At 36.6% G+C, this 144,179-nt stretch overlaps 1 protein-coding gene and 1 pseudogene across 1 annotated transcript; both read left to right on the top strand.

The window, feature by feature from the left end:
* Nucleotides 1-4,620: 4,620 nt before the first annotated feature.
* LOC116109337 lies at nt 4,621-5,203 on the top strand. Its single transcript, XM_031395566.1, has 2 exons — nt 4,621-4,791; nt 4,898-5,203. Exons 1-2 carry the CDS (start codon nt 4,621-4,623, stop codon nt 5,201-5,203), a joined length of 477 nt encoding a protein of 158 aa, XP_031251426.1.
* Nucleotides 5,204-24,693: 19,490 nt separating this feature from the next.
* On the top strand, nt 24,694-123,395 carry LOC116109336 (annotated as a pseudogene).
* The last annotated feature ends 20,784 nt before the right edge of the window (nt 123,396-144,179 follow it).

Here is a 144,179-nt window from a genome sequence, read left to right as displayed (position 1 = left end):
CTTATGGAATAGGCTTGGGCTCCAACCCAAACACCCTTTGTTTCCAAACACTCCCAATTAGATATTTATTTTAGTTCATCATTATCTCAATTAAAATCAATTAATATATATTTAATATAGACATTAATATTTAACAATAATGATAATTTATTTAAATATATGCGAACACATATTTAAACGTAATTTCACTTATTTAATTTTTTCTAATAAATTAAATAAGGCTACGACCTCAGCAAATTTAATTGCACTGTGAAATTACCAAAATACCTTTTCGCTTAAAAAGACGAAAACGCCATACTAAACAATATGTCCAACAAGCCAATAAGGGACGCAAGAAGGTAGTGTTTGAACCATGAGATTGGGTTTGGTTGCACTTAAGGAAGGACTGTTTTCCGAAGAAACGATGTTCAAAACTCCTACCTCGGGGTGACAGACCATTTCAAGTAGTGGAACGCATCAATGATAATGCCTACAAGCTTCACTTACCAGGTGAGTATGGTGTCAATGCAAGCTTTAATGCTGATTTGTCTCCTTTTGATGTAGGTGATGATTTGAGGACAAATCCTTCTCAAGAGGGGGAGAATGATGCAAACCAAGGAGCTGGACATGTTAATCATACAAGTGGGAATGGAGCTGAATTTATACAAGACCCTTTGTCACTTCCTAGTGGTCCAATTACAAGACTTAAAGCCAAACGTTTCAAGGAAGCACTAAATGGGCTAATCCAAGAGAATTGGGCTGATTCTAAAAAGACCAAGATGGGCTCAAATAATAATCAAGGCCTAGCCCATGTCATCAAAGCAATTGAAGAGGCTAATTAGCATGCAAATTCGTAACCAGCATGGTTTGACCATTAAAGGGTGTGAATTTGTTGAGTTTCAAAGGATATTAAATAGGAGAATGACTTGGTCCTGGTTGGGCATGTTAAAATACATTGAATCTAGTCATTTTACTATTTTTGGTTGTCTTTAGAAGTCCATTTAGCATGCGGATTTACATTTCAAGGAAGCACTAAATGGGCTAATCCAAGAGAATTGGGCTGATTCTTAAAGGTCCAAGATGGGCTCAAATAATAATCAAGGCCAAGTCCATGTCATCAAAGCAATTGAAGAGGCTAATTAGCATGCAAATTTGTAACCAACATGGTTTGACCATTAAAGGGTGTGAATTTGTTAAGTTTCAAGGATATTAAATAGGAGAATGACTTGGTCCTCACTGGGCATGTTAAAATACATTGAATCTAGTCGTTTAGCTATTTTTGGCTGTCTTTAAAAGTCCAAGAGTCCAAAAAAACGTGGGGACTTGTTTAGGTTAATTTTTGTGTTGTTTTTGAAGCTGCAATTATGACTTTGCCTATTCTTGGAAGCTTGTTCCAAGTATATAGATGGATATTACGAATTTTAGGGGATTTTAAGCTGCAATTATGACTTTGCCTATTCTTGGAGGGTTGTTCCAAGTATATAGATGGGTATTGCAAATTTTAAGGGGGATTTTTGGTTATTCAGAAAATTATCATCTCGTGAGGTTTTGTGTTCCTCTTAGTTCTTAAAAAGAACTCTTGAACTTATCAAGTAATCTTGTGGCGTTCAAACAACCAAACTTATCACCTTGAATTCTTGAGAGAATTTTTTTTAGGTTTTCTTGGTGTGGCGTTTCAAGCCTTTGTAGTCTTGATTTTCATCTTGTTAGGTGACGGGTCAAATCTCAACAAATCTTGTCTTCACGATCTTGGGGTTTCAATCCATCATTGTTATTGGGTTTCATCACAATTGTTAGTGGAGTTCGTATTATCTTTAAAAGCCATAATCACATCTTTTCCCACCACATCCCAAGCTTTCTTGAAGAAATAAGCACCAAAACCATCCAGTCCAGGAGCTTTGTTATTGCCCAACGAAAACAGAGTGTTCTTGATTTCCTTATCCGTCACTTTGGCAATCATCCCATTAGCCATATCACTAGTGATGCAAGGTTCAATAAGTTCCTCTAAACCCCGGAAGTCTCTCACACCCCTTGGCTCCTCAAAAACTCTTTAAAAGTGGTTGACAATTTCCTCCTTAATGCTCAAAGTGTCTTCAATAACCATGCCGTTATCAAACTTAAGCATGGTGATTCTCTTTCTATTCTTTCAGCCATTCACACACTTGAAGAAATAGCTTGTGTTCTGGACCCTTAGGAGGTTTTCTCTAGCTTCAATAATAAGGTTCTCTTCAAGAGGATTAGAAGCAAGAGCATGCTGGACCCTTAGGAGGTTTTCTCTAGCTTCAATAACTCTTGCCGAGATATTCCCAAACTCCCTCTTGTTAAACACTTTTAATGCTTCTTTGACTCTCTTCAGTTTAGTAACCAATTGAAATATAGGGGTACCCCTAACTTCTTCTTCCTAAGCCTTACTAACAATGCTAATGAAACTTTCATGGTGAGCCCAAAAGTTGAAGAACCGAAATGGGATTTTCCTAGGTGAAGACATAATCCCACATTCAACAATACAAGGAGAATGATCCGAGATGCTTGGGGGAAGGAAATTGGCTATGGAATTACAAAACACACTGCCCCACTTTTCATTCACAAGAGCTCGATCAATCTTAGTAGTAATCCTATGTTCCCCTTCTCTCATGTTACTACAAGTGAAAAAGTTACCCATAAACTGAAGGTCCTCAAGCCTAGTCTCCTTAAACATATTATTCAAGTCCGAAACATAATTTCTTCACCTATCTCATCGCATTGAAATCACCCATAATCACCCATGGTATTTCCTCAAAATCTTGAGCTACCCATCAACTCTCTCCATAATTCTCTCCTTTCCCGCGGACCATTAGAGCCATAGATAAATGAGGAAACAAAGGATTAATTAGAGCCAAAAATAACAACCTTANATTTAAACGTAATTTCACTTATTTAATTTTTCTAATAAATTAAATAAAGGCTACGACCTCAGCAAATTTAATTGCACTGTAAAATTACCAAAATACCCTTTCGCCCAAAAAAGACGAAAACACCCTTCTTTCTTCTTGGCTCTTAAATTATCTTCTATGCGTGTGACCCATAGGCTCCTCATCATACCGGTAGTGTATAGTATCGTGATTAACACCAATTAATCGTCTCACTAATATACAGACCAAGATTGGCCCTTAGCAAGGCATCATGGCCACCTGATAGATTCGGATTCAGCAAAGCAACTACTGTCAATGATATGATTACTGTACAATTCGATCCTTTCATCATTCCTTATCTCGACGAGATGAAGGCACATAAATAGTGTCAACCTTCGGTTACTCTCGATATTATGTATTCAGTTTTTGGACCAATAACCTATATTATAATCCAGATAAAGCAACAACTCAATCCCACTATCGCCACAGTTTTAGTGTCATTGCCATATACTGAATTGTACCGCAAGATAACTTCTCCCGTACCCGGGAGTGATGAATCCTCTGTCAATCCACCATAGTCTTGATATACTCCTTGATGCGGCCAATCACCACCGTATTGACAGCTCTGAATAGAACTGTGTTAGGCTAGTGTCAAACTGCACCAATCGGTGCACAAGGTGCTCTGGTGATCTCAAGTTTGAGGATCACATGCACCACCATTCGTTAGAGGATTTGTTCCAAAGACACTAGGGTTACCATCCATATGGAATCCTCTGGTGGGCCAGTCCAGTGAACTTGCTGAGGTGTATTCGCCTACAGCAAGCACCCATGTGTTGCACCAGATTGTCACCAAACAACCTTGACAAGTGAGATCAGTCACTGCCTTTCAACAGGGTCGTTCAACACTATGATAGCCTTACCGTATTATTGGTGCCTTTACTTTAGAATAATACTGGGGCTACGGACGTTTCTAGAATGACCACCATATGTGCTCCTAGGGTTCTCACTATCAAGATTTGAAACACTTGATACCCTGGTCACGGTTCTACCATTTTTAAGGACATATATCAATACATATTGCAATAATAACGATTTACGCGACATAGAATAAAATGCATTTTATTGATTAATGAACATTATTACAAAGAGTCAATTCTACAATAATTGATTGGCTTTAGGGCATCTACTCTAACAGGAACCAGGTATGAAGTCTATTTGATGCTCAATTCCTCTTAAAAGAGGTAATCCATGGGGAATCTCTTTAGGAAACAGGTCCTCAAATTCCTGCAATAAAGACACGACAACACTAGGCAAAGATGGGTTAAGGTCGTTAGTAGAAAAATTAACATCCTTGTACATAAGTACAAGTACTTGTTGCCTCGCCATCATAACACTCTTAACCTCATGTTTTTCAGCAAGTACACTCATTCTTTTATTTTTCTCTCCTTCTTGCTCACTTTTCTCTCCTTTTTGCTCACTTTTCTCTCCATTTTTCCTCTCGACCTCACTTGCTCTTTTTCTAGTCTCCTTTTTCTCACACTTTTGTTTCTCTCTCATTTTGTGGGGAAAGTTGGGAACCAAGTTGTTGTTTTCTACTTTTAGTCATCCACAAACGGATGGTCAAACTGAAGTAGTAAATAGAACTTTGTCTTCTTTTTTGCGTGCTATCATTAAAAAGAACTTGAAAACACAGGAAGATTGTTTGCCACATGTTGAATTTGCTTACAATATAAGTATACACTTTGCATCTATGTTTTCACCATTTGAAATTGTTTTTGGCTTTAACCTATTGTCACCTTTGGATTTAACTTCTTTACCTTTGGGTGAACGTGTGAACTTAGATGGCAAAAAGAAAGCAGAATTTGTAAAGATGATTCATGAAAAGGCACGGCTGAACATTGAAAGGAGGACTAAACAATATGTCCAATAAGCCAACAAGGGACGCATTTGAACCAAGAGATTGGGTTTGGTTGCACTTAAGGAAGGACCATTTTCCAGAGAAATGACATTCAAAACTCCTACCTCAGGGTGACGGACCATTTCAAGTAGTGGAACGCATCAATTATAATGCCTACAAGCTTGACTTACCAGGTGAGTATGGTGTCAGTGCAAGCTTTAATGTTGCTGATTTGTCTCCTTTTGATGTAGGTGATTATTTGAGGACAAATCCTTCTCAATGGGGGGAGAATGATGCAAACCAAGGAGCTGGACATGTTAATCATACAAGTGGGAATGGAGCTGAATTTGCACAAGACCCTTTGTCACTTCCTAGTGGTCCAATTACAAGACTTAGAGCCAAACGTTTCAAGGAAGCACTAAATGGGCCAATCTAAGAGAATTGGGTTGATTCTAAAAAGATCAAGATGGGCTCAAATAATAATCAAGGCCTAGCCCATGTCATCAAAGCAATTGAAGAGGCTAATTAGCATGCAAATTCATAACCAGCATGGTTTGACCATTAAAGGGTGTGAATTTGTTGAGTTTCAAGGATATTAAATAGGAGAATGACTTGGTCTTGGTTGGGCATGTTAAAGTACATTGAATCTAGTCGCTATTTTTGGCTGTCTTTAGAAGTCCAAGAGTCCTAGAAAACGTGAGGACTCGTTTAGGTTAATTTTTGTGTTGTTTTTAAAGTTGTAATTATGACTTTGGCTATTCTTGAAAGGTTGTTCCAAGTATATAGATGGGTATTACGAATTTCAAAGATAGATTTGGTTATTCAGAAAATTATCATCTTGTGAGGTCTTGTGTTCCTCTTAGTTCTTAAAAAGAACTCTTGAACTTATCAAGTTAATCTTGTGGCATTCAAACAACCAAGCTTATCACCTTGAATTCTTAGGTTTTCTTGGTGTGGTGTTTCAATGCTTCGTATTCTTGATTTTCATCTTGTTAGGTGACGGGTCAAGACTCAACAAATCTTGTCTTCACGATCTTGGGGTTTCAATCCATCATTGTTATCAGGTTTCATCATAATTGTTGGTGGAGTTCGTATCAGAATTCCAACCACTTAGCATGTCTTTTATTAAGCTTACCTTGGGTCTTCAAGAACTTCAAGCTCTCATGGTCAGAATGAATGATGAATTCTATTGGCCACAAGTAATGCTGCCAAGTTTGAAGAGTTCTCACTGACGCATAAACTCCTTGTCGTAAGTAAGATAATTCAACGCTGCCCCACTTAGCTTTTCACTAAAATAAGCAATTGGTTTGGAATCCTGCATCAAAACAGCTCCTATTCCAATCCCGGATGCATCACGTTCTATCTTAAAAGCTTTATCAAAGTTAGACAAACATAATAAAGGTGCATTAGTTAGCTTATCTTTCAAAGTTTTGAAAGCCTAGTCATGCACATTATCCTACTTAAAAACAACATTCTTTTTAACAAGTTCATTCAAAGGTGTAGCAATAGAACTAAAATCTTTAACAAACCTTCGATAAAAACTTGCTAAACCATGGAAGCTTCTCACTCGTTTGCATTCTTAGGTGTAGGCCAGTCCCTTATTGCCCTTACCTTTTTTTCATCAACACTAATACCCTGCGAACTAACAATAAATCCAAGAAACATAACAGATTCCATGCAAACCATGCACTTCTTAAGATTAGCATACAATTGGTGCTCTGTCAACTGTTAGGAAACGGTCCATATACGCAGCGGAAAACAAAATCATAATAACAAGGATCGTTCCCATTGAGCCAAGATCAACGGTACAATTTTACAGTTTATGTTAAAATAGAAATCTGCAGAAATTATTCATGAGTTTAGAAATACATACAGACGTTTGGAGGCTCCTCCAAATTTGTTAGTGAACGTTTTGCTACCGACCCAAGTATAGGATCGAACCCACGTAGTCCACATGAAGACAATCACAAAGAACTAAGAAGGGATTTGCTAGATCCTCCTTAGCTTTAAAATCAAGAAGAAAAATCAATGAAATTGATTTTAGGCAAAAATTGAATCTGCTGTGGGAGAGAGAGTTTGGGGTTGTGTGTTTTTCCTTTACAAAAGAAAATGAACTAATAAAAATCTCTTAAATTTTTACAAATAATCTTTTTCTTTTATAGTAAAATTTTAATGCCCTATTCCCATATGGAATAGCCTTGGGCTCCAACCCAAACACCACATGTTACCAAACACTCCCAATTAGATATTTTATTTTAATTCATCATTATCTTCAATTAAAATCAATTAATGTATATATATTAACATTTAACAATAATAATGATTTAATTAAATATATGCGAACACATATTTAAACGTAATTTCACTTATTTAATTTTTCTAATAAATTGAATAAAGGCTACGACCTCAGCAAATTTAATTGCACTGTGAAATTATCAAAATACCCTTTTGCCCTAAAAAGACGAAAATGCCCTTCTTTCTTCCCGAGTCTTGAATTATCTTCTATGTGTGTGACCCATAGGCTCCTCATCATACCGACAGTGTATAGTATCACGATTAATGCCAATTAATCGTCTCACTAATATACAGACCAAGATTGGCCCTTAGCAAGGCATCATGGCCACCCGATAGATTCGGATTCAGCAAAATAGCTACTTGTCAACGATATGGTTACCATACAATTTGATCCTTTCATCATCCATTATCTCGACGAGACAAGGCATAGAAATAGTGTCAACCTTCAGTTCCTCTCAATATTATGTATTCAGTTTCTGGACTAATGACCTGTATTATAATCCAAATAGAGGAACAACTCAATCCTACTGTGGCCACATTTTTGTGTCATTGCCATCTATTGAATTGCGCCGTGAGATAACTTCTCCCGTACCCGGGAGTGATGAATCCTCTATCAATCCACCATACTCTTGATACACTCCTTGATGCAGCCAATCACCACCATATTGACAGCTTTGAATAGAACTACGTTAGGCTAGTGTCAAACTGCACCAATCGGTGCACAAGGCGCTCTAATGATCTCAAGTCTAAGGATCACATGTACCACCATTTGTTAGAGGATTTGTTCCATAGACACTGGGGTTACCATCCATATGGAATCCTCTGGTGGGTCAGTCCAGTGAACTTGCTGCGGTGTATTCGCCTACAACAAGCACCCATGTGTTGCACCAGGTTGTCACCAAACAACCTTGACAAGTGAGATCAGTCACTGTCTTCTCGACAGGGTCGTTCAACACTATGAAGCCTCACCGTATTTCTGTGCCTTTACTTTAGAATAATACGGGCTACGGATGTTCCTAGAATGGCCACCAATGTGCTCAAGGGTTGTCACTATCAAGATTTGAAACACTTGAAACCCTCGTCACGGTTCCACAATTCTAAGGACATATAACAATACATATTGCAATAATAATGATTTACGCGATATAGAATAAACCTTTTATTATTGATTATGAACCTTATTACAAGATCAATTCTACAATAATTGATTGGCTCTAGGGCATCTACTCTAACATCAACACCCCTAAACACAACATGCAGTGTTCCACATGTTCATCCAATTTTCTGCTTAAACTAAAATATCATCAAAGTAAACTACCACAATTTTCCCATGAGCACGCAAGACATGGTTCATTAACTTCATGAAATGTACTAGGTGCATTAGTTAAACCGAAAGGCATTACTAACCACTCATACAATCCATATTTAGTTTTAAATGCAGTTTTCCATTCATCTCCCTCTTTCATGCAAATCTGATAATAGCCGTTCTTTAAATCAATTTTAGAAAACAATTGAGAGCCATGCAATTCATCAAGCATATCATTTAATCTGGGGATAAGATGTCTATACTTTATTGTTATCTTGTTAATAGCTCGACAATCCAAGCACATGGGCCATTTTCCATCTTTCTTTGGGACTAAGAGGACAGGAAGCGAACATGGGCTGAGACTCTCCCCTACAAATCCCTTTTACAACAGCTCATCCACTTGCCTTTGTATCTCCTTCGTTTCCTCGGGATTAGCTCTATAAGCAGGTTGATTTCGTATGATGGAACTAGGTATGAAGTCTATTTGATGCTCAATTCCTCTTTAAGGAGGTAATCCATGGGGAATCTCCTCAGCAAACAGGTCCTCAAATTCCTACAATAAAGACACGACAACACTAGGCAAAGATGAGTTAAGTTCGTTAGTAGAAAAATAAACATCCTTGTACATAAGTACAAGTACTTGTTACCTTGCCATCATTAAACTCTTAACGTCATGTTTTTCAGCAAGTACACTCATTCTTTTATTTTTCTCTCCTTTTTGCTCACTTTTCTCTCCATTTTTCCTCTCGACCTCACTTGCTCTCTTTCTGTTTTCCTCTTGCTCACACTTTTGTTTCTCTCTCATTTTGTGGGGAAAGTTGGGAACCAAGTTGTTGTTTTCTACTTCTTGTCATCCACAAACGGATGGTCAAACTGAAGTAGTAAATAGAACTTTGTCTTCTTTGTTGCGTGCTATCATTAAAAATAACTTGAAAACACGGGAAGATATTTTGCCACATGTTGAATTTGCTTACAATATAAGTATACACTTTGCATCTATGTTTTCACCATTTGAAATTATTTATGGCTTTAACCCATTGTCACCTTTGGATTTAACTTCTTTACCTTTGAGTGAACGTGTGAACTTTGATGGCAAAAAGAAAGTAGAATTTGTAAAGATGATTCATGAAAAGGCACAGCTGAACATTGAAAGGAGGACTAAACAATATGTCCAACAAGCCAACAAGGGACGCAAGCAGGTAGTGTTTGAACTAGGAGATTGGGTTTGGTTGCACTTAAGGAAACACTGTTTTCCAGAGAAACGGCGTTCAAAACTCCTACCTTGGGGTGACGGACCATTTCAAGCAGTGGAATGCATCAATTATAATGCCTACAACCTTGACTTACCAGGTAAGTATGGTTTCAGTGCAAGCTTTAATGTTGCTTATTTGTCTCCTTTTGATGTAGGTGATGATTTGAGGACAAATCCTTCTCAAGAGGGGGAGAATGATGCAAACCAAGGAGCTGGACATGTTAATCTACCATTGGGAATGTAGCTGAATTTGCACAAGACTCTTTGTCACTTCCTAGTGGCCCAATTACAAGACTTAGAGCCAAACGTTTCAAGGAAGCACTAAATGGGCTAATCCAAGAGGATTGGGCTGATTCTAAAAAGACCAAGATGGGCTCAAATAATAATCAAGGCCTAGCCCATGTCATCAAAGCAATGGAAGAGGCTAATTAGCATGCAAATTCGTAACTGGCATGGTTTGACCATTAAAGGGTCTGAATTTGTTGAGTTTCAAGGATATTAAATAGGAGAATGACTTGGTCCTTGTTGGGCATGTTAAAATATGTTGAATCTAGTCATTTAGCTATTTTTGGCTGTCTTTAAAAGTCCAAGAGTCGTAAAAAACGTGGGGACTTGTTTAGGTTAATTTTTGTGTTGTTTTTAAAGTTGTAATTATGACTTTGCCTATTCTTGGAGGGTTGTTCCAAGTACATAGATGGGTATTGCGAATTTTAAAGATAGATTTGGTTATTCAGAAAATTATCATCTTTTGAGGTCTTGTGTTCCTCTTAGTTCTTAAAATGAACTCTTGAACTTATCAAGTTAATCGGTTGGCGTTAAAACAACCAAACTTATCACCTTGAATTCTTGAGAGAATTCTTAGGTTTTCTTGGTGTGGCGTTTCAATCCTTCGTAGTCTTGATTTTAATCTTGTTAGGTGACGGGTCAAGACTCAACAAATCTTGTCTTCATGATCTTGGGGTTTCAATCCATCATTGTCATTGGGTTTCATCACAATTGTTGGTGGAGTACGTATCAGAACTCTGACCACATAGCATGTCTTTCATTAAGCTTACATTGGGTCTTCAAGAACATCAAGCTCTCATGATTAGAATGAATGATGAATTCCCTTGGCCACAGGTAATGCTGCAATGTTTGAAGAGTTCTCACCAACGCATAAAGCTCCTTGTCGTAAGTAGGATAATTCAACGCTGCCCCACTTAGCTTTTCACTAAAATAACAATTGGTTTGAAATCCTGCATCAAAACAGCTCTTATTCCAATCCTGGATGCATCACATTCTTGCTCAAAAGCTTTATCAAAGTTAGGCAAACACAACAAAGGTGCATTAGTTAGCTTATCTTTCAAAGTTTTGAAAGCCTCGTCATGCACATTATCCCACTTAAAAACAACATTCTTTTTAACAAGTTCATTCAAAGGTGCAGCAATAGAACTAAAATCTTTAACAAACTTCGATAAAAACTTGCTAAACCATGGAAACTTCTCACCTCGTTCGCATTCTTAGGTGCAGGCCAGTCCCTTATTACTCTTACCTTTTCTTCATCAACACTAATACCCTGCGAACTAACAACAAATGCAAGAAACACAATAGATTCCATGCAAAACGTGCACTTCTTAAGATTAGCATACAATTGGTGCTCTCTCAACACCCTAAACACATCATGCAAGTGTTTCACATGTTCATCCAAATTTTTGCTATAAACTAAAATATCATTATTGTAAACTACCACAAATTTTCCCATGAAAGCATGCAGGACATGGTTCATTAACCTCATGAATGTACTAGGTGCATTAGTTAAACCGAAAGGCATTACTAACCACTCATACAATCCATATTTAGTTTTAAATGCAGTTTTCCATTCATCTTCCTCTTTCATGCGAATCTGATAATAGCCATTCTTTAAATCAATTTTAGAAAATAATTGAGAGTCGTGCAATTCATCAAGCATATCATCTAATCTGGGGATAGGATGTCTATACTTTACCGTTATCTTGTTAATAGCTTGGCAATCCATGCACATGTGCCATGTTCCATCTTTCTTTAAGACTAAGAGGACAGGAACCAAACATAGGCAGAGACTCTCCCTTACAAATCCCTTTTGCAACAGCTCATCCACTTGCCTTTGTATCTCCTTCGTTTCCTCGGGATTAGCTCTATAAGCAGGTCAATTTCATATGAACGGAACAAGGTATGAAGTCTATTTGATGCTCAATTCCTCTTAAAGGAGGTAATCCATGGGGAATCTCCTCAGGAAACAGGTCCTCAAATTCCTGCAATAAAGACACGACAACACTAGGCAAAGATGAATTAAGGTCATTAGTAGAAAAATAAACATGCTTGTACATAAGTACAAGTACTTGTTGCCTCGCCATCATTACACTCTTAACCTCATGTTTTTCAGCAAGTACACTCATTCGTTTATTTTTCTCTCCTTTTTGCTCACTTTTCTCTCCTTTCTGCTCACTTTTCTCTTCATTTTTCCTCTCAACCTCACTTGCTCTCTTTCTATTTTCCTCTTGCTCACACTTTTGTTTCTCTCTCATTTTGTGGGGAAAGTTAGGAACCAAGTGATGCGTGTTTCCTATGACATGCAATATGTAGCAAGTATACTAGTCGCACAAGTAATAGAGTGATGAGTGAGTATCGTTCCCACAAGGATTGTTGCTAAGCACTAAGTTTTTCTACCGTTTTCAAGTTGAAGTAATCGAATTCTTTTGGATTTAAGGGAGCAATTTAAACTATACTAAAACAAAATTTACTAAAATAAAAGTAAACTATGGAAGCAAGATTTAAAATACGGATAAAATCAATTCAAACAAATGGGCAGGGTTTTGACTTCATTCGGACTCTATGATTTAAACCTAAAGAATTAAACTAAATTCATATTCCCATGCATTGATTGTAAATCGAACTCTCTAAGGTGTCCAACATACCTTCTCAGGCTATGTTTTCCTACTCTTCCCTATTAACCTTCCGCACCCAACAAATTGAAAGTTAATAAATCTAAGCTCATTAAGCACAAGAATCCTAGATGGATTTCATTGGTTCTTGAATCTATCTTTAGCATCCAATAATACAATGGTGATTACCCAAGAAGCTTAACATGAATTATCTCTCAATCTCATCATGTTCATCACATAAAAACAATAAATACAGAATAATCACACAATCAAGGCAAAATCATATGAAATTAATAATCATCAACTTTCTAACCCATTAGAATCTGAACTACATCAAAACCCTAACCCAAAATAGGTTAGTTCATGGCTAAATCAATAAAACAATTGAAAGAAACGAAAAATTCCAAGTACAACATCATGGATACAAGAGAAAAGGAAAAGAATCTCCCCAATTGACGAATCCACTGATTTCACCTCGAATCTTCACACTTTGTTTAATCCAAAATCACTCAAAAATAAATCTAAGAAAATGTAAAAATTGCTTTCTATCTCTCCACGAACGCGCTTAACGAAAAGACTAAGCATTTCTTTTATAACTTGCCCAAAATCTTAAAACTTAGCCTAAAAATGAAACTGTGCGTTTTACAAAAACTAGAGGATGCAGACTTCACTGCGGCGAAGAAGGAATCTCGCCACGGCGACAAAGGAGCTGAATCTGGTGTGTGACTGGCCCATTTTGCCGTGGCGAAGAACAACCTTCGCTGTGGCAAAGCTTCCTAAAGAATTCTGAAATTACATAATTGCCCTCTGCTTGCTTTTAAGTCCAAAAACTCCAAATCTACCTTTATTCACTCAAAATTTCCATTTTAACCTGAAACACGAAATGTAAGGAATTAAGTAGCAATTCAGGCAAAAATAACTAAGAAGTATCTAAAATCCAACCTAAAAGCTTAAATAAACTAGTATAATCCTTGGATTATCACCAAGTTGTTGTTTTCTACTTCTTGTCATCCACAAACGGATGGTCAAACTGAAATAGTAAATAGAACTTTATCTTCTTTTTTGCATGCTATTATTAAAAAGAACTTGAAAACACGGGAAGATTGTTTGCCACATGTTGAATTTGCTTACAATAGAAGTATACATTCTGCATCTAAGTTTTCACCATTTGAAATTGTTTATGGCTTTAGCCCATTGTCACCTTTGGATTTAACTTCTTTACCTTTGAGTGAACATGTGAACTTTGATGGCAAAAAAAAAGCAGAATTTGTAAAGAATTAACTTCGTCTTCTTCGTCGAGTATAGCTTAGGATCATTCTTTCCTTGAAAAGTCAGAATTGCCATCTTTATATTGCCTATATTGTGATCTCCTTTGGAGTCAACCTTCTTGGCTTGTTTATAACTTGTTTTCTCCACTTCGAAATCAGCTTATTCTTCTTCTCGAACTCATGTCTTCTATATGATTTAGAAGCGGAAGAGGACTCCAAATCATTCAATCTCGCATTCAGCAATTTAAATTGGTCATTAATAGCCTTGATGAAGAATTTCATGTCAACCACTTGTAGTTCTCCCCCTTCCTTACTCATGGTTTCAACCTGTAAAATAAAATAAAATAAAAGGTGTTGTTCCTCACACACTCCCTCACGTGTTTGTACTCAAACCAGATTGTTATCACTCGTGTTTCACACTATTTTGGCTTTTCTTGATGATGATCTCTCTTGCCTTTTACCACTCAAAGCCAAGCCAACCCACTTTATGTTCTTAACAGAATCAAAGAATTCAAAAATCTCAAGAAGCAACTGGTTAGATGGTGACAATCTCAAAAATCAGAACTTTAAAACTTAGTTGAGACAAACGGTGAACAGAAAAAAAAACCCAAGATGACTCTAAAGAACCAAGAAAAATAAGAAAACTCTAAAAGGAAGCAAAAGACATGTGAAAGAAATCACTAGAATTGATGCTAATTGATTAAGAAGGCAAAATACACAAAACAACCTTGTATATACTTGAAACAATCACTAGAACAAAAATAAAGGGAAACTAGAACAGAATAAAGGAAACTAATTCAATAAGAATAAGAAACTCAAGCAAGAAAACAAGAATTGGAAACTTAATTAAACAAAAATAGGATACTTAGCAAAGAGAACAAGAATGGGAAACTTAAAAACTCGAAATTGCCACTTTGTTCTTTTTTTTTTTTTTTTTTTTTTTTNCAAATAAACATATGCATATGGATGGCTCATGCCTAGAATCTTTCTTATATGCATTCATGAAATGCAAATATGCTATGTTGCATAAAGTAAGGTTCTCTACTTCTACGCATGCTTCTTTTAGGCATTTCATCAAACAATATGTGTGCATACATAAACTCTATTCTAATTTTAATTATACTTCTTTCTTAACCATCCAAAATTGAAGTTCAACTCCTTTAAATCATCACACATCCTGCAAAGAAAGCACACTTCAAATATTCCTCTCAAATTCTTCTAATTCTATCCATACTTCTACCAATTTTTATCAACACAATCCACCCTTCTCATGGTAGAAATTTCTTCATAAATCAACATTAAACTTATTCATAAATCCATCAACTCATTTCAAAAATAAAAATCCAAGCATTAATCATATATAAATCTCTACACATCATTCAATCATGCAAATCACAAATTAGGTGGATTTACTTACCTTAGGCTCAAGTAGAATCCACTTAAGCTCTCTACTCTTGATGGCTTGATACTTTCTCTTAAACCTTAAACACAAACTCAATAAGGACCCTACTCTTTCACCAATAAAATTCACATCTAGAGTAAGCATTCTCACCTTTAAGTGCTTAGGATCAACTTGTATCAATTTCTAATCAAAAGCTCTTCAAAGATCCTTGGAAAATTGAATGAAAGTTTGAGAGAATTGAAAGATGAAAGAGGCGGTGGAAAGGGAGAAATGAAAAGGTTTCTAAAGCTAAACCCTTAATATCTCATATTTTCTTTACTCTTTCCCATTATACCCTTACTCCTTCTTAGAATTCCACCTATGTCCTTTAATTCTTTGCCAAAACATCCCCGTTCAAACTATTCTCCATGCAATTTCCTTGCATTTCACTCCCCACTTTTCCTACTAATTAGGGGTAGAATGGTCATTGAGCCCCAAAAGGAAGAATTCTCTAAAAACTCAAGGGAAAATTCAGCTGAGTCTTCACCGCGGCGAAGCCATTTCTTTGCCCTGGCGAAAACTTACAGCAGCTACACGGGGGTTGTAGCACTTCATCGCCACGGCGAAGCTTCTTCTTCGCCGCGGCGAAGCTATTTCTTCGCCCCGGCGAAAACTTATAATAGCCACACGAGGGTTGTAGCACTTCATCATCGCAGCAAAGCTTCTTCTTCGCCCCGGCTAAGACTGTAACATCAAGATTTTGCCAAGTCTTACGCTAAGACTGTAACATCAAGATTTTGCCAAGTCTTACGCTAAGACTGTAACATCAAGATTTCGCCAAGTCTTACAATTTTCAAGGCAACCACTCAACCAAACCAATACACCCTTTCAACCAAGGGCCAACCAAACAATATTAACAACATACAGACTCAAATGAGGATAAATCAATAAACATTCAAGTCATTCATCAAATCTTAACTACGTACTTCAAGTGGGGCGTTACAATTCTCTCCCCCTTAAAAGAATTTCGTCCCCGAAATTCAGACAAACAACTCCGGGTAACAATTTTGCATGTCTTGCTCGGTCTCCCATGTAGCTTCTTCAACTTTATGGTTTCTCCAGAGGACTTTCACTAACGGAATACTCTTATTTCGGAGCTCCTTATTCTTTCGGTCTAAAATCTGAACTGGACGCTCCTTGTACATGATAATCCATAAATTATACAGTTTTTATTTGATCTTTTTGTCGGATTTCAGGTACTTTCTAGTGCATTTTTACCTGAATTGGTGCTTAATTCTTTACTTTTTGTGTTTAGGTTAAAATGGACTTTTTGAGCGAATAAAGACAAAATTGGATAGTTTTGACTCAGAAATGAGCGGATCTCAGAAGATAGGAGAGTTCCAGAGCAGGACAAAGCACGATGAAGCTTGTTTCCAACGAAGAGAGCCGAGAATCGAAGAATCAAACGAAGAAGCAAGCAGAGTGGTAGTTCTGTAAATTTCAGAACTTTTGAAGGAGCTTCGCCCCGCGAAGTAGGCCAGAGATGATGTGGGATTTCTTCATTCTTCGCCGCAGTGAAGAATTCTTCTCCGCCGCGGCGACAGTCAACTTGTTCAGTTTTGTAAACGCACAGTTTCGTGTTGTGCGTGTTTTTGGCTGGGTTTTTGGACTAAGTATAAAAGAAAAACTTAACCTTTTGCCAAGGGGGCTTGAGCTGTTTAGGTTTAGCCATTTTTACACTTTTCTTAGAGTAAAGCCTGAGTTTTTCGGATTGTTTAAGAGGGAAGATTCAGATTTTGACTAGAAGATTCATCTTTTAGGGAGATTTCTTGTCTTTCATCTCAGTTTCATTATGTTTAACTTGTTTATTTCTGTTTTTCGTTTTTGTTGTATTAATTTAGCTATGAACTAATCTCTTATAGGTTAGGGTTTTGATTGTAGTTTGGATTTTAAATGGGTTAAGTTTTGTGATTGTGTTATTTCCATGTGCATAAGCTTTGGTTGTGTGTTACTCTGAAATTAAATGTTGTAAGTGATGAACATGATGAGATTGAGAAATAATTCATGTTAGGCTTCTTGGGTAATCACCATTATAGTATTGGATGCTAGAGATAGATTCAAGAATTAATGAAATCAATTTAGGATTCTTGTGCTTAATGAATTTAGAATTATTAACCTTCAATTTGTTGGGTGCGGAATGTTAATAAGGATGAATAGGAAACATAGCCCGAGAGGATATGTTAACATATTAGTGAATCCGATTTACAACCATTGCGCATGAATGTGAAAATAGTGTAATTTTTAGGTTTAACCCATAAAAGTCCAAACGAAGTCAAAACCCTATCCGTTTTTCTTGAATTGATATTCTGTGTTTAATTTTGCTTTCTTAATTAAGTTTTAATTCGTTGTTTAATTTCATTTTTGTTTTCTTTTTCATTACAATTGCTCCCACCAATCCAAAGAATTCGATTACTTCAACTTGATAACGTTAGGAAACTTAGTGCTTTGCTAACAGTCCTCGTGGGAACGATATCCTACCCATCACTTTATTACTTGAGCGACTAGTGCACTTGCTAGTTTTGCATGTTGTAGTAAACGCGCATCAGTACACAAGATTCTCTTCCACAATTATATCCTCTGAGCTCAATACATGGGAGGGATCACTTACATACTTCCGTAGCAACGAGACATGGAAAACATCATGCACCTTGTCCATACCAGGTGGTAGGGCCAATCTATAGGCTACTTTCCCAACTCTATGCAACACTTCAAATGGACCAATGTATCTCGGTGCTATCTTCCCTTTATTTCCAAACCGCATCACTTGCTTATAGGGGGAAACTTTCAAGAAAACTTTATCACCCACTTCGAATTCAACTTCTTTTCTCTTCAAATCGGCATAACTTTTCTGTCTATCTTGGGCTTGTTGCATTCTGCTTCTAATCAGCTTCACATCTTCAATCAATTTCTTAGTCATCTTAGGGCCAATAGCTATATTCAACTCATCTTTCTCACCTATCTCATCCCAATGTAGTGGAGATCTACATTGTCTACCATACAAGGCCTCATTAGGCGCCATCTTAATTGTAGACTGATAACTATTATTGTAAGCAAACTCCACTAAGGGCAACATCTCATGCCAGGATACTCTATAATCCATACAGGAAGCTCTCAACATATCCTCATGCACTTGATTTGTTCTTTCTGTATGCCCATCAGTTTGAGGATGGTAGGCAGTGCTAAAAGCCAATCTAGTACCCAAGTTCCTCTGTAAGCTCGTCTAGAAAGCGGAGACAAATCTGGAATCTCTATCTGATACTATTGTCTTAGGTAACCCATGAAGTTTCACTATCTCTTTGATGTAAATCTAGGCTAGTTGATCCGAAGTAGTGCTTTCTTTTACCGGACGGAAATGGGCTGATTTTGTCAATCTATCAACAATCACCCAAATAGCATTAAATCCTCTCTAAACTCTAGGGAGGCCTACAATAAAATCCATCGAGATACTCTCCCATTTCCACTCAGGAATACTAAGTGGTTGAAGCAATCTTAATGGCCTTTGATGTTCTGCTTTCACTTGCTGACAAATCAAGCACTTAGCTACAAACTCCACAATAACATTCTTCATACCTGGCCACCAATAGCCTTTCTTTAGGTTTTGATACATCTTGGTTGCTCCAGGATGAGCAATGTAGGGTGTGTCATGGGCCTCCGTAAGAATTCTCTCTCCAACTCCTTATCTTGAGGAATACACAACTGATTCCTAAAACGGAGAACACCATCTGCCAGATGGAACTCTGGTCTCTCATTCTCATGCACTCTCTGCAATAACTTCTGACACCACTCATCAACCACTTGCTTTTTTCTGATTTCGTTCAGTAAGGTAGACTGAATCTCTAACCTGGCAATCCCTCCTTGAATCACTTCAATCTGTTCTTTACACAACTCATCTATTAACTCTCTCTGTCTTGTGAGTCGGGATAAATAAGTTTTTCTACTCAACGCATCGGCTACTACATTAGCTTTCCCCGGCTGATATTTAATCTCACACTCATAATCTTTAACTAGCTCTAACCACCTCTCCGCCTCATATAGATGTTACTCTTTGCACCATAAAGGTAATGCCTCCAAATTTTCAAAGCAAAGACTATCGTTGCCAACTCTAAATCATGCGTAGGGTATCTTATCTCCTACTCTTTCAATTGACGAGAAGCATAAGCTATCACCTTACCTAATTGCATCAATACAGCACCAAGTCCCTGTAGTGATGCATCTGTAAAAATATCATAATCTACACCCTCCTGTGGCAACACTAAATTAGGAGCTGATGTCAACTTTTTCTTTAACTTGTGAAAACTGTTTTCACAAGCAGTTGACCATATAAAAGGAATTCTCTGTTTGGTAAGAGCTGTCAATGGCTTAGCCAACTAGGCAAACCTTGCTACGAATCGCCGGTAGTAGCCTGCTAGTCCCAAGAAACTTCTTACTTCTTTTACCGTTTTCGGCCTTTGCCACTCAAGGATTGCCTCCACCTTACTAGGGTCCACTAAAATCCCTTCGCTAGAAACAGTATGGCCCAGAAATAATACTTGATTCAACCAAAATTCACACTTGGAAAACTTAGCATACAACTTCTTTTCTCTCAATCGTTGTAGCACCATTCTTAAATGCTCCTCATGCTTTTCTCTTGACTTAGAGTAAACCAGGATATCATCAATGAAAACCATGATGAATTGATCCAAGCAATCATGGAATACCCGATTCATCAAGTCCATAAAAACTACTGGGGCATTCGTTAGCCTGAAAGGCATCACTACAAATTCATAATGCCCATACCTTGTACGAAAAGCGGTCTTAGCTATATCTGCTCAGCCACTCTCACTTGATGGTACCCCGACCTCAAATCAATTTTTGAGAACACTACCGTTTCCTTTAATTGATCAAACAAATTGTCTATTCGAGGTAGAGGGTACTTATTTTTCACTGTCACCTTATTCAGCTCTCTGTAATCTATACACATCCGTAAAGATCCATCTTTCTTCTTCACAAAAAAAATTGGAGCTCCCCAAGGAGAATGACTTGGTCGGATAAAACCTTTATCTAAAAGCTCTTGGAGTTGTTTCTTTAATTCCTGAAGCTCGGCTGGGGTCATACGATAAGGGGCTCTCGATATTGGTACTATCTCGGGTGCTAGTTCAATACTGAACTCAACCTCTCTCTCTAGAAGTAAACCCAGTAACTCTTCCGAAAACACATCCAGAAATTCTTGAACTATAGGCACCCTCTGAATTTCTGACCGAGGAACATCAGCACTCTACACTACATGTGCTATATATCCTGAACACCCTTTTCTCAACATCTTTCTAGCTTTCAAGCTACTGATCAACATACTCAATTGATTGCCTTCTCCAAAACTAAACTTATCACCACTATCAAGATTAAATCTTGCTTTCTTCTTCCGACAATCAATTTCTACTCCATACTTCCCTAGGAAATCCATACCCAAAATCACGTCGAAATCAGGCATATCAAACACTATTAAATCAACTAACAAATCTCTTCCATGAATCACTACGGACTCTCCTGGAAGCATCTCACGGGTCAAAACACTAACCCCATCAGGTAACTCTATCCTAATGGGTTGGTCTACTACGACAGATTTTAGACCTAATGTAATACTCCGTATTTTCTTTGTGGGTTTTACTTAATTTTATTTGTGTGAATCTAGGGAGTAATATGTAAGAATTGAAACTTTTTAGAGATGTTTTAGTAAGAAATAAGGCATGGTGGGTTTATTAAGTAGTTTGGCAAGAGCACTTGTATGAAATTGGAAGTGTGAAAATCTTTTAACAACTTTATGAAATTGATTAAAGATGAGGGGTCTTTTTAACATTGTGTCATGCAAGGGTACATGCATAATTCTCCAAGGGTGAGATCATGATAAAACTTAACTTTATTTAAAGGATTTTGGGGTGCAAGATGTAAGAATCAAAGACTAAGGGATGCATGCATAATTGGCCATTGCAAGATGGATTAAAGGCAATTTCTTTTGGAGAATTAGCCCACGGTTTTGGCACATTGTTTTTCCATTGAAGGTTGTGAAATTTTATTAAAATGAGATGAGGAATGGTGGAGTGGAGAAAGAGATAGTCGAGAGAAACAAAAAAGAAACAAAGTGTGGGGAGAAGCTTGTTTTATTCTTTTGTCTTTCTCATTCACATTCATTCTGCTATGCACATTGAAAAGGAGAAAAAATAACATTTGAGTTAAAATAGAGGAGAGCCGAGTGGTGCTTGTAGGAGAAGAATTTTCAGAGAAATTTTGGGGTAAAGGAATAAGGTTACGCATGCATATTCAATCCTTTATCGTTTTTAATCGAACTTTCATCTTCTCTTTGTTTAGATCTTAATTACTATAATAATTTTGGATCAAATAGGTGAAGAAGATAGGAGGACTGAGCACTTGAGTTAAAAGCAAAGGAGAAAGAGTGAGTGGAATATTATTAAACTTGCATTTAAAATCATGTGTTGGTTGGAATGATCATATGCATGTGCATACCCGATTGATTGAGGTTTTATTTTAGTTCTTTAGTTCTGAATTTCTAATAAATTGAAGATCTCCGTGACATGCATGTGTTTGGAATTGAGAGTGTGAAATTATGTTTATGAAAATGTTGGGCAAATTGCTATTAAAAAGAGGTACTTACGCATTGCATGTTACCTATAATTAGGCATCGCTTTTACATGAATTGAATGGTATATTGCATGTGCATTTCGGTTGCTGGAAAGGTGTATTAATGAGAAATTTGTTATGCATTGTTTTTTTTTTCTAAGATGTAATTGCATGTGTAGGAGAGTCAGCTAATTAAATTGTTGGAATGAATTGGAAGGTGTGGGCTAGTTATAAAATTGACTTGATTGGAACATGAGATGGGTGGATACTAAAGAATTTTTAAATTTTATATATGAATGTTTGTTAAGCTTTGTGATGAGTGGACGGCTGGAAAATTTGGGAAGTATGGGCATGAGACTGCTAGCCTATATTCTATAGAATGTGAATGTTTACTTTGCCTAAAAGGTTAGAGATTGGCTGGATTTTTTTTTTTTTGGTGGTAATGGGTATGAAATCATGACCTGGAGGTTTACTTAAAGTGTGTATATATATATATATATATATATATTATATATATATATATAATATATATATATATATATATATATATATATATATATTATATTTTGCTGTATTGTTGTTGCATGTTGGTTAGGTATTTTTGGAGTCATCAGTGTAGTAATTGCTGCATTTAAAACTGCGGACTTGATTAAACGTGAATATTGAGTGGGAATGAGTGTTGGAAGTTGGTGAAAAGGTAGAATTGATATTAAGGTATAAGGATATGAAGTTAATGAGTTATTAAATACATAAATGGTCCATTTTATTTTGGAAATTGCAGAAAGAGGTTGAATAAAAATGTTAGATTTTTTCTTACGGGCAGTAGGCTCTTGGCAGCGGGGGTTAATTGTCATGTTTAGAAGTTTTGGGACCTTAGTGAAATTGATGATAAATATAGGATGTAAATAGAATTTTACATACTTTTGTATTTTGACGTGGTAAGCATTGTATTCATGATTACATGCCTTTTATGGAATTTATATCATATCATACTTTATATATGCATAAGGCATGCATGATGCATATTTGGAATGAAATTGTGATGCATGATTATTGTTATGTTTGACTCCCGGATTGGAAACCATACCATCCCCTCTCCAGACATCAGCTAGTATTGACATTTATCCTCATGCGCGCATTGAGATGGTCCGTCCTACCAAACCATTGGGATATCCTACTAGAACAAGACGGACGGCTGACGAGCTCCGGGAGAATACAGTAGACGGTTATTGGCCGGTGTGGGATTTTGGATGCCCCGAGGGTAGACTGGGGCGAGATTATATTTGATACCATGTCATGACGCCCCGAGGGTAGACAATGGGTCGAGCATGGTTATCCAATGATGTTCGTACCATCCCGAGGGTAGACTGCGGATGGTGCCACCCGAAGGTAGACTGTGGGTGGTGTAGCTTCATGTCTGAGTTAGGGACTGGTTCACATAGTTATGATCTTGGCCCCTAAGTGCTAGTAGGGTGGTGATAATTGATTTATTTTATATGATAGTGTGTGTGATTTCATGGCATCGAGAATATGAATATATATATATAATATATATATATATATCATTATATATATAGATATATATATATATATATATATATACTGTGTTGCCTTATCACGTATGCATTAGTGTTGTGTGGCATATAATTATTCATGCATGTTTTCAAGTAAAGTTATTTTCGTATAAATATATTATCCCTCACTGGGCTTCCCAGCTCATGTTTTATGTTTCCTCCCAGAGACCGTAGATCGGATTCGTGTGGAGCATACTCTACGCTCTAGGTTGGCCTTGACGCATGATGATTTGCATCTTTTACAAACTTTAGTGGACTCTGATACTACGTTTCTTTTGTAACTGGATTTTAGTTCCTGTATTTTTTTTTTTTTGAATAATTATTTGTGTATTTCCACCTTCTAAACCTCAAACATGCAAATGCACTACTTTTCATTTTCGTCTATAGATGGAATTGTTTTTATGAATGCATGTTTTTTAAAGAGTATTCACCTTCCTTTCGGGATCTTGAGTCTCCCAGAGCGCCCGGATCCAGTGGGATAGGGATACTGGGAGGGGCGTGACAGATTGTATCAGAGCCTAGGTTTTGGATTTTGAGTGCATTTGCACAATTATGTATACATGTTTTGTATTATAACAAGTGAAATTGATTTATAGATATCATCATGTGTAACAAGGCCGATTGCGCACAGATCTATGAGAGCAATAAGTGATCCTCAAGGGCAAGGAGGATCAGAATACGGGGTTAAAGGGTAAGGCTTCTGCAGCCCACGAACAAGGACCTCATATAGAAGCACCCGAAGGGGGTCAGGGGATGGAACAAGAGATGGAGCAAGAGATCCATTCTTCTAGTAGTGAGTCTGGGATAGAGAGAGCCATTGGAGACTGGCCCGGTTATTTACTCGTGCCACTGGTGGTCTGGCACAAGAGAATTCGAGGAACAAGAATACCATGAGAGGGCTAGGAAGTTAGGGGCGAGAAATTTAATGGAGATGGTGATCCTATGGTAGTGATGAGATGGTTAGAGGGTACTGAGAAAGTATTCAAGGTTATGGCGTGTACTAATGGGAAAGAGTGAGATTTGTTGAATTTCTGTTAATAGGGGGAGCTGATTGTTGGTGGCAGTCTGCTCGAGAAAGTACCACAACCCCACCTGACTAATTTTAGACAGGAGTTCATAGATCGCTGCCAACCTAAGTTTATCGGAAAACAAAGGAGAGTTCTTCATGTTGACTCAGGAGAATATGACCGTCGAGGACTATAGAAACAGATTTATAAAACTTGCTAGGTTCGCTCCGGTATTGTAGATAGTGAGGAGATAAATGTAGAAAATTTGAGCATGGCCTTAGAGAGAGGATCAGAACAGCGGTGGTTGGATATGCTTATTCAGATTTTGTTAGATGGTGGAATCCACTATGAGGATAGAGCAGAGTCTAGCAGTGAGAGAGAGAGGAACCACATAGACAGAAACATGGTAATCGAGATTGGGGATTGGCGGTTCGAGGAACCGTATGCCGAGATGAGAGGGTAGTTTCTCTAGTACATCCAGTAGCCAGGGTTCCGGGAGCAAAAGGAGGCAAGAACAATTTGGTGGCAAACAATCAGTCAACGAAAATTCTAGTGGAAACCAGGGACAGTTGTGTAATCAGTGTGGTCGATCTCATGCAGGGCAATGTTCGGGAGTGACCCCAGTTTGTTATCATTGCGGACAGCCTGGGCATTTTAAAAAGGAGTGCCCTAGTTTATCTCAGAGTGGGAGTGTATCGCCGAGGACCATCCAACAGCGCTTTCAAGAGAGGGTAGTCATGTTAGGGACAGCAGAGGTCCCAACCTATAGGAAGGTCCACTACAGGCAACAAAGGCGAGTCTAGTACCGATCGTGGTAGCAGAGGTAGACAGAGAGGATCTAGACAACCTTATATTCAAGCTCGAGTTTTTGCCATGACCAGCAAGAGGCCTAGGCTCCCCCGAGGTGGTGACTGGTATGTTATTTATCTTTAGCCATGAAGCCAGTTTTGATTGACCCTAGTTCCACTCATCTTTCTTCATATGCATTTGCGAAATATTTAGATCGTGTTTTAGAACCCTTGGATATAAATTAGTGTGGTACCCCCATTGTGAGACCTTATTAGCAGAGTATGGGTTAATGGTTGTGGAGTAATGGTTGATGGGTATGTATTGGCAGATTGATTTTGTTGAACATACATGATTTTGATGTGATTTTAGGCATGTACTGGTTTAGCCATCCATAGGGCTACAGTGGATTGTTTTCGAAAGGAGATCACTTTTAGGAAGCCTGATATACCGAGTTAGTGTTTTGTGGAGAACGACGAGTACTTCCCTCTTGTTTGAATTCAGCCATGACTGCTAGGAAATATCTCCGAAAGGGATGTCAGGCGTACTTGGCACATGTAATGGATATGCAGGCAGATGGATGTAGATTGCAAGATATCTAGTGGTTAATGACTTCCCAGATGTATTTCTTGAAGATCTTCCAGGACACCTCCGGAAAGGGAGATCAATTTTACTATTGAGCTTGTGCCTGGTGCGGTTCCAGTTTCTAAGGCCCCATATAGGATGGCACCCCTAAAGTTGAAGGAATTGAAGATTCAACTGCAAGAACTAGTAGACAAAGGTTTATCCGACCGAGGTGTGTCTCTGTGGGGAGCGCCGGTGTTGTTTGTGAAAAGAAGGAGGGACTTTGAAATTATTTATTAACTACAGGCAGTTGAATAAGATGACAGTGCGCAACAAATACCCACTGCCACGTATTGATGATTTATTTGACCAATTACAAGGTTCTAAGGTTTTCTCTAAGATAGATCTAAGGTCAGGGTATCATCAACTAAGGATCAAGGATCTGATATCCCTAGGACAGCTTTTCGAACCCGTTATGGGCATTATGATTTTTGGTGATGTCGTTCGGTTGACAAATGCCCCAGTAGTTTTCATGGATCTAATGAATAGGGTGTTCCGTCCTTTTCTGGACCATTTTGTTGTAGTGTTTATTGATGATATATTGGTTTATTCACGGAGTGAGAACGAGCATGCAGAACACCTCAGGATGGTTTTACAGACACTCCGTGATCAATGATTATTGCCAAGTTTAGTAAGTGTCAATTCTGGCTACGAGAGGTCACATTTCTGGGCATGTTATTTCAGTTGAGGGTGTTTATGTAGACCCACAGAAAGTGGAAGCAGTTTTGAATGGGAGAGACCTACCAATGTTACCGAGATTAGGAATTTTCTAGGATTGGCAGGGTACTACAAGAGGTTTGTGGAAGGGTTTTCCAAGATTGCCACCCCGCTGACCAGGTTAACTTGCAAAGGTTGAAGTTAATGGTCCCAGAATGTGAGCAGAGTTTTTCAGAATTAAAGCGGAGATTAACATGGCTCCTATCCTCACTTTGCCCTCGGGTGGGAGGATTTGAAATTATAGTGATGCATCTAAGCAAGGGTTAGGATGTGTGCTAATGCAGAATGGGAGGGTAACGCCTAGCTTCTAGGCAGTTAAAGAAGCATGAGCAGAATTACCAGTTCACGTTTAGAGTTGGCAGCAGTGGTTTTTGCCTTAAAGATTTGGAGGCATTATTTGTATGGAGTAACCTGCCGGATCTATACTGATCACAAGAGTTTGAAGTACTTGTTCACTCAGAGGGAGTTAAATATGCGACAACGCCGATGGATTGAGTTGATTAAGGTTATGATTGTGTAATAGACTACCACCCCGGAAAAGCTAAGTGTAGCTGAGCCCTCAGTAGGAAGTCCCAAGGTATGATAGCTCACCTAGGAGTGAACCGTTATGAATTACTACAAGAGTTGAGGACTTTGGAGTTGATCTGTTTTAGGCGAATCTGGTGGGTTATTGGCCAATTTTCAGGTAAGGCCAAATATAGTCGATAAGATACGGGGATGCAAGAATCAGACCCTCAATTGGAAAAGTTAAAATTTGAAGTTAGTAAGGGTCACTGATGCGTGTTTCTTACAACATGCAAAACTAGCAAGTGCACTAGTCGCTCAAGTAATAAAGTTGTAGGTAGGATATCGTTCCCACGAGGACTGTTAGCAAAGCACTAAGTTCCTAACGTTATCAAGTTGAAGCAATCGAATTCTTGGATTGGGGGAGCAAATTGTAATGAAACAATAATGAAATAAACAAAGAATTAAACCTTAATTAAGAAAGCAAATGAAACAGGAATATCACTTAAACAAAGCGGGCAGGGTTTTGACTTCGTTTGGATTTTTATAGGTTAAACCTAAAATCACACTATATTCACATTCATGCACAATGGTTGTAAATCGATTCACTAATATGTTAAATATACCCTCTCGGGCTATGTATCCTATTCATCCTTATTAACATTCCGCACCCAAAAATTGAAGGTTATAATTCTGAATTCATTAGCATAAGAATCCTAAATTGATTTCATTAATTCTTGAAATATCTCTGGCATCCAATACTATAATGGTGATACCCAAGAAGCCTAACATGAATTATTTCTCAATCTCATCATGTTCATCACATACAGCATTCATTTCAGAGTAACACACAACCAAAGCTTATTCACATGGAAATAACACAATCAAAATACTTAACCCATTTAAAATCCAAACTACAATCAAAACCCTAACCATAAAAGATTAGTTCATAGCTAAATTAATATACAAAAACGAAAAACAGAAATAAACAAGTTAAACATAATGAAACTGAGATGAAAGATAGAAAATCTCCCCAAAGATGAATCTTCTAGTCAAAATCTGAATCTCCCTTTAAACAATCCGAAAAACTCAAAGCTTACTCTAAGAAAAGTGTAAAAACGGCTAAACCTAAACAGCTCGAGCTCCTTGGCAAAAGGCAAGTTTTTTTTATACTTAGTCCAAAAACCCAGCCAAAACACACACAACACGAAACTGTGCATTTACAAAATGAATAAGTTGACTGTCGCCGCGGCGAGAATGAAGAAAACCCAAATCGTTTCTGGCTTACTTCACCGCGGCAAGACAATTTCTTCGCGGGGCGAAGCTCCTTCAAAAGTTCTAAAATTACAGAACTGCCACTCTGCTTGCTTCTTCGTTCGATTCTTCGATTCTTGGCTCTCTTCCTTGGGAACAAGCTTCATCGTGCTTTGTCCTGCTTCTGAACTCTCCTATCTTCTGAGATCCGCTAATTTCTGAGTCAAAACTATCCATTTTGTCTTATTTGCTCAAAAAGTCCATTTTAACCTGAAACATGAAAGTAAAGAATTAAGCACCAATTCAGGTAAAAATGCACTAGAAAGTACCTGAAATCTGAAAAAAGATCAAATAAAAACTTATAAATTTATGGATATCAACTACCTCCAAACTAAAGAGATGCTCGTCTCCAAGCATACAGTACACAAACTAACGAAAACAAGACAGCTAACAAAACAAAACATGAAAACACACAACAAAACTGAAAAACCAAAACCAATAAAACTCAATTCCACAGTGAATTGCCTAGAAATTGCACATGTCTCACAAATTATTGAAAAATTATTATCAGGAAATGTTCGACACTCAAGAAGTTATAAGCTACATCGATGTCTTCATCGGTCCAAAGTAGGTGATCCCCGCTTCAATCCACATTCCAACTTCCCGGATATTTTATGCAAAAATTGTAAAGTTTATCAAATGGTGGCAGACCTCCATAAGCCTATATATCGAACTACTCTCACTAATGAGGACTAACACAGATGAGAATCAAAAGGTCTTTAAAAGCTTGTAACGTTAGGCTCGGGTCATGGGCTCCAATAAAGGATAGGAAACAAAGTAAGAGAACTCGGTTGTCCTAAAGCAAAACTAAAATCACATCGAAACCCACACTTTCTCAACACCAATCGAAATGTCCACTAGTTCAAGACCTTCAAACGCGTATCCTTAAAAATTTTGGATACCATAAATGCAGGGAGACTCGTTTAAGGTGTACGTGGCGTTGTTAAACCCGAGGTCGCCAAATACTGCTAGGTAGTTTTTAAGGCGGGTTCTGGTTTCCAGCCGGTATACCCTTAAACTAGGCAGCATTGTGTTCAAATTTTTTTTTTTTTTTTTTAACACAATCCGAAAGAATTGAATTGAGGTGACTACCTCCTTTGTTTTTATTCTTTTTTTCTCAACCCCACATCATTCTTTTTGGTCTCTTCTTCATTTTTCTTCTCTTAACCCCCAAACTAATCTTTTGCTCATTTGTACACTCGTTTCGTTCTTTGTTTTGCACTAGGACCGAATTATCCTAAAGGTATGATAGAGTGTTTAGGGTAAAAGGAATTTACAATTCTATTGTTTTCCAAGAAAAATAAAGCAAAGTTCATACGGCTCAAATGGGTGACTAGGGATAATTTCAATCAGGGTTGGCTAGAAAGGCTCAAACGTTCTGAAAAATGCCTAAATCATTTCCTCAACCATGTCTAACCTAGAATTTCGCCTCAAGCATTTCTAACTAGGTTCTAGAGTCCACCAACATTATCAAGACTTTACTAATCGCATAAGATGAATCTAAGCATGCCGAAAAAAAATGAAAATCGTGGTTGAACCACTCAACAAACCTCAATCAAAATCCAGTCAATAAACAAAACTTGAAGCATGCTTAACATTTCTCAACAATAAAAATTCACAATCTTATTCTTATCATTGATTTATACAACTCCATCATCGGCAAAACAAACAACCAAAAGAAATATACAACACAAATTATTTTTTTTTATTTTAAGGCGTACGCGCGTTGTTAAACCCGAGGTCGCCAAGTACTGCTAGGCAGTTTTTAAGGCAGTTACTGGTTTCCAGCCAATATACCCTTAAAATAGATTTTACAGTTTAAGGGTACGCGGCGTTGTTAACCCGAGGTCGCCAAGTACTGCTAGGCAGTTTTTAAGGCAGTTACTGGTTTCCAGCCAATATACCCTTAAACTCAAAATCTATTCCCTACCCCCAAACTAAATATGACGTTGTCCCCAATGTTCCATTATGCACAATAAGGAGTAGAGAAAAAAAACACAAGAAAAACAAAAGAAAAAAAAAATATAAAAGTGCGACAATGCTCCCTAGTTAATTCATGAATGTCGCTCCACATGATCACCCGTTTTCGGACTTTTCATCATCCAAAATCTGTCAAAACAATAAAACTGTGGTGTCCTATGTTAGAACGAATTCACAATTAAATTGAAAATATTACAACTAATCTCGCCCTTTTAACAACTATTAATTAAAAACATCAACTAAACAACTAACAAAATAAACAAAATCCAAAACCAAAATAAAATGAGTTTAAGTTTCATCTGAGCATAAAAAAATTAAATGAAAGCAATTCAACAAAACAAAACATAAACAGGTGCTCCGGTTCAGTCGTTGTTCTTCCTCTTCTTCTCTTCTTCTTCCTCTTCTTCCTCTTCTTCTCTGATTCCGTCCACTCATCCATGTTCCAGTCACCTATTAGTATGCGGAAGTGTCAAACTTCAGCTCCTTGAAGCTGTTTGTCAGCAATTCATGCATGCTCTGTGTCCGCTCCATCATCCAATCCTGTCGTTTCTTCATATATTTCATCATGCCCATCATTTCTTGCATCATCTATTTTTGGACCCTGTGGAGCTGGATGATGTGGTCATGCTCGTTCTCTGCCTCTTCGTCCCTGCTCTTGGTTGGGCAGCTTCCGTTCGGTCAAGTGTTTCTTGAAATAGTCAGAATCTAGAGTTGGAGCCGGATGAATTTGCTGCTCATCATCTTGAACCTTGACCCCCGCGTTTAGGCAATAGCTGTGATGAGTGCGGGAAACAGTAGCTCGATCGCCCTTTTTGGATGCTAGCCTGACACTATCAAAATGATGTCTCCCACATCCATACTCTTTCGTGGCATAGAGTAGAGCAATATCGCTCTCATGAGTCATGTGCTGTATGCGTCTCCGGATTCATTTGCATAGACAAAGTACTGCCACAGCTGAGCCATTGGTGTCAACTGTGTTCCTTTGAGTGTCTTTTTCTGTTTTTAGACACTTCCCATGCTGCCAGGTTTTGCAATGACCAGCAAGATAATATCATCCTAAAGTTGATCTTTTGAACTCCACGTACTTATCAGTGAAAATTTCGGGCAAGTTATAGAAGTTGTTGATATCCTTTGCTGAAAATGGCACATCTCCCCTTACAAACACAGTCTCTTCCTGACATTCGGGGAAGTTGGCATAGAACTCTCTCACCAACGGTTTACAGCCAGAATTTCAGGAACGCAGAACATGTCCCAATGTTCCCTCTATTCAGTCCACAGATTGTGGTGCGGTCAATCCACGCTCAGGATGAAACCCTTATCCTTCCGTTTGATTACCTCTTCATAACATTTACGGGCTGCCTCGTTCCAAACCGGTTGTCAACATTCTTCCCCTTGCTCTTATGCTAATTTTCGGAGCCATTGATACTACTGAATTCAATCCAAAAATTTTAACCCCAAGGATTAGACCTACAAAAACACAGCCACGTCAAACCTACAAAAACAACCCACACTTCCAAAAATTGCAATTCAACCCCAAACTACAATTTTTCAATTCAACACAACACTCCAAAAAATCAACACCACACTTCTAACAATCAATTGGTTCACAACTTCTCAACATTAATGAAAATCACAACTCAAACAAACCCAAAATCTCAAGTCAAAGTTCAACAAAATTCTTAGATCTATGATTATAGACTTAAAATTTTCCGAAATAAAGCTTTGGGTTTTCGAGATTTACTGATATTAAGGAGTTTGCACACAATTGAATCGGAAACGACCAAATAAGAAAGCCCCAAATTTCTATCCAAAATTTTTGTGAAATTTTCGTGAAATTTGTTGTTGATAAGGGTTGTTTTGGTGTTAGGAATGTTGTAGAGTGATAGTTTTCATTGGAAAGCAAAATAGAAGTGAAAGATTGAAAGTTGAAAAATTTTCTCTCAACTCAAAATGCAAGGCAGCGTGAAAATGAGAAGAAGAAAAGTTGGTATTTATAAAAAAAGCTCTTCGCCGCGGCGAAGTTCATCATGCATAAACCTAATCAACTTTTCCAGGTTTCGCCGCGGCGAAGAAGGATCTTCACCCGGCGAAGTTCATCGTTCATAGAACCCTAAAAATCCTAGGTTTTGCCGCGGCGAAGAAAAATTCTTCGCCGGGGCGAAAACTTCCCGAGAGTACAAGGCTAACTTTCCTCGGCGAAGAAATTTCTTCACCGCGGCGAAATGCCTTAGCCAATTTTTCAGCAAATTACTTCCTTTCCTTCACCGCGGCGACAACAATTACTTCGCCGCGGCGAAATCCTCCAGTAGCAAACCTGGTTTTCTTCATGTCTCTTCGCCGCGGCGAAGTCTGGAAATTTTTTATACCTTCCTTTGGCTAAGACTTCACCTGAAACACCCAAAAACAATAAAAACATCAAATTCTATACAAATTCATAATGAAATAAGATAAATTCGAACAACAAAATTAAAATCAAAAAGTTAAAAACGCTTGGGTTGCCTCCAAGAAGCGCTTGTTTATTGGAAGCTTGACTCTTTCCATCATTAGGTGGATGTCCAGCCAGATTGGATGAACTTGCAACTCATCACCGCCTTAATGTATGGCTTCAACCTTTGTCCATTAACCGTGAAAGTGCCTTTTCCTCATGTGTGACTTACATGCTCCGGTGCATGTATCCTCGTTATAGTGAATGGTCCGGACCATCTAGACTTAAGTTTTCTGGGGAAAGCCAGTCTAGAGTTGAACAACAATACCTTCATCCAACTTCAAAAGCCTTGACCCGGATGTGCTTGTCATGCCACCTCTTGTCTCTCTTTATATTCGGGCATTCATATGCTTCGAGACGAATCTATCAAGCTCGTTCAAAGTCAGCATTCTCTCCTCTCCCGCGGCTTTCAAGTCCATGTTCAACTGCTGACGGCCCAGTTGCCTTATGTTAAGTCTACCGGCAAGTGGCATGCTTTCCCATAAACTAATCTGAATGGAGACATACCAATTGGTGTTTGAAGCAGTGCGATAAGCCCATAAAGATCGTCCACTTCCAGGGCCAATCCTTCCCGAGGCATTAACTATTTTTTCTAAAATCCCCTTCAGTTCTCTATTCGAAGTTCCACTTGCCGCGTTTGTGGATGGTAGGGTGTTGCCACTCTATGGTGTCACCTCCTACTTACTCAGCAGTGCATCCATTTGCCTATTGCAAAAATGCGATCCTCCATCACTAAATTGCTGCGTGGTACCCCAAACCTTGAGAAAATATTCTTCCTCACAAAATTAATCACCACCCTAGCATCATAGTTGGCAGTGCAAAGCCTCAACCCACTTCGACACATAATCCACAGCTACTAAGATATGCGTGTTCCCAAGGAACTTGGAAAGGACCCATGAAATCAATCCCTAAACGTAAAAATTTCCACCACCAGGATGTTGTTCAACGGCATCTCATCTTTTTTGAAATATTCCCATCCGTTGACATTGGTCACACTCCTGAATCATCCGGAAGAATCCTTAAAGAGGGTTGGCCAATAAAACCCAAATTGTAGCACCTTCGCTGCTGTTTAGCTCCCCCAAAATGGCCACCTACTTCTTCTCATGACAATGCCTTAAAATGCTCTCCATTTCTTCCTCCGGGACACATCTCCGTACATTTGATCAGTACAGTGTCTGTATAGGAATGACTATTCACAAAGTAGTACTTTAAATCTGAGAAAAATTACCTCTTCTGGTGAAATGTCATACCACTTGGGAGCACCCTGATGATAGATAATTTGCAAAATCCGCATACCATGGTGCTTCTTCCACCCTCATCAGCTTCTCATCTGGAAATGTTTCTGCAATTGGCATTTCCACCTCATTTCCTTGATTGGTTTCTCATTCTCGACAAGTGATCAGCTACACATTTTCCGACCCCTCTTGTCTCGAATTTCCAACTCAAACTCTTGAGTAGTAGTAGAATCCATCTTATCAACCGAGGGTTTGGTTTTGCTTCGCCATAGGTAGGTGTTGAGTGCTGAATGGTTAGTGTAAACGACATCCTTTGCACCTAAAAGTAAGACGAAACTTGTCAAAAGCAAACACCACAGCCAATAATTTTTTTCTGTGGTGGTGTAATTCAGTTGTGGCATCATGAGTGTCTTGCTAGCATACTGAATTACATGCAACACTTTATTTTTTCTCTGACCTAATACTACCCCTAAAGCAAAGTCCTAGCATCACACATTAGTTCAAAGGGCAGTCCCTAACGGGAACTGCAAAATAGGTGGCAGAAACTAATTTTTTCAGAGTTAGGAAAGCATGCATGCAATCTTCATTAAAATCAAAACAACCCTTTATTCAATAGATTGCAAAGGGGTTTAGAGATTTAGAAAAATCCTTGATGAAGCGTCTGTAAAACCCGATGCCCCAAGAAACTTCGGACTGCTTTGACATTTGAGTGGTGGTGGTAGCTTCTCAATCACTTCTGTCTTTGCCCGATAACTTCAATCCCATCCTTGGAAATCCTATGCCGAGCACTATTCCTCTTGGACCATGAAGTGACATTTCTCCAATTCAGCACCAAATTTGTTTCCTTACACGCTGCAAAACAGAGACAGATTTGTTAGACAATACAAATGATAACCCCCAAAAACTGAGAAGTCATCATGAAGACTTCTTGAATCTTTCCACCATGTCTCCAAAGATTGACATCATGCATCTTTGGAAGTTGTTGGTGCATTGCCTAACCTAAACGGCATTCTTCAGTAAGCAAAGGTGCGTAGGGCAAGTGAAGGTTGTTTCTCTTGATCCTCCGGAGCGATGGACATTTGGTTATATCCTGAATAGCCATCCAGGAAACAATAATAGGCATGTCCTGCCAACCTCTCCAACATCTGATCGATGAAGGGCAATGGAAAATGATCCTTCCTTGTCGCCTCATTCAGTTTACGGTAATCAATGCACACTCTCCCCAACCGTTACCGTCCTTGTGGAATCAACTCATACTTCTCATTCTTACAACAGTGATCCCTCCTTTCTTCGGAACGACTTGTACCGGGCTCACCATGGAATCAGAAATCGGATAAATAATCCCTACATCTAAGAGTTTCACCACCTCCTTTCTCACTACTTCCTTCATTGAAGGATTCAATCTCCGTTGTGGTGTACCTCGGCTTAATGTCATCCTCCATGAGAATCTTATGCATGCAAAAGAGGGTGAGATACCTCTAATGTTCGTAATGGTCCATCCAATTGCTAGTCTATGTTCCCTCAACACTCTAATCAACCTCTCTTCCTCTAAGGCATTCAAATCTGCACTAATAATCACCGGAAAAGTTTCTGAGTCTCCAAGATAGACATATTTGAGGTGAGGTGAGGTGGTAAGGGTTTCAGTTCAAGCCTTGGAGCTTCTATTATTTCCTTTGCCCTCTCTTTGTCAAAATTAAACTCCTAAATTCTACATCTTGACTCTCCTCAATCGGTTGAAGTGCTTCTAACATTCTAGCACAATCGTTCTGTTGATTCTTCTACCTCATAGTTTTCGATTTGGCTAACACGCTTCTAGAGTATTCGGGATGTTTTCTTTCCATGGAGTCCACAACAGTTTCATCACCACATCCACACTAAAACATGAATCCTCTGACCGAAACTTCATGCATCAAACACATTGAAAGTTACTGTTTCATCACTAACCCTAATAGCAACTTTCTTCCTGCACATCAATCAGTGCTCTCCCCTGGCCAAGAATGGTCGGCCCAAATGAGAGGAATCTCCTTATCCTCTTCCATGTCCAACACCACAAAGTCTGCTGGAAAAAATATCTTCCCCACTCACTAATACATCTTCAACTTCCCCCTTGGGTGCTTTATCGACCTATCCGCTAGTTGCAACGACATTGTCGTGTTGGCTTCACTTCACCAATCCCCAATCTCCTGAAAACGAAAAGGGCATCAAATTTATACTAGCTCCTAGATCACATAGAACACGATCAAAAGTAATATCCCCTATAACACAAGGAATAGTAAAACTCCCTGGATCTTTGAGCTTCGGGGGTAATTTCTTCTGGAGGATTGCATGCACTCTTCCGTGAGCATCACCGTTTCCTCATCTTTAATTTCCTTTTGTTCAAAAGGATTTCCTTTAGGACTTCGCATAAACTTGGCATTTGCTGTAATGCATCTGCAAAAGGAATGTAATATGCAATTTTTTGAAAATTTCAATGAACTTTGAAAATTGCTTATCCTGATTTCTTCTTCAATCTCTGAGGGAAAGGCACGGGTGGGGTGTGTGATGTGCTAATTCTGGTGGTACTCAGGGAATGGCAATTTCTCCTTCTTCTTTTCCTTTCATCCTCTTTCTTTTTCTCTTCCCCCAAGTAACCAGGTTTCTCTCCAAAATGATCTCTTCATTAATTCTCTCCTTATCATTTCTCTTCAGATTCTTCCTTTCCGGGTTGCTCCACCTCTTGGTAGTGTGGCCTACTCTTCTAAAACTATCCCCCTTCTCAAAATTGGCATTCGCTTGTTCACGTGGGTTCGTTACGGTATTGCTTGGTAGAGAACCCTGTGGTCTGTCATTCAGTTCTCGGCCAATTGGCCCATCTGTACCTCAGATTCCGAAGGACGCCCCTGGTTTCTAAAGTTTGTCCTCGTCTCATTCATGAACCCTGAGTCTTTGCATGAATTTACTGAACATATCCTCCAGCTTCGTCATCTTTGATCTCCGGTTGATTGGTCACCCTGGCGGGTTATTTGGTTAGGAAAAGACCGGTGCGCAGCGGAAAACAAAAATTTACAACATGGATCGTTCCTTAGAACCCAAAATCAGGGCATAGAAAATTACAGTTTATATTTATAAGAATCTGCAGAAAAATAAATCCAAAGGTTTAGATTCATCCCACGTTTGGAGGCTCCACAATGTTGTCTCTGAATGTGTTTGCTACCGATCAAGTGTAGGATCGAACCGTAGAGGTCCACAAGAAGACAATCAACAAGAACCAAGGAGGGATTTGCTAGATCTCCTTGGCCTTAAGAAATAAGAAGAAAAGGAGTATTTGATTTTTCAATCAAAAGGGTGAAAGTGGCGTGGGAGTGAGGGTAAAGGGGCTGCGTGTTTTCTCTTTTTTCAAAAGGCAAAATTAATTCAATCATAAAACACCCAACACTATTCTTTATAGGCAAACCAGTTGCCCTATTCCCACATGGAATGGGCTTGGGCTCCAACCCAAACAGCCATGTTGCCAAACACTCCCAATTAGATATTTAATTTAATTCATCATTTTTCAATTAAAATCAATTAATATTTAATTAACATTTACAATAATGATGATTAATTAAATATGTGCGAACACACATTTAACCGTAATTTCACTTATTTAATTTTTAACAAATTAAAAAAGGCTACGACCTCAGCAAATTTAATGCACTGTGAAATTACCAAAATACCCTTTCGCCTAAAAAGACGAAAACGCCCTTCTTTCTTCTTGGCTCTTAAATTATCTTCTATGTGTGTGACCCATAGGTCTTCATCATACCGGTAGTGTATAGTATCGCGATTAACACCAATTAATCATCTCACTATACACAGACCAAGATTGGCCCCTAGCAAGGCACATGGCCACCCGATAAATTCGGATTCAGACAAAGTAGTACCTGTCAACGATATGGTTACCATACAATACGATCCTTTCATCATACGTTATCTCTACGAGACGAAGGCATAGAAATGTGTCAACCTTCGGTTACTTCGATATTTATATTCAGTTTCTGGACCATGACCGTATTATAATCTGGATAGAGCAACAACTCAATCCCACTATGGCCACAGTTTCAGTGTCATTGCCATTACTGAATTGCGTCGTGAGATAACTTCTCCCGTACCCGGGAGTGATGAATCCTCTGTCAATCCACCATAGTCTTGATACACTCCTTGATATAGCCAATCATCACCGTACTGACAGCTCTGAATAGAACTGCATTAGGCTAGTGTCAAACTGTACCAATCGGTGCACAAGGCGCTCCGGTGATCTCAAGTCTAAGGATCACATGCACCACCATTTGTTAGAGGATTTGTTCCCTAGACACTGGGGTTACCATCCAATGGAATCCTCTGGTGGGTCAGTCCAGTGAACTTGCTGCGTAGTTATCCGCCTACAACAAGACCCATGTGTTTGCACCAGGTTGTCACCAAACAACCTGACAGTGAGATCAGTCACTGCCTTTCGACAGGGTCGTTCAACACTATGATAGCCTTACCGTATTATCTGTGCCCTTACTTCAGAATAATACTGGGGCTACGGAGTTTCTAGGTGGCCACCATATGTGCTCATAGGTTCTCATATAATGATTTGAACACTTGATACCCTCGTCATGTTGTTCTCTATTTTAGGATATATATCAATACATATTGCAATAATAATGATTTACGCGAATAGAATAAAATGCTTTTATTATTGATTAATGAAATTATTACAAGAGTCAATTCTACAATAATTGATTGGCTCTAGGGCATCTACTCTAACAATCTCCCACTTGCACTATAGCCAATCATTCATGTATTTAATACCAAATGATTTCAAGTGCCTTTCATGCTTCTGTTGTGACAGAGGCTTTGTCAGGGGATCTGCGAGATTGTCGTCAGTATGCACTTTACTAATCTGCACGCTTTCCTCTCAACTATCTCTCTGATGAGATGGAATCGTCTGAGTATGTGTCTGGACTTCTGATGAGACCGTGGTTCCCTAGCTTGAGCAATTGCTCCATTGTTGTCACAATAGATGTTCTAGGTTCAACAACGTAGGAACCATACCAAGTTCAGTGACGAACTTCTTAATCCAGACTGCCTTCTTGGCTGTATCTGACAATGCAATAACTCAGCCTCCATTGTAGAGTCTGCTACAGTGCTGCTTGGGCTCTTCCAGTCACTGCACCACCATTGAGACAAAATATAAACCCTGATTGCGATCGATAATCGTCTTTGTCCGTTTGGAACTAGCATCAATGTATCCTCTTACAGTGAGCCATCTTCCCCTCCATAAACCAAGAACATATCCTTAGTCCTCTTCAAGTACTTAAGAATATTCTTGACAGCCATCAGTGATGCTCACCTAGCTCCGATTGATATCTACTACAAGTGCTCAAAGCACATGAGACATCAATCCGAGTACATAGCATGGCAACATAATGGATCCAATTGCTGATGCATATGGGATCCTCTTCATCTATCTCTCTCATCTTGTGTTTAGGACACATTCCTTAGAGAGATAAACACCATGTGACACGGAAGAAATCCTTTCTTGGATTCTTCCATACTGAATCGTTTCAGTACTTGTTCAATATATGCACTCTGATTAGGCCAGCAACCTACGCGATCTATCAGATGATCTTTATACCAAGGATGTAGGCTGGTTCCCTTAAGTCTTTCATGGAGAAGCACTTGGATAACCAAGTCTTTACCGACTGCAAGTTCAGTATATCATTCCCGATCAGAAGTATGTCATCGACATACAACTAGGAATGCTACTGCGCTCTCTACTCACTTTCTGTAAACACAGGGCTCATCTTCATTTTTGATAAAACCGAATTCTTTAAGGCCTCATCAAAACGAATGTTCCAGCTCCTTGAGCTTGCTTGAGTCCATAAATGGATCTTGCAACTTGCATACCTTATTAGCTTGACTATCAAAAACGAAACCATTAGGGTGTGTCATATACACACCTCCTCAAGGTTTCCGTTCAGGAAAGCAGTTTTGACATCCATTTGCAAATCTCAGTCATGATATGTAGCAATTGCAAGCATAATCGGATGGATTTAATCAGGCAACCAGCGAAAAGGTTTTCATAGTCAATGCCATGAATTTGTTGAAACTTTGGAACCAGCCATGCTTTATAAGTATGCACGTTGCCATCCATGTCAATCTTCTTCTTGAGACCCATTTACACCACTAGGGTTTTATCCCTTCAGGTGGTTCCACCAGAGAAACACTTGGTTCTGGTACATGGAGTCCATCTCAGATTTCATGGCTTCAACCATTTACAGAATCTGGATCGATATAGCGTCTTCGTAGGTTTTGGGTTCATCGTCTTGATAGACTAGTACGTCACCATGTTGAGTCACGAGTAACCGTATCTCTCGGGCTCATGGCGTACTCCCGGATCTACGTAGCTCCTGTGCTACCTGAGGTGGTTCAATTTGACCACAATTTGTGGAGTACTCCTCATGATGCTCAACCACTTCTGTGGTACATCATCCCGTCTTCGTTCAGTATATCTTGGGTTCTAGAACTTCATCAAGTTTTACTTTTCTCCCACGTATATTCTTAGAAAATGTTCCTTTTTAGGAAGACACCAGATCGAGCAACAAAGATTTTGCACTCTTCTGGGTGGGAAATGGTATCCTTTGGTCTCCTTGGATACCCACAAAATACATTTACAGGATTTTGGGCCCAGCTTGTTCGAAGTCAATTCTTAACATAAGCTTCGCAACCCCAAATCCTTAGATAAGACAAGTTGGGCTTTTGCCCACTCATAGCTCATATGGAGTCTTATCTACAGACTTTGACGGCACACGGTTTAAAACGTGGTCACAGTCTCTAGGGATAAACCCCAGAACGATGCAGGTAAATCACTAAAAATCATCATGGACCTAACCATGTCAAGTAAGGTCCTATTCCTCCTTTCTGACACTCCATTGTGTTGGGGTGATAGGAGGGGTGAGTTGTGATACTATCCCACATTCCTTCAGGTACTCAGAAAACCCCGAGCTTAAGTATTCGCCTCCTCAATCCGACCGAGAGAGCTTTAATACTTTTGCCTAACATATTATGTACTTCATTCCTGAATTCCTTGAATTTATCAAAGGCTTCAGATTTATGTCTCATAAGGTAGACATAACCATATCTACTGAAATCATCAGTAAATGTGATGAAGTATGATATCCACCTCTGGCTTCAACTGTTAGTGGACCACATATATCACTATGGATGATGCCTAACAGTTCAGTAGCCCTTCACTTTGTCCGTGAAAGGGACTTGGTCATCTTGCCTAAAAGGCATGACTCCATACCTCAAATGACTGGAAGTTAAAAGGGGTCAAAACTCCATCCCTTTGAAGTTTTGCAATGCGAGTCTTATTAACATGACACAATCTACAATGCCAGAGATATGTTTGGTTTTGATTGCTATGTTTAGCTTTCTTGGTTTAATATTGAGTATATCTTTATTGTTAAATCAAGAACATATAATCCATTATATAACCTTGCAATTCCAAATAGATACCATTCAAACTAAAGGCAAACAATCCATTAGATATCTCAAAATGATACCCATATTATCCAAAACGGATACTGAAATATTTCTAGAAATAGAAGGTACGTGATAACAGTTATGTAGTTCCAACAATAAACGTAGGCAAAGATAAACAATAAGGTCCCTACAGCAATGCAGCCACATGTGCTCCATTTCCAACTATGGTCCACCTCTCCCTTGGCGAGCACTCTACTCTGCCTTAGCCCTACACATCAGTACAAATGTGAGTACCATATCCTGTGTCCATGACCCAAGATGTTGAGGGAGAGAAGTTAATCTCAATCATGAAAGTACCTGAAGTCGTAGCCTCTGACTTCTTCTTGCTTGCAAGGAAAGCCTTGCAGTGTTTCCTCCAATGGCCAGGCTTGCCACAAAAGAAGCAGACTACCTTGCCCTTTCCTATGCCACTCTCAGGACCAAGAGCAAACCTGTCCTTTAGGCTGGGCTTGGGTTTGGCCTTGCCTTACCTTGCCATTACCCTTGCTTTACTGGTAGCAACCAGTAAAACAGGCTTGGACTTTTTCAAGTCCTGCTCTGAGTCCTCAGCAGTTCAGAAGTTGACAGGGTTTTCTCCATCGTGGTTCATATTGAAATTCATTATGAACGCAGCATAAGAGTCAGGCAAGGATTGCAGAATAAATCCATTTGTAATTCTGCATCCAACACATCCAAAGTCTCAAGCCTCTCTATATGCTCGATCATCTTGAGCACATGAGGACCAACTTGGGCACCTCAGTCAGACGACTCCCAAACAGTGCTTCGACACCTTGTACCTCTCATGTTGAGCATTTGTTCGTAAAGCTCCTTGAGGTGTAGAATTATTGAAGAAGCATCCATATTCTCATGCTGCTTTTGAGATAGGTGTCATCGATGCTAACATCAAGCATTGTACGCTATCAGCATCATCAAGGAACTTTTGATAAGTATCCTTAACTTCCTGAGTGGCATCAGGATCAGGCTCAGCCATGTATGGCTTTTCAAGGATATACAATTTCTTTTCTGACTTAAGTATAATCCGAAGATTACGATACCAGTCTGAGAAATTGGATCCATCCAACTGTTTTCTTTTTCGATTATCGGTCGCAGGTTCATAATGCTCATTTTCGGTGAATACAATTGCAGAAAAGATATAAAGTTATTATAAAGTTCATTATTATTAATATGGTCTTTTATTAAACGATGCTCCCACTATTTTACTCAAGCCAATAGCCCTCACTATTAACTCGGGAAAGCCCGTTGGTCCTAGTGGACCGAGATCCCATCCTGCCCATTTCAAACCTTTGCTTTGGCGAACAAGCCAAAAGGGTTGATTAGGTAGGCCAACAAACTTAATCCACACCAATTGATAGCTCCCACTATCAACCTCAAATGTGAAAAAGCCAACAAACCAATCACACAATCAATAGCTCCAACCATTGTCCTCAAGTGTGATTCTCAGTATCAGTAGAGTGGACACTACATGTCACACGTACACATAATATGTGTACTGCTCTACTATGCCATGACGGTTTATCAACCTTCGCTTTGGCAAACAGCAAAACCGTCATTTTAAGTGGACCCATCACCATTAAGGAAAACTCCAATGAATTTTAACCTCCCCCTGGTAGAAGTGGTACCCTCGCTTGGCGACAAGGTTTCGACGAACAGTGGTTTGATCAAAAACATGGTGATGGAAGGCACAAGTGACTTAATATACTTAGTTGAGGGTTTGTTATTTAATGTCTCATCAGATTATTATCTTTGTTAGAATGACATTGTTTGGCATGTTATTCAACATTCAACCTTAGCATGCATTCTAAACAAAATATTAACGTGCGGTACATGGCCTAACTAAAACCGATCCTCGAGCCTGAGGGGATCGGTGGGTCACCTAGGGATCCTGTAACAAATATCTTGAGTCTCAGTATGGTTGCCTCGTCCTTCGCTTCGTCCTCGGTACATTACAAACATCATTCTAAATTTACATTATATCAAACTAATTTTACATCAATAATTTAGAAACCTGATTTACATTCGAGGGAATGGTGAGAAAGAATGTACATTAAGAAGAAGAGAAGGCAGGACACGCGGCCCTATTTAAAATATTACAGCCATACAATACCCAAAATAATTTACATTCCCCTTAGGTCTAGGCATGTACCGCGCACATGCAATATACAAACAAGTACAAAGCATACATTTCAAAAATAAAATTTTGAATTGGGTGGGTTAATTAATTAATTACCTCTTAAATGTGAGAATGTACATTGGCTTTATAGGTTATTAAAACTGCAGATTAGTCCCTTTACAGAAAAAACAGAATTGGGAAAACTACAGCCTTCACCGCGGCGAAGTTTTATCTTCGCCGCGGCGAGGATTTACAGTATGCACTTCCCTGCTGCATACTTCACTGCGGCGAGGATTTAAATTAGGTTAGCGCCACAGACTTCGCCGCGTCGAAGGTTTTATCTTCGCCGCGGCAAAACTGTCCAGAGGCTCCTCGCCGCGGCGAAGCTAACCTGGAAATCCCCAATTGTACAGTTCGTGTTTTTGTAATTTTTGTGTATAAACACGAATCCAAATCAAATCAAATGTGCATACGTTCAACCAGGATATTAACCAACCAAATAACATTCATCAACACATTATTAAACCAGTTTCATTTGAATCACTCATCAACATGGATTTACAGATTTTTCAGTTTTAACAAAATCTGGGTTTTTCATGGCAGATTCATCAAGGCAGCATGTTATCAACAAATACATGTATCAACCATTTAATAACTGTAAATTAGTACCCTAGGCTCTGATACCACTGTTAGGAAAAGACCCGGTTGCGCAGCGGAAAAACAAAAATTTACAACCATGGATCGTTCCTTAGAACCAAAATCAGGGCATAGAAAATTACAGTTTAATTTATAAGAATCTGCAGAAAAATAAATCAAAGGTTTAGATTCATACCCACGTTTGGAGGCTCCACCAATGTTGTCTCTGAATGTGTTTGCTACCGATCCAAGTGTATGATCGAACCGTAGAGGTCCACACGAAGACAATCAACAAGAACCAAGGGGGATTTGCTAGATCCTCTTGGCCTTAAGAAATCAAGAAGAAAAGGAGTATTGATTTTTCAATCAAAAAGGTGAAAGTGGCGTGGGAGTGAGTGTAAAAGGGGCTGCTGTGTTTTCTCTTTTTTCAAAAGGCAAAATTAATTCAATCATAAAACACACAAACACTATTCTTTTATAGGCAAACCAAGTTGCCCTATTCCCACATGGAATGGGCTTGGGCTCCAACCCAAACAGCCCATGTTGCCGAACACTCCCAATTAGATATTTTAATTTAATTCATCATTATTTCAATTAAAATCAATTAATATTTAATTAACATTTAACAATAATGATGATTTAATTAAATATGTGCGAACACACATTTAACCGTAATTTCACTTATTTAATTTTTTAACAAATTAAATAAAAGGTACGACCTCAGCAAATTAATGCACTGTGAAATTACCAAAATACCCTTTCGCCAAAGACGAAAACGCCTTCTTTCTTCTTGGCTCTAAATTATCTTCTATGTATGTGACCCATAGGTCCTCATCATACCGGTAGTGTATAGTATTGCGATTAACACCAATTAATCATCTCACTAATACACAGACCAGAGTGGCCCTAGCAAGGCATACTGGCCACCCGATAAATTCGGATTCAGCAAAGTAGATACCTGTCAACGATATGGTTACCGTACAATACGATCCTTTCATCATACGTTATCTCTACGAGAGGAGCATAGAAAAGTGTCAACCTTCGGTACTCTCGATATTATATATCAGTTCTGGACCAAGACCCGTATTATAATCTGGATAGAGAAACAACTCATCCCACTATGGCCAAAGTTTCAGTTCATTGCCATATACTGAATTGCGCGTGAATAACTTCTCCCGTACCGGGAGTGATGAATCCCTGTCAATCCACCATAGTCTTGATACACTCCTTGATATAGCAATCATCACGTACTGACAGCTGAAAGAACTGCATTAGGCTAGTGTCAAACTGTACCAACGGTGCACAAGGCGCTCCAGTGATCTCACAGGATTACATGCACCACCATTCGTTAGAGGATTTGTTCCATAGACACTGGGGTTTCCATCCATATGGAATTCTGGTGGGTCAGTCCAGTGAACTGCTGCGGTATATCCGCCACAACAAGCACCCATGTGTTGCACCAGGTTATCACCAAAACCTTGACAAGTGGATCAGTCAATGCCTTTCGACAGGGTCGTTCAACACTATGATAGCCTTACCGTATTATCTGGGCCCTTACTTCAGAATAATAATGGGGCTATGGACGTTTCTAGAGTGGCCACATATGTGCTCATAGGGTTCTCCATATCAAGATTTGAAACACTTGATACCCTCGTCACGGTTCTACCCTTCTAAGGACATAATCAATACATATGCAAATAATGATTTACGCGATATAGAATAAAATGCCTTTTATTATTGATTAATGACATTATTACAAAGAGTCAATTCTACAATAATTGATTGGCTCTAGGGCATCTACTCTAACAATTTGGAACATGCCTCTGGTTCCATTGGATATTTTGTTGATTCTGATTTCCCCAAGCCAGATTCGGATGATTTCTCCACCCTGGGTTGTATGTGTTGGAGAACGGGTTGTTCGTTGTCTTTGATTTCCTACCAAGTAGTCACTGCTCCATTGATGAAGATGACGGTGCAATGTGTTTCCAACTTGACACTCGCTGCTCACATGGTTTCCTGCACAAAATTCACATGTTAGTTGAGGTGCTTGTATAGAATTTCCTGCATAGTTCCCAACTGTTTTTGAGAGTGCAGTGAGTTAGGCTGAGATGGTGTGTGAAAGCATCAATTCATGAAGACCCGAAGATTTCCTCGTGTGTAACTCTCTCATTCGGGTTTGATAGTTGTTGCTTGCCAAAACCTCAAGCAACTCATATGCCTCCTCAGGTGTCTTTTGCAAGGCCCCTCCTAAAGCTGCATCAACCATGGTTTGCACATTCCTATCAAACCATTATAGAATGTTTGGACTTGAAGCCAAACTGGCAAACCATGTGTGGGCACTTCTCCATTAATTCCTTGTATCTCTCCAAGCCTGTAAACGACTCGGCATCATCTTGTAGAAATGATGTGATATCATTCTCAATTTCGCTGACTTTGCTGGAGGAAAGAACTTGGTCAGGAATTTTTGTGCCAGATCATTCCACGTTGTTATCGTTCCGGTGGTAATGCCATTAACCACCCCTTTGCTTTATCTCCCCATGAGAATGGGATAAACGCAGCCAATAGCATATGACAACTCCATTTGACTTGAAGGCGTCGCAAATTTCCAGGAAATTTGCAATGTGTGATTCGGATCCTCTTCAAATCACCGTTGAATCTAACGACTGCTGGATCATCTGGATGATTGCCGGCTTGATCTCGAAGTTGTTTGCTTGTACTGTAGGTCTAGTAATACTTGACCCACTTCCATTCACTGTGGGAAAGAAAATCCCTCAGTGTCCTGTTTTCTTGTCAGCCATTTCTACAACAACTTCTTCAGATTCTGCAGTAAGATTATCTCTTTCTCTCTCTCTCTGTTAAGTTCTTATAGTCCTCTCAAGCTCAGGGTCAACAGGAACCACTGGTTGACGTCTTGCTCTTCACATAAACTGAACCAACATAAGTGAAATCACAACTCTAATGAAATAAAAACAAAAATTAAAACTTCAATCTAGTTAAACTTAAGGAAAAACTTAATGTTAACTTAAACACAGTCCCCGGCAAAGGCACAAAAAACTTGAGCGTGTTCTTACAACATGCAAAACTAGCAAGTGCATTAGTACTCGCTCAATAATAAAGTGATGGGTAGGATATCGTTCCCATGAGGACTGTTAGCAAAGCACTAAGGTTTCCTAACGTTATCAAGTTGAAACAATCGAATCTTTGGATTGGTGGGAGCAAATTGTAATGTAAACAACAATGAAATTAAAAAAAGAATAAACTAATAAGAAAGCAAGATGAAACACGGATATCACTTTAAACAAAGCGGCAGGTTTTGACTTCGTTTGGATTTATGGGTTAAACCTAAAATCACACTATATTCACATTCATGCGCAATGGTTGTAATCGAATTCACTAATATGTTAAACATACCCTCTCGGGCTATGTTATCTTATTCATCCTTATTAACATTCCGCACCCAACAAATTGAAGGTTAATAATTCTGAATTCATTAAGCATAAGAATCCTAAATTGATTTCATTAATTCTTGAATCTATCTCTAGCATCCAATACTATAAGGTGTACCCAAGAAGCCTAACAGAATTATTTCTAATCTCATCATGTTCATCACATACAGCATTCAATTTCAGAGTAACACACAACCAAAGCTTATTCACATGGAATAACACAATCAAAATACTTAACCCATTTAAAATCCAAACTACAATCAAAACCCTAACCCATAAAAGATTAGTTCATAGCTAAATTAATACTATAAAAATGAAAACAAAAATAAACAAGTTAAACATAATGAAATTGAGATGAAAGATAAGAAATCTCCCCAAAAGATGAATCTTCTAGTCAAAATCTGAATCTTCTCCTTTAAACAATCCGAAAAACTCAAAGCTTTACTCTAAGAAAAGTGTAAAAAACGGCTAAACCTAAACAGCTCGAGCTCCTTTGGCAAAAAGCAAGTTTTTCTTTGGCAAAGGTTACAGTTTTTCTTTTATACTTAGTCCAAAAACCCAGCCAAACACGCACAACACGAAAACTGTGCGTTTACAAAAACTGAATAAGTTGATTGTCGGCGCGGCGAGAATGCAGAGACATCCCAAAATCGTTTTAGCTTACTTTGCCGCGGCGAAGACAATTTCTTCGCCGGGGCGAAGCTCCTTCAAAAGTTCTGAAATTACAGAACTGCCACTCTGTTTGCTTCTTCGTTCGATTCTTCGATTCTTGGCTCTCTTCTTGGGAAACAAGCTTCATCGTGCTTTGTCCTGCTCCGGAACTCTCTATCTTTCTGAGATCCGTAATTTCTGAGTCAAAACTATCCAATTTTTGTCTTTATTTGCTCAAAAAGTCCATTTTAACATGAAACATGAAAAGTTAAAAGAATTAAGCACCAATTCAGGTAAAAATGCACTAGAAAGTACCTGAAATCCGACAAAAAGATCAAATAAAAACTGCATAATTTACGGATTATCAGTCACGGACGGACTTTTGGATAGGAAGCATGGGACCTTGATGTTGGGAAATGGGATGTGTGTACCAGATCAAAAGGAGTTAAAATGAGAAATATTAGAGGAAGCTCATTCCTCAGCATATGCTCTGCACCCAGGGAGTACCAAGAAGTATCGGACTCTCCGAGAGCATTATTGGTGGTCTGGTACGAAGAAAGAAATAGCAAAGTTTGTTTCCAGATGTTTGATATGTCAAAAAGTTAAGGCCGAACATCAAAGACCAGCAGGACCATTGCAACCCCTTCCTATTCCTGAGTGGAAGTGGGAACATATTACTATGGATTTTGTGATAGGCCTCCCTCGCACCAGAAATGGCCACGACAGCATTTGGGTAATAGTGGATCGATTGACGAAGTCCGCTCATTTCTTGCCAATAAAAACGACGTATTCTCTGGACAGATTAGTGAGTCTTTATGTGTCTGAAATAATTAGACTTCATGGTGCCCCAGTATCTATAGTATCAGACAGAGATCCAAGGTTTACATCCCGATTTTGGCCTAGCTTACAAAATGCTTTGGGAACAAGATTAAGTTTTAGTACGGCCTTCTATCCTCAAACTGACGGACAATCTGAGAGGACTATTCAGACATTGGAAGATATGTTAAGGGCCGTGGTGATGCAGTTTAAAAAGAGTTGGAATTTCAAGTTGGGGACATGGTATTTTTACGAGTTTCACCATGGAAGGGTTCTTTAAGATTCGGGAAACGGGGCAAGTTAAGTCCGAGATACATTGGTCCATATGAGATTCTGGAGAGGATTGGAGCTGTAGCGTATCAGTTGGCGTTGCCACCGGAGTTATCTAGGATCCATGATGTATTCCATGTCTCCATGCTTCACAAATATATACCTAACCCATCCCATGTGTTACAGCAACAACCGATCCAAGTTAGGGGTGACTTGACTTATGAGGAGCGTCTAGAGGGGATTATAGATCGGAAGCGGCAAAAGTTGCACACCAGGACCATCCCTTGGGTAAAGGTTAAATGGAGTAATCATTTAGAAGAGGAAGCAACTTAGGAGCGCGAAGAAGATATGCGAGCACAATATCTCGAGTTTTTTTAACCAAGTACGTTAAAAAAAAAAACAAATTTCGAGGACGAAATTTCCTTAAGGGGGGAAGATTGTAATACTCCGTATTTTCTTTGTGGGTTTTACTTAATTTTATTTATGTGAATCTAGGGGGTAATATGTAAGAATTGAAACTTTTTAGAGATGTTTTAGTAAGAAATAAGGCATGGTGGGTTTATTAAGTTGTTTGGCAAGAGCACTTGTATGAAATTGGAAGTATGAAAATCTTTTAACAACTTTATGAAATTGATTAAGGATGAGGGGTCTTTTTAACATTGTGTCATGCAAGGGTACATGCATAATTCTCCAGGGGTGAGATCATGATAAAACTTAACTTTATTTAAAGGATTTTGGGGTGCAAGATGTAAGAATCAAAGACTAAGGGATGCATGCATAATTGGCCATTGCAAGATGGATTAAAGGTAATTTCTTTTGGAGAATTAGCCCATGGTTTTGGCACATTGTTTTGCCATTGAAGGTTGTGAAATTTTATTAAAATGAGATGAGGAATGGTGGAGTGGAGAAAGAGATAGCTGAGAGAAACAAAAAAGAAACAAAATGTGGGGAGAAGCTTGTTTTATTCTTTTGTCTTTCTCATTCACATTCATTCTGCTACGCAGATTGAAAAAGAGAAAAAAATAGCATTTGAGTTAAAATAGAGGAGAGCCGAGTGGTGCTTGTAGGAGAAGAATTTTCAGAGAAATTTTGGGGTAAAGGAATAAGGTTACGCATGCATCTTCAATCCTTTATCGTTTTTAATCGAACTTTCATCTTCTCTTTGTTTAGATCTTAATTTCTATAATAATTTTGGATCAAATAGGTGAAGAAGATAGGAGGACTGAGCACTTGAGTTAAAAGCAAAGGAGAAAGAGTGAGTGGAATATTATTAAACTTGCATTTAAAATCATGTGTTGGTTGGAATGATCATATGCGTGTACATACCCAATTGATTGAGGTTTTATTTTAGTTCTTTAGTTCTGAATTTCTAATAAATTGAAGATCTCCGTGACATGCATGTGTTTGGAATTGAGAGTGTGAAATTATGTTTATGAAAATGTTGGGCAAATTGCTATTAAAAAGAGGTACTTACGCATTGCATGTTACCTATAATTAGGCATCGCTTTTACATGAATTGAATGGTATATTGCATGTGCATTTCGGTTGCTGGAAAGGTGTATTAATGATATAATTTTGTTTAATTGCATTGTAAGATGTAATTGCATGTGTAGGAAGTCAGCTAATTAAATTGTGTGGAATGAATTGGAAGGTTGTGGGTTAGTTATAAAATGACTGATTGGAAACTGAAGATGGGTGGATACTAAATGATTTTTTAAATTTTATATTGAGCATCCCATAAACTGTGTTTAAAATGACCAATAAATTTATAGTTCTTATATCTATTATAACTCGATTTCTTTTAGCCCATTTGTTTATCATTATGGTTGAATTGAGGAGTATTTTTTCACCGTCTAATCAATACTGAGGTTTGGTAAACAGCATGCTTGAGTGTCCTAAAAACCGTGTTTAAAATTTGCAGAAAAGCTGCATAGTTCCATACCTTTTTTCACTCAGGTTTTTCCTAGCTTGTAGTGGATCTCGTTATGGGTGAATCGAGGAGCCTTTTTGAGTCTTTTTTTTTTTTTTTTTTTTTGCCATCAAATCAATACTGAGGTTTGGTAAACAACATGCTCATCTCCCAAAAGCTGGTTTAAAACAAGCAGAAAACCTGCATGGTCCCATTACCTTTATTCATTCAGTTTTTTCCAAGCATGTGTCGATCTAGTTATGGGGGAATCAGGGAGTCTTTTTGAATCTTTTTTTTTTTTTTTTTTTTTACCATCTAATCAATCTCAGGTTTGGTAAACAAAGGCTTGAGTGTCCCAAAAACCATGTTTGAAATGACAAAAAAGTTCATAGTCCCAGTGCCTCTTTTCAACGTCAGTTTTTTTTCCTAGCATGTAGGGATCTTGATTATGGGTGAATCGAGGAGTCTTTTTGAATCTTTTTTTTTTTTTTTTTTTGCCATCTAATCGATACTAAGCTTTGGTAAACAGATTGCTTGAGCATCTCAAAAACTATGTTTAAAATGAACAGTAAAGCCGCATAGTTCTAATACCTATTTTTTAGTCCATATTATTTATTGATTATGGGTGAATTGAGGAGTCTTTTTAAATCTTTTTTCCTTGCATGTAGTTGATCTCAATTATGGGTTAATCGAGGTGTCTTTTTGAATCCTTTTTTTTTTTGCTATCTAATTGATACTGAGGTTTGGTAAACAGCATGCTTTAGCATCCCGAAAACTGTGTTTAAAATGAGCAGTAAAGCTGCATTGTTCTAGTACAAATTTTTACTTAGTTTTTTTCAGCCAATATTGTTTATCAATTATGGGTGAATTGAGGAGTCTTTGTGAATACTTTTTTTCACTGTCTAATCAATACTGAGGTTTTGGTAAATAACAAGCTTGAGTGTCCCAAAAATTGTGTTTAAAACGAGCAGAAAAGATGCATAGTCTTAATACCTTTTTTCACTCAGTTTTTTCCTAGCTTCTAGTGGATCTCGATTATGGGAGAATCAAGTAGTCTTTTTGAATCTTTTTTTTTTTTTTTTTCCTGTTTAATCAATACTAAGGTTTGGTAAACAGCATGCTCGACTGTCCCGAAAACTATGCTTAAAACGAGCAGAAAAGCTGCATAGTCCCTGTACCTTTTTTCATTCAATTTTTTACTACCATGTAGTGGATCTTGTTTTTGGGTGAATCGAGGAGTCTTTTTGAAACTTTTTTTCATCATCTAATAGATACTGAGGTTTGGTGAACAATATGCTTGAGCATCCTAACAACTGTGTTTAAAACAAGCAATAAATCTGCATAGTTCATGTACCTATTTTTACCCAATTTTTTTTTAGCCCATATTATTTATCGATTATGGGTGAATGTAGGAGTCCTTTTGAATCTTTTTTTTTACCGTCTAATCAATACTGAGGTTTGGTAACCAACATGCTCGAGTATCCTGAAAACTGTGTTTAAAACTTGTAGAAAAGCTGCATAGTCCTAGTACCTTTTTTCACTCAATTTTTTCCTAGCTTCTAGTGCATCTCGATTATAAGTGAATCGAGGAGTCTTTTTGAATCTTTTTTTTTTTTTTGGCGTCTAATCAATACTATGGTTTGGTAAACACCATGCTCGAGTATCTTGAAAACTGTGTTTAAAACGAGAAAAAAAGTTGCATAGTCCTTGTACCTTTTTTCAGTCAATTTTTTCCTAGCACGTAGTGGATCTTTATTATGGGTGAATCGAGGAGTCTTTTTGAATCTTTTTTTTTTTTTTTTTGCCATCCAATCAATACTGAGGTTTGGTAAACAGCATGCTCGCCTGCCCAAAAACTGTGTTTAAAACGAGCAGAAAGGCTATATAGTCCTGGTTCACTTTTTTCGTTAGTTTTTCCCTAGCATGGAGTGGATCTCGATTATGGGTGAATCTAGTTGTCTTTTTGAATCTGTTTTTTCGCCGTCTAATCAATACTGAGGTTTGGTAAACACTATGCTCCCAAAAACTGTGTTTAAAACAAGGAGAAAAGTTGTATAGTCCCAGTACCTCTTTTCACGCAATTTTTTCCTAGCATGTGGTGGATCGTGATTATTTGTGCATCGAGGAGTCTGTTTGAATCTTTTTCTTCACTGTCTAATCGATACTAATGTTTGGTAAACAGCATACTTGAGCATCCCAAAAAGTGTGTTTAAAACGAGCAGTAAAGTAGCACAGTTCCAATACTTATGTTTACTTAGTTTTTTTTAGCCCATATTATTTATCGATTATGGGTGAATTGCATAGTCTTTTTTAATGTTTTTTTTCACCTATAATCAATACTGTGGTTTGGTAAACATCATGCTTAAGGGTCCCAAAAACTCTGTTTAAAACGAGCAAAAAAGCTGCATAGTCCCAGTATCTTTTTTCACTCTATTTTTTCCTAGCTTCTAGTGGATCTCGATTATGGGAGAATTGATGAGTTTTTTTTATTTTTTTTCCATCTAATCAATGATGAGGTTTTGTAAACAGCATTCTCTCCAGATCTCGAAAATTGCGTTTAAAATGAGCATAAAAGTTGCATATTCCCAGTTCCTTTTTTCAGTTAGTTTTTTCCTAGTATGTAGTGGATCTCGATTATGGGTGAATCTAGGAGTCTTTTTGAATCTTTTTTTTTGCCATCTAATCAATACTGAAGTTTGCTAAGCATCAAGCTCAAGAGTCCCGAAAACTGTCTTTAAAACGAGGAGAAAAGCTGCATAGTCCCAGTACCTCTTTTCGCTCAATTTTTTCCTAGCATGTAGTGGATCTCAATTATGGGTGAATCGAGGTGTCTTTTTTAATATATTTTTTTTGCTGTCTAATCGATACCGAGGTTTGGTAAACAGCATGCTTTAGCATCTCGAAAACTGTGTTTAAAACAAGCAGTAAAACTACATAGTTCTAGTACAGATTTTTACCTAGTTTTTTTCAGCCCATATTGTTTATCAATTATGGGTGAATTGAGGAGTCTTTTTGAATCTTTTTTTCACCATCTAATCAATATTGAAGTTTGGTAAACAACATGCTACAGTGTCTCGAAAATTATGTTTAAAACGAGTAGAAAAGTTGTGGATCTCGATTCTGGGTGAATTGAGAAGCCTTTTTGAATCTTTTTTTTGCTGTCTAATCAATACTGAGGTTTGGTAAACAACATGCTTGAGCATCCCAAACACTTTGTTTAAAACGAGCAGTAAATCCCCATAGTTCATGTACCTATTTTTACCCAGTTTTTTTATCCCATATTGTTTATCGATTGTGGTAGAATTGAGGAGTCTTTTTGAATCTTTTTTTTCACCATCTAATCAATACTGAGGTTTGGTATACAACATGCTCAAGTGTCTCGAAAATTGTGTTTAAGACTTGCAAAAAAGCTGCATAGTCCCAGTACCTTTTTTCACTCAGTTTTTTCCTAGCTTCTAGTGCATCTCGATTATGGGTAAATCGAGGAGTCTTTTTGAATCTTTTTTTTCTTTTGCTGTCTAGTCAATACTGTGGTTTGGTAAACAATATGCTTGAGTGTCTCGAAAACTGTGTTTAAAATGAGCAAAAAAGTTGCATAGTCTATGTACCTTTTTTCACTCAATTTTTTCCTAGCATGTAGTGGATCTTGATTATGGGTGTATCGAGGAGTATTTTTTAATCTTTTTTTTGCCGTCTAATCAATATTAAGGTTTGGTAAACAACATGCTCATGTGTCCCAAAAATTGTGTTTAAAATTAGTAGAAAGGTTGCATAGTCCTAGTACACTTTTTTAGTTAGTTTTTTCCTAGCATGAAGTGGATCTCAATTAGGGGTGAATCTAGTTGTCTTTTTGAATATTTTTTTTCACAGTGTAATCAATACTGAGGTTTGGTAAACACTATGCCCCGAAAACTATGTTTAAAACAAGGAGAAAAACTACATAGTCATAATACCTCTTTTCACTCAGTTTTTTCTTAGCATGTAGTGGATCTCGATTGTGGGTGCATCGAGGAGTCTTTTTGAATCTTTTTTATTATTTTTTCATTCTCTAATCGATACTAAGGTTTGGTAAACAACATACTTGAGCATCCCAAAAACTGTGTTTAAAACGAGCAGTAAAGCCGCACAGTTCCAATACCTATTTTTACTTTGTTTTTTTCAACCCATATTGTTTATCGATTATGGGTGAATTGAGTAGTCTTTTTGAATCTTTTTTTTGCCATCCAGTCAATATTGAAGTTTGGTAAATAGCATGCTCCAGTGTGCTGAAAACTATGTTTAAAACAAGCAGAAAAGCTGCATAGTCCCAGTACCTCTTTTCACTCACTTTTTTCCTACCATGTAGTGGATCTCGATTATGGGTGAATCGAGGAGTCTTTTTGAGTCTTTTTTTTCACCTTCTAATCCATACCGAGGTTTGGTAAACAACATGCTTGAGTATCTCGAAAACTATGTTTAAAACTAGTAGTAAATCCACATAGTTCCTGTACCTATTTTTACTCAGTTTTTTTCAACCCATACTGTTTATCAATTATGGGTGAATTGAGGAGGCTTTTTGAGTCTTTTTTTCCACCATTTAATAAATACTAAGGTTTCGTAAACAACATGCTGGAATGTTCCAAAAACTGTGTTTAAAACTTGCAGAAAAGCTGCATAGTCTGAGTTCCTTTTTTCACTCAGTTTTTTCTTAGCTTGTGCTGGATCTCGATTATGGGTGAATTGAGAAGTATTCTTGAATCTTTTTTTTTTCTTTGTCATTTAATCAATATTGAGGCTTGGTAAATAGCATGCTTGAATGTCCCAAAAACTGTGTTTAAGACGAGCAAAAGAGCTACATTGTCCCAATTGTTAGAGTAGGTGCCCTAGAGCCAATCTATTATTGTGAGTTTGACTCTGTAATAAATGTTTATTCGTCAATAAAAAGGCATATCCTTCTATATCATGTAAATCATAGTTATATGTAATGTTATCTATCCTTAGGATGGTAGAACAATGACGAGGGTATCAAGTGTTCCAAATCTTGATAGTGAGAACCCTATGATCACATATGGTGGCCATTCTAGAAATGTCCATAGCCCCAGTATTATTCTAATTAGGGACACATATAATACGGTAAGGCTATCATAGTGTTGAATGACCTTATTGAAAGGCAGTGACTGATCTCACTTATCAAAGTTGTTTGCCGACAACCTGGTGCAATGCATGGGTGCTTGCTAGAGGCAAGTTCACTAGACAAACCCATCAGAGGATTCTATATGGATGTTAACCCAATGTCTATGGAATAAATCCTCTAACGAATGGTGGTGCATGTGATCCTTAGACTTGAGATCATCGAAGCGCCTTGTGCATCGATTGGTGTAGTTTGACACTAGCCCAACGTAGTTCTATTCAATGCTATCAATACGGTAGGGATTGGCTACATCAAGGAGTCTATCAAGACTATGGTGGATCGACAAAGGATTCATCACTCCTGGGTATGGGAGAAGTTATCTCACTGGGTAATTTAGTAAATGGCAATGACACTAAATCTGTGGCCATAGTGGGATTGAGTTGTTTCTCAATCCAATTAGATATTCCTGTCATTGGTCCATTAATTGAATACAAATATGTCAAGGATATCTGAGGTTGACACTAATTTCGTACCTCAGTCTCGATGAGATAACAGTTGATGAAAGGATTGGATTGCATGGTAATCATACCATTGACAGGCTGCGGTTTCACTGAATCCAAATCTATCGGGTGGCCATGATGCTTTGCTAGGGGCCAATCTTGGTCTGTGTGTAGTGAGACGATTAATTGGTGTTAATCACAATACTACACACTACCGATATGATGAGGAGCCTACGGGTTACACACTTAGAAGATAATTTAAGAATCAATTTGTGAGAATGGTATTTTTGTCTTTCAGGATAAAAGGGTATTTTGTAATCTCGTAGTGCAATTAAATTTGTTGAGGTTGTTGCTTGTATTTAATTTGATATTAAAATTAAATACGTGAGATTATATTTAAATATATGTATGCATATATTTAAATGAATTGTTATTATTAATTAAATGTTAATATATTATTATTTATTAATTGATTTTAATTATAATAATAATTAATTAATTAATTTAAAATACCAATTACATGTGTTTGGTTGCAAGGGTAAGCTTGGGTTGGTTCCCATGGGTATTCCTTATTGGAATAGGGTTTTAATTAGTGGCACTATATAAGTGCAACTTAATTAAAACACAAAGTATGCTTTTTATAAAAACAAAAAAAATATCCTAGCCACCTTATCTGTCTCTCTCTCTCATGTTTTCACTCTTTGAGTGGAAAAGAAATTTTTTCTTTTCTTTAATTGTTCTTGATTCTTGAAGCCAGCAATTGTTCTAGCAAAACAATTGTTGGTTCTCCGGGTTATCTTTGTGTGGATTCCGTGAGTGCGATCCTACATTGGATCGATTAGTGAACATCATTTGGTGAATAGTGTCAGTGAACAATATCTGAAGAATAAAGTCGGTGAACAGTGTTTACGAGCGAAGTCAGAGATATTCGGAGGAACCTCCAAACGTGAGTATGTAACACCCCACTTGAGGTACGTACTTAAGATTTGCTGTATTACTTAAAGTATTCACTGTTTCAGCTTCAATTGAGTTTGTATGTTGTATTAGTTAAGTGTTTGCCTTGGTTTGGTTGAAATTTGGTGAAGTTTGGAAATTCGAGCTTTGTCGGGGTGAAGAAGAAGCTTCGCCGCGGCGATGAGGAGCTGCACCCATGGGTAGGCTCTGCCATGTTTCACCGGGGCGACGTATTGTTCTTCGCAGCGGTAAAGAACAATACGTCGCCCCGGCGATGAGGAGCTGCACCCACGGGTAGGCTCTGTCGTGTTTCGTCGGGGCGACGTATTGTTCTTCGCCGCGGCGAAGAGCCTAACAAAAAGTTTCTTGAGTTTTCTAGAGAATTCTTCCTTTGGGGCACAATGACCTTTCTACCCCTAATTAGCAGGAAAAGTGGGGAGTAAAATGTAAGGAAATTTAGTAGAGATTGTGTTTGGATGGGGGTGTATTGGTAAAGAATCAAAGGATATAGATGGAATTTCCAAGGAAGGGCAAGGGAAAAATGGGAAATGATGATTATAATATGAGCTAACAAAGAAACCCATTAATTCATCCATTCCACCGCTTCTTCCATTCTCTAATTTCTCTCAATTTTTCCATCCAATCTTCCAAGATTTCTAAGGAGTTTAGAGAGCTTTTGGGAAATTTTTGGTAGAGATTTCATCTAAAGCATCCTAAGGTAAGGATTCTTGCTTTAGATATTGATTTGCTTGTATATTTGTATCTTGAAGCCTCATGGTTTTATGGTTTAAAGGTGTAGAGAAGGGACAAGGTACTAAGGAGAAGTCTTAGTGGAACCTCTCCATTAAAAGTAAGTAAATCCAAATTAAATTGAGATTTAAGAATTCATTTGAGTAAAGATTGTATATGTATGTATTATGCTGGTTGAGAGATTGAGATGTTATGAGTATTTATCTATGTTGATATTGAATATAATTGAGTTATGAGAAGTGTTGTGATTGCATGATGATGAGTTGAGTTGATTGAAGTTGGAGGGAGTTTTGAGCAAACCCTATGGGAGTGTTTTTCCTTGACAGGAATTTAGAGTGTATGAGGGAGTTTTCCTCCCATTTTGGGATGGTTAAATAGAAGAGTAGAGTTATAGATAATTAGAGCTTTAGTATGCATAAGAGTTGTTTGATGAAATGCCTAAGTGGAATCTGCCCTGTCACAGTTGTGACTTTCTAAGTGATTTTTGGGCATCTTCCGGATTGAACTGGGCTGAGACCAAAACAGAAAAAATTATAGCCCTGTCTCTAAGCTTTAAAACGAGACCAAAACCGTAGCAATCCGATGTGTATAACGCAAGTTATGCCCTTTTTAGTGTGACCTGTGCAGAATGACTGTTTTGATGCAATCTTGTATTTGGCATTTCATAAGGGCATTAGTGACTTAAGAAGTAGCTTGAGACATAGTAGAGAATTTGAGTATAAGCTACTTTAAGAGCTAAGAGAAAGAGAATAGAGTAGGTTGTGCGATGGGAACCCGTGAGTAATGAGTAGCGTATTCCCGCATGTACGCCGCATTGAGAGAGCGGCATGAGTATGAGAATGAGAAATGGTGTAGCCCGTGAGAGTGCATGCGGATGAGGGCTATACCCGAGTACCCGAGAGAGAGATTATACACTCACATGGCCAAGGGTTCCGAATCCATGCATAACCGAGTCCGATCGGCTAGAACGAGTAGAGGTCACGTAGAGCGGGAGCGAGTCCCGGCCGTGCCCCCGGTAAGATGGGGCCGTGACTTAGAGTTGATAGAAAAGAGTTCTAAGAAAGAGAAAGAGAGAGAGAGAGAGAAGTACCAAAGAGGAATTGAATGAGAAGTTGTAAGGAAAGAATTAAAGTGAGAGTTACGGGGTTAGACGGGTAGAGGATTTACTTACTAGGCATTGTTTTAGTGCTCACCCCATTATTTCCTATGTTTGCAGGATCCAGGTGAGGACGCGGTCAGATGGATGTCAATACGCGAGGGGAAGCAGTTACACTGTCCACCATGTCTTTGATGACTTTTGTACATATTATAATTTTGTGTAAAAAAATGTATATGGTTGTATGTAACGCCCCGCTTGAGGTACGTAGTTGAGATTTGATGAATGGCTTGAATGTTTGTTGATCTATCTTCATTTGAGTCTGTATGTTGTTAATATTGCTTGGTTTATCCTTAGTTGAAAGGGTGTTTTGGTTTGGTTGAGTGAATGCCCTGAAAATTTGTAAGACTTGGCGAAATCTGGATGTTACAGTCTTCGCCGGGGCGAAGAAGAAAGCTTCACCTCGGCAAGGAAGTGCTACATCCCGTGTAGCTGCTGTGAGTTTTCGTCGGGGCGAAGAAATAGCTTCGCTGCGGTAAAGACTCTGTTGAATTTTTTCCTGAGTTTTAGGGAATTCTTCCTTTTGGGACTCAATGACCATTCTACCCCTAATTAGCAGGAAAAGTGGGGAGTGAAATGCAAGGAAATTTCATGGAGAATAGGTTGAATGGGGTTGTTTTTGCAAAGAATGAAAGGTCATAAGTGGAATTTCAAAGAAGGAACAAGGGTATTTTGGGAAAGAGTGGAGAAAATATGAGATATTAAGGGTTTAGCTTTAGAAACCCTTTCATTTGCTTCTTCACCACCGCCTCTTTCATCCTTCATTTCTCTCAAATTTTCATTCAAGTTTCCAAGGATCTTTGAAGAGCTTTTGACTAGAAATTGTTACAAGTTGATCCTAAGCACTAAAAGGTGAGAATCCTTACTCTAGATGTAAGTTTTATTGTTGAAAGAGTAGGATCCTTATTGAGTTTGTATTGAAGGTTTAAGAGGAGGTATCAAGCCTTCAAGAGTAGAGAGCTTAAGTGGTTTCTCCTTGAGCTTAAGGTAAGTAAATTCACCTAAGTTGTGATTTACTTGATTGAATGATGTGTAGAGATTTTATATATGTGCTTAATGCTTGAATTTCTATGTTTGAAATGAGTTGATGAATTCATGAATGAGTTCAATGTTGTTATATGAAAGAATTTCCACCATGAGAAGGGTGGATTGTGTTGTTAAAGTTTGGTAGAAGTGTGGATAGAATGGGAAGAATTTGAGAGGAATATTTGAAGTGTGTTTTCCTTGCAGGATGTATGATGTTTTAAAGGAGTTGAACTCCTATTTTGGATGATTAAGAAAGATATCACTTACAAATAGAATAGAGTTTATGTATGCACACATATTGTTTGATGAAATGTCTAAAAGAAACATGAATAGAAGTAGAGAACCTTACTTTATGCAACATATCATATTTGCATGTCATGAATACATATAAGAAAGATTCTAGGCATGAGCCATCCATATGCATATGTTTAATTGAGTAATCACATGAGAAAGAAATATGAGAAATGAGAAAGAAACACTCTATGAATAGAGATAAAGAAAAGAACTAATTCTCTTAGAATAAAGAGAAAGAAAGAAACTAGCACTAGAGAATAAAATGATTATTAAGTGCTACAGAAAAGAAAAGAAAATAGGTCGTGTGATGGGGAACATGTGAGTGGAGAGTTACCCGCATGTAAACTGCCATGAGAGAGCAGATTGAGAATGAGAAACAGAATTTGTATAGCCGTGAGAATACATGCGGAGGAGGACTGTACACGAGAGAGAGTACACTCACATGACCAAGGGTTCCAAATCCATGCATTGACCAAGACCGGCAAAGAAAAAAAATAAGAATAAGAAAAGAATAGAAAGAAATTGCATTGTTATACTTTAATATCTCATCCATGTATGGTTATGATATTCTCCATGGGTGGTGAGAATAGAAAGAAAGAAAAGAATAGTAAGAGTTAGAAGTAGAGAAAGAACAAAAGAGATTGAACTACAGAGAGTAACAAGAGTACGAACAGATTTGTACGGGGATTATAGAGTAGAAGATTTACTTACTGAGCATCTTTGTGCTCACCCCATTGTCTTCTCTGTTTTTTCAGGACATAGGTGAGATCGTGGTCGGATGGACGTCGGCAAGTGGGGAGACTTGACTGCACTGTCCACTGTCTTTTTGAGAGACTTTTATACAAATGATGTTGTACTATGTAAAGAATGTATTTATTAAGTAAAGAAAATTTTTGGACCCAACCTTTTTGATAAATATACTTGTCTTTTTGTTGATATATTTTATGAATATAATAGTAGAAAAGAAGTTGTTACATTGTAAAGCATATATATGTATGTTTAATAAAAAGAAACTTTTGTATGCTATTTTATATGTATTTTCTTATATAAAGCATATGAGTATTTGAGTAGAAAGTGGCTGTTACAGAGTATGAACTAAATCCTTGTATGAATTTTTTTTTTTTACACAACTTTTATTTTATGCTTTAAATTTATGCATGTGAACAATACAATCTGTGCCTAGATTTTGGAACATGCAAGTGACCTTTTCGTTTGTATAATTACGTTTTTTCGCTGTGTGAATCTGGTCAGTTGCCAACACAAGCAGTAAAGCCGCATAGTTCTAGTACCTATTTTTACTTAGTTTTTTTCAGCCATATTTTTTTTTTTGTTTATGGGTGAATTGAGTATTCTTTTTGAATTTTTGTTTTCTTTTTTTTTTTTTGCCATCTAATCAATACGGAGGTTTGGTAAATAGCATGCTCGAGTGTCCCAAAAACTATTGTAACACCCACATTAAGGTACGTCATTTTATTTATGCCCTAACACCCTTAGTTGGATTTCTTTGATGTTACCTTAGACAAATGTGAAGGAAACTCCTTAAAACTTCATTGGGGTAAAATGGTCTTTTCACTCATAACTAGATGAAAAAGTGGGAGTGAAAGGAAGCAAAATAATGTGAACAAGATAATAAAAATAAGGGTATTTTGGTAATTGACTAAAGGATATAGATGGGATTTCATAGAAAGTGTAAGGGCAATATGGGAATACATGGATATATTATTAGATATAAGGTTTCATTAGAAGAAACCCTAACCTATTTTCAGCCCTTGTACACGCCACCCTCACCCCTTTTTCTCTCAAAAAGAAGCAGAATAAGAAGCAGAATAAGAAACAGAAAACATAACAGAAAAGAAAAGAAAGTTCATTTCTCATAAAAGCTTATTATTCTGCATATGTATTATGCTACTTGCATGATTTAGCATTTCTTATGTGCTCGACGATGTACAGTTTTATTAATTGTCTTTGCACATTGGTAAGTAGTAAATCAGAATATCGAAAAAGAATGCAGAATATCGAAAAAGAATGCAGAATATCAGAAAAGAATGCAGAATATCAGAAAAGAATGTAGAATATTAGAAAAGAATACAGCATATCAGAAAAAATTAAAGTGAGAAAAGGAAAGTCAAAATATGAGTTATAGAGGAAAAATAGTAGTGCAGTTTGGTTCACTTACTGAGCAACTAGTGCTCACTCCGTTATTTTACTATTTTGCAGGTACTAGATGATTTATGATCGGGTGGGACATCATGAAGTGGAGGAGTTTGGTGGCACTGTGCAAGAATATTTTGTACTTATTAAAGTATATTAGTTATTTTGTGTATATATTCATATGAATTAAAACTAGAGCTTTCAGATTTCACATTATACACATATATGTATATATGTTTACAAAAGTTATTTAGTGGATTTTGTCATATATTTCTCAACGAATTACTAGCTAGAGAGAATATTACAACCGTATTTAAAACGAGCAGAAAAGCTGCATAGTCCCAGTCCCTGTTTTCACTCAGTTTTTTCCTAGCATGCAGTGGATCTCGATTATCGGTGAATCAAGGAGTCTTTTTGAAACTCTTTTTTTTGCCATCTAATCGATACTAAGGTTTATTAAATAACATGATTGAGCACCAAGAAAACTGGGTTTAAAACGAGCAGTAAATCTGCATAGTTCCAGCACCTATTTTATTAAGTATCTTTCAACCCATATTGTTTATCGGCGTGAATCGAGGAGACTTTTTGAACCTTTTCTTTCACTATCCAATCAATACGGAGGTTTGGTAAACAACATGCTCAAATGTCCCAAAAAATGTGTTTAAAACTAGTAGAAAGGCTACATAGTCCCAATACCTTTTTTCACTCAGTTGTTTTTCCTAGCTTGTAGTGGATCTCGATTATGGGTCAATCAGGAGTATTTTTTAATCTTTTTTTTTTCCGTCTAATAAATACTGAGGTTTGGTAAACAGTATGCCCGACTGTCCGGAAAACTATGTTTAAAAAGAGCAGAAAGGCTACATAGTCCCAATACCTTTTTCAGTCAATTTTTTCCTAACATGTAGTGGATCTCGATTATGGGTGAATCTAGGAGTCTTTTTTAATCTGTTTTTTTCCGTCTAATCAATACTAAGGTTTGATAAACACCATGCTCAAGTGTCCTGAAAACTGTGTTTAAAACAAGGAGAAAAGTTGAATAGTCTTACTACCTTTTTTCACTCAGTTTTTTCCTAACATGTAGTGGATCTCGATTATGGGTGAATCGAGGAGTCTTTTTCAATCTTTCTTTTCGCCATCTGATCAATAGTGAGGTTTGGTAAATCGCATGCTTGAGCATCCCGAAAACTATGTTTAAAACGAGCAGTAGAGCCGCATAGTTCCAATACATATTTTTACCTAGTTTTTGTCAACCCATATTGTTTATCAATTATGGGCGAATTGAGGAGTCCCTTTGAATCTTTTTTCACCATATAATTAATACTGAAGTTTTGTAAACAACATGCTCGAGTGTCCCAAAAACTGTGTTTAAAATGAGCAGAAAAGCTGCATAGTCCCAGTACCTCTTTTCACTTATTTTTCCTAGCATGTAATGGATCTCGATTATGGGTGAATCGAAGAGTCTTTTTAAATCTATTTTTTGCCATCTAATCAATACTGAGGTTTGGTAAACAGCATGCTTGAGCATCCCAAAAATTGTGTTTAAAAGGAGCAGTAAATCTGCATAATTCCCGTACCTATTTTTACTCAGTTTTTTGTAGCCCATATTGTTATCGATTATGGGTGAATTGAGGAGTCTTTTTGAATCCTTTTTTTCACTGTCTAATCAATATTGAGGTTTGGTAAACAACATGCTCAAGTGTCCCAAAAACTCTGTTTAAAACTTGCAGAAAAGCTGCATAGTCCTAGTACCTTTTTTCACTCAATTTTTTCCTAGCTTCTAGTGGATCTCAATTATGGGAGAATCAAGTAGTCTTTTTGAATCTTTTTTTTTTTTTTTGCTGTCTAATCAATACTAAGGTTTGGTAAACAGCATGCTCGATTGTCCCAAAAACTATGCTTAAAACGAGCAGAAAAGTTGCATAGTCCCAATACCTGTTTTCACTCATTTTTTCTTAGCATGTAGTCCATCTTGGTTATGGGTGAATCAAGGAGTCTTTTTGAATCATTTTGTTTGCCATCTAATAATTACTGAAGTTTGGTAAATAACATGCTTGGGTGTCCCAAAAATTGTGTTTAAAATGAGCAGAAACACTGCATAGTCCCAGTACCTCTTTTCATCAGTTTTTTCCTATCATGTAGTGGATCTCGTGTAATAACTACTTCCTACTCGAATACTCATAAAAATATACATAATAAAATACATGTATAATAACATAAGTAGTTGGGCCCAAATTTTTCTTTTATTAAACATATACATTCTTTATACAAAATTAGTATCATAAACAAAAACTATCAAAAACTATGTAGATAGTGTAGCCATTCCTCCTCGCGTGCCGACGCCCATCCGACCGTGTCCTCACCTAAATCCTGCAAAAACATAGAAAGACAACGGGGTGAGCACAAATGATGCTCAGTAAGTAAACCCTCTAGTCATCTATCCCCGTAACTCTCTCTCTCTAAGTCTGTCTTTCCTTACAATTCTCATTTACTCTCTCTTTTATACTTCTCTTTGTTTTCTCTTTCTGTTTCTCTCTCTCTGTTTCTCTTTCTTAGAACTCTTTTCTGCTAACTCTCTTTAGTAAATCATGGCCCCATCTTACCGAGGGCATGGCCGGGACTCGCTCCTGCTCTCCGTGACTTCTACTGGTTCTTAGCCGATCGGACTCGGTTATGCATGGATTCGGAACCCTTGGCCATGTGAGTATATAATCTCTCTCTCGAGTACTCTTGGGTATAGCCCTCATCCGCATGCACTCTCACGGACTACACCACTTCTCTCTCTCATACTCATGCTGCTCTCTCAATGCACCGTACATGCGGGAATACTCTACCCATTACTCATGGGTTCCCCATCGCACAACCTACTCTATTCTCTTTTTCTCTCTTTTCTCTTAATAAAGTTCACACTCAAAGTTCTCTACTATTTTTCTACTCTTTCTCTAATGCATAATTAATGCATATGGATGATTCATGCTCATTAATGCACTCATGAAATGCACAAATGCAATGTTGCATCAAGATAGTCATTTTGCACATGTCACACTCAAGAAGGCATAACTTGAGTTATAGATATCGGATTGCTACGATTTTGGTCTCGTTTTAAAGCTTAGACACAGGGCTACAGCTTTTATGTATTTGTCTCAACCCATTTCAATCTGTAAGATGCCCAAATATCACTCAAAAGTCACCACTGTGATAGGGCAGTTTTCACTTAGGCATTTCATTAAACAATAAATGTGCAAACATAAATTCTACTTTAGCTATAACTCTTCTTCTTTCTTTAACCATCCAAAATGGGAGTAAAGCTCCCTTGTATCATCACAAAACTTGTCAAGGAAAAACACTCCCAAAAGTTTACTCAAACTTCTTTCAACTTCAATCAAACTTCAACCAATAATCATACAATCAAAAGCACTTCTCATGATTCAAATATATCCAACAACAAGCATAATTCATCATCAATCTCATCTCAATTTCTCAATAATCATAACACATACATAATTAAAAGAAATCTCTACTCACTTGATTTTCTTAAATCTTAACTTGGTTGGATTTACTTACCTTGAATTTGAGCAACTCCAACACTATAATCTCTCTTTGATAGAATTCTCATTCCTCTAAACTCTAAGCATATAAAACCATAAGAATTCAAAACTTTAAAATTTAATCTACATCTTGATACAAGAATCTTACCTTGGATGCTAGGATTGAAAATCCACTCCAAAAACCCAAAATCTATGAATTTCTGGAAATCTAGTGAAGAAATTTGAGAGAATTTGAGTAGAGAATGGCATGAATGGAGGGATAAAGTGGCTAAGGTTTTTACTCTTGAACTCTTATTACATAATAAAATATTATAGTTTCCCATTTTGCCCTTGTTCTTTCTTGGAAATTCCATCTAGTGCCCTTAGTCAATTACAATAATGCCCTCATTTTTATTACTCTCATGAAATTCTATCTCTTTTCACTCCCCATTTTCAACTAATTTTGACCGTTTTACCCTAATGAAAGTTTAAGGGATTTTTCACATTTTTCTCAAAATAACTTTAACAAAATTCAACTAAGGGCCAACCAACCAAAAATAAAACATGCAAGCTCAAAGAGAACAAATCAATAAACATTCAAGCAATGCAACAATAATTTAACTACAACCTCAAGTGGGGTGTTACATCTCGATTATGGGTGAATCGAGAGGTCTTTTTGAATCTTTTTTTTTTTTTTTTTTTTGTTTTGCCATCTAATCGATACTAAGGTTTATTAAATAGCATGCTTGAGCACCATGAAAACTATGTTTAAAACGAGCTGCAAATCCACATAGTTCTAGTACCTATTTTTACTCAGTTTTTTTCATAATTGTTTGTCGATTATGGGTCAATTGATGAGCCTTTTTGAATATTTTTTTCACCGTCTAATCAATAATGAGGTTTGGTAAACAGCATGCTCAAGTGTGTTGAAAACTTTGTTTAAAACAAGCAAAAAAGTTGCATAGTCCCAGTACCTTTTTTCACTCAGTTTTTTCCTAGTTTGTAAGGGATCTCGATTATGGGTGAATCAAGGAGTTTTTTTGAATATTTTCTTTCCATCTAATCATTACTGAAGTTTCGTAAATAGCATGATGAGTGTCCCGAAAACTGTGTTTAAAACGAGCAAAAAAGTTGCATAGTCCTAGTACCTCTTTTCACTCAGTTTTTTCCTAGCATGCAGTAGATCTCGATTATGGGTGAATCGAGGAGTCTTTTTGAAGCTTTTTTTTTTTTTTCACCATCTAATTGATACTGAGGTTTATTAAACAGCATGTTTGAGAGCACCCCGAAAACTATCTTTAAAATGAGTAGTAAATCCGTATAGTTCCAGTACCTATTTTGACTCATTTTTTTCAACCCATATTGTTTATCAATTATGGGCAAATTGATGAGTCTTTTTGAATCTTTTTTTTTACTGTCTAATCAATCTGAGGTTTGGCAAACAACATTCTCGAGTGTCCCAAAAACTATGTCTAAAACTAGCAGAAAAGTTGCATAGTCCCAGTACCTTTTTTCACTCAGTTTTTTCTTAGCTTCTAGTGGATCTCAATTATGGGTGAATCAAGTAGTCTTTTTGAATCTTTTTTTTTTTTCCCCGTTTAATCAATACTAAGGTTCGGTAAACAGTATGCTCGATTGTCCTGAAAACAATGTTTAAAATGAGCAGAAAAGCTGCATAGTTCCAGTACCTTTTTTCACTCATTTTTTCCTAGCCTGTAGTGCATCTCGGTTATGGGTGAATCAAGGAGTCTTTTTGAATCTTTTTTTTGTTTGCCATCTAATATTTAATGAAGTTTGGTAAACAGCATGCTTGAGTGTCCCAAAAACTGTGTTTAAAATGAGCAGAAAAGCTACATAGTCATAGTACCTCCTTTCACTCAGTTTTTTCCTAGTAGGTCGTGGATCTCGATTATGGGTGAATTGTAATAACTCCTTTGTACTAGGATACTCATAGAAATACAAAAAGTAAAATACATTTATATCAACAAAAGTAGATGGGCCCAAAATTTTCTTTTAGTACATATAAACATTCTTATTACCAAATAAGATATCATTTTACAAAAAGTTATCAAAAACAGTGGACAATGTAGCTATTGCTTCTCGCTTACCGATGCCAATCCGACCGCGTCCTCACCTAGATCCTGTAAACACAAAGAAAAACAACGGGGTGAGCACAAAGATAATGCTCAGTAAGTAAATCCTCTACTCGTTTGTCCCTGTAACGCTTTTTCTTAATTCTTTCCTTACACACTTCTCGTCTCATTTATTTTCTCTTTTTGTTTCTCTTTCACACAGCTATCTTTTATTAATTTTCTATTATAAGTCACGGCCTCATCTTACCGGAGGCACGGCCGGGTGGAGTTCACAAAGCACCAATCCGCTCTTCGTGACTCTACTCATTCTCCCTTTATTCTTTCTCACTTGAATGTCACGGCCTCATCTTATCGGAGGCACGACCGGGTGGAGTTCACAAAGCACCAACCCACTCTTTGTGACTACCGGGTGGAGTTCACAAAGCACCAACCCGCTCTTTGTGTTTTTCTCATTCTCTCTACTCTTAGAGTACTTCATTCACAAAGTTTTCTACTCTTTCTCAAGCTACTTCTCAATGCACAATTAATGTATAAGGATGGTTCATGCTTAAAATTTCTTACTTAGGGCACTTATGAAATGCACAAATGCAATGTTGCATCAAGATAGTCCTTCTGCACAAGTCACACTCAAGAAGGCATAACTTGAGTTATACACATTGGATTGCTACAGTTTTGGTCTCTTTTTAAAGCTTAGAGACAGGGATACAACTTTTATGTTTTGGTCTCAACCCAGTTCAATCTGTAAGATGCCCACAAATCACTCAGAAGGTCACAACTGTGACAGGGCAGTTTTCACTTAGGCTTTTCACTTAGGCATTTCATCAAACAATATGTGTGCATACATATGTTAGGAAACGACCCGGTTGCTCAGCGGAAAACAAAATTTTATACAACCGTAGATCATTCCTTAAAGCCGAAAATCAAGGCACAAATTTTACAGTTTATGTATAATATCAAGAATCTGCAGAAAATAAAATAAATCTAAAGTTTAGATTCATACCCACATTTGGAGGCTCCACCAATATTGTCTCTGAACGTGTTTGCCACCGATCCAAATGTAGGATCGAACCGTAGAGGTCCACACAAAGACAATCAACAAGAACCAATGAGGGATTTGCTAGATCCTCCTTGGCCTTAAGAAATCAAGAAGAACAAACCAAAGAAGAACTTTGGTTCTTTGCAAAAGCAAAAGTGGCGTGAGAATGAGAGTGTTTTAGGGCTGGAGAGTTTTTCTCTTTTCAATGAAAAATAATCAAAATGAATAAAATGAATTCTCACATATTTTCAATTAACACTTTTCTTTTATAGTCCAATTTAAGTTGCCCTATTCCCATATGGAATGGGCTTGGGCTCCAACCCAAACACCTCCATATTTGCCAAACACTCCCAATTAGATATTTTAATTTAATTCATCATTATCTCAATTAAAAATCAATTAATATATATTTAATATATATATTAACATTTAACAATAATGATAATTTATTTAAATATATGCGAACAAATATTTAAACGGAATTTCACTTATTTAATTTTTCTAACAAATTAAATAAAGGCTACGACCTCAGCAAATTTAATTACACTGTGAAATTACCAAAATACCCTTTCGCCCATAAAGACAAAAACGCCCTTCTTTCTTCTTGGCTCTTAAATTATCTTCTATGTGTGTGACCCATAGGCTCCTCATCATACTGGTAGTGTATAGTATCGCGATTAACACCAATTAATCGTCTCAATAATACACAGACTAAGATTGGCCCCTAGCAAGGCATCATGGCCACCCGATAGATTCGGATTCAGCAAAGTAGCTACCTGTCAACGATATGGTTACCGTACAATTCGATCCTTTCATCATACGTTATCTCGACGAGACAAAGGTATAGAAATAGTGTCAACCTTCGGTTACTCTCGATATTATTTATTCAGTTTCTGGACCAATGACCCGTATTATAAACTGGATAGAGCAACAACTCAATCCCACTGTGGCCACAGTTTTAGTGTCATTGCCATATACTGAATTGCGCCGTGAGATAACTTTCTCCCGTACCCGGGAGTGATAAATCCTCTGTCAATCCACCATAGTCTTGATACACTCCTTGATGCAGCCAATCACCACCGTATTGACAGCTCTGAAAAGAACTGCGTTAGGCTAGTGTCAAACTACACCAATCGGTGCACAAGGCACTCCGGTGATCTCAAGTCTAAGGATCACATGCACCACCATTCGTTAGAGGATTTGTTCCATAGACACTGGGGTTACCATCCATATGGAATCCTCTGGTGGGTCAGTCTAGTGAACTTGCTGCGGTATATCCGCCTACAACAAGCACCCATGTGTTGCACCAGGTTGTCACCAAACAGCCTTGACAAGTGAGATCAGTCACTGCCTTTCAACAGGGTCGTTCAACACTATGATAGCCTTACCGTATTATCTGTGCCCTTACTTTAGAATAATACTGGGGCTACGGACGTTTCTAGAATGACCACCACATGTGCTCATAGGGTTCTTACTATCAAGATTTGAAACACTTGATACCCTCGTCATGGTTCTACCATTCTAAGGACATATATCAATAACATAAACTCTATTTTAACTATAATTCTACTTCTTTCTTAACCATTCATAAACCCATCAACTCATCATCAAACCATCACATGCACTTTTCATATTCAAATATATCTAACAACAAGCATAATTCATCATCAATCTTATCTCAATTTCTCAATAACCATAACATATGCATACTTAAAAGAAATCTCTAGTCACTTGAATTCTTAAACTTTAACTTGAGTTGGATTTTTAGTGGAATTTACTTACCTTATGCTTGAGTCTTCTCTACTAATCTCTATACTCTTGTTGGATTCAAAACTTCTTCTAACCCTAAGCATAAACTTCATAAGAACTCAACTTTTACACAAATAAATCATAGATAAAGAGCATGAATTCTTCCCTTTTGAAGTCTTGAATCAAAACCCTATTAAAAATCACTCAAAAGCCCTCAAAATCCTTGGAGGATTGAATGAAAATTGAGAGAAAATGGGGGAGTAGTGTGACGGTGGAATGAAGGAAATAAGGGTTATAAACCCTTATCATCTTATTTTATAAACTCACTTTCCCATTCTGCCCTTACACTTTTTTGAAAATTCCATCCTTGTCCCGTAGTCAATTACCATAATGCCCTCATTTTTATTGTATTCTTTATGAAATTCTACCTCTTTTCACTCCCTACTTTTTCAACTAATTTTGAGTGAAAAGACCATTTTACCCTTAATACAAGTTTAAGGTATTTTCTTCATATTCTCTTAAAATAACTTTAATAAAAATTAACTAAGGGCTATAAAACATAATTTAAATCATGTACCTCCATGTTGGGCATTACATGAATCGAGCAGTCTTTTTGAATTTTTTTTTTTTTTTTTTTGGCCATCTAATCGATACTAAGGTTTATTAAACAGTGTGCTTGAGCACCCCGAAAATTGTGTTTAAAACGAGCAGTAAATCCGCATAGTTCTAGTACCTATTTTTACTCAGTTTTTTTTCAACCCATATTGTTTATCGATTATGGGTGAATTTGGGAGTCTTTTTGAATATTTTTTTTCACCGTCTAATCAATACTGAGGTTTGGTAAACAACATGCTCAAGTGTCCCAAAAATTGTGTTTAAAACAAGCAGAAAAGTTGCATAGTCCCAATACCTTTTTCACTCAATTTTTTCCTAGCTTGTAGGGGATCTCGATTATGGGTGAATCAAGGAGTCTTTTCAAATCTTTTCTCTCTGTCTAATGATAACTGAAGGTTTGTAAACAGCATGCTTGAGTGTCCCGGAAACTGTGTTTAAAACGAGCAGAAAAGTTGCATAGTCCCAGTACCTCTTTTCACTTAGCTTTTTCCTAGCATGTAGTGGATCTCGATTATGGGTGAATGGAGAAGTCTTTTCGAATTTTTTTTTTTTCCCTTCTAATCGATACCGAGGTTTATTAAACAACATGCTTGAGCACCCTGAAAACTGGGTTTAAAACGAGCAGTAAATCCTCATAGTTCCAGTACCTATTTTGACTCATTTTTTTTCAACCCATACTATTTATCGATTATGGGTGAATTGAGGAGTCTTTTTGAATCTCCTTTTTCACTGTCTAATCAATGCTGAGGTTTGGTAAACAACATGCTCGAGTGTACCAAAAACTGTGTTTAAAACTTGCAGAAAAGCTGCATAGTCCTAGTACCTTTTTCACTAAGTTTTTTCCTAGATTCTAGTGGATCTCGATTATGGGTGAATTGAGGAGTGTTTATGAATATTTTTTTCACCGTCTAATCAATTCTGAGGTTTGGTAAACAACATGCTCGACTGTCCCAAAAACTATGTTTAAAACGAGCATAAAAGTTGCATAGTCCTAGTACCTTTTTTCACTCATTTTCTCCTAAAGTGTAATGGATCTTAGTTATGGGTGAATCAAGGAGTCTTTTTGAATATTTTTTTTTTCTTTGCTGTCTAATGATTACTTGAGTTTGGTAAACAACATGCTTGAGTGTCCCAAAAACTGCATTTAAAACGAGGTGAAAAGCTGTATAGTCCTAGTACCTCTTTTCACTCAAATTTTTTCCTAGCATGTAATGGATCTCGATTATGGGTGAATTGAGGAGTCTTTTTCAATATTTTTTTCATCATCTAATCAATACTAAGGTTTGGTAAACAACATGCCTGAGCATCCCTAAAACTGTGCTTAAAACGAGCCATAAAGCGGCATAGTTCCAATACCTATTTTTACTTAGTTTTTTTCAGCCCATATTGTTTATCGATTATGGGTGAATTGAGGAGGCTTTTTGAATAGTTTTTTGCCATATAATCTATACTGGCATTCGGTAAAAAACATGCTCGATTGTCCCAAAAACTGTGTTTAAAACCAGCAGAAAAGCTGCTTAGTCCCAATACCTCTTTTCACTCAGTTTTTTCCTACCATGTAGAGTATCTCAATTATGGGTGAATCGAGGAGTCTTTTTGAATCATTTTTTTCACTGTCTAATCAATACTAAGGTTTGGTAAATAGCATGCTCGAGTGTCCTGAAAACTGTGTTTAAAACAAGCAAAAAAAAGCTACACATTCGAGTACCTTTTTTCACTCAGTTTTTTCCTAGCTTGTAGTGGATCTCGATTATGGGTGAATCGAGAGTCTTTTTCAATATATTTTTTTGCTTTCTAATCAATACTGAGGATTAGTAAATAGCATGCTCGAGTGCCCCAAAAACTATGTTTAAAACGAGCAAAAAAGTTGTACAGCCCCAATACCTTTTTTCACTCAGTTTTTTCCTAACTTGAAGTAGATCTCAATTGTGGGTAAATCGAGGACTCTTTTTGAATCTTTTTTTTTTTTTTTTTTTTTTTTTTTGGCTATCTATTCAATACTGGTGATTGGTAAACAACATGCTCGAGTGCCCTAGAAACTATGTTTAAACTAAGCAGAAAAGCTACACAGTCCCAGTACCTTTTTTCACTCAATTTTTTCCAACCTTGTAGTGGATCTTGATTATAGGTGCATGAGGAGTCTTTTCGAATCTTTTTTCATCTTCTAATTAATACTGAGGTTTGGTAAACAGCATGCTCAAGCGTCCCAAAAACTGTGTTTAAAACGAGCAGAAAAGCTACATAGGCCCAGTACCATTTTTCACTCGGTTATTTCCTTACATGTAGTCGATCTCGATTATGGGTGAATCAAGGAGTCTTTTTGAATCTTTTTTTCACCTTCATATCGATACTGAGGTTTGGTAAACAACATACCTGAGCATTTGATAAGTGCTTGAAAATACACTTATACTTAGTGGTTTATAGGTATCATATGTGGGAAATTAGGATTAATTCGCATGAATTAACTTAATTGTTTCATAAACACACTTTTCAAGATCAAGGGTATTTTTTTTGTGTTTTTAGGGAATAAGGCTCAAAAATAATATTTGGATGTGAGATGATGTTAGCGAGAGAATTTGTGACGACTGTAAACAAACGGATCGAGAATCGGAGTTGAATTGAAGAAGTTATTGAAGTTGAAGTAAAGAGAAGATTCTAGATTATGTTCTAGCTTGAGCATTCCTTGGTATTTTGAGAATATTTTGAGCTGTAGAACTCAGATTAATTCAATTCTTGGACCGTTGGAAATCTGATTCAGAGGGCTACATTTCATATGTTTACCACGTTTCCAAATTTCATCGTTATCGAGTCCAAAAATCACCATCTCTGAAGAATAGTGGATTGATGCGGGAAGAAGACCTGTAGCTACTGTGCCGCGGCACACTTTTTCCAGTAGCTACTGTGCCAAAGCAAAGTGCCACGGCACAGTCACGATAGCTGGGAACTTTTCCTCTATTTTTGACTAGGAAAATAGGGTTTTAAGAGTCCTAAACTAACTAGAATTAAGGAAAACAAAACCCTAACCCTTGTGGGATATAAATAGAAGTCTTTTAGCATTATTTTAGGGGAATTCTTTTAGAGATAAAAAAAAAAGAGAGAACAAAGATATTCAAGAACTGAAGAAAAAGGGAGATTAAAGAAGGCTTGGAGAAGAAGAATTGGAGGAGATCATCATCAAATTCAATAATCCAACCAAGTTTCAGTAAGTTTTTCTTCTTCTTTGTTATGATTATTTGTTATGAACAATACAATGATGTTCTCATATTTATTCATGAAGAACTAATTATTTTGTGATTGAGGGTGATTTCAAAACCCTAGACATGTCTTGTGTTGAATAAAATCTGCATCTTTTTATCTTTTGATCCTTCTTGGTTATGTGATTATTTCTCTAAAAATAGGGTCTAACTAGATTCTTTTAATTGTTTAAGTGGCCAATTAAATTGTTAGGATTAATCTATTAATACCAATTTAGCTTGTTTAGTATGGAATTGTTTTATCAACCTAAATAACTAGTGGTAAAGTGTATGCCTGCGTACATGGGGGGTAATCACTCAAGATAACTAAACCGACCATATGAGTTTAGCCTTGATTCAGTAGGTCTCTCGTAACTTAATGCTTTTATTACTTTGAATCTAGAGATCATATCCTAGGTTATCTAATAAATAGGGAATTGGTTTATGACCGTGTCTAATCCAACGACTCAGTAAGGAGAGATAGAACTTATCAACGTTTGGTATTTTCTAAGCTGATGTGATTAAGAGGGTAAAAAGTTAAAGAGTGCTTTTATTATATATAATTCATATCTAGTGGTGGCGAATAAACCTTCAATCCAGTTTCTCTTATTTATCCCTTTCATGATTGTTTGATTGTTTTATTTTGTTTGATTTTAGTTTGATAGTTTTTGTTGAGTTTTTATAATTCGTGACAAACCTTGTTTGAAGTAGATAATTAATTGAGTTCACAAATCCTCTGCGAGAAAGACCCTTACTTTCTCTTTGCTACTACATGACATTGCATTAGAATTTAGTGAGGTAAAATTAGCTGTTGCATTTGCACGCATCAGCATCCCAAAAATTATGTTTAAAATGAGTAGTAAATCCGCATAGTTCCAATACCTACTTTTATTCAGTTTTTTCAGCCCATGTTATTTATCGATTGTTGGTGAATTGAGAAGTCTTTTTGAAACTCCTTTTTCGCCATCTAATTGATACTGACGTTTGGTAAATGATGTGTTGTAACTACAACATGCATAAATAGCAAGTGCACTAGTCGCACAAGGTAATAAAGTGATGAGTGAGTATCGTTCCCACAAGGATAGTGTTACTAAGTACCGATTTCCCTAGTTTAAGTCCTAATTAAAGCAACAATAAATTGGATTGATGGAAAATTAACAACTAAAAACAAATTAACAAAATATAAATGAATGACAATGAAATTAAAGCAAAACCCAACAACCTAACTAATTAAACAATGCTAAAAAAATGCTAGGGTGTTGATTTCACCTAGATACGCTAACCCAAATCATAGAATCTATTACCCAAGTTCTAATTCCTTGATTGAAAATCGAATTCCTTAAGTTGTAAAACATACCTTCTCAGGCTATATTTCCCTACTTATCCCTATTAAGCTTCCGCACCCAACAAATTGAAGATTAATAGTTCAAAGTCTTTTAAGCTTTGTGGAATTCTATCTAGATTTCATAGATCGCTAAACCTATCTCTAGCGTTTGCTAATCTATGGTATTTATCCCAAGAGGCACAATCACAAATCACTTCTCAGTCTCATTATGAACAACACACATTTGAATGGTGATCAAGCATCCAAAAGTCATTAAGCAAAGAGATAAACACTCAATCATGAAATTAAAACTCAAAGTAAATCAATTCATATAAATTTGAATCATTGTATCAAGATTACATCAAACCCTAGCTAAACAACTCAGTTCATCCTTAAAAACGAAATAAAATTACAAAAAAAAACTGAATCAAGATTTATCATTGAAAAACAAGCAAAAGATGGAGAAATCTTCTCTAATTTGAAGCCCAAATCTTCAATAATCTTCTCCTTCCATGAGCTGCCTTCCAAATGATGAACCAAGACTATTTTTCTTTCCTTTTTGCTCTAATTTATACCTCTTTCACTTAAGGACCCAGCTCTAGCAAGCCAAAACGCGTCGTTTTATTTTTACATCTGATGCAGGTTTCACCGCGGCGACGATTTTTCCTCGCCGCGGTGAAGACTTTCGGGCCAAATTTGAGCCTGATACAGTCTAAATCTGGAAATGTATTAAACATATTAATTGTAGAACTTTTAATTATATTTCTGGTCGTTCAATAATCAGCACAATCCGAGGTTTACATCTCAAGTTATGGCAGAAATACTGAAGCACATCCAAAGACGTTTTTCTTCAGTTCCCAGCGTACTTTTCACAACTTCAAGCCAAGTTTTTACCCTTGTCTAGTAAGAATTAGGAAAAACCAAAAACATGAAAGTTATAACTCTTCTTCTTAGCTTTCCAAAGCTTCTAAATTCAGGTCATTCCGAGTTTCAAAGCTCAAGTTACACAATTTACGCTAAAAACTGTCATTTATGCTAAAAATCATCGTTTAGGCTTGCAAAGACAAATTAATAGAATTAGGTAGCAATTATGGCCCAAATTGTATGAAAAGAATCCTAAATCCTATCAAAATTCAATGCAAAATCATAGTGTAAAATATGATTATCAGTAAACAGCATGCTTGAGCATCCCAAAAATTGTGTTTAAAATGAGCAGTAAAGTTGCACAGTTCCAGTACGCATTTTTATTCAGTTTTTTTAAGCATATATTGTTTATTGATTTTGGGAGAATTAAGGCGTCTTTTTGAATCTTTTTTTTGCCGTCAACTCAACCCATGGTTTGGTAAATAGCATGCCCGACCATCCCAAAAATAGTGTTTAAAACAAGCAGAAGAGTTGTATAGTCCCATACCTTTTTTCACTCAGTTTTTTCCTAGCATGTAGTGGATCTCATTTGTTGGTGAATCGAGGAGTCTTTTTGAATCTTTTCTTTCGCTGTCTAATCAATACTGAGGTTTGGTAAACAACATGCTCAAATGTCTTGAAAATCGTGTTTAAAACGAGCAGAAATGCTGCATTGTCACAATACCTCTTTTCACTCAGTTTTTTCCTAGCATGTAGTGGATCTCGATTATGGGTGAATTGAGGAGTCTTTTTGAATCTTTTTGTTTTTTTGCTGTCTAATCGATACTGAGGTTTGGTAAACAACATGCTTAAGCATCCCGAAAATTGTGTTTAAAAGGAGCAGTAAATCTGTATAGTTCCAGTACCTATTTTTTACTCAGTTTTTTTGAGCCCATATTATTTGGCGATTATGGGCGAATTGAGGAGTCTTTTTGAATTTTTCTTTCACCATCTAATCAATACTGAGGTTTGGTAAACAACATGCTCGAGCATCCCAAAAACTGTGTTTAAAATGAGCAGAAAGGCTGCATAGTCTAGTACCTTTTTTCACTCAATTTTTTCCTAGGTTGTAGTGGATCCCGATTATGAGTGAATTGAGGAGTCTTTAAGATTCTTTGTTTTCGCTGTCTAGTCAATACTGAAGTTTGGTAAAGAGCATACTCGAGTGTCCCGAAAACTGTGCTTAAAACGAGCAGAAAAACTGCATAGTCCTAGTACCTTTTTCCACTCAATTTTTTCCTAGCATGTAGTGGATCTCGATTATGGGTGAATCGAGTTTTTTCACCTTCTAATCGATACTGAGGTTTGGTAAATAGCATGCTTGAGCATCTCGAAAAGTTTGCTTAAAACGAGCAGTAAACCCGCATTGTTCTAGTACCTATTTTTACTCTGTTTTTTCAGCTCATATTGTTTATCGATTATGGGTGAATTGAGGAGTCTTTTTGAATCTTTTTTTTGGATGTCTAATCAATACTGAGGTTTGGTAAACAACATGCTCAAGCGTCCCAAAAACTGTGTTTAAAACGAGCAGAAAAGTTGCATAGTCCCAGTACCTTTTTTCACTCAGTTCTTTCTTAGCTTTTAGTGGATCCCGATTATGGGTGAATCGAGGAGTCTTTTTCAATCCTTTTTTTTTTTTTGCTGACTAATCAATACTGAGGTTTAGTTAACAACATGCTCGAGTGTCCCAAAAATCGTGCTTAAAACGAGTAGAAAAGCTGCATAGTCCCAGTACCTCTTTTCACTCAGTCTTTTGCTAGTGTATAGTGTGTCTCAATTATGGGTGAATTGAGGAGTCTTTTTTACTCTCTTTTTTTTTTTTTTTCCGTCTAATAGATAATAAGGTTTGGTAATCAACATGCTTGAGCATCCTGAAAACTGTGTTTAAAATGAGCAGTAGAATTGCATAGTTCCAGTACCTAGTTTAACTCAGTTTTTTTAAGCCCATATTGTTTATTTATTATGGGTGAATTGAGGAGTCATTTTTAATCTTTCTTTTTTCCATCTAATCAATACTGAGGTTTGGTAAACAACATACTTGTGCATCTCGAAAATCATGTTTAAAACGAGTAGAAAAGTTGCATAGTCTCAGTACCTGTTTTCACTCAATTTCTTCTTAGCTTGTAGTGGATCTCGATAATGGGTGAATCGAGGAGTCATTTTGAATATTTTTTTTCATTGTCTAATTAATACTGAGGTTTGGTAAACAGCATGCTTGAGCATCCCAAAAATTGTGTTTAAAACGAGCCAAAAACTGTATAGTCCCAGATCCTTTTTTCATTCAGTTTTTTCCTAGCTTGTAATGGATCTCAATTATGGGTGAATCGATGAGTCTTTTTGAATCTTTTTTTTCGTTGTCTAATCAATACTGAGGTTTGGTAAAGAGGATACTCGAGTGTCCCAAAAATTGTGTTTAAAACGAGCAGAAAAGCTACATAGTCCTAGTACCTTTTTTCACTCTGTTTTTTCCTTACATGTAGTGGATCTCGATTATGGGTGAATCAAGGAGTCTTTTTTTCTTTTTTTTCTTTTTTTACCATCATATCGATACTAAGGTTCGGTAAACAGTATGCTTGAGCATCCCAAAACTGTGTTTAAAACAAGAAGTAAATCTGCATAGCTCTAGTGCCCATTTTTTCTCAGTTCTTTTCAGCCCATATTGTTTATCGATTATAGGTGAATCAAGGAGTCTTTTTGAATCTCTTTTTTCACCCTCTAATAGATACTGATGTTTGGTAAACAACATGCTTGAGCATCCCAAAAATTGTTTTCAAAACAAGCAGTAAAGCCACATAGTTCCAGTATCTATTTTTACTCTATTTTTTTAAGCATATATTGTTTATCGATTTTGGGTGAATTAAGGCGTCTTTTTGTATCATTTTTTTTCCGTCTACTCAATCCTGTGGTTTGGTAAACAGCATGCCTGAGCATCCGGAAAACAATGTTTAAAACGAGCAGAAGGGCTGCATAGTGCCATTACCTTTTTTCACTCAGTTTTTTCCTAGCATGTAGTGGATCTTGTGTATTGGTGAATCGAGGAGTCTTTCTGAATCTTTTCTTTCACCATCTAATCAATACTGAGGTTTGATAAATAGCATGCTCGAGTGTCCCAAAAATCGTATTTAAAACGTGCAGAAAAGCTGCATAGTCCTAGTACCTCTTTTCACTCAGTTTTTTCCTAAAATGTAGTGGATCTAGATTATGGGTGAATCAAGGAGTCTTTTTGATTTTTTTTCCGTCTAATCAATACTGAGGTTTGGTAAATAGCATACTTGAGCATTCAAAAAACTATATTTAAAACGAGCAGTAAATCTACATAGTTCCAATATATATTTTTACTTAGTTTTTTTCAGCCCATATTGTTTATCGATTATGGGTGAATTGAGGAGTCTTTTTGAATTTTTCTTTTTCCATCTAATCAATACTGAGATTTGGTAAATAGCATGCTCGACCGTCCCAAAAATTGTGTTTAAAATGAGCAGAAAAGCTGCATAGTCCGAGTACCTTTTTTCACCCAATTTTTTCCTAGGTTGTAGTGGATCCCGATTATGGGTGCATCGATGAGTCTTTATGAATCTTTATTTTTTGTTTTCTAATCAATACTAAAGTTTGGTAAAGAGCATACTCGAGTGTCCCAAAAACTATGCTTAAAACGAGCAGAAAAACTGCATAGTCTTAGTACCTTTTTTCACTCAGTTTTTTCCTAGCATGTAGTGGATCTCGATTATGGGTGAATCGCGGAGTCATTTTGAATCTTTTTTTTTGCCGTCTAATCGATACTAAGGTTTGGTAAATAGCATGCTTGAGCATCTCAAAAACTGTGTTTAAAATGAGCAGTGAACCTATATAGTTCTATTACCCATGTTTACACAGTTTTTTTCAGCTCATATTATTTATGGATTATGGGTGAATTAAGGAGTCTTTTTGAATTACTTTTTGTGCCATCTAATAAATACTGAGGTTTTTTAAACAACATGCTCAAGCGTCCCAAAAACTGTGTTTGAAATGAGCAGAAAAGCTGCATAGTCTCAGTACCTTTTTTCACTCAGTTTTTTTCCTAGCTTTTAATGGATCCCGATTATGGGTGAATCAAGGAGTCCATTTAAAACTTTTTTTCGCTGACTAATCGTACTGAGGTCTAGTAAATACTATGCTCGAGTGTCCCAAAAACCTTGCTTTAAATGAGTGGAAAAGTTGCATAGTCCTAGTACCTCTTTTCACTCAGTTTTTTGCTAGGGTGTAATGGAACTCAATTATGGGTTAATTGAGGAGTCTTTTTGAATCTTTTTTTTCCGTCTAATTGATACTGAGGTTTGGTAAACAGCATTCTTGAGCATCCCAAAAACTGCGTTTAAAACGAGCAGTAGATCCGCATAGTTCTAGTACCTATTTTAACTCAGTTTTTTGAAGCCCATATTGTTTTTTGATTATGGGTAAATTAAGGAGTATTTTTTAATCCTTTTTTTTTTTTTTTTTGGCCTAATAAATAATGAGGTTTGGTAAACAACATACTCAAGCATCCCAAAAATCATGTTTAAAACGAGCAGAAAAATTGCATAATCCCAGTTCCTTTTTTCACTCAATTTTTTCCTAACTTCTAGTGGATCTCGATAATGGGTGAATCGAGGAGTCTTTTTGAATCTTTTTTTTCATATTCTAATCAATATTGACATTTGGTAAAAAGCATGCTCGAACGTCCCAAAAATTGTGATTAAAACGAGCAGAAAAACTGCATAGTCCAAGTACCTTTTTTCACTCAATTTTTTCCTAGCTTGTAGTGGATCTTGATTATGGGTGAATCGAGGAGACTTTTTAAATATATTTTTTTCCATCTATTCAATACTGAGGTTTGGTAAAGAGCATACTCAAGTGTCCCAATAACTGTGTTTAAAACGAGCAGAAAAGCTGCATAGTCCCAGTACCTTTTTTCACTCAGTTTTTTCTTTACATGTAGTGGATCTCGATTATGGGTGAATCTAGGAGTATTTTTGAATCTTTTTTTTCACCGTCTAATCGATACTGAGGTTTGGTAAACAGCATGCTTGAACATCCCAAAAACTACGTTTAAAACGAGCAGTAAATCCACATTGTTCAAGTACCTATTGTTACTCAGTTTTTTCAACCCATATTGTTTAATGATTATGGGTGAATTGAGAAGTCTTTTTTAATCTTTTTTTTATTTTTTGGTCATCTAATAAATGCTGAAGTTTAATAAATAGCATGCTCGAACATCCAAAAATTGTGTTTGAAACAAGCAGAAAAGCTGCATAGTCCCAATACCTTTTATCACTCAATTTTTTCCTAGCTTGTAATGAATCTCAATTATGGCTGAATCAGGGATTCTTTTTGAATATATATATTTTTTGCCATCTAATCAGTAATGAGGTTTAATAAACAACATGCTAGAGCATCCCAAAAACATTTAGGAAATGGCTATATATGCATCGGAAAACAAAATCATAATAACAAGGATCGTTCCCATTGAGCCAAGATCAAAGGTACAATTTTACAGTTTATGTTAAAATAGAAATCTACAGAAATTAATCATGAGTTTAGAAAAACATACTCACATTTGGAGGCTCCTCCAAATTTGTCAATGAATGTTTCTGCTACCGACCCAAGTGTAGGATCGAACCCACGTAGTCCACACGAAGACAATCACAAAGAACTAAGGAGGGATTTGCTAGATCCTCCTTAGCTTTAAGATTAAACAAGAAAAATCAAATGAATTGATTTTGGGCAAAATGGAATACTGCCGTGGGAGAGGAATTGCGGCTGTGGGGTTTTTCTTTTACAAAGGAAAAAGTGAATAATGAATCTCACACACTTTTACAATTACCTTTTTCTTTTATAGTGTTACTTTAATGCCCTATTCCCATATGGAATAGGCTTGGGCTCCAACCCAAACACCCCATGTTACCAAACACTCCCAATTAGATATTTTATATTTATTTCATCATTATCTCAATTAAAATCAATTAATATATATTTAATCTATATATATATATATTAACATTTAACAATAATGATGATTTAATTAAATATATGTGAACACATATTTAAACGTAATTTGACTTATTTAATTTTTTTCTAATAAATTAAATAAAGGCTACGACCTCAGCAAATTTAATTGTACTGTAAAATTACCAAAATACCCTTTCACCTAAAAAGATGAAAATGCCCTTCTTTCTTCCTGAGTCTTAAATTATCTTCTATGTGTGTGACCCATAGGCTCCTCATCATACCGGTAGTGTATAGTATCACGATTAACACCAATTAATCGTCTCACTAATACACAGACCAAGATTGGCACCTAGCAAGGCATCATGGCCACCCAATAGATTCGGATTCAGCAAAGTAGCTACCTATCAACGATGTGGTTACCGTACAATTCGATCCTTTCATCATGTTATCTCGACGAGATGAAGGCATAGAAATAGTGTCAACCTTTGATTACTCTCGATATTATGTATTCAGTTTCTGGACCAATGACCTATATTATAATCCGGATAGAGCAACAACTTTATTCCATTGTGGCCACAGTTTTAGTGTCATCGCCATATACTGAATTACGCCGTGAGATAACTTCTCCCGTACCTAGGAGTGATGAATCCTCTGTCTATCCACCACAGTCTTGATACACTTCTTGATGCATCCAATCACCATCGTATTGACAGCTTTGAATAGAACTGTGTTAGGCTAGTGCCAAACTGCACTAATTGGTGCACAAGGTGCTCCGGTGATCTCAAGTCTAAGGATCACACGCACCACCATTCGTTAGAGGATTTTTCCATAGACATTAGGGTTATCATCCATATGGAATCCTCTGGTGGGTAAGTCCAATGAACTTGCTGCGGTGTATTCGCCTACAGCAAGCACCCATGTGTTGCACTAGGTTGTCACCAAACAACATTGACAAGTGAGATCAGTCATTGTCTTTCGACAGGGTCATTCAACACTATGATAGCCTTACCGTATTATTTGTGCCCTTACTTTAGAATAATACTGGGGCTACGGACGTTTCTAGAATGGCCACCATATGTGCTCATAGGGTTCTCACTATCAAGATTTGAAACACTTGATACCCTCGTCACGGTTCTACCATTCTAAGGACATATATCAATACATATTGCAATAATAATGATTTACGCGATATAGAATAAAATGCCTTTTATTATTGACTTTAATGCACATTAGTTACAAAGAGTCAATTCTACAATATTGATTGGCTCTAAGGCATCTACTAAGGTTAATAAACACATGCTAGAGCGTCCCAAAAACATTTAGGAAACAGTCCATAAAGCTGGAAACAAAATCATAATAACAAGGATCATTCCCATTGAGCCAAGATTAAAGGTACAATTTTACATTTTATGTTAAAATAGAAATCTGCAGAAAATAATCATGAGTTTAAAAACATTCGCACGTTTGGAGGTCCTCCAAATTTGCCAATGAACGTTTTTGCTACTGACCCAAGTGTATGATCGAACCCACGTATCCACACGAAGACAATCACAAAGAACTAAGGAGGGATTTGCTAGATCCTCCTTAGCTTTAAGATTAAGAAGAAAAATCAAATGAATTGATTTTGGGCAAAATGGAATACTACCGTGGAGAGGAATTGGGGCGGTGGGGTTTTTCTTTTACAGGAAAAAGTGAATAATGAATCTCACACACTTTTACAATTACCTTTTTCTTTTATAGGCAAACCAAGTTGCCCTATTCCCACATGGAATGGGCTTGGGCTCCAACCCAAACACCCCATGTTGCCAAACACTCCCAATTTGATATTTTAATTTAATTCATCATTATCTTAATTAAAATCAATTAATATTTAATTAACATTTAACAATAATGATGATTTAATTAAATATGTGCGAACACACATTTAACCGTAATTTCACTTATTTAATTTTTTAACAAATTAAATAATAGGCTACGACCTCAGCAAATTTAATTGCACTGTGAAATTACCAAAATACCCTTTTGCCTAAAAAGACGAAAACGCCCTTCTTTCTTCTTGGCTCTTAAATTATCTTCTATGTGTGTGACCCATAGGCTCCTCATCATACCGGTAGTGTATAGTATCACGATTAACACCAATTAATCGTCTCACTAATACACAGACCAAGATTGGCACCTAGCAAGGCATCATGGCCACCCAATAGATTCGGATTCAGCAAAGTAGCTACCTATCAACGATGTGGTTACCGTACAATTCGATCCTTTCATCATGTTATCTCGACGAGATGAAGGCATAGAAATAGTGTCAACCTTTGATTACTCTCGATATTATGTATTCAGTTTCTGGACCAATGACCTATATTATAATCCGGATAGAGCAACAACTTAATACCATTGTGGCCACAGTTTTAGTGTCATCGCCATATACTGAATTACGCCGTGAGATAACTTCTCCCGTACCTAGGAGTGATGAATCCTCTGTCTATCCACCACAGTCTTGATACACTTCTTGATGCATCCAATCACCATCGTATTGACAGCTTTGAATAGAACTGTGTTAGGCTAGTGCCAAACTGCACTAATTGGTGCACAAGGTGCTCCGGTGATCTCAAGTCTAAGGATCACACGCACCACCATTCGTTAGAGGATTTTTCCATAGACATTAGGGTTATCATCCATATGGAATCCTCTGGTGGGTAAGTCCAATGAACTTGCTGCGGTGTATTCGCCTACAGCAAGCACCCATGTGTTGCACTAGGTTGTCACCAAACAACATTGACAAGTGAGATCAGTCATTGTCTTTCGACAGGGTCATTCAACACTATGATAGCCTTACCGTATTATTTGTGCCCTTACTTTAGAATAATACTGGGGCTACGGACGTTTCTAGAATGGCCACCATATGTGCTCATAGGGTTCTCACTATCAAGATTTGAAACACTTGATACCCTCGTCATGGTTCTACCATTCTAAGGATTTATATCAATACATTTTGCAATGATAATGATTTACGCGATATAGAATAAAATGTCTTTGATTATTGATTAATGAACATTATTACAAAGAGTCAATTCTACAAAATTGATTGGCTCTAGGGCATCTACTCTAAAAAAAACTGTTTCTAAAATGAGCAGAAATGTTGCATAGTCCCAGTCCCACTTTTGACTCAGATTTTTCCTATCTTGTAGTTGATCTCGATTATGCGTGAATCGAGGAGTCTTTTTGAATCTTTTTTTCACCATCTAATCAATACTAAGGTTTGGTAAATACCATGCTCAAGTGTACCGAAAACTATGTTTAAAACGAGCAAAAAAGTTGCATAGTCCAGATACCTTTTTTCACTCATTTTTTCCTAGTGTGTAGTGGATCTCGATTATGGGTGAATCAGGGAGTCTTTTTGAATCTTTTTTTTTTTTTTTTTGGCTATCTAATGAATACTGAGGTTTGGTAAACAGCATGCTCGAGCATCCCAAAAACTGTGTTTAAAACGAGCAGAAAAGTTGCATAGTCCCAGTTCCTTTTTTCACTTAGAATTTTCCTATCTTGTAATGGATCTCGATTATGGGTGAATCAAGAAGTCTTTTTGAATTTTTTTTTTTTTGCCGTCTAATCAATACTGAGGTTTGGTAAATAGCATGCTCGAGCGTCTCGAAAACTGTGTTTAATACGAGCAAAAAAGCTGCATACTCCCAGTACCTTTGTTCACTCTTTGTTTTCTTAGCTTGCAGTGGATCTCGATTATGGGTGAATCGAGGAGTCCTTTGAGTCAATTTTTTCACCGTCATATCAACTTGCATGCTCAAGTGTCTCGAAACTTGTGTTTAAAACGAGCAGAAAAGCTGCATAGTCCCTGTACCTCTTTTCTCTTAGTTTTTTGCTAGCATGTAGTGGATCTCGATTATGGGTGAATCAAGGATTCTTTTTGAATATTTTTTTTTGCTATCTTATCGATACTGAAGTTTGGTAAACACATGCTTGAGCATCCCAAAAACTATGTTTAAAACGAGTAGTAAATCCGCATAGTTCCAGTACCTATTTTTACTAAGTTTTTTCTAGCCCATATTGTTTATCGATTATGGGTGAATTGAGGAGTCTTTTTGAATCCTCTTTCTGCCATCTAATCAGTACTGAGGTTTGGTAAACAGGAAACTCGAGTGTCCTGAATATCATGTTTAAAATGAGCAGAAAAGCTATATAGTCCTAGTACCTTTTTTCACTCAATTTTTTCCTAACTTGTAGTGGATATCAATAACGGGTGAATCAAGGAGTCTTTTTTAATCTTTTTTTTTCACCGTCTAATCAATACTGAGGTTTGGTAAGTAGCATGCTTGAGCGCCACGAAAATTGTGTTTAAAACGAGTAAAAGAGTTGCATGGTCCCAGTACCTCTTTCCACTCAGTGTTTTCCTAGTGTGTAGTGGATCTCGATTATGGGTGAATCAGGGAGTCTTTTTTTTTAGGAGTCTTTTTGAATCTTTTTTTTTTTTTTTTGCTATCTAATGAATACTGAGGTTTGGTAAACAGCATGCTCGAGCATCCCAAAAACTGTGTTTAAAACGAGCAAAAAAGTTGCATAGTCCCAGTTCTTTTTTTCACTTAGAATTTTCCTATCTTGTAATGGATCCCGATTATGGGTGAATCGAGGAGTCTTTTTGAATCTTTTTTTTTTTTTATGTCTAATCAATACTGAGGTTTGGTAAATAGCATTCTCGAGCATCCCAAAAACTGTTTAGTACGAGCAGAAAAGCTGCATACTCCCAGTACCTTTTTTCACTCAGTGTTTTCTTAGCTCGTAGCGGATCTCGATTATGGGTGAATCAAGGAGTCCGTTGAGTCAATTTTGTCACCGTCATATCAACTAGCATGCTCGAGTGTCCCGAAAATTGTGTTTAAAACCAGCAGAAAAGTTGCATAGTCCCTGTAACTCTTTTCTCTCAGTTTTTTGCTAGCATGTAGTGGATCTCGATTATGAATGAATTGAGGAGTCTTTTTGAATCTTTTTTTTCGCCATCTTATCGATACTGAGGTTTGGTAAACACATGCTTGAGCATCCCAAAAACTATGTTTAAAACGAGCAGTATATCTGCATAGTTCCAGTACCTATTTTTACTAAGTTTCTTCCAGCCCATATTGTTTATCGATTATGGGTGAATTAAGGAGTCTTTTTGAATCCTTTTTCTTCCATCTAATCAGTACTGAGGTTTGGGAAATAGGAAACTCAAGCATCCCGAATACCATGTTTAAAATAAGCAGAAAAGCTACATAGTCCCATTACCTTTTTTCACTCAATTTTTTCCTAACTTGTAGTGGATATCGATAATGGGTGAATCAAGGAGTCTTTTTGAATCAGATTTTTTTCATCGTCTAATCAATATTGAGGTTTGGTAAGCAGCATGTTCGAGCATCGCAAAAATTGTGCTTAAAACGTGCAGGAAAGATGCATAGTCCTAGTACCTTTTTTCACTTAGTTTTTTTCCTAGTGTGTAGTGGATCTCGATTATGGGCGAATCAGGTAGTCTTTTTGAATCTTCCTTTTCTTTTTTCTTTTTCTTTTTTTTTTTTTTTTTTTTTTTGCCATCTAATGAGTACTAAGGTTTCGTAAACAGCATGCTCGAGCATCCCAAAAACTGTGTTTAAAACGAGCAAAAAAGTTGCATAGTCCCAGTTCCTTTTTTCACTTAGAATTTTCCTATCTTGTAGTGGATCTCGATTATGGGTGAATTGAGGAGTCTTTTTTAATCTTTATTTCTTTTTCCGTCTAATCAATACTGAGGTTCGGTAAATAGCATGCTCGGGTGTCCCGAAAACTGTGTTTAATATGGGCAGAAAAGCTACATACTCGCAGTACCTTTTTTCACTCAATGTTTTCTTAGCTTGTAGCGGATCTCGATTATGGGTGAATTGAGGAGCCCTTTGAGTCAATTTTTTCACCGTTATATCAACTAGCATGCTCTAGGGTCCCGAAAATTGTGTTTAAAACGAGCAGAAAAGTTGCATAGTCCCTGTACCTCTTTTCTCTCAGTTTTTTTCTAGCATGTAGTGGATCTCGATTATGGGTGAATCGAGGAGTCTTCTTGAATCTTTTTTTCGGCCATCTTATCGATACTGAGGTTTGGTAAACACGTGCTTGAGCATCCCAACAACTATGTTTAAAACGAGCAGTAAATCCACATAGTTCCAGTACCCATTTTTACTAAGTTTTTTCCAGCCCATATTGTTTATCGATTATGGGTGAACTGATAAGTCTTTTTGAGTCCTTTTCCTGCCATCTAATCAGTACTGAGGGTTGGTAAATAGGAAACTCGAGCGTCCCGAATATCATGCTTAAAACGAGCAGAAAAGCTACATAGTCCTAGTACCTTTTTTCACTCAATTTTTTCCTAACTTGTAATGGATATCGATAATGGGTGAATCGGGGAGTCTTTTTGAATCTGTTTTTTTTCATCGTCTAATCAATACTAACGTTTGGTAAGCAGCATCCTCGAACATCACAAAAATTGTGTTTAAAACGAGCAGAAAAACTACATAGTCCCAGTACCTTTTTTCACTCAGTTTTTTCCTAGTGTGTAGTGGATCTCGATTATGGGTGAATCAGGGAGTCTTTTTGAATCTTTTTTTTTTTTTTTTTTTCCAGTACCTTTTTTCACTCAGTTTTTTCCTAGTGTGTAGTGGATCTCGATTATGGGTGAATCAGGGAGTCTTTTTGAATCTTTTTTTTTTTTTTTTTTTCCCTTCTAATGAATATTGAGGTTTGGTAAACAACATGCTCGAGCATCCCAAAAACTGTGTTTAAAACGAGTAGAAAGGTTGCATAGTCCCAGTTCCTTTTTGCACTTAAAATTTTCCTATCTTGGAGTGGATCTTAATTATGGGTGAATCGAGGAGTCTTTTTGAATCTTTTTTTTGCCATCTAATCAATACAAAGGTTTGGTGAGTAGCATGCTCAAGTGTCCTGCAAACTGTGTTTAAAACGAGCAGAAAAGCTGCATGGTCCCAGCACATCTTTTCACTCAATTTTTTCCTAGCATGTAGTGGATCTTGATTATGGGTGAATCGAGGAGTCTTTTTGAATCTTTTTTTCACCATCTAATCAATATTAAGGTTTGGTAAATGTTGAACCGGTCGTCATGGCCACAAAATTAAACCTAAATACCGTAGTTAGGGGTAAGCAGGGTCGAATCGATAGAGAGCAAGACTAATGACCTAATGTATTATTTGAGTTAACGAAAGAGAAATTGGCAAAATGATTGATTAAAACTAAGGAAACTAAAAACATCAAATAAATTGCTAACTAAAACACAATATTAAAAGCATTGCCGCTACAGGTTCAGTTTGACTTAAGACCAACTCTCACAATTCCTCTCCTCGCTCTTCAATTTCCTAAACCTACAAGCTAGGCAAATCAATAAAAATATCTCCCGGCAATCTAGGTATAATCTATCTTGTCTCCTCGTCATCTTAGTTTCAAATCGATTGGTTAAAGACTATCGTTGACTATCCGAAAAATGCTAAACCCTTAAATACCACTAGTTGGTACAACATTAACAAGTACAACCTATCAACTTGTATCATCCAATCAACTAATTACACAACAAATGCATTCCTAGTAGAAATTATATTAAACGCTAATACAACTTGATTGCAATCAGTACCGAAGCAGTTTAAAGTCATAATCAACAGTCAATAATCTCAAACTGACATTCAATTATGCGAAAAGTTATATATCAGCAAACGTTCTCAATTGACATTATCAATTCAGCACGTCGAGCATCAGAATAATATTAAACATCTCAAACAAATTGAAACGAAAATAAATATAATCTGAATACAAGAAACTTAACCAAATGTCTAACATTTGGGCTTATCTAACTAGTCGAGAGCTGATGAGGAGAGTAACGAAGTCAATCTTGATCTCGCCTATGCCGTAACAGACAACCAGGAACTCAGCCACTCATGTTGGTGTTGATGGAGGCTGAAACGGTGGAAACAAAGCTGATCATGGTGGAGAGGAAGTAACCGACAGCGATATGATGTGAAGAAGGAGAGAAAACGACCAACAGACAGCCCGGAATATGAACAATCGCACATTTTCCAGCGGGTCTTCTAGCAAATAGTGGCAGAAATGGGATTCGAAGGTACCGATGGAAAGCTCTAGTGATGGGGAGTTCAGATCAGGTGCTGGGGAGATGAAAGGTCACTAGAAATGGAAGAGATCGTAGCTAGAATGTGAAGAGGTGCAGCAGTAGTGATGGTGGAGTCTGGCTTTTTGGCGGCAGTTGAAGCTTGGAATGGATAGATCCGGGTGTGGGGAAGCTAGATCGACCACTAGGGAAGTGCAACATCACCAGATGTCATCAAAAAATGGCGAAATCATGGCTAGAATGCGAAAGGTCACGACGGTGGAACGCGTCTCACAATGGTGTTGACGGGATGATGATGATCGGTGCACGGGGAAGATGAACCGTCGTTGGAGAAGCTCGCTAGAGCTTGATCGGAGAAGGTGAAAGGTATTGGTGGGCGGCAGCCCCCCAATCTACGACCTTGCACTACAGTTTTATACAAGTTATGGCAAATTTTCATTTGGTCCTTGCACGATTGAAAGTGACAAAATCAACCCCAAGATTATGACAATTTGACCCCTGAATGGCATAAATGAGACAACAGCAACCCTAGAAAATAAATCACATCTTAATATCAACTTACACAATCTCAAATTTCAATCCAAACATGCCAAATTAGTAAGAAAAACTCAAAATATGATTTTTAAACATAAATTCATAATTTCTCTTAATGATCTCAATATGATTTCATTTAAATCACACATAGGGTCTTCTTATCACCAAAATAGAGTCACTTTCATGACTGTAACAGTAAACAACATGCTTGAGCATCCTGGAAAATGTGTTTAAAACGAGCAGTAAAGTTGCATAGTTCCAATAGCTATTTTTACTCAGTTTTTTTCAGCCCATATTCTTTATCGATTATGGGTGAATTGAGGCATCTTTTGAATATATTTTTTTTTTCGTCTACTCAATACTGAGGTTTGGCAAGCAGCATGCCCGAGCGTCCCAAAAACTGTGTTTAAAACGAGCAGAACAACTACATTGTCCTAGTGCCTTTTTTCACTAAGTTTTTTCCTAGCTTGTAGTGGATCTCGATTATGGGTGAATCGAGGAGTCTTTTTGAATCCCTTTTTTTTTCACCATCTAATGAATACTAAGATTTGGCAAACAACATGCTCGAGTGTCCTGAAAATCGTGTTTAAAACGAGCATAAATGCTGCATAGTCCCTGTACCTTTTTTCACTCAGTTTTTTCCTAACATGTAATGGATCTCGATTATGGGTGAATTGAGGAGTCTTTTTGAATTTTTTTTTTCACCGTCCATTCGATACTGAGGTTTGGTAAATGGCATGCTCAAGTGTCCTAAAAACTATTTTTAAAACGAGCAGAAAAGTTGCATCGTCCCAGTACCTCTTTTGACTCAATTTCTTGCTAGCATGTAGTGGATCTTGATAATGGGTGAATCGATGAGTCTTTTTGAATATATTTTTTGCCATCTAATTGATGCTAAGGTTTGGTAAACAACATGCTTGAGCATCCCAAAAACTATGTTTAAAACGAGTAGTAAAGCCGCATAGTTCCAGTACCTATTATTACTCAGTTTTTTTCAGCCCATATTGTTTATCGATTATGGGTGAATTGAGGAGTATTTTTAATCTTTTTTTTTCCATCTAATCAATACTGAGGTTGGGTAAATAGCATGCTCAAGCATCCCAAAACTGTGTTTAAAACGAGTAGAAAAGCTGCATAGTCCCAGTACCTTTTTTCACTCAGTTTTTTCCTAGCTTGTAGTTGATCTCGATTATGGGTGAATTGAGGAGTCTTTTTGAATCTTTTTTCTCACCGTCTAATCAATACTGAGGTTTGTAACTAGCATGCTCGAGTATCCTGAAAACTGTGTTTAAACCGAGTAGAAAAGCTGCATAGTCCTAGTACCTTTTTCCACTCAGTTTTTTCCTAGCTTGTAGTGGATCTCGATTACAGGTGAATCGAGGAGTCTTTTTGAATCTTTTTTTTCACCGTCTAATCAATATTGAGTTTTGGTAAATGGCATGCTTGAGTGTCCTGAAAATCATGTTTAAAACGAGTAGAAAAGCTGCATAGTCTGAGTACCTATTTTTACTCAGCTTTTTCCTTACATGCAGTGAATCTTCATTAGGGGTGAATCGAGGATTCCTTTTGAATCTCTTTTTTTGCCATCTAATTGATACTGAGGTTTGGTAAACAACATGCTTGAGCATCCTGAAAATTGTCTTTAAATCAAGCAGTAAAGCTGCATAGTTCTAGTACCTATTTTTACTCCCTTTTTTTCAGCCCATATTGTTTATTGATTATGGGTGAATTGAGGAGTCTTTTTTAATCTTTTTTTTTTGTCTATTCAATGCTAAGGTTTGGTAAACAACATGCTCGAGCATCCCAAAAACTGTGTTTTAAACAACCAGAAAAGCTGCATAGTCTCAGTACCTTTTTTCACTCAGTTTTTTCCTGGCTTGTAGTGGACCTCGATTATGGGTGAATCGAGGAGTCTTTTTGAATATTTTTTTTCACCGCCTAATCAATACTAAGGTTTGGTAACTAGCATGCTAGAGTGTCCCGATGATTGTGTTTAAACTGAGTAGAAGAGTTGCATTGTCCTAGTAGCTTTTCTCACTTAGTTTTTTCCTAGCTTACAGTGGATCTCGATTATGGGTCAATCGAGGAGTCTTTTTGAATCTTTTTTTCCGATGTCCAGTCAATACTGAGGTTTGGTAAAGAGCATACTCCAGTGCCCCGAAAACTGTGTTCAAAACGAGCAGAAAAACTGCATAGTCTCAATACCTTTTTTAACTCAGTTTTTTCCTAGCATGTAGTGGATCTGAATTATGGGTGAATCGAGTAGTCTTTTTGAATCTTTTTTTTCTTGGAGGTTTAGTAAACAGCATGCTTGAGCATCCCGAAAACTATGTTTAAAACGGTCAGAATAGTAGCATAGTCCTAGTACCTTTTTTCACTCAGTTTTTTCTTACCTTGCAGTGGATCTCGATTATGGGTGAATCGAGGAGTCTTTTTGAATTTTTTTTTTGCCATATAATCAACACTGAGGTTCGGTAACTAGGATGCTTGAGTGTCATGAAAACTGTGTTTAAAACGAGCAGAAGAGTTTCTTTGTCCCAGTACCTTTTTTCACTTAGTTTTTTCCTAGCTTGTAGTGGATCTTGATTATGGGTGAATCGAGGAGTATTTTTGAATCTTTTTTTTTTTTTTTTCTATCTAATCAATACTGAGGGTTGGTAAAAAGTATACTTAAGTCCCTGAAAACTGTGTTCAAAATGAGCAGAAAAGCTGCATCTTCCCAGTACCTTTTTTAACTCAGTTTTTTCCTAGCATGTAGTGGATCTCGATTATGGGAGAATTGATGAGTCTTTTTGAATTTGTTTTTTCCGTCTAATCGATACTGAGGTTTGGTAAACAACATGTTTGAGCATCCTGAAAACTGTGTTTAAAACAAGCTGTAAAGCCGTATAGTTCCAGTACCTATTTTTACTCCTTTTTTTTTTNGACAGTGAAGGAATATTTGTTGAACCATTCTGCCCATCGAAGTAATTATTGATGCGGAACCTTTTTCTTGTTGAATTGGAGCATTTGATCAAAAGACTTCATATCTGTTTCAACAAAGAAGTGATGTCCAACAAGATGGAATTCAAACATTTCAATGACATTTTTTATTTCTAATGCTTGAAAGTAGAATGATAATGCTATTGATGTGGTTTGAATTGTCCACTCTGGTATCCACACAAATGTCGTACTTTGTCATCATCTTGTTCAAAAAGCACTGCACCCTAATGAGTGTCACTAGCATCCGTGTAAAACCCCTCACTATCCGGGTATTTCCTAAGTATCCCTTGGCCAGTGAGAACCTAGAAAAGACACGCCTAGGAAATGAGTTTGTTTCAAAACCTATACTTTTGTCTGTTTTGTCTTTGTTTTTTATTTTTTATTTTTTTTAAAGCATGATATTAAACATCCCATATCCATAAAATGATTCAAGAAATTTAGCTTCCTACAGAGTTAATATCATAAGTATATAATATCATTTACTAATATCATTTAACCTTTTTCATTCATTTGACAAGGAAATGGTCATACTTGGTTTATTGAAACATATTTACTTCAACATACATAAACCAAAAACCATTTGATGTTCTTTTACAACAAAAATTCAAAACATAGCAAAAGCATTCCTTAATGCGCATGTCATTCCCCAGTAGCCTCTCCCAGATTCAAGCTTCAATCCTTACCTGCAAAACATTTTAAAAATTTTCGTGGGGTGAGCGCTAATCGCTCAGTAAGGGAATATGGTCATTTATAAACTAGTAAGGTTCATTATACAAGCATATTACTCTGGACCTTACCTACCTACAAGACACGACCTTCATTCATTGACATTATCAAGTTCATAAAACATGTCATACACTTTGGACTTTCCTCATAAACATAAGTCATAACATAACCATACATAATATAACATAGAACAAATATGACTTATGCAATATTCATAAACATGGCATGCCTATTTCTTTTGTCTTTGTACTTGATGTTTTCATTAATCTTTATTATTCGATTGGATTCATTTGAACCATTACCTTGTTCTTGGTCGTCACCTCAAAGGATTCATGGTTTCCACAAAGATTTCATTCCTCTAATCTTGGTTTATACCTCAAGAGACTCATGAAATTCATTCTTTAACATTTCATAAATTTTTTCATAAGTCAACTAAATAAGCTAGATGCATTACCATTATGAATGCAAACATATGGGATAACATCTCCCACGCTCAATCATACTATTCATTCATTTAACATGTACCCTTGGCCAATTGCACAATTCATCAATCAATTTAGCAAAACTCCATGACATGAATATTTTCCTATTAAATTCATTAACTTAATTCATTCGATTTCTCATACAACACAAGGAATTTTAACAGTAAGATTATTTAGTGGTTTATTAGAAATTATAAAAAAATGGGAATTTTTATTAAGGAGGCGGATGCCATACAGTTCGTCACTTTTCAAGCAATTTTTTTCCTCATCTTCCAATTCGAATTGATTTTTGGCTAAAATACAAACGTTTTAGGTCTATTTCTCAAATTTTTAATACTTCAAGAATCAGCTCAATCAGACTTTTATAACTTCAGTTATGACTGATTTAGCGAAGCATGTACAGTGTAAGTCTTAAAAAGCCAAATCCGAATTATATTCATTTTTAACCATGTCACATTCACAGTGTTCGCCATATCATTCTAAGTATAAAAGGCCATAAAAAATTCCCTTTTATAAAACCAAAAAGTGCCAAAACATCGTCCAACTACAAATCTCTTAATTGGCATAATCATCCTCCATATGCACACGTACACCAATCAACACATCCATTTAAACAATCTATAACCAAAACATAGCATCACACTCAAATTAACATAAATAGATGTAAGTTTCATCAACCCTAGGTGTTATCAATTGTAGTCATAAGGAAGATTTTTTTTCCTTACCTTAGTATTCAAAGCACAAAGACACTCCTCAGCTCCAAAGGTTCACCCTTTCTACCTTATACACATAACTACTTATGAATTTCTCTTTTAACTAAAAATCACAACAAACTAGGGTTTTAAAACTCACCTTAAACCCTGAGATTGAATTTCTTTAATTGTGGATGGTGACCTCCTTCGAAATTCAACTTAAAATCCTAAAATTTTGAGAGAGAGAGAGCTTAAATTAAAGCCTTTAATGGAGGAAAATAAGACTTAAAGAAGAGAGTTTGGTGATCTAAGAGTGTTGGCCGACTTAACCAAGAAAATATCTTATAAACATTTCATTTTTCTAATTCCCAAATGGGATTGGCCATCAAAAGTTAGATATATGGGTAATTTGGTATAAATTTTGCATATAAGGGCATTTTGGTCATTTCTACTACAACATAATTATTACACTCCTTTAATGCCATTTAACTTCTTTTCTACTTGGTGACCTTCCATAAGATAATTAACTAATTTACCCATAATACACTTTTATGGATACTTGATTCCTATAAAATATTGTGAAAAGACCATTATACCCCTTGGAAAGCGTTTATGCCGTTTAACCCTACTAACCTCCTTCATGACCCTTTAACCATATTTCTTATCAATATCATCAATTCCTAACACTTTACAACATTCACGTTTCATAATGCATGCAAAATGACCATTTTACCCTTTTATTAATAAAAATCCTTTTAAAGGTAGAATTACATACCTTATAGCATCGGAACGCTGACGCGGGGGTTTACATGCCATATAATCGATGCTGAGGTTTGGTAAACAGCATGCCTAAGTGTACCGCAAACTATGTTAGAACAAGCAGAAAAGCTGCATGGTCCCAATGCTTCTTTTCACTTTTTTTGTTCCTAGCATGTAGTGGATCTCTATTATTGGTGAATCGAGGAGTCTTTTTGAATATTTTCTTTTGTCGTCTAATCAATATTGAGGTTTGGTAAACAACACGCTTGACCATCCCAAAAACTATGTTTAAAACGAGCAACAAAGTCGCAAAGTTGCAGTACCTATTTTTACTCAGTTTTTTTAGCCCATATTGTTTACTGATTATGGGTGAATTAAGGAGCCTTTTCGAATCTTTTTGTTTTTTCGTCTAATCAATACTGAGGTTTGGTAAACAGCATGCTCAACCATCCTGAAAACTATGTTTAAAATGAGTAGAAAAGCTGCATAGTCTTAGTACCCTTTTTCACTCAGTTTTTTCCTACATTGTAGTGGATCTAGATTATGGGTGAATCAAGGAGTCTTTTTGAATCTTTTTTTTCACCGTCTAATCAATATTGAGGTTTGGTAACTAGCATGCTTCAATGTCCTGAAAACCATGTTTAAAATAAGTAGAAAAGTCGAATAGTTCCAGTACCTCTTTTCACTTAGTTTTTTCCTAGCATGTAGTGGATCTCTGTTATGGGTGAATCGAGGAGTCTTTTTGAATCTTTTTCTCTGCCGTCTAATTCATATTGAGGTTTGGTAAACAACATGCTTGAGCTTCATGGAAACTGTGTTTAAAATGAGCAGTAAATCGACATAGTTCCAGTGCCTATTTTTACTCAGTTTTTTTTTAACAGATATTCTTCACTGATTATGGGTGAATTTAGGAGTCTTTTTGAATCTTTTTTTTTTTGCCGTCGAATCAATACTAAGGTTTGGTAAACAGCATTCTCGAGCGTCCCGAAAACCATGTTTAGAACAAGCAGAAAAGCTGCATAGTTCCAGTACCTGTTTTTCACAAAGTTTTTTCCTAGCTTGTACTGGATCTCTATTATGGGTGAATCAAGGAGTCTTTCTGAATCTTTTTTTTCACCGTCTAATCGATACTGAGGTTGGTAAATAGCATGCTCGAGTGTACCACAAATTGTATTTAAAATGAGGAGAAAAACTGCATGGTCCCAGTACCTCTTTTCACTTAGTTTTTTCCCAACATGTAGTGGAACTCGATTATGGGTGAATCGAGGAGTCTTTTTGAATCTTTTTTCGCTGGCTAATCAATACTAAGGTATGGTAAATAGCATGCTTGAGCATCCCAATAACTGTGTTTAAAACGAGCAATAGAGCCACATAGTTCCAGTATTTATTTTTACTCCATTTTTTTAGCCCATATTGTTTATCGATTATGGGTGAATTGAGGAGTCTTTTTGAATCTTTTTTTTTTGTCTAATCAATATTGAGGTTTGGCAAACAGCATGCTCGAGTGTCCTGAAGACTCTATTTAAAACAAGCAGAACAGCTGCATTGTCCTAGTACCTTTTTTCACTCAGTTTTTTCCTAGCTTTTAGTGGATCTCGATTATGGGTGAATCGAAGAGTCTTTTTTAATCTTTTTTTCTACTATCTAATCGATATTAAGGTTTGGTAAAGTGCATACTTAAGTGCCCCAAAAACTATGTTCAAAACGAGCAGAAAAGCTACATAGTCCCAACACCTTTTTTAACTAAGTTTTTTCCTAGCATGTAGTGGATCTGAATTATGGGTGAATCGAGTAGTCTTTTTGAATCTTTTTTTTCTTGGAGGTTTAGTAAACAGCATGCTTGAGCATCCCAAAAACTGTGTTTAAAACAAGCAATAAAGCCGCATAGTTCCAATACCAATTTTTACTCCATTTTTTCAGCCCATATTGTTTATCGATTATAGGTGAATTGAGGAGTCTTTTTGAATCTTTTTTTACATGTCTAATTAACACTAAGGTTTGGTAAACCACGTGCTCGAGCGTCCTAAAAACTATGTTTAAAAAGAGCAGAAAAGCTGCATAGTCCAAGTACCTTTTTTCACTTAGTTTTGCCTAACTTGTAGTGGATCTCGATTATGGGTGAATCATGGAGTCCTTTTGAATCTCTTTTTTTTTTTTTTTTTTTTTTCCGTGTAATCAATACTAAGGTTTGGTAAACAACATGGTCGAGCATCCCAAAAACCGAGTTTAAAACGAGTATAATAACTGCATAGTCCTAGTACCTTTTTTCACTCAGTTTTTTCCTAGCTTGTAGTGGATCTTGATTATGGGTGAATCGACGAGGCTTTTTGAATCTTTCTTTTTTTTTTTTTTTGCTATCTAATTGATACTAAGGTTTTGTAACTAGCATGCTCGAGTGTCCCGAAAACCGTGTTTAAAACGAGTAGAAAAGCTATATAGTGCTAGTACCTCTTTTCACTCAGTTTTTTCCTAGCATGTAGTGGATCTCTATTATGGGTGAATCGAGGGGCCTTTTTGAATATTTTTCTTGGTTGTCTAATCAATACTGAGGTTTGGTAAACAACATGCTTGAGCTTCTCGAAAACTATGTTTAAAACGAGCAGTAAATCCGCATAGTTCCAGTACCTATTTTTACTCAGCTTTTTTAACCATATTCTTTATTGATTATGGGTGAATTGAGGAGTCTTTTGAATTTTTTTTTTCCGTCTAATCAATACTAAGGTTTGGTAAATAGCTTGCTCGAGCATCCCGAAAACCATGTTTAGAACGAGCAGAAAAGCTACATAGTCCCAGTACCTTTTTTTCACTAAGTTATTTCCTAGCTTGTAGTGGATCTTGATTATGGGGGAATCGAGGAGTCTTTTTGAATCTTTTTTTTTTTCACTGTCTAATCGATACTGAGGTTTGGTAGCATGCTTGAGTGTACCGCAAACTGTGCTTAAAATGAGTAGAAAACTGCATGGTCCTAGTAACTCTTTTCACTAAGTTTTTCCAAGCATATAGTGGATCTCGATTATGGGTGAATCGAGGAGTATTTTTGAATCTTTATTTTTTTGCTGTCTATTCAATTCTGAAGTTTAGTAAACATCATGCTGGAGCATTTTGAAAACTGTGTTTAAAACGAGCAGTAAAGCCGCATAGTTCCAGTACCTAATTGTACTCCATTTTTTTTAGCCCATACTGTTTATCGATTATGGATGGATTGAGGAGTCTTTTTGAATCTTTTTTTTTCTCTGTCTAATCAATATTGAGGTTTGGTAAATAACATGCTCGAGCATCCCAAAAACTGTGTTTAAAATGCGTAGAATAGCTGCATTGTCCTAGTACCTTTTTTCACCCAGTTTTTTCCTAGCATGTAGTGGATCTCGATTATGGGTGAATTGAGAAGTCTTTTTGAATTTTTTTTCTGCCATCTTATCAATGCTGAGGTTTGGTAAAGAGAATACTTGAGTGCCCCAAAAACTGTTTTCAAAACGAGCAAAAAAGCTGCATAGTCCCAGCACCTTTTTTAACTCAATTTTTTCTAGCATGTAGTGGATTTCGATTATGGGTGAATCAAGGAGTCTTTTTGAATATTTTTTTTTGCCGTCTAATCGGTACTGAGGTTTGGTAAATAGCATGCTTGAGCATCTTGAAAATGTGTTTAAAACGAGCAATAAAGCCGCATAGTTCCAATACCTACTTTTACTCCGTTTTTTCAGCCCATGTTGTTTATCAATTATGGGTGAATTGAGGAGTCTTTTTGATGGTCTAATCAATACTAAGGTTTTGTAAACAACATGCTCGAGCATCCCAAAAACTGTGTTTAAAACGAGCAAAAAGCTACATAGTCCTGTACCTTTTTTCACTAAGTTTTTTCCTAGCTTGTCGAGGATCTCGATTATGGGTGAGTCAAGAAGTCCTTTTGAATCTTTTTTTTTGCCATCTAATCAATACTGAGGTTTGGTAAACAGCATGCTCGAGCGCTCCGAAAATCGGGTTTAAAACGAGGATAAAAGTTGCATGGTCCTAGTACCTTTTTTCACTCAGTTTTTTCCTAGCTTGTAGTGGATCTCGATTATGGGTGAATCGAGGAGTCTTTTTGAATATTCTTTTTGGCTGTCAAATCGATACTGAGGTTTGGTATTCAGCATGCTCGAGGGTCTCGCAAACTGTGTTTAAAACGAGTAGAAAATTGCATGATCCTAGTACATCTTTTCATTCAGTTTTTTCCTAGCATGTAGTGGATCTCGATTATGGGTGAATCGAGCAGTCTTTTTGAATCTTTTTTTTTCATCGTCTAATCAATACTAAGGCTTCGTAGACAGCATGCTTGAGCATCCCGAAAACTATGTTTAAAACAAGCAGTAAAGCTGCATTGTTCCATTACCTATTTTTACTTAATTTTTTCCAGCCCATATTGTTAATCGATTATGGGTGAATTAAGGAGTCTTTTTGAAACTGTTTTTTTTTTTCTTTCCATCTAATCAATACTCAGGTTTGGTAAATAGCATGGTCAAGCGTCCCAAAAACCATGTTTAAAACGAACAGAAAAACTGCATAGTCCTAGTACCTTTTTTCATTTAGTTTTTTCCTAGTTCTTAGTGGATCTCGATTATGGGTGAATCGAGGAGTCTTTTTGAATCTTTCTTTATCCATCTAATCAACACTGAGGTTTGATAACTAGCATGCTCGAGGGTCCTAAAAATCGTGTTTAAAGCGAGTAGAAGAGCTACATTGTCTCGATACCTTTTTTCACTTAGTTTTTCCCTAGCTTGTAGTGGATCTCGATTATGGGTGAATCAAGGAGTACTTTTGAATCTTTTTTTCTGCTGTCTAATCAATACCGAGGTTTGGCAAAGAGCATACTCGAGTCCTAAAAAATTGTACTGAAAACTAATAGAAAAGCAACATCTTCCCAGTATCTTTTTTAACTCATTTTTTTCCTAGCATGTGGTGGATCTTGATTATGGGTGAATCAAGGAGTCTTTTTGATTTTTTTTTCACCATCCAATCAATATTGAGGTTTGGTAAACAGCATGCTTGAGCATCCCGAAAACTGCTTTTAAAGTGAGCAAAAAGTTCTAGTGCCTTTTTTAACTCCATTTTTCTTAGGCCATATTTTTTATCGATTATGGGTGAATTGAGGAGTCTTTTTGAATCTTTTTTTTTTTTCCATCTAATCAATTATGAGCTTTGGAAACTAGCATGCTCGAGTGCCAAGAAAACTGTCTTTAAAATGAGCTGAAGAGCTGCATTGTACCAGTAACTTTTTTTTACTCAGTTTTTTCCTAGCTTGTAGTGGATCTCGATTATGGGTGAATCAAGGAGTCTTTTTGAATCTTTTTTTAGCTGTCTAATTGATTCTGAGGTACGGTAACTAGCATGCTCGAGTGTCCTGAAAACCGTGTTTAAAACGAGTAGAAAAGCTACATTGTGCTAGTACCTCTTTTCACTCAGTTTTTTCCTAGCATCTAGTGGATCTCTATTATGGGTGAATCGAGGGGCCTTTTTGAATATTTTTCTTGGTTGTCTAATCGATACTGAGGTTTGGTAAACAACATGCTTGAGCTTCCCGAAAACTGTGTTTAAAACGAGCAGTAAATCCACATAGTTCTAGTACCTATTTTTACTCAGCTTTTTTAGACCATATTCTTTATTGATTATGGGTGAATTGAGGAGTCTTTTGAATTTTTTTTTTCCGTCTAATCAATACTGAGGTTTGGTAAATGGCTTGCTCGAGTGTCCCGAAAACTGTGTTTCAAACAAGCAGAAAAGCTGCATAGTCCCAATACCTTTTTTCACTCAGTTCTTTCCTAGCTTGTTGTGGATCTCGATTATGGTTGAATGAGGAGTCTTTTTGAATATTTTTTTTCCCATCTAATCAATTATGAGCTTTGGTAACTAGCATGCTCGAGTGTCAAGAAAACTGTGTTTAAAACGAGCTGAAGAGCTGCATTATCCCAGTACCTTTTTTCACTCAGTTTTTTCCTAGCTTGTAGTGGATCTCGATTATGGGTGAATCGACGAGGCTTTTTGAATCTTTTTTTTTCTGTCTAATTGATACTGAGGTTTGGTAACTAGCATGCTCGAGTGTCCCGAAAACCGTGTTTAAAACGAGTAGAAAAGCTATATAGTGCTAGTACCTCTTTTCACTTAGTTTTTTCCTAGCATGTAGTGGATCTCTATTATGGGTGAATCGAGGGGCCTTTTTGAATATTTTTCTTGGTTGTCTAATCGATACTGAGGTTTGGTAAACAGCATGCTTGAGCTTCCTGAAAACTATGTTTAAAACGAGTAGTAAATCCACATAGTTTCAGTACCTATTTTTACTCAGCTTTTTTAGACCATATTCTTTATTGATTATGGGTGAATTGAGGAGTCTTTTGAATTTTTTTTTTCCGTCTGATCAATACTGAGGTTTGGTAAGTAGCTTGCTCGATCATCTCGAAAATCGTGTTTAGAACGAGCAGAAAAGCTGCATAGTCCCAGTACATTTTTTCACTAAGTTCTTTCCTAGCTTGTAGTGGATCTCGATTATGGGTGAATCGAGGAGTCTTTTTGAATCTTTTTTTTTCACTGTCTAATCGATACTGAGGTTTGGTAAATAGCATGCTTGAGTGTACCGCAAACTGTGCTTGAAATGAGTAGAAAACTGCATGGTCCTAGTGCCTCTTTTCACTAAGTTTTTCCAAGCATATAGTGGATCTCGATTATGGGTAAATCGAGGAGTCGTTTTGAATCTTTTTTTCTATCTAATCACTACTATGGTTTGGTAAATAACATGCTTGAGCATCCTGAAAACTGTGTTTAAAATGAGCAGTAAAGCCGCATAGATCTAGTATCTATTTTTACTCCATTTTTTTTAGCCCATATTGTTTATCGATTATGGGTGAATTGAGGAGTCTTTTTGAATCTTGTTTTTTTATCCGTCTAATCAAACTAAGGTTTGGTAAACAGCATGCTCGAGCAACCCAAAAACTATGTTTAAAACGAGTAGAAAAGCTAAATAGTCCTAGTACCTTTTTTCACTCAGTTTTTTTCCTAGCTTGTAGTGGATCTCGATTATGGGTGAATCGAAGAGTCTTTTTGATTCTTTTTTTCTGCAATCTAATCAATACTGAGATTTGGTAAAGAGCATGCTTAAGTGCCCCGAAAACTATGTTCAAAACGCGCAGAAAAGCTACATAGTCCCATCACCTTTTTTAACTAAGTTTTTCCCTAGCATGTAGTAGATCTCGATTATGGGTGAATCAAGGAGTCTTTTTGAATCTTTTTTTTCATTGTCTAATCGATACTGAGGTTTGGTAAACAGCATGCTTGAGCATCCCAAAAACTGTGTTTAAAATGAGTAGTAAAGCCGCGCAGTAAAGCCGCGCAGTTCCAGTGCCTATTTTTACTTCATTTTTTCAACCCATATTGTTTATCAATTACGAGTGACTTGAGGAGTCTTTTTGAATCTTTTTTTTACCCGTCTAATCAACACTAACGTTTGGTAAACCGCATGCTCGAGCGTCCGAAAAACTGTGTTTAAAACGAGTAGAAAAGCTGCATAGTCCAAGTACCTTTTTTCACTCAGTTTTTTCCTAACTTGTAGTGGATCTCGATTATGGGTGAATCGCGTAGTCTTTTTGAATATATTTTTTTTTTTTTGCCATCTAATCAATACTAAGGTTTGGTAAACAGCATGCTTGAGCATCTTAAAAACCGAGTTTAAAACGAGTATAAAAGCTGCATAGTCCCAATACCTTTTTTTCACTTAGTTTTTTCCTAGCTTGTAGTGGACCTTGATTATGGGTGAATCGAGGAGTATTTTTGAATCTTTTTTTTGGTTATCTAATTGATACTAAGGTTTGGTATTCAACATGCTTGAGTGTCCCGCAAACTAGATTTAAATCGAACCGAAAAGCTGCATGGTCCTAATACCTCTTTTTGCTCAGTTTTTTTTCCTAGTGTGCAGTGGATCTCGATTATGGGTGAATCGAGGAGTCTTTTTGAATCTTTTTTATGTTTTCTAATCAATGTTGAGGCTTGGTAGACAGCATGCTTGAGCGTCCCGAAAACTGTGTTTAAAATGAGTAGTAAAGCTGTATAGTTCCAGTACCTATTTTTACTCAATTTGTTTTAGCCCATATTGTTCATCGATTATGGGTGAATTGAGGAGTCTTTTTGAATTTTTTTTTTTTTTTTTTTTGCCATCTAATCAATACTGAGGTTTGATAAACAGCAAGCTCGAGCGTCCTGAAAACCATTTTTAAAAGAAGCAGAAAAGTTTCATAGTCCTAGTGCCTTTTTTCACTCAATTTTTTCCTAGCTTGTAGTGGATCTCGATTATGGGTGAATCGAGGAGTAGTTTTGAATCTTTTTTTCGGCAGTCTAATCAATACCGAGGTTTGGTAAACAGCATACTCGAGTCCTCAAAAACTGTGTTCAAAACGAGCAGTAAAGCTACATCTTCCCAATTCCTTTTTTAACTCAGTTTTTTCCTAGCATGTATTGGTTCTTGATTATGGGTGAATCGAGGAGTCTTTTTGAATTTTTTTCGCCATCAAATTGATACTGAGGTTTGGTAAACAGCATGCTTGAGCATCCCAAAAAATGTGTTTAAAACGAGCAATAAAGCCGTATAGTTCTAATGCCTATTTTAACTTCATTTTTCTCAGCCCATATTGTTTATCGATTATGGTGAATTGAGGAGTCTTTTTGAATCTTTTTTTTGCCGTCTAATCAATATTGAAGTTTGGTGAACAACATACTTAAGCGTCTCGAAAACTATGTTTAAAACGAGCAGAAAAGCTGCATAGTCCCAGTACCTTTTTTCACTCAGTTTTTTCCTAGCTTGTAGTGGATCTCGATTATGCGTGAATCGAGGAGTCTTTTTGAATCTTTTTTTTCCATCTAATCAATTCCCAGCTTTGGTAACTAGCATGCTCGAGTTAAGAAAACTGTGTTTGAAACGAGCTGAAGAGATGCATTGTCCCAGTACCTTTTCTCACTCAGTTTTTTCCTAGCTTGCAGTGGATCTCAATTATGGGTGAATCGAGGAGTCTTTTTGAATCTTTTTTTTGGCCTTCTAATTGATACTGAGGTTTGGTAACTTGCATGCTCGAGTGTCCTAAAAATCGTGTTTAAAACGAGTGGAAAAGCTGCATAGTCCCAGTATCTCTTTTCACTCATTTTTTTCCTAACATGTAGTGGATCTCTATTATGGGTGAATCGAGGAGTCGTTTTGAATTTTTTTTTTTGTCATCTAATCAATATTGAGGCTTGGTAGACAACATGCTTGAGCATCCCAAAAACTGTGTTTAAAACGAGCATTAAAGTCGCATAGTTCCAGTACCTATTTTTACTTCGTTTTTTTTTCAGCCCATATTGTTATCGATTATGAGTGAATTGAGGAGTCTTTTTGAATCTTTTTTTTTCTTCGCCACCTAATCAATGTTGAGGTTTGATAAATAACATGTTCGAGCGTCTTGAATACTATATTTAAAACGAGCAGAAAAGTTGCATAGTCCCAGTACCTTTTTTCACTCAGTTTTTTCCTAATAGGTAGTGGATCTTGTTTATGGGTGAATCGAGCAGTCTTGTTGAATCTTTTTTTTTCGCTGTCTAAACAATACTGGGGTTTGGTAAACAACATGCTTGAGTGTCCTGAAAACCGTGCTTAAAACGTGTAGAAAAGCTGCATAGTCCCAGTACCTCTTTTCACTCAATTTTTTTCCTAGCATGTAGTGGATCTCTGTTATGGGTGAATCGAGGAGTCTTTTTGAATATTTTTCTTCACCATCTAATCAATACTGAGGTTTGGTAAACAACATGCTTGAGCATCCCGAAAACTATGTTTAAAACGAGCAATATATCCTCATAGTTCCAGTACCTATTTTTACTCAGTTTTTTCAACCCATTTGCTTTATTGATTATGGGTGAATTGAGGAGTCCTTTTGAATCTTTTTTTTTTTTTCCATCTAATCAATATTGAGGTTTGGTAAACTGCAAGTTTGAGCGTCCCAAAAACCATGTTTAAAACGAGTAGCAGAGCTGCATAGTCCTAGTACCTTGTTTCACCTAGTTTTTTCCTAGCTTGTAGTGGATCTCGATTATGGATGAATCAAGGAGTCTTTTCAAATTTTTTATTCGCCATCTAATCGATATTGAGGTTTGCTAAACAACATGCTCGAGTGTACCACAAACTGTGTTTAAAATGAGCAGAAAAGTCGCATGGTCCCAGTACCTCTTTTCACTCAGTTTTTTCCCAGCATGTAGTGGATCTCGATTTTGGGTGAATCAAGGAGCCTTTTTAAATCTTTGTTTCACTGTCTAATCAATATTGAGGTTTGGTAATTAGAAGGCTTGAGCATTCCAAAAACTGTGTTTAAAACGAGCAGTAAAGCAGCATAGTTCCAATACCTATTTTTACTCCATTTTTTCAGCCCATATTGTTTATCGATTATGGGTGAATTGAGGAGTCTTTTTGAATCTTTTTTTTTCTGTCTAATTAATAATGAGGTTTGGTAAACAGCATGCTCGAGCGTCCCAAAAACTGTGTTTAAAACGAGCAGAAAAGCTACATAGTCCAAGTACCTTTTTTCACTTAGTTTTTTCCTAGCTTGTAGTGGGTCTCGATTATGGGTGAATCGAGGAGTCTTTTTGAATCTTTTTTTTCACCGTCTAATCAATACTGAGGTTGGTAAATACCATGCTCGAGTGTACCGCAAACTGTGTTTAAAACAAGCAGAAAACTGCATGGTCCCATTATCTCTTTTCACTTAGTTTTTTCCCAGCATGTAGTGGATCTCGATTATGGATGAATCGAGTAGTCTTTTTGAATCTTTTTTCACTTTCTAATCAATACTGAGGTTTGGTAAACATCATGCTTGAGCATCCCGAAAACTGTGTTTAAAACTAGCAGTAAAGCCGCATAGTTCCAGTATTTATTTTTACTCCATTTTTTTAGCCCATATTGTTTATCGATTTTGGGTGAACTGAGGAGTCTTTTTGAATCTTTTTTTTTCTATCTAATCAATAATAAGCTTTGGTAAACAACATGCTCGAGTGTCTCGAAAACTGTGTTTAAAGAGAGCAGAAGAACTACATTGTCTTTGTACCTTTTTTCACTGAGTTTTTTCCTATCTTGTAGTGGATCTCGATTATGGGTGAATCGAAGAGTCTTTTTGAATCTTTTTTTTCTGCCATCAAATCAATATTGAGGTTTAGTAAAGAGCATACTTAAGCGCCCTGAAAACTATGTTCAAAACGAGCAAAAAAGCTGCATAGTCTACACCTTTTTTAACTAAGTTTTTTCCTAGCATGTAGTGGATCTCGATTATGGGTGAATCGAGGAGTCTTTTTTAATCTTTTTTTTTCCGTCTAATCAATACTGAGGTTTGGTAAACAACATGGTTGACATCCTGAAAACTATGTTTAAAACAAGCATTAAGGCCGCATAGTTCCAATACCTATTTTTACTCCCTTTTTTCAGCCCATATTGTTTATCGATTATGGGTGAATTAAGGAGTCTTTTTTAATCTTGTTTTTTTACCCGTCTAATTAAACTAAGGTTTGGTAAACAGCATGCTCGAGCAACCCGAAAACTATGTTTAAAACGAGTAGAAAAGTTGCATAGTCCCAGTACCTTTTTCCACTCAGTTTTTTTCCTAGCTTGTAGTGGGTCTCGATTATGGGTGCATCGAGGAGTCTTTTTTAATCTTTCTCTTCGCCGTCTAATTAATACTGAGGTTTGGTAAACAACATGCTTGAGCGTCCTGAAAACTATGTTTAAAACGAGCAGTAAATCCGCATAGTTCCAGTACCTATTTTCACTCAGTTTTTTCAACTCATATTCTTTGTTGATTATGCTTGAGCATCCCTAAAACTATGTTTAAAACAAGCTGTAAATATGCATGGTTCCAATACCTACTTTTGCTCAGTTTTTTTTAGCACATATTGTTTATCAATTATTGTTGAATTCAGGAGTCTTTTTGAATCTTTTTTTTTCGTTAATCAATACTGAGGGTTGGTAAACAACATGCTCGAGCGTCCCGAAAACTATGTTTAAATCAAGTAGAAAGATGCACAATCCCAACACCTTTTTACACTCAGTCTTAGTTATTTTTTTATTTATTTATTTTTGCTATCGAGTCAATATTGAGGTTTGGTTAATAGCATGCTCGAGTGTCCTGAAAACTGTCTTTAAAACGAGCAGAAATGCTGCATAGTCCTAGTACCTTTTCTCACTCATTTTTTTCCTACCATGTAATGGATCTTGATTATGGGTGACTCGAGGAGTCTTTTTGAATCTTTCTTCTCGCCATCTAATCGATATTGAGGTTTGGTAAACAGCATGTTTGAGCATCCCTAAAATTGTGTTTAAAACAAGCAGTAAATCTGCATAGTTCCAACACCTATTTTTACTCAGTTTTTTTTTTCAGCCCATACTGTTTATCGATTATGGGTGAATTGAGGAGTGTTTTTGAAACTTTTTTTCGCTGTCTAATCAAAACTAAGGTTTGGTAAATAGCATGCTCGAGCCTCCCAAAAACTATGTTTAAAAGGAGCCGAAAAGCCGCATAGTCCTAGTGCCTTTTTCACTAAATTTTTTCCTAGCCTATAGTGGATCTCGATTATGGGTGAATCGAGGAGAATTTTTGAATCTTTTTTTTTTCCGTCTAATCGATACTAGGGTTTGGTAAACATCCTGCTCGAGTGTCTCAAAAACTGTGTTTAAAACAAGCAAAAAAGTTGCATAGTTCTAGTCCTTTTTTCATTCAGCTTTTTCCTTGCTTGTAGTGGATCTCGATTCTAGGTGAATCGAGGAGTCTTTTTAAATCCTTTTTTTCTCCGTCTAATCAATTCTAAGGTTTGGAAAAGAGCATACTCGAGCACCCCAAAAACTATGTTTAAAACGAGCAGAAAGGCTGCATAGTCCCAGTACCTTTTTTCACTTAGTTTTTTCATAACATGTAATGGATCTCGATTATGGGTGAATCGAGTTGTCTTTTTGAATATTTTTTTTCACCGTCTAATCAATACCGAGGTTTGATAAACAGCATACTCAAGCTTCCCAAAAACTGTGTAAAAACGAGCAGAAATGGTGCATAGTCCTAGTACCTTTTTCACTCAATTTTTTTCTAGCTTGTAGTGGATCTCGATTATGGGTGAATCGAGGAGTCTTTTTTAATGCTTTTTTTTCTATCTAATCAACATTGAGGTTTGGTAAGCAGCATGCTCAAGTGTCTCGAAAACTGTTTAAAATGAGCAGAAAAGCTGCATAGTCCGAGTTCTTTTTTTCACTTAGTTTTTTCATAGCATGTAGTGGATCTCGATTATGGGTCAATCAAGGAGTTTTTTTTTAATCTTTTTTTTTTTTGCCATAAAATTGATACTGAGGTTTGTAAACAACGTGCTTGAGCATCCCGAAAATGTTGTTTAAAACGAGCAGTGAAGCTGCATAATTCCTGTATCTATTTTTACTAGTTTTTTTCAGCCCATATCGTTTATTAATTATGGGTGAATTGAGGAGTCTATTAGAATTTTTTTTTCCATCTAATCAATACCGAGGTTTGGTAAATAGCATGCTCGAGTGACCCGAAAATTGTGTTTAAAACGAGCAGAAAAGTTGCATAGTCCCAATTCCTTTTTTCACTTATCTTTTTCCTAACTTGTAGTGGATCTCGATTGTGGGTGAATCGAGTAGTTGTTTTGAATCTTTTTTTTTGCCATCCAATCAATACTGAGGTTTGGAAAAGAACATACTCGAGTGTCCTAACAACTGTGTTTAAAACAACCAGAAAAGTTGCATAGTCCTAGTACCTTTTTTCGCTCAGTTTTTTCCTAGCATGTAATTATGGGTGAATCGGGGTGTCTTTTTGAATATTTTTTTTTCATCGTCCAATCAATACTGAGGTTTGGTAAACAATATGCTCGAGCGTCCCAAAAACTTGTTTAAAATGAGCAGAAAAGCTGCGTATTCCTATTTCCTTTTTTCACTCAGTTTTTTCTTAAATTGTAGTGGATCTCAACTATGGGTGAATCGAGGAGTCTTATTGAATCTTTTGTTTTTTTGCCATCTAATCAATACTGAGGTTTGGAAAAGAGCATATTCGAGCGTCCCAAAAACTCTATTTAAAACGAGCAGAAAAGCTGCATAGTCCTAGTACCTTTTTTTCACTCAGTTTATTCCTTACATGTAGTGGATCTCGATTATGGGTGAATCGAGGAGTCTTTTTGAATCTTTTTTTCAACGTCTAATTGATACTGAGGTTTGGTAAACAACATCCCTGAGCATCCCGAAAACTTAGTTTAAAATGAGCAATGAAGTCTCATAGTTCTAGTACCTATTTTTACTCAGTTTTTTTCAGCCATATTGTTTATCGATCATGGGTGAATTGAGGAGTCTTTTAGAAGATTTTTTTTTCGCCGTCTAATCAATACTGAGGTTTGGTAACCAGCATGCTCGAGCGTCCCAAAAACTATGTTTAAAACGAGCAGAAAAGCTACATAGTCCCAGTACCGTTTTTCACTCAATTTTTTTCCTAGCTTGCAGTGGATTTTGATTATGGGTGAATCGAGGAGTCTTTGTGAATCTTTTGCCGTCTAATCAATATTGAGGTTTGGTAAATAGAGTGGTCGAGCGTCCCGAAAACTACTTTTGAAACGAGTAGAAAAGCTGCATAGTCCTAGTTCATTTTTTTACTCAGTATTTTCCTAGCTTGCAGTGGATCTCAATTATGGGTGAATCGAGGAGTCTTTTTGAATCTACTTTTTTTGTTGTCTAATCAATTCTGAGGTTTGGAAAAGAGCATACTCGAGCGTCCCGAAAACTATGTTTAAAACGAGCAGAAAAGTTGCATAGTGCCAGTACCTTTTTTCACTCAATTTTTTCCTAGCATATAGTGGATCTCGATTATGGGTGAATCGAGGAGTCTTTTTTAATCTCTTTTTTCACTGTCCAATTGATACTAAGGTTTGGTAAACAGCATGCTTGAGTATCCCGAAAACTATGTTTAAAACAAGCAGTAAAGCCGCATTGTTCCAGTACCTATTTTTGCTTAATTTTTTTCAATCCATATTGTTTATCGATGATGGGTTAATCAAGGAGTCTTTTTTATTCTTTTTTTTTTTTTGATGTCTAATCAATAGTGAGGTAAACAGCATGCTCTAGCATCTCGAAAACTGTGTTTAAAACGAGCAATAAATCTGCATAGTTCCAGTGCCAATTTTTACAAAGTTTTTTTCATCCCATATTGTTTATCAATTATGGGTGAATTGAGGAGTTTTTTTGAATCTTTTTTTCGCGGTCTAATCAATACTGAGGTTTGGTAACTAGCATGCATGAGTGTCCCGAAAACTATGTTTAAAACAAGCAGAAAAGCTGCATACTCCCAGTACCTCTTTTCGCTCAGTTTTTTCCTAGCATGTAGTGGATCTCGATTATGGGTGAATCGAGGTGTCTTTTTGAATCTTTTTTTCGCCGTCTAATCAATACTGACGTTTCGTAAATAGCATGCTTGAGCATCCCTAAAACTATGTTTAAAACTTGCAGTAAAGCCGCATCGTTCCAGTACCTATTTTTACTCAGTTTTTTTTTAGCCAATACTGTTTATCGTTTATGGTTGAATTGAAGAGTCTTTTTGAATCTTTTTTTTTTTGGCCATCTAATCAATGCTGAGGTTTGACAAATAGTATGCTTGAGCGCCCTGACAACTATGTTTAAAACGAGCAGAAAAACTCCATAGTCCTAGTACCTTTTTTCAATCAGTTTTTTCCTAGCTTGTAGTGGATCTTGATTATGGGTGAATTGAGGAGTCTTTTTGAATTTTTTCTTTCGCTGTCTAATTAATACTGAGGTTTGGTAAATAGCATGCTCGAGTGCCCAAAAACTGTGTTTAAAACGACCAGAAAAATTGCATAGTTTCAGTACCTTGTTTTACTCAGTTTTTTCCTAGCTTGTACTGGATCTTGATTATGGGTGAATCGAGGAGTCTTTTTCAATCTTTTTTTTCACCATCTAATCAATACTGAGGTTTGGTAAACAGCATGCTCGAGCGTCCCAAAAACTGTGTTTAAAACGAGCAGAAAAGTTGCATATTCCCAGTACCTTATTTCACTCAAATTTTTCCTCGCATGTAGTGGATCTCGATTATGGATGAATTGAGGAGTCCTTTTGAATCTTTCTTTTCACCATCTAATCAATATTGAGATTTGGTAAACTGCATGCTCCAGCATCCCAAAAACTATGCTTAAAACAAGAAGTAAATCCGCATAGTTCCAATACCAATTTTTACTAAGTTTTTTTTAGCTCATATTGTTTATCGATTATGGTTGAATTGAGGAGTTTTTTTAATCTTTTTTTTCATGGTCTAATCAATACTGAGGTTTGGTCACTAGCATGCACGAGTGTCCCGAAAACTATGTTTAAAACGAGCAGAAAAGCTGTATAGTCCCAGTGCCTCTTTTTGCTCAGTTTTTTCCTAGCATGTAGTGGATCTCGATTATGGGTGAATCCAGGTGTCTTTTTGACTCTTTTTTTTTTGGCCGTCTAATCGATACTGAGGTTTGGTAAACAACATGCTTGAGCATCACGAACACTATGTTTAAAACCACCAGTAAAGCCACATAGTTCCAATACCTATTTTTACTCAGTTTTTTTTAGCCCATATTGTTTATCAATTATGGGTGAATTGAGGAGTCTTTTTGAAACTTTTTTTTTTTCCATCTAATCAATACTAAGGTTTGGTAAATAGCATGCTCGAGCATCTTGACAACTGTGTTTGAAACGATTAAAAAAGTTGCATAGTCCTAGTTCATTTTTTCACTCAGTTTTTTGTTAGCTTGTAGTGGATCTCGATTATGGGTGAATCGAGGAGTCTTTTTGAATCTTTTATTTCACCATCTAATCAATCTTGGGGTTTGGTAAACAGCATGCTCAAGTGGCCTGAAAACTGTGTTTAAAACGAGCAGAAAAGTTGCATAGTCCCAATACCTTTTTCACTTAGCTTTTTCCCAGCATGTAGTGGATCTCGATTGTGGGTGACTCGAGGAGTCTTTTTGAATCTTTTTTTCTGCCGTCTAATCAATACTGAGGTTTGGTAAATAGCATGCTCGAGTGTCCCAAAAACTGTGTTTAAAACGAGCAGAAAAGTTGCATAGTCCCAGTACCTCTTTTCACTCAGTGTTTTCCTAGCATGTAGTGGATTTCGATTATGGATGAATTGAGGAGTCTTTTTGAATCTTTTCTTTCACCGTCTAATCAATACTGAGGTTTGGTAAACATCATACTCAAGCATCCCGAAAATTGTGTTTAAAACGAGCAGTAAATCCGCATAGTTCAAGTACCAATTTTTACTAACTTTTTTTCAGCCCATATTGTTTATCGATTATGGGTGAATTGAGGAGTTTTCTTGAATCTTTTTTTTTGCGGTGTAATCAATACTGCGGTTTGGTAACTAGCACGCATGAGTGTCCCAAAAATTGTGTGTAAAACAAGCAGGAAAGTTGCATAGTCCTAGTACTTTTTATCGCTATGTTTTTTAAATAAATAATTTACAGAGACAGAGTTTAAGAATTAGAGATGAGTTTAGTTGGAGTTGGCCGCTATTTACTCAACTGTCAAAGATGAAGTGGGTAATTGCAAGTTGGGCCGAGTCCGAGTCCGGGTCCGGGTCAGGGTTGGCGCAAGTTAATGTGAAGTCAAATATTCTCACTTTGTCAAGTTTGACTTGGTTTCTAGAGGTTCATATTTTGGTTCAATAATGTTTAATTGATTTTAAATTAGTAATAAGAAGGGATTATCCGTCAACATGATGTATTTTCACATCCGTTTATAAGAAATAAATTGTATCAGATCATAAAATAGTTTAATTATTTAAACTTTTTTATTAGTTAAATAAAAAATTACCCAAATTTACTAAACATTTTAAGTAAGACCTCTTATGTTATTATTATTATTATTATTATTTTAATTTTATCTCTGTCTTTATCACCAAATAACACAAAATCCTTATCCTCAATATACAAGTGAAAAAAAAAAAAAAAATCTGATTTAAGATTAATATGTAGTAATTATAGTGGTTTTTGTTTTTGTTTTTGTTTTTAAATGATATAATATTAAAAAACATAAAATGTCGAAAATGTATTTTGTGTATAACGAAAACAAGAAAAGTTGTGTTAATTCAAATGGAGTTGAAAATTCGAATATAATGAACAAACTCGAGCATGATTAAATAAATTGAAGTGCTCGAGTGTTGTAATGCCCTTGCTCGAAGTGTAGCATTATTTAATATTAATAAAAAGTATAAGAGACATATTTGATAATATGTAGGGGTTTTTGGGTACAATGTCGATACAGTTCGTATATAAAATCATATAAGCCCCTTTATCATTTCTTAAAATCATTTATTTATTTATTATTTTTTGTGACTGGAGTGTCTAGGTCAGTTTGCGCATACATCGACTAATCCCAATGTCTACCGAACACCCTACTTTTGAGAGCAGGTTGTTCGAGTCAACTTATGTGCATCTCGACTAATCATCGGTGACTAATCCCCAGGGTTCATTGAACACTTTACTTTTGTGACTAGGTTGTTCAGATCAGCTTGTTTGTCCCTTAACTAATCCTTAAGATTCATTGCACAATAAACACCTTACAAGAGTAATGAGCCAAAGAAGTCACAAATATGGTAAGTGATTACTTAGTGAGAGTCAAACACAAAACCTTTAAATAACATAAATTCTTGCTATCCAACTACATCCAATTGGTTAACATTTATACTTTATTGGAAGAAGGTGAAATCATGTTGGAGTTTATCAATATTTCCTGAAAAGTTAACATTTCAAAAATATATATTTTTTATTTAAACAATCATGAGTTATTATAAATGTTATGTCAATCTAGTTAACACTTAGTAGCGCACCGAATTTATGCATCGAATGACGTGATAAAATTTTGACCGTCAATTGATATTAATTTATAATTAATCGACGATCAAGATTACATCACGTCATTCGGTATATGAATTTGATGTACTACTTTCAGTAACTGTAGCATTACTCTTATTATAAATATTCATCAAAATCGAAGCTGATGGTTTTCATGTGTTTGAATATATAGGATCTCGCAGGTTGCAGCAAACTGCACAATCTTGTGTAGCAAGGTCTAGATGATAACAGCAAACTCATTAATGGCAACACAATTCTTATTCTTCATCTCGCATTTTGCTATATCTCTTGATACTATTACGAAGCTTCATACATTGCCTGTAGTTGTGGTTTCGACTTTTGAATGCTGCCTGTTAATGCAACTTTGCCCTTCGTAAACATCTATGAGACAATACATATATATTAGCAGCTACAGGTTGTTAATTATATATAACAAGGTTTTATTCTTTTTGTAATCAATTAAATTGTACTTTAATGGATATTCTTCTTCTCTTCCTTTTGTTTAACCAAGTCACATAGCATGTCTATTGCTGTATTGTTGCTACATCCTCCCCGGCTATCGCCTGAATTCATTTCTGCCATTGTCAATCTCAAAATGCATATGCTTTCCACAAAAAACCATACACTATTATTCCATAAATGATCAACTAATTGCCAATTGCCTTAATTTATATATTAAGGCAGGATATCTCTTCAAGGCATCTAACCCAACGCCATTTTGGTGTAAATGTATGGAAAATGTGCTCCAACCCAACACCAAAAACTACACTAAATTGGTGTAAGTGAACAGTGTCACACCAAATTTAGTGTAACACTATTCATCCACACCAATTTGGTGTGATACTATTCATCTACTATAAAATATATTTTATTTTCTTATTTTTGTTATTTGTATTTATGTTAATTTGATTATTATTTATATTAATATTTATAATAATAAATTTATAATAATTATATAATTCAAAAAATGAAGAAAAATTAAAAACAAAACTTTATTCAATGCAAATATTAAACTACAATAACTCAAAATAAAAATTAACATTAATTTAAAAACACTAAAATTAAAAGAAAATACAACATAAACTACAATAACAATTTAATATTCCGGTAGATTAGTTTCGGATCCTCTAAGATTATCAAAAGATTGGAAAGAACTAGAGTTATTTTGAAATCCTTGACCTTGTTATTGAGCTCTTTTTTGCATAATTCTTGATTGCTCATTTTGAAAAAACTCACGCAGGCTTGGATCGATTATGGAATTCAAATACGATTTCAAAATGTCCGATTTCAAAATTTTCTTGCTCGACATAGACAAATCAAGGATACAGAGGCTCACCATGTTCTTCGAAATGCATTAATTGATCATTTGTGAGAATAATATATTAATTCGGAAAATTAAATTACTGTCAATATGAAATTTTACTTTTGTGCTATTGTTGTCTTTTTTTTTTTTTTTTTGGTGGCATTTTATATTAAATGAAATGTTTTTTATATTAAATGTAATGTTTATTTGATTAAATACATGCTTAATTTCATTAAATTAGTATAATTTTTAAAGTTATTATTATTTAATAAAAATATCATTCCAAATATTTAATTAATATATACAAAAATAATTATGAAATAGATTAATTTTTTATTATTAATAGAAAGAAAAAGAAAGAGAATATTGGTTTTAGTGTAATATTTGGTACAATAGATTGGAGATGGGATAGTAAAATATATAAAAAATCATATAAATTTAGTGTAAAACTTGTACTAATTTAGTGTTTGTGGTTGAAGATGGTTTTATAATCTTAATTCTTGTATGATGTACCTGGTTCCCTGTTACTAATATTAATGTCAAATTGGTACGGAACTAGTAGCAATCATATGCAGATCTAACATGCATGACCCATGATATTAATTATTTCGAAATAAGCACTATTTAGTACAGCCTCAAGCTTCTGCAGTTATACATTGTACTAAATGCTAGCTGCAGCAGCCATGTCGTTTAGAGGTCAAAACCTTTAACGGTATTTGACATCACAACTTCTGAATATTTTATTTTAGTTGAATAAGTCACCACTTATTTAAGATTTTTAGTTGGAGTTGAACGTGTATTTGGTTTGTTTAAGTTGTTGAACATGTTTTGTTATTTAGTAGGGGAGTATGATTGTAAGCGCTTATATATTTTCTAGATTTTTATTGAAATGAATATGATGATTATTTGCGTAAAAGATTCTATTTGAACTCTGGAGGTCTCTAGCTCCCTCAATTGAGCAAGAATTGATTTCTTCTCTATATAATACCAAAATAAGTCGCGGAAAGAAAACTTCTTCAAGCATGTTTGTATAAAGTGGTATCAAAGCCCAGACATGGACCATTGAATTCAGAAACTTGAGCAATCAGTGAAAACTTTAGCAGCGGATCAACAAAAGTTTATGATCGAAACCCAAATTTTGTTCAGCAAACTCATTGATAAGATTGATCAATTAATAGACCACTCTTTTGAGGAGAATAGAGAAGCCAAGTGCCTTATTTAAACCCTTGCGGTCATTGTAAAAAATTGCCCCATTCAAGCAACTATAGTCCAATCATCTTTCGCTCAAGCTACTGTAGTCCAATCTTCCTCTCAACAATTTTCTTCCTCTCAAGCCAACGTCTTCCAATCTTCTTTTGCTCAAGCCACTGTAGTCCAATCTTCTTCCTTGACTTAAATAGAACTTCCTAAAGATCTATACAAACTCCAACATGTAAACAATTTAAATAACCAACAGATAACTCAAATAACCAAATGTCACTTTCCAAGCCACTTCCTTCTATAGCACATCTTTACACATAACATTGCGCCTCCCTTTGAAAATTGCTCTTGTCCTCAAGAGCTTAATTTAACTAAGGTGACCATGGAATTTCAAGATTTTCACCAATAATGTCCATCACTTTGTCTGCATCACTATCGTTGAAGCAAGCTTGAATCATGAACAACTTTTTGCAATGATGTCCAAGACCAAATTTTTCATTACATTTGAATAATAATCCTTTCTTCCTTTTTTCATCTATCTCTTCCGTTGTTAGTCTCTTGATTGGCATTGTTATTACACCACTGTGAGCTTCATAACTTGTGGACAAAACTTTGGATGAGGCAAGATCACGGGTTTCATTCTAGCTTCGTAAAACTTGGCTAACCCAACGGCTAAGGATAATGTTGAAGGTTTTCCAGCTTGAACTTCATTTCTGATATTGTCTTTGAATTCACTAATGAAACAACTTATCTGCATTTCGAGGGCTAAATGGCCAATTTTGGAAAGCAATTTTTCGAACTTAGACTGACATTCCTCAACGGATCCTTGCTACCGCAATTTGGTGAGTTCACCAAAAAAGTCAAAATATTGATTTGGACCGTAACGAGAGTGAAGTCCATATTTGAATTCTTCCCAAATAATAATTGGTGCTTCTTGCTTAAGGAGTTGATACCATAATTGGGTGTCCCGTTCTAAATGAAATGATGTGAGCGACACTTTATCAATTAATGGACTGTCATGAAACTGAAAAAATTACTCAACTCGGCATATCCAATTGGTAAGGACTTCTTGGCCGTTAAAACAAGGAAAAGTCAATTTGATGAACTTTGGTGTGTACATGGAATGAGAGCCATCTCCAATGCTACTACCATGAGTCAATGTTACGTGTAAAGATGTGTTGTAGAAGGAAGTGGTGAGGAAAGTGGCATTTGGTTATTTGAGTTATCTGTTGGTTATTTAAATTGTTTACGTGTTGGAGTTTGTTGAGATCTTTTAGAAAGTTGTTTCTAGGAAGTTCTATTTAAGTCAAGGAAGTCTAGTGATAAAAGACATCTGATTAGATTGTTTTTCCCAATAAAGTTTTATTATTTAATAAAGCTTATTATTTTCTGAGGTCGTGGTTTCCTCTATCAAATCAAAGTCTATTGTTTTGCGCCTATTAGAATAGGTCCCAAGAAAAACAAATTGCAGTTCATACCAAAGTGGTATCTGAGCTTAGGCACATATTTAGGATTCTTTAGTTCGGGTTAAACTTATATTTTGATTTGTTTAAGTTGTTGAATGGGTTTTGCTATTTAGTAGGGGCGTATGATTGTAAGCTCCTATATATTTCCTAGATTTATATTAGAATGAATATGATGATTATTTGCATAAAAGGTTCTATTTGAACTCTAGAGGTTTTTAGCTCTCTCAATTGAGCAAGAATTGTTTTCTTCTCTATTTAATATCAAAATAGGTCGAAGAAATAATTTCTTCAAACATGTCTGTATCAAGTGGTATCAGGGCTCTGGCATGGACCCAGACATGGACCACCAAATTCAAAAACTTGAGTAATCGGTGAAAACTTTAGTAGTGGATCAACAAAAGTTTATGAAAGAAATCCAAGTTTTGTTTAGTAAACCCATTGATAAGATTGATCAATTAATAGGTCACTCTTTTGAGGAGAATAGAGAAGCCAAGTGCCCCATTCATCTTCCTCTCAAGCCAACGTCTTCCAATCTTCTTTTTCTCAAGCCACCGTAGTCCAATCTTCTTCCTCTCAAGCCAATGTCTTCCAATCTTCTTCTGCTCAAGCCACCACAGTCCAATCTTCCTCTGAACAAGCCATTGCAATCCAATCTTATAAAGCCACTACAATATCAGAAAGTATACGAAATTTGTTTGAACTAATTTTTCTAGTAACTCATATTAAGTTGTGGTTGTCTTTTACCCAGAGTAATCTGTTTCACCAAAACAAAATCCTTGAGGACAAGGATTGTTTCAAGAGGAGAGGAATGTTACGTACCCATTTCGATAATGGGTAAATGTTAATTAATTTGTATGTTAAGAGTTTTCTTATAGATTTATTTGTTAATTAATATTGAGTTTATCTCAATAATTTAAATAAATTAGATTAGGATATAGATAAGTTTTATTTTAGTTAAATAAGTCAACCACATATTTAGGATTCTTTAGTTAGGGTTGAACTTGTACTTTGGTTTGTTTAAGTTGTTGAACTTGTTTTGCTATTTAGTAGGGAAGTATGATTGTAAGCTCCTATATATTTCCTAGATTTGTATTGGAATGAATATGATGATTACATGCATAAAATGTTCTATTTGAACTCTGGAGTTTTATAGCTCCCTCAATTGAGCAAGAATTGTTTTCTTCTCTATTTAATATCAAAATAGGTCGAGGAAATAAAACTTCTTCAAGCACGTATGTATCACTCTTCAACCTCCCTTATGAAACCAAAAGGTTAGCCCTTTCTCATCCATCAAAACTTAGACCACACTTCATTGCTTCCCCTTTTTTCAATAGTTTTTGAGTGTTTGGACCCGACTTTTCCTCTTCTGCCCAAAGTTCTGTGGAGGCTCTCCTTAAGGAACCAAATTCAGACTTCAGGTAAAAGCATGTTATACAGTTTTCTGATCTTCTTTAATCATTGCATATCCACCTACTTTCGTTTCACAGCCAAGAAATAGCTTGTTGGTTAATAACCACTCAAGCACCCTTCTTTTACAGTCAGTTTCAACGGTGGATTTACTCATTTGTAGTTCTTACAATTGGTATAAAAAAAAAAAAAAAAAAACCATCTTCTGGACAAACCTTAGGGACGCCCTCCCTTATAGCAGATGGGAACTAGTAACACTCAGATTTAAATTGGTTTAGATTGATTTAGATACTAATTAAATGGCATGAGTTTAGTCATCTTTAACTCGTCTTGTTTCTTATATGTAAAGTGTTTCTGTTTTGACTTTGTTGGCAGTGGGACATTGAAGTAGTATAGAAGGAAGATGACAGCGCTATCAAAAGCAATAGTACAGGTTGTCCTAATGAGCTTAGGGAAAGAATTTCAGAGTAAATTCTATGAATTTGAATTCAGTAAGTGTCACTCACCTCCGGAAAGTGTGGAAGAAAAACAAGTTGAAGGGCTAGGGATGCACACAGACATGAGCTGTGTGACAATAGTTTATCAAGATGAGATTGGAGGGCTTCAAGTGAGATCTAAAGAAAGTAAATGGATAGACATAAACCCATCTGAAGACACTCTCGCTGTCAACATTGGAGATTTGATGCATGCATGGAACACTGGGAAGCTTAGGTCATCTGAACATAGAGTTGTTCTAAAACGTAATGCTAATAGATTTTCGTTGGCGTTCTTCTGGTGTTTTGAAGTGAGAAAAACATTTCAGCCTCGGATGAAGTTGTGGGGGAAGAAGATAACAGGATGTACAAGGCGTTTATTTGTAGGGATTATTTGAGATTTAGAGAGAGCAGCGAGAAAGGGAAGTTTGAGAAGGTGGGTTTTACAATGAAACACTTTGCAGGAATTAATTCATAACCAAGAGATGAAGAAGTGATTATAGGGTTTGTTAATTAAGTTGTTGCTATGTATATTTGTTCATGAATTAATCTGAAGCAATGAATTGAAGCTTCAAAATGTGTGGGTATGAATAAATAATGGTTCAATATGGTGGCTGATTTGATTTATATGTATAATGTGGATTGAGCCATTAAACGAATTTGAGTAATTTCCTGTTTGAACCGAAAACTTTAACAGATAATTAATGCCAAAGATCTTTTTGTGTAACCCTACAAAGAAAATGAAATAGATACTTTCTATTTATGCGATCTCGTGATAAACCAAACAAAAAGAAATTAACGAATCGCAAAGTAACAGTTTCATTAATTAATAATTGATTAAGTAATTAATTAATTATTTATTTAATACATGCTTTTATTTTTTTATTTATTACATCTTGTGATGAACCAAAAAAAAAAAATGAACGCATAGTAAGTGACAATTTAATTAATTAATAATTGATTAAGCAATTATGCATGGGAATAAGATAATAGAGTAATCGACATTTTCCCAGCCAAGGTTTGCCTTAATGACCTTTTTGACCCAAAAAGTTTCAAAATATCATTTTCCTATCCAAAGTTTATATTCCGTTAATACGTAAAATAGGTTTTACTTTCTTAGCTAGTGTTCGACGAGTTACTAGGAGTCAGGGTAAGTGAGGTTTTGTAGAGTAGAGATTGGTGGATTGAATGGTGGTGAGTGATTAAATATTCGCCACTAGAATCAATCAAAAATCAGCTAAGAACGGAAAGCCTTAGCTTTGCGATGGCCGAAAATCGATAAAAAATCAGGGGTCGGAGTAAGAGGGGTTCTGTAGAAAAGAGACCAGATGTTTAAATGGTGGTGACGGAGAGAAATTTCTCCACTGGAATCGGCTTTGGATATTAACAGAATATAAGCTTTAGGTGGGAAAATGGTATTTTGAAACTTTTTGGGTAAAAAAATGATCATAAGGCAAACCTTAGGTGAGAAAAATTAGTTTACTTATCATAAATGCAAAATTATCTTTCAAAGTTTAAAATAAGTTGTTATGTTAAAAAAAAAAAAAAAAATTAAATAAATTGGTGTGATGCATACTTCTTATTTACGTGAACTCGTGAGAAACCAAACGAAAAAAAAAAATTAACGAATCTAGCAAAATAATTAATAATTGATTAAGTGATTATGGTAGGCAACAAAGCCTCCTCAGGTTGAAGAATTAATGGAGTGCTAAATAATTGGCATTTCTCACACGGACGGCTCCCGATTATCGAATATGCACGTTTTGATCCGAGCTAGTGATGGCAATGGGCCGGGCCAGGACCGGGCATCCCTTGGCCCAAGCCCAAGCCCAAGCCCGACCTCATGACACAAGCCCAAGCCTGGCCCGAGCCTGCTACGGGTATGATAGGCAAAGCCCAAGCCCAACCCGACGGGTTTTTTATAACCGCAGGCCCGGCCCAAGCCCGCCTTTTTTAATAATTTTTATTTTTAAATATTAATAAATTTCAATTTTTTTTATATTTTTAATTTTAGAAATAGTTTTTAAATATTAATTGAAGCTATTTCTGCAAATAATTTAAACAATAAGTAAGCAATTAAAACTCCATAATATTTGATTATACTAACTTTTCAGCTGTGCATAATATGTTATGGTGCAATCCACTTTTATAAGTTGAACCAAACCCACCTAACTCATTTAAATGCAATTTTAACATGTTAAGCCTTTAATATGGGATGAAACTTGAGGTTAAGCAATAAGTAAGCAATTAAAACTCCATAATATTTGATTATACTAATTTTTCAGCTGTGCATAATATGTTATAGTGAAATCCACTTTTATAAGTTAAACCAAACCCATCTAACTCATTTAAATGCAATTTTAACATGTTAAGCCTTCAATATGTAATGAAAATTGAGGTTAAGCAATAAGTAAACAATTAAAACTCCATAATATTTTATTATACTAACTTTTCAGCTGTGCATAATATGTTATAGTGAAATACACTTTTATAAGTTGAACCAAACCCATCTAACTCATTTAAAGGCAATTTTAACATGTTAAGCCTTCAATATGGGATGAAAATTGAGGTTAGGGTTTGGGAAAAATAGATATATATATGTAGGATAATATTATAATTAAATATATAGTATAAAGGTAAATTAGTAAAATTAATACTAAAATTTTAGGGACGGGCCGGGCCGAGTCGGGCCTAAAGATATACCCATGCCCTACCCATACCCGAGGTCGGGCCTTTAAATCAAGCCCAGGCCCAACCCCAAGACCGCCCCTTTCGGGCCGGGCTGGGCCGAGTATCTGAAAATGTCGGGCCCATTGCCATCTCTAATCCGAGCCCACAGAGGTCGTCAAATCACACCTCAATTTTCCTGTCATTATTATTCAATTTAAATTAACATTAATTATATGTTTACCAATTTCAATATTACGTCAAACCTGATAAACTAAAATTAAAATACCTTAATTTTCGCTGCATTGCACTGATTATATTATAATAACTTAAATCAACAAGTCATTTGTTGATAATGCTAAACATTTTTCTTTGAATAATGAATAATGCTATAAATATGCTTATGTTTTTTATTTTTGAAATTTTCAATTTTTTTGTGCTTATAAATCATACAAGAACCAAGTGCTTATAATTTTCATTTCTATATATTCGAAAAATATACAAATAAGTTTAAGAATTGCATGAAAACACTTGCAAAATGAGAAAAAAATTCATGATCCTATTATGTTCTGAGTAAAAAGTGTTTTTCAGGAATATGAAGCCAAGCAAATATCAATTGGTTTCATTTTCAAATTATTATTTTTAAACAAACATGATAAATGATTTTTAAAATTTTTTCAAATACTATCCTTAAACAAACATGCCAGATGCATTTTCAAATTTCAAAATATAATTCAAATTAACCACGTTTCATTATTTTTTATACTTTCAGAAAACAAAAAAAAAACAAACAATAAAAATTGTATATATTCTAAGATGGTTATTTCTTAATAAAAGTGTATATCTAATATAATCTTAATATATAGTTAATTTCTTTCAATCTAAAGGTTATATATATAAAAAAGATTCAAAAAGACTCCTCAACTCGCCCATAATCGAGATCCACTACAAGTTAGGAAAAAACTGAGCGAAAAAAAGAACTAGGACTATACAGCTTTTCTGCTCGTTTTAAACACAGTTTTCGAGATGCTTGAGCATGCTGTCTACCAAACCTCAGTATTGAATAGACAACGAAAGAAAGATTCAAAAAGACTCCTCGATTCACCCATAATCAAGATCCACTACAAGCTAGGAAAAAATTAAGTGAAAAAAGGTACTGAGACTATGCAGCTTTTCTGCTCGTTTTAAACATAGTTTTTGGGATACTCGAGCATGCTATTTACAAAACCTTAGTATTGGTTAGAGGGCCAAAAAAAAAAAAAATATTCAAAAAGACTCCTCGATTCACCCATAATCGAAATCCACTACATGCTAAGAAAAAACTAAATGAAAAGAGGTATTAGGACTATGCAGTTTTTTTGCTCATTTTAAACACAGTTTTCTAGACACTCGAGCATGCTGTTTACCAAACCTCGGCATTGATTAGACAGCAGAAAAAAGAATCAAAAAGACTTCTTGAGTCACCCATAATCGAGATCCACTACATGCTAGAAAAAAGTGAGTGACAAAAGGTACTAGGACTATGCAACTTTTCTGCTAGTTTTAAACACAGTTTTCAAGCCACTCGAGCATGCTATTTACTGAACCTCAGTATTGATTAGACGGCAAAAAAAAAAGATTCAAAAAGACTCATCGATTCACCCATAATCGAGATCCACTAATTGCTAGGAAAAACTGAGTGAAAAAGGTACTGGGACTATGCAGCTTTTCTGCTCGTTTTAAACACAGTTATCAGGACGCTCGAGCATGCTGTTTACAAAACCTCAGTATTGATTAGACGGCAAAAAATAAAAAGACTCAAAAAGGCTCCTCAATTCACCCATAATTGATAAACAATATGGGCTGAAAAAATTTGAGTAAAAATAGTCACTGGAACTATGCGGCTTTACTAGTGGTTATAAACACAATTTTCGGGATGCTCAAGCACGCGCTTTACCAAACCTTAGTATCGATTAGATGGCAAAAAAAAAAAAAAAAAAAAAGATTCAAAAAGACTCATTGATTCACCGATAATCAAGATCTACTACATGCTAGGAAAAAATTGAGTCAAAAGGGTACTGGGACTATGTAGCTTTTCTGCTCGTTTTAAACATAGTTTTCAGGACACTCGTGCATGCTAGTTACCAAACCTCAGTATTGATTAGACCACGAAAAAAAGATTCAAAAAAACTTCTCGATTCACCCATAATCGAGATCCACTACAAGCTAGGAAAAACTGAGTGAAAAAAGGTACTGGACTATGTAGCTTTTCAGCTCGTTTTAAACACAATTTTTGGGATGCTCAAGCATGTTGTTTACCAAACCTCAGTATTGGTTAGACAGCGAAATAAAAGATTAAAAAAGACTCCTCAATTCACCCATAATTGATAAACAATATTGGCTGAAAAAACTGAGTAAAAATAGGTACTTGAACCATGCGGTTTTCTACTTGTTTTAAACATAGTTTTTGGGATGCTTAAGCATGTTGTTTACCAAACCTCAGTATCGATTAGACATTGAAAAAAGAGATTCAAAAAGACACCTTGATTCACCCAGAATCGAGATCCAAAACAAGCTAGGAAAAAACTAAGTGAAAAAAGGAACCGGGACTATGCAGCTTTTCTACTTGTTTTAAACACAATTTTCGGGACACTCGAGCATGTTGTTTACCAAACCTCAGAATTGATTAGACGGAAAAAAAAGATTAAAAAAGACTCATCGATTCACCCATAATCGAGATCAACTACAAGCTAGGAAAAAAATGAGTGAAAAAAAGTACTGGGAGTATGTAGCATTTCTTCTCATTTTAAACACAGTTTTTGGGACGCTGAGCATGTTGTTTACACAACCTCAATATTGATTAGATGGCAAAAAAAAAAAAAAAAAAAAAAAAAAAAAAAAGAAAAGAAGATTCAAAAGAAGTCCTCGATTCACCCATAATCGAAATCCACTACATGATAGGAAAAAACCGAGTGAAAAGAGGTACTGGGACTTTGCAGCTTTTTTGCTCATTTTAAACACAGTTTTCGGGACACTCGAGCATGTTGTTTACCAAACCTCAGCATTGATTAGACGGTAGAAAAAAAGATTCAAAAAGACTCCTCGAGTCACCCATAATCGAGATGCACTATATGCTAGGAAAAAACTAAGTGAAAAAAGGTACTGGGACTATGCAGCTTTTCTGCTCATTTTAAACATAGTTTTAGGCCACTCGAGCATGTTGTTTACCAATCTTCAGTAATGATTAGACAGTAAAAAAAAGGTTCAAAAAGACTGCTCAGTTCACCCATAATTGAGATCCACTACAAGCTAAGAAAAAATTGAGTGAAAAAAGTACTGGGATTATGCAGCTTTTCTACTCGTTTTAAACACACTAGTCGGGATGCTCGAGCATGCTATTTACCAAACCTCAATATTGATTAGATGGCAAAAAAAAAAAAAATTCAAAAAGACTCCTCAATTCACCCGTAATCCATAAACAATATGGACTAAAAAAAACTGAGTAAAAATGGGTACTGGAACAATGCGGCTTTGCTAGAGGTTTTAAACACAGTTTTCAGGATGCCCAAGCATGCTGTTTACCAAACCTCAATGTCGATTAGATGGTGAAAAAAGATTCAAAATGACACCTCGATTCACCCATAATCGAGATCCACTACATGCTAGGAAAAAAACAGAGCGATAAGAAGTACTAGGACTATGCAACTTTCTTGCTCGTTTTAAACACAATTTTTGGGACACTCGTGCATGCTAGCTACCAAACCGCAGTATTGATTAGACCGTGAAAAAAAAGATTCAAGAAAACTCCTCAATTCACCCATAATCGATAAACAATATGGGCTGAAAAAAGGTTAGTAAAAATTGGTACTTGAACTATGCGGATTTATTGCCCGTTTTAAACACAGTTTTCGGGATGCTCGAGTATGTTGTTTACCAAACCTTAGTATTGATTAGACAATGAAAGAAAAGATTCAAAAAGACTCCTCAATTCATCCATAATCGAAATCCATTACATGCTAGGAAAACACTGAGTGAAAAGAGGTACTAGGACTATGCAGCTTTTCTGCTCGTTTTAAACACAGTTCTTGGGACACTTGAGCATGTTGTTTACCAAACCTCAGTATTGATTAGATGGCAGAAAAAAAGATTCAAAAAGACTCCTCGAGTCACCCACAATCGAGATCCACTACATGCTGGGAAAAAGCTAAGTAAAAAAGGTACTGGGACTATGCAACTTTTCTGCTCATTTTAAACACAGTTTTTAGGCCACTCGAGCATGTTGTTTACCAAACCCCAAGATTGATTGGATGGTGAAATAAAAGATTCAAAAAGACTCCTCGATTCACCCATAATCAAGATCCACTACAAGCTAAAAAAAAACTGAGTGAAAAAAGGTACTGGGATATTTGCAACTTTTCTAATCGTTTCAAACACAGTTGTCAAGATGCTCAAGCATGCTATTTACCAAACCTTAGTATTGATTAGATGGGAAAAAAAAAAAAAAAAAGTTTCAAAAAAGACTCCTCAATTCACCCATAATTGATAAACAATATGGGCTAAACAAAACTGAGTAAAAATAGGTATTGGAACTATGCGGCTTTACTGGTTGTTTTAAACCAAGTGTTATTTTCACATTCTATTGGACCTACCGAAATTTCAACACCAAAAGAAAAGTGTAATTAATTCACTTTTTGACTGTACCAAATAGAAAAATAAAAAATATACATGGAAGACAGCTGTAACTCTGCAAAACCATCTGCACAAGCAATCATTAAAATTTTAAACTTAGTTTACTCCTTTCTTTTACAATCAGACCGAGAAGAATTTCAAAAGAGTATAATATTTATTAAATGCCCTGAAAAATTCATTGTCTTCTTCCTCGTCCATATCTCGACTCTCAAGTCATTATCTTGCTAGAACTCTTAACATCTTTATGTTCCGAGAAAAGAAGAAGAATATTTGTTCACTAAGCTTGCATGGTTACCTAGTTCTCTTCAACCCTTCAAACTTCATGAGTACTTCTCGCTCTTTCTTTGTTTATGCAAAACAAAAAGAACTATATGTTTAATATAAATATAATAACGGTCATGGTCCACTGAACGAATCGTAAACGCTATATGTTTAGCATAGACGTAAACATTCTATACCTTATATGTTTCATATTGATGTAAAAGAACTATATGTTTAATTAAAATATAATAACGGTCATGTTCTACTGAGAACGAATCATACACCTTATATGTTTAAGATAGCGTTAATCGCTTAACTGATCTTCTGAAATATAATAAATAAAATCCGAATACACAGGATTGCTTAAGCGATTTACTATATCGCTTAAGCGATCCTGTGTATTTAGACTTAGTCACTTAAGAGATCTTGTGGTATTTATGATATCGCTTAACCGATCCTAACCTTACACTTGGTCGCTTAAGCGATTCACGATCGCTTAAGTGATCATGAGCAAAGAATACATAAGTGCCCATATGGACAATTGCTTAAGAGATTGCTTAAGCGATGTCCGCAGACATGATCGCTTAAGTGATCATTACTGAGGCAGAATCATCTGCCCAAATCTATAATTGCTTAAGTGATCCGTTTGTATCGCTTAAGCGATTCTTTGCTTTTACTCTTGGTCACTTAAGCGCAGATCTATGATCGCTTAAGCGATCCTTACGTATCGCTTAAGCGATTCTTTACTTTTACTCTTGGTCGATTAAGTGATTTCAAATCGCTTAAGTGATCTTGTTCGCGGCAGAATCATCTGCCCAGATCTATGATTGCTTAAGCGATCCTTACGTATCGCTTAAGCAATTCCTGGCTTTTACTCTTGGTCGCTTAAGCGATTCTAGATCGCTTTAGAGATCTTGTCCGCGGCAGAATCATCTACCCAGATCTATGGTCGCTTAAGTGATCCTTACCTACCGCTTAAGCAATTCCTCACTTTTACTCTTGGTCGCTTAAGCGATTTTAGATCACTTAAGCGATCTTGTTCCAGGCAGGATCTTCTGTCCAGATCTATGATCGCTTAAGCAATCTCTTTGTATCGCTTAAGCGATTCTTCGTTAAAGACTCTTGGTTGCTTAAGTGATTTCAGATTGCTTAAGCGATCTTGACCCAGGTAGAATCAACATCTGCCCAGATGTATGATCGCTTAAGAGATCTTATGAATCGATTAAGAGATTCTTCTTAAAAGAACTATTGGTCGCTTAAGCAAGTTTAGATCATTTAAGTGATCATTTGTGGAAAACTCTTAGTCGTTTAAGAGATATATGTGGTCGCTCATATACGTAATTGTTTGGTACCATGCCTGTCTTTAAGTTAATTAATTTCGAAATGACTGTGATTGGGATACATTTATACATCACTCATTTCCTTCCCAAATCCGAAAAGAATTTGTATCGCAAAATTAAGTAATTTATATCAATCTAATTCATCACAAATCAAAATATAAGAGACATCAATGTAATTGAAAGTTTAAACTTAAAATTATCCATAATAGTACCGAAACACAATAATTACTAAGACATGTAACTCTAGATCTGATTGTCATAAAATTTCCTCTACCCAAACAATTGCAAAGAAGAACCCAATTCCAAGTATCATTTTTCGTCTCATTTCCCTTCCATACATTCTCATTTCCCTCCTATGACCTGCCAACCAGCCTTTGAGAAGTTTTTGAATTCTGTATAATCACTGTCTGAGATCATTGTTTGGTACTATGCCTTGCCAGCAGCCTTGATTGCAGATGCCTCCTCCTGCCAACCAACCTTTGAGAAGTTTTCGAGTTCTGTTTGCCAGGAACCTATCTGAGATCATTGTTTGGTACCATGCCCTGCCAGCAGCCTTGATTACAGATGCCTCCTTTTGCCAACCAGCCTTTGAGAAGTTTCCTCTCATTGTTTACCAAGAACCTGCAAAATTATCTGGCACACACTTGCAGCCACGTCAGCTTTTGTAAATTAAAAAAAAATTCCAAAAAGTTATAGAGTGCAAGATTGAGAAGTTCACTTAGTCTGTCTCTTTCAATAAAGCTCTGTATAAGCATGACACCTGCAGCATCAGCATCACAACCTAAGTATTAATATCAACATCACATAAACTACAATATTCAAAGTCTAACTTCCACACCTTTTGATTGGGTTCTAGTCACTCAAAATGGATCCATATGCCCCTGGAAGCACTCAATAGCCCAACGCTCCCGACAATTGCTCATTGTTTCGTCATTCAAGCCATCCATCGGGGTGTTGGTCATGTCGAACTGAATAAATTTCAGGGTATATGCCCCACAATCAGCACTACAATAGGAAGAAGATATTAGCATTAGAATCAACTTATAGAACAATTGTATTATGTAAGTTAGTTTTATAAAAATTTACCTTGACTCATTTTTTGGGACGGTAGAGCGCTTAAGTGGCCACTTTCTGTTTAGTACTTGATTACCAAAGTGCTCAAACATCCCGCTATCATGCAACAGTCGTAGGAACAACAATGACAGTGGCTACAACTCGATCTCCAATTGCTTGTCTCGATAAATAGTTGGGTTGAAGTCAAGGTTCTTTAGCAACCCCTCCTCTAGATGCGCAACGACTGCTATCCAGTGCATATCTCTGACGTTGATGATGAAGTAGACTTTTTTAACCTTTGCCCAATTGTGGCCATATTTGGGCCATTCCCACCGTACATACTGCATAATCCTATCATCAAACTTAAAATCATCAGGGATGCAATCCAAGTCTTCTGAGGCCAATCTTTTTTGTTTGGCTTCTTTCGCTGCACCTCTACCAACGACCTTTTTAATTAAATTGCGATATGTCAAAACAAGTGTTTGGTCAAACACCACATCAGTAATGGCATAGTCGAGATACAATAGATCACCATTACTGGTCTGTCGTTGCCTTATCAGTGCCAATACCTCATTGATGTGCTGCATCAAATAAAAACAACATGATAAGTATGGAAAACATAAGAAAAAATAAGGAAAATTAAGCGAAAATAACTCACCGAGTCCTCAAGCCACCTGCCTATCATCAATAACTGTTCAAACCATTCCCGATGATAATCCCCTGTCTTACACTCTACATAGGCATCACTTCCTGATTCATTGTAATAGGCATTGAAGAGTTTTTTCTTTTCCTCCTCTATATATTGGCCTATACAAATCGACCTTTGAGTCCATTTCTGCTTGCCAACTTCCTCCCCCTTCCTCCATTTGTACATCCCCGCCTCCCACCTCACCCTCTTCCATTATCACTGCCCCACTTCCTCCACCAACCTCCCTAACCTCCTCCATTTTTGTTTCTTCCTCCATTTGTTTCTTAATTTTCTTCTTCTTTCCATGTGTTACTACCGTGTAAGGCGATTTGACAAACTTGCTCTTTTGGCTCTCTCTTTTCAGCCCAGGTTGCACTTCAATCACCTTTAATACTTCACCAACTTCCTCCTCCACCGTACCAACTTTCTCAGCCACCTTATCCACTTTCTCCTCCACCATTTTCATTCGCTCTTTCATCTTGTCAAACCTATCATAAACGGCTGTTGTAAAACTCTCAAATAGGCCGTTTATGAGGTCAACCACCTCATTCTCCCAACGCTGATGTCTCGACAAAGTGGTACTTGTTATACCGGTTTGTTGAGGCATACGAACCTCTTCCTCCCCCTCCTCTGCCTCCTCCTCCCTCCTGTCGATTGGAGCTTCATCATCCTCGGCGTCAACCACGTTCTCAAGCAGTAGCCCTGCAAATGCCGTCACATGTGTGACCCTTGCTAGGTCCCGCATTAGGCGGTCTATCCATTCATCCCTTTCATCCTCCATAGTTCGAAAGATGTGACATACTCCTGTTCCGCTTTCACCCCCAGTAGCGGTGAGAAAGGGACGAACGACTCCCTACAATAAGAAACAAAATCAATCAGATTGAAGCGACATTTTAAAGCAACTGCATATTCAAAAGCTTAATCCTTTAATCTTACCCCAACCGCTTCAATTTCAATGTCTATTTGGTCGTAATCCCAATGGGTACACTTCTCGACATGCCACCGCAACATCCTAGGAAATTGCTGTCGCACATCCGAACTCTTCTTCCTCCCTCCCGCCTTAGAGAAGATAGGGACGGCCTCATACATCCAAGCCTACATTGTAAAAAAAAAAGTCAATATCATAATTCAAACACATATATTACAAAAAAATATAACAAAAAGCTATTAATATTTACCTGCTTTGCCTATGGGAAGCCAAAAAAATTGGACATGCTCTGTTTATCCTTCTCGACCCATTGGGACTGCTTTAACGCCATGTTTTTCCCTTGCAGGGAGTCCATGGTTTGCTTAAATGATACCCGTCCTCACAAATAAGAATTAAAGAAGTTCAAGTTGCTTGCAAACCTCACCCAATCCATATCAACGACTTTTGTTGAGCCACCAACCATTAGGATCGAATGTAAGAACAATACCAAGCACAGTTTGAACTTCTCTGGATCGGTAAACCACACTTTTCCTATCATCTGCTTTAAATCGCGTCCTGTAATAGAAGCTTTCCCCTGCAAAACCTTGTCAGCCAACCTTGCGGCTACCCCACTCTCCTTTATTGCCTTTGCCTCATCCTCATCTGTCATTTTCCCACATCCTAAGCCGGTCACCAAGCCATATTCCTTCATCCCAAAACGTAGTGGCTTTCCATCCACCATGAACCACATTTCTTGCTTTTTTTGGCATTTTACTGAGTGTAGCGACATATAATGCACTCCCTGTCCCCAGAACGCCCTTTTCCAATTTGTTCCAATTTTCAAAAACTGACCGGAACAAGTCTCTTTGAATCGTCTTTCACCATTCCTCAATCCATCTAAAATCCCCTTTATTCTCTCAAAAACATCCTAACTCAACCTGACTTTCACCCTTACAAGGAAGTACGGTACATTCTTGCTTACAATGTCTAACCCGTAGTCTTTGTAGTTTACGGTTCGCACAATCTGCACAATTGATATAAACAAAATATCAGCAACAAAAATAAACCAAAACAACTAATAAACAATATATCAGCAACAAAAAATTACCTCTGTGGTCACTTAAGCGATTTCAGATTGCTTAAGAGATCTTGATTTTGCCTCGTGCAAGATCTCTTAAGCGATCTGAAATCGATTAAGTGACCAAAAGTAAACTGAATGAATCGCTTAAGCGATACGAAAGATTGCTTAAGCGATCTTAGATCTAGACAGATGATTCTGACTCGCACAAGATGGCTTAAGCGACCAACAGTAAAGATAAATCACTTAAGCGACCAACAGTAAAGATGAATCGCTTAAGCAATACAAAAGATCGCTTAAGCTATCTTAGATCTGGGTATATGATTTTGCCTTAGACAAGATCACTTAAGCGACTTGGAATCGCTTAAGCGACCATGAGTAAAAGAGATGAATCACTTAAGCGATACAAATGATCTCTTAAGCGATCTTAGATCTGGGCAGATGTTGATTCTGCCTCAAACAAGATCGCTTAAGCGATCTGGAATCGCTTAAGTGACCATGAGTAAAAGAGATGAATCGCTTAAGCGATACAAATGATCACTTAAGCGACAGCACAAAGCAATACTCCCAAAACAAATACGTACCCTTTCTTCGCCAACCTCCTCGTCGCTTGTATTCTCTCCGGCCTCCTCTTCCTCGTCTGAATTCTCGCTGCCCTCCTCCTCTTCAGAACCGTTTTGTGATTCTTCTCTCTGTTGTTGTGCCGCCGTCATCTCCTCTGCTTGTGGACCACCTTCACTGATCGGATGATCCACTGGAGCAGCCATTGAAATGCTTGCGCCACCAGACTCTACGATTCCAAGTGGCGTTGGGTTTTCGTCCTCATTGTGAATGTCAACCATGGTTTAGGATTGAATTTGGTGTGAAAATTGGCAGTTTCGATCAGAAATCTAGACTATATCGCTGAAAATCGCAAAGATTTGGTTTAGGGTTCAAGAAATTGATTTTAGGATTGAATTTGGTGTGAAACTTTACAGTTTCGATCGAAAATCGCAACTGTATCGCTGGAAATTCGAGACTGTATTCTGTTTAGGTTCAACAAATTGATTTTAGGATTGAATATGGTGTGAAAATTTGGACTTTGGATCGAAAATCGCACAGTCTCCTGTTAGGGTTCAAGAAATCGATTTTTGCCTTAATCAGTTTCGATTAAGCGATTTGAATGGGTGGGGCGAACTTTTAAATTTCAAATTTTAAAAATATTTCATTCATTATGATTTTTTCCACCTATGTTTTAATCTTTTCATTTTAACCCATTTTACATGTTTAATGAGTTCTAACTGTGTCACGTTAGCTTTTCTAAATAAATAAAAAATGAAAAACATTTTCCAAGCCATTTTGTTAAATTGAAACTTAAGCGATCTGGTGTATCACTTAAGCGATCTGGTATGTCTAGTAATGCAGTAGATAGATCGCTTAAGCGATCAGGTATGTGGCATAAGATCACTTAAGCGATCTGCTAAAAGTCTGGTGTATAGGAGCAGATCGCTTAAGCGATCAGTAAATGGCATAAGATCACTTAAGCGATCATGGTTATTTATACTAGATCGCTTAAGCGATCAAGTGTATTGCTTAAGCGATCTAGTATAAATAGCCATGATCGCTTAAGCGATACACCAGACCATATAAGCGACAATGCAGATTCTTTTTAAAATATTTGAACCCTTAGTACAACATTTAAGAATTTTTTTTTTTTTTGCTTGCATTACAGGTAGTTGGCTATAATTACACATGGGACAAGCTGTTTTGGGTGTTGAATATTTTGGTGAGTGGGTGGAGGAAGAAAGTAGCTGGAAGTGGATTGGAAAAAGCAAAGAAGTTATACCAATTGTTGTGAGCACAGAGGTTAGTTTTGATGAGTTGATTGATGAATTAATTAGAAGAGGTAATTTGGGTTGTGAAGCATGTTTTAAGCAGAGTTCTTGAACATTATAAGGTACCTCCTGCTATATTAAAGTCAGATGAAAGTGTGAAGTTATATATGATTGATGTGGCCTATAATGGTTCGATGCCGATTTTAAGGGTTTCTTTTGTAGAAAAACTGTTGGAAGTTGTTCAAAGGAAGGAGATAACGAGGAAGTAGGCAAAGATTTGTCTGGTTTTAATTTGAACTACGAGGCCATTGATTTGTTAGTTGAAAAATCAAGAGTAGACGGTGAATTGGGTGGTGAGGAGGACACTGTAGAAGAGGTTGGTGATGGGGGGCAGAATGAAAATGTTGAGGAGGAGGACCTCGTAGATGTTCCCACAGATGTAGAGATTCCTTTAAATACAGATTATGCAGAAGGCGTAGATTGTGAGGAAGAGAACACTATGGTCGTTTATGCAGGTTCAAAGGGGGCAATTGGAAGTAGTAGTGAATCAGCTCATGTTTTTACGAATGGATCAAAGTTGCGCATAGGGTATTTATTTGACAACAAAAAGGAAGTGGTAAGGAAGCTAAAACTTGTTGCCGTTAGAGGTAATTTTGAGTTCATCACCAAAAAGTCAAATTCATTGGCTATGACGGTTGCATGTTGTGACCGAAAGTGCAAGTGGCGGGTTTATTATAGAAGGTTGGCAGAGTCAAAAAAATTTATTCTTAGCATATATACCCGTGAGCACACGTGTGGTTTGGGACATATTTCAAGTGAGCATTGACAAGCGTCCGCTGATGTTATTGGACAATTTGTCAAAAGTCGGTTCATTGAAGGGAAATGTCCATCTCCTAAAGACATTTAGAGACTTGTGCGCATAGAGTTGGGATGTGCTGTTAGTTACTGGAAATGCTGGAAAGGGAGACAACATGCACAAGATTTTGTGAGAGGCATGCCAGAGCACAGGTACGCAGTATTAGAAGCGTACCGTTATATGCTTGAGTTGACAAACCAAGGTAGCAAGATGGCTTTGAAGTGGGATAGGAATATGATGTTTAAATATTTTTTTATTGCTTAAGGTTCTGCTATAAGGGGTTTTGTAAACATGAGAAAGGTGTTGGCTGTTGATGGTTGCTTTTTGATGGGAAAGTATGGAGGTACATTATTGGTGGCCACTACATAGGATAGCGAGAATCACACATATCCTGTTGCATGGTGTGTGGTTGACTCTGAGAATGACGAGTCGTGGACTTGGTTTTTTCAGCAATTACGTACGATAGTGCCTGACAGTGATGAGTTGTGCATAATATCTGATAGGCACAACTCTATAAAAAAAGGGATTGCCACTATTTACCGTCAAGCACATCACAGATTCTGTATGAGGCACCTTGGTGAGAACATAAAACAAAAGTTTAAGTGTGCTGGCCTCCTTCAGACATACTACATGGCAACAAAAGCTTATCGGATTGATGAGTTCGAGGAGCACTTCCAGCAAATTCCAATCAAGGATGATAGAGTTGCTAGGTATCTTGAGCATGATGTTGGTTTCGAGCGATGGAGTAGAGCTTGCATTCCTGGAAGAAGGTTTGATGTCATGACCACGAATATAGCGAAGTCCATAAATTCAAAGTTGTTAATAGAAAGAGAGTTTCCAATAGTTGCACTTTTTGACGCAATCCAGAGGACATTGTCACGGTGGTTCCATGAGCATCGTACGGAGTCAGATAATTTTACTACAACCCTTGTTCCATCAGCTGAAAAATTATTGCGAGAACGTATGGAACTGTCAAATGCATTGTTTGCCCATCTTCTTAATGCTCAAGAGTTTACTATGCACGGCTATGGTCTAGATGCCCTAGTTAACCTTGTTAGTAAAATTTGCAGCTGTAAAGTGCTTGACATTCAATGTTTACCTTGTCCTCATGCACTAGCAGCACTGAAACACCAACGGAAGCCGGATTTTGGTTCAAGAATTTATATGGCAGATCACTACATGCTAGCTTACTCAGAAATAGTATATCCAATGCCTCTAGAAGAGCAGTGGGTAGTGCCACCAGAGTTGGCTGACATTATCATCCGTCCGCCATTCAAGAAGACAGTAAAGGGGAGAAAAAGAGTTAAGCGTATTTCATCAGTCTCTGAGGTTCCTCGGAAGATGAATAAGTGCTCAATTTGCAAGCAACCTGGCCACAAGAGAAGCAGTTGCCAGAAGTATTCACATGCAGATCCAGAAAATCAAGTTCGAAGAAGGATGAAATTCAGAGAGTTGCGAAGGCCAACCGTTGATGAGTTATTGTTTTCAATTATTGATGTTATAAATTTTATTGTTACCTTTAATAAATCATTCTCTATATTTCTTGTTGCATGGCCTAAATATTTGTTGGTGATTTTAGTTTGGAATTAGGTTGTCAAATTGAGAAGTATGGAATTAATACGTGTTGGTAATTTTAGTTTGTCAAAATTCTAGAGAAAAGCTGGAAAAGTACATATTGCCCATGATCGCTTAAGCGACTAAGTATAGTCGCTTAAGCGACAAAGGGTTTTTCAAACAAGATCGCTTAAGCGATATCACGGATCGCTTAATCAACCAAGACAGAAAGACAAGAATCGCTTAAGCGATATATCACATCGCTTATGCAATCATGCACCTAGGCAGATTTGATTCCGTCAATCACACGATCGCTTAATCGACCAAGTGAAAAAGAAATGAATCGCTTAAACGATATCTATGATCGCTTAAGCGACCTTATGTAAATGAAGTTCCTTGTAGTACGATCGCTTAATCGACCAACGAAAAATTTTAAAATTTAACAAATACATCCCCATCTAGCCAACTTTCCAGATTCTAGCCACCACCGTTGGAATCCTACCGGGAAAGGGCGTTACGTCGCATAGCGGTCGGATCAGGCTGATAGGGTGTCAATGTGGCCTTTTCCGACTAGATCGACCACGGATATGGCCAGAAAAGGCTAGATCACGGCCAGATCTAGCCGTCGACGGACGAAAAAGTCGACATCTGGCCATCTGTGATGGCCGAATATATGGCCATTGTTTTCGATCAACGATGCCCAAGATTTGGCCGTTGTTGACCGTCAACGTCGGCCATTTATTTGAAAGTCGATGACGGCCAGATGTGGCCTTTTCTGGCCAGATCCACAGTAGATCTGGCCGAAAAATGTCACATCTATGAATTACCGACCATTTTCGATCGTTTGTAGCTGTTGGTGGTAGCCGAAATCTGGGAAGTTGGGTGGGTGGGGGTGTTTTTGTTAATTTTTAAACTTTTTCATGGTTACCTTTGAAATATAATAAGGTCATGGTCATTGAACGAATCATAAACCACATATGTTTAGCATAGACATAAACAATCTATACCTTATATGTTTCATACTGACATAAAAGAACTATATGTTTAATATAAATATAATAACGGTCATAGTCTACTGAACGAATCGTAAACCCTATATGTTTAGCATAGACGTAAACAGTCTACACCTTACATATTTCATACTGACGTAAAAGAACTATATGTTTAATATAAATATAATAACGGTTATAGTCCACTGAACGAATCGTAAACCCTATATGTTTAGCATAGACGTAAACATTCTACACCTTACATGTTTCATACTAACGTAAAAGAACTATATGTTTAATATAAATATAATAACGGTCATAGTCCACTGAGCAAATCGTAAACCCTATATGTTTAGCATAGACGTAAACATTCTACACCTTATATGTTTCATACTGACATACTGTATGTTTAATATAAATATAATAATGGTCACAGTCTACTGAACAAATCGTAAACCCTATATGTTTAGCATAGCCTTAATCAGTTAACCGATGCTCTGAAATACAATAAATAATATCCGAATACATAGGAGCACTTAAGAAATCCTCTGTATTTACACAGTCAGTTAAGAGATCCGTCTGTATCGCTTAAGCGATTTTTTGCTTTTACTCTAGTTGATTAAGCGATCCGTCTGTATCGCTTAAGCGATTCTTTGCTTTTACTCCTAGTCACTTAAGCGATCTAGCCCACGGCAGATGCCCAGATCGAAAATCGCTTAAGATTTCCATTTGTATCACTTAAGCGATTTGAGATCGCTTAAGTGATCTTGGCTAAGGTAGAATGAATCTACACAGTTTTATGATCGCTTAAGAAATCCATTTGTAACGCATAAGCGATTTTTTCAAATACTCTTGGTCGCTTAAGCGATCTTGTCTGAGGCAGAATGAATCTGCCCAGAACTATGATCGCTAAAGCGATTCTTCCTAAACGAGTCTATGTCACTTAAGCGATTTGGGATCGCTTAAGCGATCTTGGCCAAGGAAAAATGAACATCTGCCCAGATGGGTTATCGCTTAAGCGATCTTATGTATCGCTTAAGCGATGCTTCGTAATAGACTTTTGGTCGCTTAAGCGATCTCATAAGCGATTTGAGATCGCTTAAGCGATCATATCTAGAAAAGTCTTGGTCGTTTAAGAAATATATGTGGTCGGTCATATACGTAATTGTTTGGTACCATGCCATTCTTTAAGTTAATTAATTTCGAAATGACTGTGATTAGGAAACATTTGTACATCACTCATTTATATCAATCTAATTCATCACAAATCAAAATATAAGAGACATAAATGTAACCTGTTTATCAAAACACAAAGTAAAAAATAGTCATGGGATGCGACAAATATCGAAATATATGGACAAGCTAACCATTAGCCCCAACTCTGGTGAATCAAATAATCACACCAGTACATCACACGTTGTAGTGATACACAAAATGAAACAAAACGCTAAAAAACCATTATCCAACTTGGGTGAAGCAAATGATCACACCATACATAGTAAATTCAAATTGTTAATGAGATATCTTATATGGAAAAAAAAAAAAAAAAAAAAAAATTCTCCCAAATGTCAGATCCAATTTTTTACAATGATTCTGCAGGCACAAGGCTTTTGGCTACCGCAAGAAGAGCCACAGCACAAGAATTTCCTATACACTGCCTTGAATTTACTTTTTCATGCCAAAGAGTTTAATGTCACTAACACCTTTGCACAATCCCTTTATTGCAGATGCCTCCTCCTGCCAACTAGCCTTTGAGAAGTTTTCGAATTCTGTTTGCCAGCAACCTCTCTGAGATCATTGTTTGGTACCATGCCTTCCCAGCAGTCTTTATTGCAGATGCCTCCTCTTGCCAACCAGTGATGAGAATGAAAAATGTCATATTTACCCCCCCTTAATGTCTAGTATTTTATACTTATTTGCTGTCTAAATGTACTCATTATTATTTTTATTTTGATTTAGGATGCAAATGGAGGCGTTAATTGCAAAACGGAACTAATTAAGTGAATTCGGACAGTTTCAACGTTGTTTCGTAATATGGGCATAACTCTCTCATCCAAGCTCCGATTGAGATGATTCAAAATTCTGTGGAACTCTAAGAAAGAGACTACAACTTTCATGTTTTGAGTTTGAAGAGATATGCGCTGCATCAAGGTTGTAATCAAGCTTGAAGTTGACACACTTGCACTGTTGACGTTCTGGAACATTCCGTCTTGTCATCAAATAGGCAGATTATTACAGGACGTTTTGAAGACCTGTGGCATACAAATTACAGCTGGAAACACCATTTTCCTATTTTGTATTGAGACTTTATTTTATTTTCAATTACTTAGATTAGGATAAAGGTTATTTTGGGATTTTAGAATATTTTTAGGAGATTTAGATTGAGTAGAATTAGAATTCGAATTGGATATTTTTAAAGGGAGATCAGATTAGGTTTGGGGAGACACACGCCTCTCTCTGGTCTTCTCTGTAACTTTTCCTTTGGAGTTTTGATTATGGCCATGAGCGGCTAATTTTTATAACTTGGTCGAAGGAAACAGAGGCCTCGGAATCAATAACTGTGAGATCTAATCCGTTTTATTTCAGTGTTCAATTTTATGCTTTAAGTATTGGATGTTCTTCTATGCTTATTTTCATGATTGTTTCATTTAATTGCTAGGAGGCCTACTAGGTTATTATTTGTTACAATCTACTGCTAAGTTAGATATCAAATCCGTAATTGTTTGATCCCTCTAACTTGTGAAGCAATTAGGGTTTTTAATTTGTTGCGTCAGGAATTAATAATCTTAAGAGGAACACTCGACTAAATTAAATACAACCGCTTGAGTTGGTGTTTTTAGCTTCATCGATCTCTCTAATTCTTAAGGCTGCCATTAGATTAACTCTTTAGCGCTTGTCTATGGTTGTTTAATGGTAAGATTAATTAAGATCGCTTGTTTCCTAATTAATTACAATTAAGGAGAGATAGAAAAATAGTTCCAACGGTGAATATTTAAAGTAAGAATTGATTTACTTTTGCATCAATGATCAGTTGTAGGATTCCAATGGTGGATGTTGATGGAGACCAAGTTTCGTTATATTAATTGATTTCGAATTGAATTGTTTTTGTTTTTGTTTTTGGCTAAGATTGCTTTCTGTTTTACTCAAAACCCCCCAGCTTTATTTACATCATCAAAAATTCGGCTAGACACTCTTCGTGGGATCGACCCTTGCTTACCCTATTTACAGTTCAGTAGTTAGGTTAGGAAGGTTTTTAATCTTGGTTGCCTACGACAGCACACCAACCAGCATTTGAGAAGTTTCCTCCCATTGTTTGCTAGGAACCTACAAAATTATCCGGCACACACCTGTAGACATGTCAACTTTTGTAAATAAAAAAAAAAAAAA

The sequence above is a fragment of the Pistacia vera genome, unplaced genomic scaffold, assembly GCF_008641045.1.
Source record: "Pistacia vera cultivar Batoury unplaced genomic scaffold, PisVer_v2 Contig578, whole genome shotgun sequence".
Classification (NCBI taxonomy): Eukaryota; Viridiplantae; Streptophyta; class Magnoliopsida; order Sapindales; family Anacardiaceae; genus Pistacia; species Pistacia vera.
The sequence above is the reverse complement of the archived record's forward strand: the minus strand, read 5'-3'. Positions and strand labels throughout refer to the sequence as shown.

Excerpts from the sequence above, each read along its gene's own strand:
- LOC116109337 (XM_031395566.1), top strand. The coding sequence starts at position 4,621 with ATGTTTTCACCATTTGAAATTGTTTTTGGCTTTAACCTATTGTCACCT. Across the intron at positions 4,792-4,897 it reads AAAGGAGGACTAAACAATAT|GGTGACGGACCATTTCAAGT; the intron begins GTCCAATAAGCC and ends CTCCTACCTCAG.